The sequence below is a fragment of the Nipponia nippon genome, unplaced genomic scaffold (genome assembly GCF_047370975.1).
Source record: "Nipponia nippon isolate SJK-2023a ecotype South Korea unplaced genomic scaffold, ASM4737097v1 scaffold_17, whole genome shotgun sequence".
Taxonomy (NCBI): Eukaryota; Metazoa; Chordata; class Aves; order Pelecaniformes; family Threskiornithidae; genus Nipponia; species Nipponia nippon.
In genome coordinates, this window is record NW_028262333.1 from 6,877,495 (window position 1) to 6,999,281 (window position 121,787).

General features: G+C 43.4%; 2 protein-coding genes and 1 long non-coding RNA gene across 8 annotated transcripts; 2 read left to right on the forward strand and 1 right to left on the reverse strand.

Moving 5' to 3' along the window:
• Window positions 1-4,819: 4,819 nt before the first annotated feature.
• On the reverse strand, window positions 4,820-6,237 carry LOC148056149 (uncharacterized). Its single transcript, XR_015703900.1, has 2 exons — window positions 5,755-6,237; window positions 4,820-5,530 (listed from the first exon to the last, which is right to left on the reverse strand). It is a non-coding gene; the product is annotated as an uncharacterized LOC148056149 (long non-coding RNA).
• A 20-nt stretch (window positions 6,238-6,257) lies between these two features.
• On the forward strand, window positions 6,258-15,072 carry CDC23 (cell division cycle 23). 2 transcript variants are annotated; one of them, XM_087754007.1, is made up of 17 exons: window positions 6,394-6,451; window positions 6,526-6,598; window positions 6,913-7,004; window positions 7,623-7,760; window positions 8,026-8,068; window positions 8,418-8,523; window positions 8,620-8,752; window positions 9,985-10,162; window positions 10,241-10,338; window positions 10,571-10,652; window positions 11,267-11,420; window positions 11,573-11,692; window positions 12,022-12,097; window positions 12,426-12,487; window positions 13,378-13,456; window positions 13,552-13,671; window positions 14,558-15,072. In XM_087754007.1, the coding sequence occupies exons 4-17, from the start codon at window positions 7,743-7,745 to the stop codon at window positions 14,726-14,728; spliced, it is 1,440 nt and encodes a 479-aa protein (XP_087610133.1). In that variant the 5' UTR covers window positions 6,394-6,451; window positions 6,526-6,598; window positions 6,913-7,004; window positions 7,623-7,742; the 3' UTR covers window positions 14,729-15,072. The 2 variants fall into 2 exon arrangements, with proteins under 2 accessions (XP_087610132.1, XP_087610133.1); XM_087754006.1 differs by lacking the exon at window positions 6,913-7,004 and having other exon boundaries at window positions 6,258-6,451.
• A 10,561-nt stretch (window positions 15,073-25,633) lies between these two features.
• On the forward strand, window positions 25,634-96,261 carry JAKMIP2 (janus kinase and microtubule interacting protein 2). Of its 5 annotated transcripts, none has more exons than XM_087753996.1 (22): window positions 25,634-25,769; window positions 55,181-55,450; window positions 60,190-60,687; window positions 62,703-62,912; window positions 63,789-63,887; window positions 65,828-65,974; window positions 67,761-67,901; window positions 68,852-68,908; window positions 70,769-70,888; window positions 71,359-71,487; window positions 72,492-72,575; window positions 72,878-72,940; window positions 74,537-74,635; window positions 77,310-77,408; window positions 77,745-77,798; window positions 79,262-79,327; window positions 80,754-80,822; window positions 81,894-81,971; window positions 82,857-83,060; window positions 84,684-84,749; window positions 86,374-86,446; window positions 93,724-96,261. In XM_087753996.1, exons 2-21 carry the CDS (start codon window positions 55,322-55,324, stop codon window positions 86,422-86,424), a joined length of 2,463 nt encoding a protein of 820 aa, XP_087610122.1. In that variant the 5' UTR covers window positions 25,634-25,769; window positions 55,181-55,321; the 3' UTR covers window positions 86,425-86,446; window positions 93,724-96,261. The 5 variants fall into 5 exon arrangements, with proteins under 5 accessions (XP_087610122.1, XP_087610120.1, XP_087610124.1 ...); XM_087753994.1 differs by lacking the exon at window positions 93,724-96,261 and adding an exon at window positions 92,010-92,300; XM_087753998.1 differs by lacking the exon at window positions 93,724-96,261 and adding an exon at window positions 92,010-92,300 and having other exon boundaries at window positions 82,899-83,060.
• The last annotated feature ends 25,526 nt before the right edge of the window (window positions 96,262-121,787 follow it).

A 121,787-nucleotide genomic window follows, 5' to 3' on the forward strand; every position in this document is an offset into this window, starting at 1 on the left:
CTTACAAATATTTATCGCCCAGTTTAGCGACATCCTCTATCAGTAATAGGTTTAAGAGCCTCTCGTTCTCATGATATCCACTTGTTTTTTCCAAATATTCCCCATTTTGTTCTAGGACTTCTGTTCACTAAATTCTACAATACTAGTAGGCTAAGAACAAAACCATGCAGGGAAAGCATACTGAAGTTATATCAAAGTCCCTAAAAACGAGGACACATAATTTAGCGCAGATCAGAGAAGCTCATAGTATTAATGCTGTTTTTGTTAGCAGAGCTGATGCTGCACCTGTGTGGTACCTGACCTCTAAAGTGAGAATTTTCTTATACATCCATTTTACACACTTCGGCAGAATAAGCAGATTACTTACTTAAACATACATCTATTGCATCTTTGATCTCCTTAAGAACAAGAGCAAGCAAGAGGGCAGATTGTTATCAGCTGTGCAATTACATGATCATTTTGGAACTGAACTACAGTTTTGTTTGGTAATGGCTTTGACTTTGATACACAGAAGTTAAAACACTTCTGCTTCTCAAGCTGCACTACGTGCCCAATATGGCTGCGTCTTCAAAAAAAAAAAAAAAAAAAAGAAGAGAAAAAAAGAAAAAAAAAGGGGCCAAGTTTTATTCCCAATGAACTTACTTTGGTCTTAGATATTCCCATCTTACTCTTTCTTTGATTAGGGGGAAAAAACCCAACATTATAAAGGAATAAATGTTTGGCTGCCTACTTGTGGACTTAAGTCTTGAAATTTAGAAAAAACACAAAGGAAAGATCAAATACAGTTTTGGGACAAGTATTTGGCAGTTTTGTAACTGCTACAAGTTACTGACAATCTGGCTACAGTTAAAGCACAATAAAGGGCCTCCCACTAGCACCAAAGGGTACTCTGCAGGCCAGGCCTGTATCTGCGATTAAGAACCTTTTACAAATGCGAAGAGTAAAAGTCAGAATATAAATAGATATTTCGGTCACTTTCTAATGAAGCTACATGAACACATCAATTTATCGCTCTGACTAGCTGATTCTTGCAAGAATCTATATATTAATACTGTACTTACAGCATCTACAGGTTGCACCTGTTTGTGCCATCTCACACGAGGATGCTGCAGTTTGAACAGTTCACTGACCATGCTGTTCAGAATACGTCGCAGAAGGTCAGATCAAACAAACTCTTTCTGAGCTCCGCTCAAAACAGTTACAGAAGTATGGCAAGTACCTGCCAAGTTCTCATTTTCTAGCAGAGAAAGGATTTTTTTAAAAAACGTGCTGTTGTCACACTAAGACCTTCTGAGGTATAATTTTTCCAAGAGGCAGAAATTGTTCAAAGATTTTCCATCAGTGTTAGTGGCGGTCTTTGAAACGGTATCACCTGGTAACCTGTGTCCTGGTCCTGAAGAACGAGAAACATCTTGACTGCTACATGGACAGAATATTTATATACATATATACATATGCATATATACCAAAGTTTGTAGTTCTAAAGAAGTTACCTTCAAATTTCACTTGAAATACTATAATCCAGGTATCCAAAATCAATTACAGGATAGCCTGTTTAAGAAGATTCATACTATTTTTTTTTTAACCTCACTTAAAGAGGTCTAACATAGCATACACATACAGTCCAAACAGAAATATAACTCTCATTTCTGGAAGTGTTGTAGAAGTCACTTTTTAGCTCAAATAAGGATCCAAAGACCTGTTGAAGCCTTAGACTGCAAGCTGTGAAGTTCCACCTAGATACGCTGACCGTGTGCTGAACTCTTACTTAGCTACGTGAAGGAAGGCCCCAAAACCGGTGCAAACCAGGAAGATAAGGGAGCCGAAACCATCGGCAGAAGCTGCAGCTAATCAAGGTAAGAAAAGGCATGTCCTGCCTGGAGACTGGGAAAGGATCCAATATGGAACAAGAAGACCCCAGACCCAAATGTTGCTGTCGGACCAAACCGTCGCGGGAGGGGAGGGGAACTTAGACTGTAAGGGTATAATTGCCCAGGGATTTCTTTGTTCGGGGTCCTCCCTGGAGGCACCCAGCTCGAGCTGCTCTTCACTGTACCACTCAATAAATTCGCCTGGCGTACGTCGTGTCGGAGACTCTGCTTCAGGGAAACCTAGGGTCGAGCCTGAAGGGAGAGGAAACGCCCGAGGGCGAGTGTGTGTGTGAGCGAGGAGTCGAAAAGGGGCACCCTTCAGCTCAACGGAGCTGCCCGCTGCGAAGGGGCTCCGGTCTGAGCAGTTAAAATCTCGAGTGGTGTGCGTGCAACTCCCCGAATGGTGTGTGAATGCTCGGGCAGCTGCTGCTCCTTTAACAGTAAGAGCACTATTAGAAAGAAGAAATATAAAGGATATTGGAAAGAAAAGCTTGCCTCCACGGGATTAGAAGTTTGACAAGAGTCCCCTTAAACAAATAAAAGTAATTCCACACTCAGGAACTCAGTAACTGCGTCACAGAGCTGATACAAATTTCTGGGTAACCTTTTTCACTTCTGACAGGCAATCTCCTGCCTTTTGAAACTATCCACAGTTTGTGAGAATTTATTCTTCAGTCTCGATGTAAATCAAGTATAAATGGTTTCCCTCACACCTTAGGGTCACATGGTTTCCAGGCTCTAACCTCAATGATGTCCCGGCAGACTGTACAAGCAAAAGTAGGAGTTGCATTAACTGTGCTAAATAGAGAATACAAACAACAGGAGAAAAAAAGTTCTTATTACATCAGATTTCTCAGTGTAAAATTATACAAGAACCTGTAATCATAGCTGATTTTTAAACAAGTTAAAAAGCTCAGTTTGATAGCATCATAATAAAGAAGTTGAATTCAGATAATGCAGAAGTCTGGATCTTCTCGAAGTCTAACAGATGAAATTCCCGTGTATGGGCAAGACACTTGACTTGGTAAAGGCCACTTATATCGGATTTCATTGAGCATCAGCTGTGCATTTGAAGATTTTAACTTTGAAAAGAAAAAATAATCCTTTTAAAGTAGCTATCTACCCATTTGTATGATGGACATAATTCCCCCCCCCCCCCGACCTTCATTGGTTTTGTTACCATGTTTCTGTGAGGGACTAGAGACAGTCTCATCCAGGTAGCTGTGCAAGGACGTGGTGAACAAACTCCTCCTCTTCCAACAGCACCCAGTTAGTACAGCTAAGTTAATCTGTATCTCCCCAAGATATTATCAGTTTTCATGCACAGAGGATTTAATTAGTCCCCTGCTCTAAAAGCCAGCCCTGGGTGTCACTTAAAAGACGCATCTATTACACAATGGAATGACAGGAAGAATTATGAGTTGTCATTATGAAGCAAGTCTTGAGCAATTGAATTATTGAACTCTCAGCCATCATTAAGTGCCCTTTCATCCTTTTCTTGCTGCTTCAAGAAAGAGCCCAAAGCGCCACCTTCTGCTGAATAGTGGGAAACACAAATAGCAATTTCAGCAGCTGGTGAACTACTGCAGTGACGCCTACTCACATGCTCAAAGCCATCTGGTTGCGTTCCAAAAAATAAACATGTTTTCTCACTAAACAGCTCAGTATGTCATAGCTGTCAGAACGGCTGCTCTTCTAGAAGAGCAATCATATGACCAGCTAGAGCACAGCTGCCCAAGTGGCACACATCAGAACCTGACATAAAGGATATTTTACCTAGATTTCAGCAAACATCCAAATATAATAATAATGCACTTTGTGCATTTTTGCAGAACATCCTTAAACTAAAACAATGTAATTATCAAACAAATATCAAATACAAAATTGAGGAGTACAGAACAGCCCACTCTAACAGCTGATCCCCAGATATGGGGAACACAAAAGAAGCTGTAAGGATAACAAAAATTTATCTTCAGAAAAAAAAAATATCTGAGTTTTTTTTCATCTGTGTTTTAGGGCGGGGCAAGGAGAGGGAATGAGAAATGAGTCTGGCATTTTGTGTTGACTAGACCCATCTTTCTAGTAAGAATAACAACAAAGAAGTTTTTATTTATACCTTGGATATACAGGCTGGCAGAGTAATAGAAGTATTTTCTGCCAAAGCTACAACTGAACTTGCAACACATGTGGCTAAAACTAAGAGAGAAAAAAAATGTAATATTAAAATCAGACTTCAAACAATGGACTAATTTGCTTTGTCTATTTGAAAGACCAAGAAAAACTATTAATAACCCCTCATTTCCCACTTAAACAATAAACTCGGCTATTCCTATTTCTGTCAACCTTTGTAGAACAACCTTGATTTCAGCAGGCTGCTCGAGATTCAATGGTTCCAGATAAACATGGTCACAACCTAGACATTGTCATAGTCATCACCAACAAACTGAAAGCCGGTGGTAGCCTTAGAATCTAAACTGGATTCAGTGTAATAAGAAATAGTGACATTCAGTGGCAAACAAAAAAAAAAAATAATCCTTATGATAATAATGAATCAAGTATGGTGACATCATCCTACTCAGTCACACTCCTTTCATTACCAGTGAACTTGAAGCCAATTGAAACACTGGGTCCTCTGATTCAAGTCACTTCTGTAATAAAAGAAGTGATTATGAAGGGCACTCTCACAACACAGAGAAAGATGGCCCTTACCATCACAAAAAAATACAAAGTGTAACCTGCAAGTGACATACAAAAAGAGTTTTCACAGTATTCCTTCTTAATTCCTCTTTCAAGAGAGAGTTTAAGCTGACATTCTGATACTGGAATGAGCACAAAGGTGTATTATTACCTTTCTGGAAAAGCTTAAAAGTTGTGGAGCACAATGACCCCAAAACAAGTGCTTAAATTTCTGTACTGTTAGAACCAAACACCATAAAAAAGATACAGAGTCAAATTACATTCTAGTGTAATTCCAGTGAAGTTCCCAGAGCATCACAGGAAAAATGCAACAGGAAAATAAACAGCGGCTGAAATGAAGAAGACAACACTGGATTAAAAGTACAGGCTTGAGAGATCAGTATTAGTATTATTATTCTACTTAATGTTTTTAAATTTTGATTTGTAGCACAGGAAGTAGCAGTATGTGAGTGAAAATTTTCTAATGATACTAAATTAGGAGGTGTTATCAGTACAAAGGCAAATTGAAATACCCCATTAAGAAACAATCAGATGACTTTGAACACTAGAACCTGAAGGCAAGGTAGCACACAGTATTTCTGCTATCAGCTAGGAACTAACCAATGAGAAACAAGACAGACTGGTGTTTCTTCATCTCAGAATGATTATGATGCTTCAGTGTTACTGGACTTGGGGCCCCAGCTTTCATCCAACAGCAGGCATTGCCAGTCCAAGGCTCAAAGCAGATAGATTTTAATTACATAAAGGAGAGGGGATAATTCAAGAGATGAAACATTAAGTCAGCAGTGAATAAGGTTTTCAGTTGCCGCTAACTGGAGGGAAGGCCCTCCGAAAGATCTCCTTACAGTACTAACTCTTCTCAGACTTCTCTGAAAGGCCTTTCTTCTAGATTTCTCTGGTTCTTGTTTCTTCTCACTCTGTAGCCTCAAAAAACATTATCTTCTGCACCTCGGTGTAGACATCTGTTAAAGAAAGATAATGATCTCTCTTAGTGGGAAGGCACAAAGCCCAAACAGTTAATAACGTTCAGATAGCATTCAAAAAACAGGTGCAAGCTATTTAAGAACAAAAAAAAGGCTAAGCTCAGAAAAAGGGGAGGGAAGGATGGCACTAAGATAAACAGTCCCACACCTCCAGAAAGTAAAGGAGCATTTAGAACCCTTCTATTTGGCCTTTCGCAAAGCACCTTGTTTTGCTGTAATTCCCCTCCCCGCTCCAGAAGGAGATGCTTCCCAGCAAGGGCCCCGGCCCCGGGGCTGAGAGCAGGGGAGGAAGGAGCCCCAGGCCAGGCCGCTCCTGGGGCAGGGCCCCGGGCCCGCTCCCCATTCCTCAGGCCGTAACCCACGCTCGGGTGGCAGCACCGGGCCACGAGAGCAACCCAGAGCCCCCGGGCTACGCCACAGGGCCCGGCAGGACAAGCCGGCCTCAGCCCCGAGAAAGCCCGCGCCGTGCGGTGCGGTGAACAAGAGGCGGCGGCCGTAGGACAGAACCACCGTCGGGGCCTGCGGCACCCCGAGGCCGGCAGGCGGGCGGGGTCGCCGGACCGGACCGGACCGGGCCAGGCCGAGTCCCGGGACCGCGGCCGGTGCGCAGCGCCTCGCGGTCAGAGCGCTTCTCCAGCTGGCCAATCAGGCGTCAAGGCTTCAGCGCGCCTCCTCTGATTGGAAGCGAGGCCTCCCCGGCTCACCCAAGGAGAAGGCTGCGTCTACAGAGCGGAAGGGCGCTGAGTGTGCGGGGCTGCCATTGGGCGGGAGGCGCGCCGGCGGGATGGCGGCCGCGGGGCTGGCGAGCGGCGACTTCTCGGACCTGCGGGAGATCAAGAAGCAGCTGCTGAGCGTGGCGGAGCGGAGCCGGGAGCGGGGCCTGCAGCACAGCGGGAAGTGGTGAGCGCCGCGGAGGGCGGGCGGGCCGGCCCCGGCCCGGCGGGCCTTGTGCTAAGGGGTCTCTCTCCTCGCAGGGCCTCCGAGCTGGCCTTTGCCTTGGACCCGCTGCCGCTGAGCGAGCTGCCGCCGCCCCCCGCGCTGACGGAGGTACGGCCTGAGGGGAGGAGGCCCGCCCGAGCGCGGCTCCGACGACCCGCGGTGCCGCGGCCCGCTCGGAGCCCGCTGCCGGGCGCGGGGTGGGGCGGGCCTGAGCCCGTTTGGTGCCCGTGGGGGTAGAAGCGGTTGTGAGCTCGGAGATAACGAGCTGTAGTTCTTCCTGCTGGCAGGGATCGCGGGCTGCTTTTCAATCCTATCTACAACTGTTAAGGAAAAAAACGTGATACCGGTCTTCTTAAAAACGTACGTGGAGGAGGCTGTTCTGAGTGCTGATTGTTTTATAATGCGGTGAAGTTCCCTTCCAGTCTATATTTAACGGGGCGGACAGAGCTGGATGTATTTTCCCAGATGAAAGCATTCCACTTTATATGTTGCTGTGCCCTGAACGAGATACTCTGTAAGCAAAATTTGACATCATGATACTTAATTTTAATTTTTATTTGTCTTTACTAAGGCCAAAGTTTATTGTAATACAAATTATGTTGTGCCATTAAACTTGTGCTCCTTACGACACGAGAAACAAGTTGTATCTCCATCCCCACCTCTGTAGGTGTACAGTAGGACTTTTAGGTATATGCTTGTTTTAGTAAATTACAGCAGTGTAATGTGTCATAAATGCATTTCAAGGCATAGTTACCAAGGAAATGTTTGCATTTAAGTTAGGAGGTTAATATTGTTTGATACAGAATTCCTGAGTAGGTTTCTTATTTACGGTCATTCATACTCATTGAACAGGTAACTCATGCCTTCCGGTAGCTTGCCACAATTTGTTTTCTGGAATCTCACTGTTTATTTTAAATGTTTCTAACTCATCTGTGCTCATTATTTGAGAACCAGGAATCAGATCTTGTGAGGGAATGGAGAGACTTTTCTTACAGTACTCAAAATATCTTTGAGGATGAATAAACTACGTTTTTAGCTTTCAGAGCAGTTTCATTGATATGTTTCTAACTAGGTGATTTTCCTAAAGCATGTCAGAGCTTCTGAGGTCTTAAACTCTTCTGTGTCCCTGCAGGAGGATGCTCGTGATCTGGATGCCTATACGTTAGCCAAGTCTTACTTTGATCTGAAGGAATATGACAGGGCTGCCTATTTTCTACGGGGCTGCAAGAGTCAGAAAGCTTACTTCTTGTATATGTACTCTAGATACCTGGTAAGATAGAGGGAAAAGTCACCTTTTAGCACTGAACTCCTCTGCTTCCCACCCCTCCCTGGCATACCTTATTCTTTTGCCTATTCTGTTCCAAATGACCACCTAGAAATCCAAATTATATGTTTGGGGGGAAGGGAGATAGGGGTGTTCTTTTTAGAACTGTGATGTTTGTGAAAACTCAGTTTGCATATTGCTGCTAGCATTGCAGCAAACATAAAGAATATGCTATTGTAATGTAATCTTGGTTTTCCTCTGTTTTCCACAGTCAGGGGAAAAGAAGAAGGATGATGAGACAGTGGATAGCTTGGGTAAGTTTCTGGTGTCAAGGAACACAAACAGTATGATGAAGCTTCCAGTAATCATCTTGGTTTTATGGCTTTCCCCTCAATTTTTTGGGTAATAGTGTGCTGTAACATGATTTCTTTCATTCTTTCTCAATTCATAGGCTTAATACAGGTTACAGATTTCCATCTGTTAGTTCTTCTGTTAAAGCAGGTGATCAGACTAAGTGATTTTCTTTTAAAAAGAGGAAAATAATGACAGACTGGGAAGTCTTCAGGTCACGTTGGTGATGATTCTGAGTATACCCTAGGCTTCGTAATTACTGTGGTAAGAATCTTGATTGAAAGCTAGCTGTTTGACTTTCTCTTTATGCAGGACCTCTGGAAAAAGGACAAGTGAAAAATGAAGCTCTACGAGAATTGAGAGTTGAGCTCAGCAAGAAACACAAGGCACGGGAACTGGATGGATTTGGCCTTTATCTGTAAGTGTCTGCATGTATTTCTAATGTATTCATGTGTATTTGTGTTGATACGCAGAGTTTTGTGATTCTGATTAACTTGATAACTTTTCTTTACAGGTATGGTGTCGTGCTGCGGAAGCTGGACCTGGTGAAAGAAGCAATAGATGTGTTTGTTGAAGCTGCCCATGTCTTACCTTTGCACTGGGGAGCCTGGCTGGAACTCTGCAACTTGATTACAGATAAAGAGATGGTAAAACTTGGGAGATATCGAGATGTGGTAACAAATTCCAGAGTTTAACCTGATTCAGTAACCAATGATTCAGTTGCCACAAGATTGATGCTACCCACTGCTTTATTCTGTGAGACTCTATCAGGCAAGGCAGTCCAATATTGTAAATGATGTTGTTAAAGCCTCTTTTTCTTCAATTGCTTGCCATGCTGTAGCTTGAGAATCTTTATAGAGGCAGGGCTAATTTCTTATCATTCACCCACAAAGTGGTGGAAGAAATGGCTAATTCGTGTGTTCTGAAGTAGTTGTCAGCAGGGTTATTGCCTTGTCACATGAAGGAGATCCTCCTAAGATACTTCTCATTTTCTTCTCCCCTGCCCTTAATCTGGTTCTAGTTCCACAGTTATTGAGCATTTCTGGTGGCCTGAAAGGATATATAGAATCACTGCTTTTAGAACTAAAACACTAATGTTGATGTTCCCTTTGTCAAATACAAGGCTGCATGTACGAGATTAACTGTATCAAAGAATTAAATATAAAACCAAAATAGATTATTTTTCTTTATGCATGGGATTTTATGAGACCACTCCCGGAATTCTTCAGTCAATTCTGGCTGGTAGAATATTTAAAAAAGTAGAGGTGGCATAGAAGAGAGCCTTACTGATTTGTGGAAAAAGGGAAATGCATTTTTGATGAGATAATTTGGAGTCTGTTCACTTAGCTCATCAAAAATAGTGATGTGATATTGATGTTCAAACACAGGAAGAAAGTGCAGTCTTTCGAAGGACTTCTGAATTTAATGGAGAAATAAGGCCAGTGGCTGAAGCAGAACTCGGGTGCTGTCAGATTTGAAGACAATAATTCTTTCACTGATTGGCCAAATGAAATGGCTTCCGTTCTTCTGCAGTTTCAGCAGTCATGGGAATAGATTGGGAATGACTAAATAGAATTACGTGGTCCGTATTGTGCTGCTTTTTAGACTGGACATCTTAATGCTCCTTTCCTGTTTCAATATTGTCAATGTATAGGCATTATTTAGTCTCTCCTTTGGAAGAACCTGATATTAATTCTTGGTCCTAATACTGCTCTTTTGTAGCTGGTGTTATGGTTTAAGAAAGCAATTGCAGGAAAGCCTCCTACCTCGAGTCCGTCTACTAAATCATGGGAGGGAAGATAATGGATTCTTTGCCACGGGTGGCTGTTAGAATACTACTGATTGTCATCTCTTCCTCCTCTTCTTTGGTTCTTGCTAGTTGAAGTTCCTGTCCTTGCCAGATACATGGATGAAAGAGTTCTTTCTTGCACACATTTATACAGAGCTGCAGCTGATAGAGGAGGCTCTGCAGAAGTATCAGAGTCTCATTGATGCAGGATTTTCCAAAAGCACTTACATCATCTCTCAGATTGCAGTTGCCTACCACAATATCCGAGGTCAGTGACACTTACTAGCTAGTAGGAATGAACCTCTTAATCCAAACTTGGCATTTATAGTTCTTGTTCTTTCTTCAGATATTGACAAAGCTTTATCCATCTTTAATGAGCTAAGGAAACAAGATCCTTACAGGATAGAAAACATGGACACTTTCTCCAACCTGCTATATGTAAGGGTAAGCACTCTTTCTATTGCCTGTCCATAATGATGGTATTTATCAGAGGTGCGTTAAACACTGGCAAAGCAGCGGTGCTCTACAGCCTCTCTGAATATAGGCTTTCAGCTTCTGCTTTCCGCTTCGCAGCTCCATGAAATAGATGCAATGTATGCATTGCTAACTGCCTGGGTTTTCTTTGAAACTGTAACATGCTCCTTTTCTCATTGCTTTCATTTCTTTGTTTCACTAGAGCATGAAGCCTGAGTTGAGCTACCTAGCTCACAATCTTTGTGAGATAGACAAGTATCGTGTTGAGACCTGCTGCGTAATTGGTGAGAGCCAGCTCTTTTACATTTTCTTATTATGCTGTCTGCAGGCTGTGCGAGGAAATCTTAGAAACGCCTGTGAAAATGATCAGCCAGCAAGGCTATCAAAACCGCTTGATGAATGTGGTTTCAGGCAGCCTAAAAAGCAGACAAATGACAGAGTACCTTCTTCACTCATTTCTCACTTAAAGAGCTGCTGTAATACCATCAGTGCAGAAAGGAGTTGAAGAAATCACTATGAAGGCCCATGTAGCTGATAATCCCTTTATTTACAGTCTTGAAACTCCGGTAGCAATAATTGTATGTCAGGACCAGGAAAATAACTTGTTAGATCATGACATAAGTTTTAAGGCCGGGGTATGGGATCTTAAGGGATTGGTGCAACCAGAAACAGATTGACCAGAACACTGGAGAACAGACTGCTCTTAGGTCTATTGAGGTTTAAATCAGATCTGCCTTTAATAGGACTCTTTTTATAATTTAAGTTAGGAGGTAGTAGATCATACCTCTTCCATCTGTTTTCTACTTCTCTGCTGGTTGTGGGTTTGTTTGTTTGTTTGTTTGCTTGTTTGTGGTTTTTCATTTATTTATTTATTTATATATTGTGACTTTTGCTTTAGGGAATTATTATAGCTTGCGTTCCCAGCATGAAAAAGCAGCACTCTATTTCCAGAGGGCCTTGAAACTGAATCCTCGTTATCTGGGAGCTTGGACACTTATGGGACATGAGTATATGGAAATGAAGAACACATCTGCAGCTATCCAGGCTTATAGGTATCACTCATGTACTGCACAAAATGGTGTTTGAGTCTGCATACATAAGGACTGAAGTAGTATCTTCTAATTTTTGTTAGTCTTCTGCTGAATTCTGTCTTGGTTTTGACCCTGACTGCTTTCCGACTAGTTCATCTCCTTTTCTTTGACAGGCATGCAATAGAGGTGAACAAAAGGGACTACAGAGCATGGTATGGCTTGGGGCAAACCTATGAAATCCTCAAAATGCCATTTTACTGTCTCTATTATTACCGACGGGCCCACCAGCTCAGGTAGAGTTGAGAATGGAGCTATGTTTATTGGTGTTCCCTCTGACGTGGTTGCTACTAGCTAAGGAATTTACATGCAGAAGCTAAGTTGGGGAAGGGAAGACATCAATGCTATGTGATTTGTGCAGTCTCACTATTCCAAATCCTTTTAGTTTCATTAGTTAACTATTAACAGAGGCTTTGTCAGTTAAATGCCGAGGAACACTGGTCAGGAGCATGGGTGATCTTTTATGTAAGAGAGGATGACAGATACTGCCAGATGTAGATCTTTTTTTTTTTTTTTTTTCACCTGGCTGTCCATGAAACTACATTTAGGAATTGTTCTTTTACAGACCAAATGATTCTCGTATGCTGGTTGCTCTAGGGGAATGCTATGAGAAACTCAATCAGTTGGTGGAAGCTAAAAAGGTAAGTGAGAACTGGTATGTGGAGTAAGACATTAGGATGTCTCCCAGGACACTAGGTGGAGTCACAGCAGAATTGTGTAGCTAGTGCTACCAGAAATGCATACGGTGTGTTGTTAGGAGCTTATTGAAATGATTTCTGTGGTGGTTACAATTGGGGAAGTTCTGCTGCAATGCAACTAGAGCAGCTGATAAATGAAAAGGGTAATCTACAGATGATACATGCCCCTTTGCTGGAAAACCATGTTGTTTTCTGTTTCTAACTTGCTTGCATGAGTCGTGAGCTGCAGTTGGTTTTGTGGTGTGCTTGACTGACTTTCCTTCCTTGACAGTGCTATTGGAGAGCTTATGCTGTGGGAGATGTGGAGAAAATGGCACTGGTGAAACTAGCAAAGTGAGTATGTATTATCACTGAGCTGTCAATATTCTGTTACATACAGCTAGCACCTTGATACCTAATGATAAAATACTAAATGTAAACCAAGTGGAATTGCTGTTAGGTAGTCTTACTTTTGGAGCTGTGTAATAACTGGTACCTTTAGGTCTGTAGTGACTGCAAATTCTGGTGTCCAGCTTTAGCTTTAAGTTTCCCTCGGGATAACTAGAGGGAATCATAGCATAATGTGGGTTGCAAGGGACCTCTGAATCCTGAGGTGATTTGAGCAGGCAGTGCTAGCAATTGTATTTGTTGTATTGAAACTTAAAGCAATCCATGATGGTAGACAATGTACAAAATTGTAGATGGATTTACTACTTTTTTTTTTAAAACCCTCCCCCCCTTAGTATATGGTTGTGACATTGGGAAAGGGTCTAATGTGAAATAAATGCGAACACTCTGACATCAGCACTAATTTTTGGTGGGGATAAAATAATATAAAGAGGAAAAAGTGAAGGGGAAGGAAAAGGGCAAGTGAAAGTAGAAGCTGCTGTACAAACTTTTGGGATGTAGCGGGGGAAGAAGAAGCATTGGAGGAAATAGCCAGTAAATAGGATGACAAAGGTCTGTTAAAAGCTTTAAAATGTAACAATAAGCAAAGGTCCCTGCTATGGTTGTCACTGCTGCTAGCACTTAGTATCTGACTGGCTACCTTCCTGGTAATGTAAATGTTCTCAAGCTGGATCACTTCTTTCTACGAGGGACAGTACATGGTGCACGTCTTGCAAATTCTGAAGGAAAAGACCTGGCTTCAGTCCAGGTCAGGTTGAGTAGGTACTTTCTCATAGACCAAGAAGGTCTTCAATGGTGCAGTCTTGTTCAGTGGCCCATTTTTTTTCCTTTTCTAGGCTGCACGAACAGCTGAATGAATCTGAACAGGCAGCTCAGTGCTATATCAAATACATCCAGGATATCTATTCCTGTGGGGTAAGATGATATCTTGGGAATAAAAGAAGTAAACATAGTATAGAACTACCTTGGAAGGCACTCAAAGATAATGGCTTTTATCCCCCTCACTGTAGGAGATAGTGGAGCACCTGGAGGTCAGCACTGCCTTCCGTTACCTGGCCCAATACTACTTCAAGTGTAAGCTCTGGGATGAAGCCTCAGCATGTGCTCAGAAGTGCTGTGCATTCAATGATGTGAGTAGTTGTGCAATCTTTGGTGTTTCTTTCTTAGGGGATCTATGACCTTGATCTTGGCTCCCCTTGGGGTAGAAAGAACCCTTTGTTGAAGGAATGAGGGCTGTCTGTCATGCAGGTCATATCCTGAAGTGGTGGTGTTGTATACCTGATCACTAATGCTGCTTATGATTGACTAAAATCATGGAATATGGTGTAGATAGTAAAATTGAATCATGTCTCATTGGCGTTCACTAAATAAAAGAATTTGAGGCTCCACATGGCTCTCTTAAGACTGCTGAAAATCTTGGTGGTGAGGAGGTGGTTAAACGGTCAGACTCCCACACACTGTGTAGTGATGGTACTCAAATCTTTTTTTTTTTTTTTTTTTTTTTTCTTCTCATCTTCTGTGTGTAGACAGTGCAGAGGATATAATAGTGCTTGGGGTTTGTATGTGACTCCATATGCTGAGACGTTCTCTATCTGTAAGTGGGCAGTTTTGGATTTTTAACTTCAGCCTAGAGGTAGACACTAGCCATGAGTGCAGGGTGTTTGGCCTATCCTTAACAAAGCTGTCTGGAGCTCTGGAGAAACTGAATTCAGCTTATTTGAAGCTTCTCCAATCTACTTTTTACTGGAATATTTAGACAGCTTCAGTGGTTGATGGTAACACTGTTTGAAATACCCAAGTAACATGCAAATCCGGTGAGTAAAAGGAGGAAAGACTAAAAAGAAAGTGACATACCTTAACATTTTTAAGTAGCAGAAGAAAAAAGAAATTATTTTTATAGCTTGCAGCCTTACAGAATGACAAACTACTGTAACTTACACTGCTTACATACTGAATTTGACCCAGAAACCACCTCTCCATAGGTGAATTGTTTTGTTTTTTACAAATTGTTTTCAGACTAGAGAAGAAGGAAAGGCCCTGCTGCGGCAGATCTTACAGCTTCGCAACCAAGGAGAAACCTCATCCACGGATATTGCTGCTCCCTTTTTCCTCCCTGCGTCATTGTCAGCCAACAACACTCCCACACGTCGTGTTTCCCCACTCAATCTGTCTTCTGTAACACCATGAACAATGCTGATACTTCGAACCTGTGCATTGAATGTGACATTGCAGATGGGGCTTGCAACCACTTATTTCTTCCCAGTGAAATTTCTACACTCATTGTTGCCTTCACGTGAAGGGTAGGAGTTATTAGAGCCCACAGCTGAAGACGGATGTGCCCCAAGAGGCAAAGGTGCAGCCTATGCAAAAGTGCCTATGCTGAGATGTGAGAACCTGCTGTACTTCTCACCAAGTCATTCCAGTCAGAGGGCAGACGTGTTCTAATACATAGGACTACTCCTAACTGAGGGATTGGGAAGAGCTTGTCTGCTTGAGTTAAAATATATTTGAAGTTTGATTCTGCCCTGTTACCTCTGGTCTTTACTGAACTTGTTTGGAGGACCTCTTAGTGGTATCATTGCTGTCTACATCAGAAACTGTTACCTGCCTGGCTACTGAAGGACTTTTTCTTGTCTTGAACTACACAGAAGATGTTCCACTAAAGCAGTAGATATAGGCACTTAGATATAGGTGCCATGACTATGTTGAAGGACTGAGAAGTGTCAGAGGAGTTCCAAGTAGCCACAGGTGACAGCTGTTTGCTGATCTGTCAGTGGATCTGACAGATACTTTGGATTTCAGGAGAAAGGCAGACAGTGGGATAGCACAATTAAAAAAACCTAATGGTAAAGTTACTGTTCTTGGGCTTCTTTATGGTGCAGCTTCCATCTGTACTGTAGCAAATGAAATTGGATGAACTGTAATGGATCGTTTTGTTAAGTATTGCCACATCTCGTGGACAGTGTGGTGCAGGGGATTCATAGAATGTTTGGGTTGGAAGGGACATGGAAGATCATCTGCTTCCAGCCTCCCTGCCGTGGGCAGACACAGCTTTCACTAGACCAGGTTGCCCCATCCCACTTGGCCTTGAACGCTTCCAGGGAGGGGGCATCCACAGCTTCTCTGGGCAACCTGTGCCAGTGCCTCACCACCCTCATAATGAAGAATTTCTTCCTTATATTTAATCTAAGTCTACCCTCTTTCAGTTTAAGGCCATTACCCCTCCTTCTATCACTACATGCCCTTGTAAAAAGCCCCTCTCCAGCTTTCCTGTAGGCCCCCTTTAAGTACTGGAAGGCTGCTATAAGGTCTCCCCAGAGCCTTCTCTTCTCCAGGCTGAACAACCCCAACTCCCTCAGCCTGTCTTCACAGGAGAAGTGCTTCAGCCCTCTGATCATCTTCATGGCCCTCCTCTGGACCCACTCCAACAGGTCCATGTCCTTATGTTGGGGCCCCAGAGCTAGACACAGTGCTCCAGGTGGGGTCTCACGAGAGCAAAGTAGGGGGGGAGAATCCCCTCCCTTGACCTGCTGGCCACACTTTGATGCAGCCCAGGATACAGTTGGCTTTCTGGGCTGTGAGTGCACATTGCCAGGTCATGTTGAGCTTCTCACCAACCAATACACCACAGTCCTTCTCCCCAGGGCTGCTCTCCATCCATTCTCCACCCGGCCTGTATTTGAGCTTGGGATTGCCCTGACCTGCGTGCAGGACCTTCCACTTGGCCTTGCTGAACTTCATGAGGTTCGCATAGGCCCACCTCTCAAGCCTGTCAAGGTCCCTCTGGATGGCATTCCTTCCCTCCAGCGTGTTGACTATACCACGCAGCTTGGTGTCGTCACCAAACTTGCTGAGGGTGCACTCGATCCCACTGTCCATGTCCCCAGCAAAGATGTTAAATAATACTGGTCCTGATACGGACCCCTGAGGAGTGCCACTGGTCTCCACTTGGACATCGAGCCATTGACCACAACTCTTTGAGTGTGACCATCCAGCCAATTCCTTATCCACTGGGTGGTCCATTTGTCAAATCCATGTCTCCAATTTATAGAGACAAGGATGTCATGCAGGACAGCGTCAAATGCTTTGCACAAGTCCAAGTAGATGTTGTCAGTTGTTCTTCCCTTATCCACTAACCCTGTCATAGAAGACCACTAAGTTTGTCAGGCACGATTTGCCCTTGATGAAGCCATGTTGGCTGTCACCAATCACCTCCTTATGGCCCATGTGCCTTAGCATAGTTTCCAGGAGGCTCTGCTCCGTGATCCTGCTGGGCACAGAGGTGAGACTGACTGGCCTGTTGTCCCTGGGTCTTCCTTTTTTCCCTTTTAAAAATGGGGGTTATGTTTCTCCTTTTCCAGTCAGTGGGAACTTCACCAAACTGCCACGACTTCTCAAATATGAGCAATAGTGGCTTAGTAACCTCATCTGCCCGTTCCCTCAGGACCTGCAGATCCATCTCATGAGGTCCCATGGACTTGTGCACCTTCAGGTTCCTTAGCTGGTCTCGAATCTGATCTTCTTTAATGGTGGGCAGTACTTCAGTCTCCCAGTCCCTGCCTTTGCCTTCTGTGACTTCGGCAGCGTGGCTTGAGCACTTGCTGGTGAAGACTGAGGCAAAGAATTTGAGTACCTCAGTCTTCTCCATATCCAGGGTAACCAGGTCTCCCATTTCCTTTCGGAGGGGGCCCATATTTTCCTTGGTCTTCCTTTTATCACTGACATGCCTATAGAAGCTTTTCTTGTTGCCCTTGACATCCCTGGCCAGATTTAATTGTGTCAGGGCTTTAGCTTTCCTAACCTGATTCCTGGCTGCTCGGGCAATTTCTCTGTATTCCTCCCAGGCTACCTGTCCTTGCTTCCACCCTTTGTAGGCTTCCTTTTTGTGTTTGAGTTTGTCCAGAAGCTGCCTGTTCATCCATGCAGGCCTCCTGGTGTTTTTGCCTGGTTTCCTCTTTGTTGGGTTGCATCGCTCCTGAGCTTGGAGGAGGTGATCCTTGAATATTAACCAGTTTTCTTGGGCCCCTCTTCCCTCCAGGGCTTTATCCCATGGTACTCTACCAAGCAGATCCCTGAAGAGGCCAAAGTCTGCTCTCCTGAAGTCCAGAGTAGTGAGCTTGCTGTGCACTCTCCTCCATGCCCTAAGGATGTCGAACTCCACCATTTCATGGTCACTGCAGCCAAGCCCCTCCTTGCTGGTGAGAACAAGGTCCAGCATAGCACCTCTCCTCGTTGGCTCCTCTATCACTTGGAGAAGGAAGTTATCATCAACGCATTCCAGGAACCTCCTGGATTGCTTATGCCCTGCTGTGTTGTCCCTCCAATGGGTGTCGGAGTGGTTGAAGTCCCCCATGAGGACCAGGGCTTGTGAACATGAGGCTGCTCCTATCTGTTTATAGAGGGCCTCATCTGCACAGTCTTCCTGGTCAGGTGGCCTGTAGCAGACCCCCACTGTAATGTCACCTGTCCCTGTCCTCCCTCCCTTTAATCCTGACCCATAAGCTCTCCATTGGCTCCTCATCCACCCCAGGCGGAGCTCCATGCACTCCAGCTGCTCATTGACATAGGGGTGACAATGTCCTCGTCTCCCCTGCCTGTCCTTCCTAAAGAGCCTGGACCCTTCCATTCCAACACTCCGGTCATAGGAGCCATCCACCACGTCTCCCCTACCCCTAGCGTAGATAATGGCACTTAATGCCAAGTTCAGAAACTTGTGTTTGATGAAAGTGTGCCGATTGACATGTCTGCTATGTTATGCCAGCTCTGGAAGCTCTGGGAGTGTGACAATCCCTGTTGCTAATGTCATCCATTGCACAAGGTGGGAGTGATTTGTTAAGAATAAGGAGAAAACTACACATAGGTAGAGGTTACCTGCTGTCTTAAAACTGAAGAGGTAATAGGACCTCCTCCTTTTTTTGGAATATGGCCTGTTCGTTAGTATATTTAAAATTACAAGCCAGTCTACTAGCTTTCTAGTATCTTATAATACATAAGTAACGTGTCACATCTTGTGACAAACCTCAGTGACCTAAAAATCAGCACTTAGTAATGACAATTGATGATTGATTCTTATGCCACATAAACAGCAAGTTCTTATAATGCGAATTAAACAATTTATGCAGCAAAACAAATCTACTAGTTCTGTCTTTCCCTTCTGGTAAAACAAATAACCTTTATATTTAGGAAAAATAATCATTACACCTATGAGAGCACTCTAATACCTGAGGCATTGAAGAAAAACGTTCAAACTTCATGTTTTCTAGGAACAGTCTTATGGAGAACTATTAACATTGGCTTCTTAATACTTTGTGAGAGTTTGTGTGGGAAAAAAAATCTTTAAAATGTTCTGTTTTGCTACTATATTGACAGATCTGTTTAAAGGAGATGCTGTTTTTTACATCATTCACATTTACCAATTAAAATTGTGCATCATAGGGTTAAATTTTGGAAACAAATTGATTTCTAGAGAGCTATGTGTCCTCCAGGACTGACTTACACAGTCTTCCTCCTATCCTGCTTTAGTCATAGTACTCCACTGTTCATTATTAATCTTTCCTAGAATCTTTCTGTACTTAACACACTTGCTTGAAAGGACATTACTGACATCAGCAATACAATTAATAGGTCTAGCTATTTCTCTTCAAGCTATCGTCCTTTGGAGGATCACCCTGTAAAACAAACCAAAAAGACCCATTCGGTTGTTACATTTTTGGAACGCTTTTCCAAAGCTTTAACTACTATTAGTGGAACTGCTTATTCCAAGATTGTTTTAGTCTTTCTTTTAGTATGTCTACCTGATACACTGCAGGACTTGCTGTTTCCAGAATTACAGCTGGCCTTTGCCATTTTCTGGGCTACCTACATGGGGTTTCACTGATATCTTGATATGTTATGTGATTTTCTGCATTCCATCCTTTGCAGTTTAGGAGTTTTCCAAATATACTGTTTTGAAGTTGTGGCCTAGATGGATAGCGTTTTGACATTTATTAGCGTATGTAGCCAGTGATCAGTTAATATTTTTTGCTACCATTCAGCTGTCAGTCCACCATCGCTAAAGCGTTCCTGTTTCTCAGCCAGTGATTATTATCATGTGAGGAGACAATCCGCAATGAAGGAACAGAACAGAGAACGACCTTGGGATATGCAGGAGCTGGGACAAGATCTTTCAGCTGTCAGAACTTTTGAATGTTATGTTGACAACTCCCCTATTCTCTTCTGCTTGAATACCACAGTAACCAAAGCCTGACTGTTATTTAGGCACTTTTCCCTACATTTTAATATTCTTGGTTGTAAGCCAGTGCCCCTTTTTTACTGCTTCTGGGTGCTTATTGTCTTTCTGGTTGTAGACACAGACCTGTTCCAGTGATGTGAATGTGAATTCGTCCATATTCTGATTTATCTTTGCTCAACAATTCAGTTTGGAATCTGCCTGTCTGTACCCTCCAAATGTTGCTTCAGTGGTGCTTAGATACCTGCAACAGAAGTGTATTGCTGGAATCATCTGTTTCTCTCCTGTACATCCAGGCTGCTGCCAAATACAACCATTTGCTGAATCCAGAGTTAAACTATTTTTCTTGAGAAAGTAATCTCTAAAATGCCTTTCTCTTGTTCAGCATTCTGTGCTTATTGAACACAGTAAATCTCAGGAGTTACCAATTGCACTGTCTGAATAAAAAGCAGTTCTAAAATCTCTGGTTTTTCTTTATCTCAGGTATATGATACAAGCTGCATTTGTTCGGTGATTCTGGAGGTCACCTCCAGGGCCCAGGGCTCTTGCAGTACGCTAATTGAGGCTTTTGTGTCAATAACCATTTTGGGGCAACATGAATTCCCATTCTCCCCAACTAAAGCTCTTAATTGTTGATCACCCTCCTAAATCACAAACCAGCCTAATCAATAGCCTGTGAGGGTCTTAGAGTTGGGCACACCTATTGTGCAGAATCAAACATACATCTGTCTGAAACAGCCTCTGCTCCTCTTTCATTTGACTGCTGCTGTTCAGTAGTTGTTCTCAAAGGGCATTAGTGGGTGCTTGATTTCAGCACTTTTCATGTCTTCTACTCTTCAGCTTATTTCAAATTAGATTCCAGTTCTTAGATTATTGCTTGCCTGATCTATTGCAATTTCATCCAAGAAACCTCTTGGCTTTTCCTTTATGTTGAGATAGCGACTTCCCTCAGTTATCCTATTTATTCCAGACAGCTGGCCTGTTACTAGCAAATGTGATTGCTTGGACTGGTTCACAGACTTTCCTCTTCTTTTCTCTTCACCATGAGTCTTTCTTTATCCATGTGCACTGTATAAGTCTGTCCTGCTTGAATGACTTTGCTAACTGATTTTTTCCATTACAATAATTTACTCAGCTGTGTAAGTGGGTCAAAAAATGTCATAATGTAGCTGGAATCTAGCTTGTGGCCTGTCTAAACCTTATCTTAAATATGTATGGCTAGAGTCCAGCTATACAGTATGCTGTGACTCCTGTCTTGTTATGGGACTATAGAAGACTTCTGTGTTTATTCAGCTCAGGCATTTGGTGTAATATGGTGTGTGTTACTGTGGCTCCTCTGTATTTCCTTTTCATTTTTAAAAATAACGGTGGGAAAAACCCATATCCACTTGAGGTATTTTTACAGTTCTTCTGGTGCTGAGCTTCGTGTGGTAAATGAACATTGATATTTACATCTTAATAAGGACACGCTGGATTCTCTTTGAAACTAACCAGAAATAATGAAGAAAAAAAAAAATTACCTGTGCTGTGGCAAATGCCAGCATAGTGGAAACCAAACTATTTCGCTAACAGTATAAACCAGCAGGGGAGCGTGGACGAGCATCATTCCTTCTTTGGAAATACTGTGATGTTTCTCAGTGGGGAGGGAAGATCCCTGATTTCTTCCACCAGGACTCCTGTGCAGATCTGCTAACAGGGGTCAGAGGAAGGAGTGTACTGGGCTATTTGTCCGCCTCTCATTACATGACCTGCCTCCTGGGAGACCTCCCGGTCCCTATCAGCCTTGCTGTTGGCAGAGAGCTTGTAGGCATGTTACTTCTGAGGCTGCTGAATATTGAAAGTTCTCTGTTACTACAGTGGTGAGCAGAGGACCATGCAATAGCATGTCTGAAGGATGCTAACAAGAGGTGGTTGAAGGCTGCATGTGCTGAACTACATGTGCAGGTGCTGCCTCTTGTGCCAGTGCCACCCACCGTGCTCCCACGGCTGCTGGAGGGAACGTCCCCTGGGTGAGAAGGGACTGTAGAGGGACTGCAGTGAACCCAGGCTACAGTGGTGACCGCGGTGTAGTGTGCCCTGGCCATGCCATGCTCTTGTAAGACGGTGACAGTGACTCCTTGTCTGGGGAGAGAGGGCAAGAAGCACTAGTTGACATACTACTGGTGTCAGTGTTGCAATTAAAACTGCAACAGTAGAGGCAAAAAGATAACTATGCCTTTGTTTCAGAAGTAGTGTCCTTATTCACCCCTATGCATTTATTACAGCCTTATCCCTATGACTGTGGCATGATTTTAATCAAGGAAAAAGCATTTTAAAAGCCCCTTCCCATTTATCCATAGCTTCCTGCGCTTCATGAGATTGATCATACAGGTGGGCACACCAGGAAACCTGCAGGCAAGGCAAGGCAGTACTATCACAGCACTTGGCCCTCTGTACAATGCATTTGCATTGTGTGCATATAGCAGAGGGATCTCATTTTCCTACTTCTGGGCATCTCTAGAAATTACTGTGTCTAGTTTTATGCTCCTTACCACCTATTGAACCAGCATTTCTACAGCAGATGCGTTTAAGCAGCAAAATTGGATCTTGATGTATCTTGCAAGCACTTCCATATTTATTCCGTGCAAGCCTGAGGATATGAGTGAGACCATTTGTAAGACTGTTGTCACCCTTTGCTCCTGACTTGCCTTCCCTCACACAGCAGCAAGCCCTTGTTGCTCCCTGACACCCTCTGGTCGACTACCTGGACAATTCGGTCATTATAGAGACCATGCAGTTTTGCCCCTCTTACTAGAAGCTGCAAGTGGTCTTACTGGCAGGTAGAGATGGCAAAAGGCCAGCTGGAAGAAGCAGCCTAAATATAGTCAGTGAGGACAAAGTATCCAAAGACTTAACTACCAAAACCAAGGTCTTTACTGGGACAAGGGAACTGTGATTTATCAAAGAATTCTAACTGATGGAAATATGGGAAAATGTTTATATGAGTGGTAAACAGAAAAGGCCTCACAAAGGTTGACTGCCAATAATTTTTTTAAGTCCCAATTAAAAATCCTGGGAATTAGGGGACACAAAATGCATAGGCAGTGAAGGCAGGGATGCACATCCTGAGGAGATTATAGGGATATGGCCTGGGAGTGCAGGGAGGGGATCAGGAAAGCCAAGGCACAGCTGGAGCTGAACTTGGCTAAAGACAAAAAAATGAACAGGAATGGTTTCTTCAGGGACACAAAAGATGAAAGAAACTGTACAACTCTACAAACCTGGCTACAACGAACATGGAGAAGGCTGAGGTACTCAACAACTTTGCCTCAGTCTTCTTGAGCACCTCAGCAAGTGCTCAAGTCACACCACCCAATTCACAGAATGCAAAGGCAGGGACTGGGAGAATGAAGCGCTGCCCACCATTAGAGATCAGATTCGAGACCATCTAAGGAACCTGAGGGTGCACAAGTCCGTGGGACCTCATGAGATGCATCCATGGGTCCTGAGGAAACTGGCAGATGAAGTTACGAAGCCACTATCCCTCATATTTGAGAAGTCGTGGCAGTTTGGTGAAGTTCCCACTGACTACACTTCTACTGGAACAGGTTGCCCAGAGACATTGTGGATGCCTCATCCCTGGAAGTGCTCAAGGTCAAGTTGGATGGGGCTTTGAGCAATCTGGTCTAGTGGAAGGTGTTCCTGCCCATGGTAGGGGATTGGAACTAGATGATCTTTAAGGTCCCTTCCAACCCAACTCATTCCACGATTCTATGACACCACAGCCTTGCCTCCTAAAGAGCCTGCAGACAGAGGAACGGGCCTACAAGTTATTTTGCTGACTCCTTGCCTCAGGATCCCCTAGGACACTGAACTGACCCTGCCAGAACCTGTTAGGCTAATTTTACAGTCTCTTTGTGCCTGCAGTCCCAGAGGAGTCATGCCATGTTATACGCTTTTAGTATTCTTCACAGTTGCTTTTTCCCTTTTCGATATACTTTAGACCTTCCATTTATCTTGTGCAGTCACTGTACTGGTCTTTCAGAAGGCAATTTCCACAGCTACGCAATCAGTAACCAAGACATGAGAAACAAAAGATTTAGGCTAGACATGTACAGACAGCAGCTCTTAAAAAACAAAACTTTGCTTTATTTTGGGCATTGAAGCTTTTGTCAGTCACTGAATGCATTAACTGCCCATGGGATATTTCTTATGAAAAACACTGTAATTCTATAAAGCCCATTTATAGCATCTTCCACTTCAGGCTCTTAGAGCTTGTCATATAAATGGCAGTGCTTTTGCTTTTGAGGCGAGTTCAGGTGCGTAAGGAAAGAGTTCACGTGGGAATGAACAGAGGAACCTACTGCACTCTTTGGTAAGTGTTAGGCTGTACTATATGCACTAATGCTCACGTGGATCCCTGGGTATTATCTTACACATCCTGCTGAACAAAATGAAAACAAAAAAAATTCACTGAATCTTTTACACCACTCTAAGAAAAACTAAGTGCCTCCACTTCACAGGTGAGGAAGCTGAAGCTGGGACAAACTGGTCAGCCATGAGTCAGGCATGCGGTGCCAGAGTCTTTACTCTGAGACGCCTGCTTCTAGTGCCGGGTTTCCTTCTCCTTTTCTGCAAGATTTCATGGTCAAGGTTTGAACCACTGGCACTTAAAGTAGGGCCTAACAACTAGATATTAAGGGGGACTCTGATGGAATTTGGTGTTCAGGGTGGAGGACTCAAAAGTCAGTCTTTGTCACGAGTTTTTTTCTGATTTTGCCACTGACCAGGGAACCACTTTATAGAATGGAGATAATCTGCAAATCCAGTACTCAACTAAACTATCTTCTAGTTTCTAGAAATGTTTTTTCCTGCATGTTGCTCTGGTTAGAAAAAAAAAAAACAAAACCACAACATTTGTCTTCACTTTGTCAACAAAAAGAAGAGTCTATTTTTGCAGAAAAACTAACACCTTATCTTACCAGGTCTAATAGCGATACTTATCTTCTCTGTAAAGTGCCAAAAGGATAGCGACTGGAATTCTTGATGTGTTTATGTCAGCCTACCAACCTCTTCCAGGGATATTGCTGTCAGTCTTCAGAAGGATGGAGATGAGGAAGCTTCTGAAGAACCTGAAGAGCAGGGGCTTCTGCGGTCATCGTTCGCACGACTGCCTCACTGACGTTTGGGCTATGCAGAAGTGTGACTGCTTTTGCAGTTCATTCGGATATATAAACAGTTCCGATTAACTCGGTCTGGGCTGGAGCTTGTTCCCCAGAACGTTATGGGATGCTTTTCCATTGAGGTTCATGGCCTTGTGGAACACCAGTCTAACACCCGTCTTGTTGATGGCTCGTTCCTTCGGGGAGGTGTTTTTCGGCCTCGGGTGCAGGGCCGTAGGCCTGCTCTCGCTCCTGGCCTACACAAGTTTTCTAAGGGAGAGCTCCCAAGCACCATGGCCCCGTGGGCTGCGGATGCTTTGTGTCGCCCAAGCTCTGGTCTGCGGGCTGAGGCCTCTCACCCGTCGGGGTCGCCGTCGCCAGGCCCGCCCCGAGCGGGTCTCACACCGCCCCGCCGGGCAGGCCGCGCAGGGGGCCCTCACAGACCCCCGGCCCCACCGGCGGCGGGGTCAGCTCCCGCCGGGTGGCCGCAGGGCGGCTCGGGGTGCAACGGGAGCCCCTCCGCGGGCGCTGCCGCCGCCTCTGCCGCCTCCCCCCGGCCGGGCTCGCCCTGCGGCTCCCTTCGCCGCCGCCGCCGCCGCCGTCGTCGCTCCGCCGCGGCGTTGCCATGGCGGCCGGGCGCTGCGGCGGCGGGGCGGGGCGGGGCCTGCCGCAGACCCCGGCCCGGCAGCGCAGGCCTCCGCCGCGGGGAGGCGGCGGGGCGGGCGCCCGCCCTCAGCGTCGGCGCGCAGGAGGCCGGCAGGGCCGGTGCTGGGCGCTGGAGCCGCCGGGGCGGCGGCGGGAAGATGGATGCGCCGTGCTCGTCCCTCGCCGCTCGGCATCCTCTCCTGGGCGCGGCACGGTGAGCGGCGGCGGCCGGGAGGGTCGCCCGGTTCCCGCCGCGGCGGCGGAACAATGACTTGGACCGGGGCGAGGGCAGCGGTGCGGGGCGAGGGGCAGGGGCGGCGTGGCGGGGGGGCGATGGAGGTGAGCTGGAGCTGGAGGCGATGGAGAGGAGGGGAGGCGAGCTGGAGCTGATGATGGAGCGGAGATGGAGGGAGAGGTGTGGCAGGACGCAGCCCGCAGCGCCGTGCCGGCAGCCACCTCAGCCTCCCTCTCCGGTCCCCCACTATTGTGCTCCAGGTTGGTCATTGTCTTGCCTTCCCCGCGCTGAGTGCGGGGTACCGGCTGCGGTGGCTGCTACAAAGGAAGGGGGTTTTGCAGGGCTGACTGGGATGTGCGGAGACTGCAGCCGGCAGAGCCTGGGCTGGGCCTCAGTGAGATGGCATCTGGGGGTGGGCAGCCAGCGCAGCTGAGCGGGGAGCAGCTGTAAAGGCACTCCCCGGGTTTATTTTTACTCGCGGTGCTTCTTTGCCTGTTCCATGGTACACACGGCATCGCACAAGGTTTCTTGCCGAGCATCTCCTTTTAGAAATGCGCCTGTACGTGTCTTGGGGTGTCAGGGTTGGTGTATTTGTGGATGTGTGTGTGAAGACGTTCTCTCTTGCAAACACAGAGCCTGCAAGATGCATCTCTTTGTACGTGCAACATGCCTTTTTTTCATAGCCATTAACTGGTGAAGCATGCTGCTTGGGCTGACGTGCAGTTTGTTCTTAAATTACTGTATCGCCGTCCCTCAGTTTCATTATGGCTACTTAGGACAGATCTAGGTTGTGCATTTGGGCTATCTTATGGCACTGAATACCCAATTTGTACTCTCTTTCTGGTTTTTGCTGTGAATGCAAATACGTAAAAGATGCTGAGTGTACCTTATAGGCTGGGAACATAGAGAAGTGTCTATTTTAAAAGCTTAATTTGAACTCTTGTAAGGAAAAAATGAATGAGATTTATTTTTTAAAACACTGGCATTCTGATACCGTCCTATGCATCACTGTGAGGTGACATGTTGGAGTCCCATTCTCCACGTCTCTTATTTGCTGGGTCAAATTCTGCACTGGTGCACCTATGTCTGGGTGGCCCGTCAGGAGAATGTTTTGTCCCTTTTCGGGCAATAGTGTGAGATCTATTGCTTCTGCTCTGACTCAGGTTTTGTTTCTATTGATCTGGCCTGCTGCTCTACATACGAATATCAAATCCAGGCCTGCTGTGCTGTAAATGCTAGCCTTGCTGGCACTTGACCAGTTTCAGATTGGTGCTTGAGTGAGGTAAACATCTGGTGATTCTAAGAGGCTTTCTGGGAATGATTGTCATATTGGTGAAGTCTGAGAATGATTAGCTGGTAACTGTTGAAGAGGGCGTAAGACGCGAGTGCTCTGTAAGTAGTTCTGTAGCAATCAAAAGACACCATGGGTGCCTCAATACAAGAACAACATCAAACTTAGAGTGTGGAGGAGGGTGACCAAGATAGTGAAGGGTCTCAAGGATAAGGCTTATGAGGAGTGGCTGAGGTCACTCGGTTTGTTCAGCTTGGAGAAGAGAAGGCTGCGGGGTGACCTCACCACAGTCTATACCTTCCTCAAGGGGGGCAGCGGAAGGGGAGGTGCTGATCTCCTCTCTCCGGTGACCAGCGACAGGACACGAGGACAGGGAATGAAGCTGCGCCAGGGGAAGTTCAGACTGCACGTTAGGAAGAGGTTCTTCACTGAGAGAGTGGTCGGTCCCTGGAACAGACTCCCCAGGGAAGCAGTCACGGCACCAAGCCTGTCAGAGTTCAAGGGGCATCTGGACGATGCTCTTAGTCATATGGTTCAGTGTTAGGTAGTCCTGCGAGGAGCAGGGAGTGGGACTTGATGATCCTTATGGGTCCTTTCAAATTCGAGATATTCTATGATGCTAATCAAGTTAATGGGGTTGCAGCCAGTTCCACCCTTGCTTCCACAGTGAGCAAAATCCCGAGGAGGAGCCTCCGGGAGGAAAGGCTGGAAAGTTTCTGTTGGGATTTCCATAGGAGTTGCCTGGTGGAAGTGGCTACCAGGAGCTGTTGATGTGATTGCCCCTTTGGCCTTGTCCCTTTCCCAGAACTGTGGCAATGTGGTGCACTGCTGGGATTCTTTGGTTGTAAGCAGAGCTCCTAGCTCAGAGGACCAGGCTGCCAGTGACAGATGCTACAAGCTTTCTGACTTGCTGATCTTGGACTGACTGTTCTGTTAGCGCCTAATGTAGAGAAACATGGCCCTCACCTTGGAGATTAATTCGGGCCAGGTATTTCCACAGTGTCCGCCCCAAGCCTAACTTCAGGCTCTGTGATATTGCAAGTGCTAATGCATTGCCTCAGCCTCCCTTCTGATAACCTTGTCCCTGTCACCTTTCAGTGGCTTCTGATAATCCCTCTGTTTCCAGAGGCCATTCCCAGCTAAATATTCTTCTCAATAAGAACTTCTGTATCCGACTTATTAGGAATTGAACATAAGGTACAGCTAAAACATGGTTGTGTGTTAAGGCGGTGATTGGCTATTGTAATTTGTAAATGTATGCTGGGTTCTGCTAGACCTTTTATTATCAAGACCTTAATGTAGCTGGAAAGATGCTGCATTATTTCTCTGTCATTACAAAGGATAAGTGACCTCAGGGTATTCAAGTCAGGAAAATGCTGTGAAACATAACTGGCAAAATGATGCCCAGAATAAGTTTCAATTTTGATTTTTATTCATCCATTTGATAGACAGTTAATATTGTGGTTTAAAAAGTGTATAAAAATAGTCTTCCAACTGTAAAAAAGGTGATGGATTCTACTGTCATAAGGCTGGTATAACTCAGGTGTAAGTTGAGCAGTTGAAATCCAAGTAGTTTGCTAATGATAACTTTTTTTTTTCCCCTCTTCTTTTTAACCAAACTATGGGAAACTGAAGATGCTTACAACTTGGCTTTCACTACTGAGTCATGGTCATTTTTCATTGTGGTCAATATTTGTGCTTTCTGTTTGCTTTGTGAAGGTGTGAGGCAGCAAAATAGCCCTTACCAGATACCTGAATTTTGGATCACTTTCTTGTCAGTCACTCTTTGTATCTTCTGGGTTCCGTCAGATTTCTCTGTAATATTTGTGCATGGCAATGCAATATTTGGGTTACAAGACTGCAAAAGAAATTTTTTTTTGTTTTAAAAATAATTATTTTACTTGAATTTACAATGGCATGTTTGCATGATGTGTTTCTAAATCAATAGCTTGCTCAAATTCCCTGCAGGGAACCTCTTCGAAGTTCCTCTATAAATCTATATCACTTGAAGATCTGGTCTTTACCAGATTATAACAAATTTATCTTCCCATCCTCAGAGATGGATTCTCTGCTGCCTTCTCTTTAGTAATGATCTACATCTTTGCAAAGCATCTGTGCAGTTCTCTGTCTCATCAGTGCTCAAGATCCAAAATCCACAAGGGTAGAAAAATGTAATTTTTGTAGTACTTCTAGTTTCTGTATCTTTAAGGTCTATTTGAATTTCGTCTTTAAAATATGAGGACTGGAAATCTTTGCTCCAGGAGGTGGGGCTCTAAATAGAAAATTCAACAGCATGTTGGAAGAGTCATGAAGAAGCTCTATGGTCTAGCCACACTGAATGCTTTCAAGTTAAATGACCGTAAATACAGCTTCTCTGTAAATGACAGAAAAACAGTGTGGATCACAGTCTGCAGTCTGGATTCTAAAACATCCAGTGAACTTAAAAGGAAAAATAATGTCATGCAAGCACTTTCAGGAATGCAGGCTTTTGGTTCATCTCGCTAAAATTTATGGTGCTGTATGATTTACTTGCCATGCATTTGGATCACTGGTGTGTAGCTGAGACACCATCACACATCCTGGAAACTTTAGGACCTGTGTTTTATCTGGAAGATCACATTTGGACGTCGCAGCCAGTTCCCTGTGTTAAATAGTCTGAATCAGCTATTGTCAGAAGAGAAGCAAAGTGAACTGATATATGTGACCATCCACATAGCATAGTTAAACAAGAAAGAGGCAAATGAATGCGGCAAACATTTTGGTACACAGCTGCATAATGAAATCCTCTTAGTTAACAGTTTAACAAGCACCAACAAATAAGGAATACCAGTGAAGACTGGACAGACCACAATTCCATTTCTAACTTTGGATGAAGTGTAACTCTGTGATGAATAACAAAGCAAACTGATGTACCTGAGAAAATTGTTTAGAGAGAACAGCTGTCGTGGTATGCCAGGTCTTCTTTTTTGTTAAAAATGGTAATGCAAAGTATAACATTATCTCAGATTATTTTATCAAAAATAACAAAGTGAATGATTTGAGGACATGGTATAGTGATGGACTTGGCAGTGATATGTTAACGGTTGGACTCAATGATCTTAAGGGTCTTTTCCAACCTTAATGATTCTGTGATTCTATGATTCTATGAATTAATTGAGAACAGCTGATGCTAAAATGCATGCTGTCTCCCATTTTCACTGTATGCATTCCTCCCATCTACACCTAGGAGGTAAGATCTCACAGTTACCGTTTAACACCTGTACTCCATTTGTCAAGTTATTTGTTGAATTTTGTTGAAATTGTTTATTATAATATTCTTTTAAGTGTTTAGAGGAGAGACTTGTTAAACCTTACGTTCTGTGTAAACAAAAGGTCTAAGTAACATGGAAATTAAAACTGAAAAGGAGAAGAAACAGCTGTTGAAAATTGCATTGAGGTCCCAGATGGTTTAGGGTAATCAATAATGAGTGAGCAAATAAAGTTGGGAGAAATGGTGGAGTCAGGGCTTCTGGATTTTTTTTTTTTTCCCCTGAATGTGCGCTGGTTTGCTAAAATTCACTAAGTTGATTTTCTTTTAAAATGGATGCAGAAATATTTTTCATTCTTCATTTCTATGGTGTATGCAAATCCTTACAACTCTTAATGTTACAGGCAATAGAAATTAATTAGTATCAGTACTGTACTGTTTTGCATGTATTTGGGGTAGGCTTGGTGTACAAATATTTTAGTGATGGATTTTAAAGATTTGAAATTGTATTAATACATAATATACACTTTTGTATTTTCATGAACATGAATGTTATTTTTGTTCTTGAAGTTCTATTATTCGTAGATAAGTCATTGGGGTTTTTTACGCTGTATTTATTTGTACTTAATATTTAATTTTCTGCAAGCTGCTATATTCTGTCTCTGTGCATTGGTGAGGAACAAAATGAGATGCAGTTATTTTTTGGTGAATCAGCTAGGAGAATCTGCTTCAATTTAATACAACCCTTAGTAATATCCCCTTCTCATCTCCCCTCTCTGATGGGAAATTATAATCAGTTATCATCAGTCTTAGATGAACAAAGAGTATATGGGGACTGTTGCACTTGAAGAACATTGAGTAATTTACAGCTGAAAGAACAGTTGTGTTGGTTACAATTTGGTAGCTTATAACTAAGCAAAAGCTTTCATTAATTAATTTGGAAATGCTTTTAAGAATGAACCTGTAAGTTTAGAGTGCGTCCAACAACTGATAGCTAATTAACATCCATGCATATCCAGTGGTATTACTGACCTAGTGGTATTCAGCCCACGTTTGCAAGGTTCTGTGTTAGCAGATCCCTTTTGAATTGCGTCACATATTTTTGTAGGTCACAGCATGACCTACATGTTGCTGTTTTCCTGGAATATGCAGTCAGTGTCGGTGATCTGCGTGGTAGCTTGTGTTAGGTGAACCCAATGAAGATGTAAGCATTGTCCTTGGAAATTGATTCGAAATGATATACAATAGCTTAATGCCTATTAAAATCTCTCTGAAATTACCATAAGATATTTTTCCGGTTTCAGATGCAGCCTGAATGGAAATCTGTGTGTTCAAGACAGTATCCTGAATGTCTTATAAGCAAAACCTTGTGATTTTTTTTGTACTTTGCCACATCACATGTATGAACCAGCACCTCAGCTGGGTTTAATGGGTGATGTTTCATGCTTAGGCCAGCTGAGAATCCAACCCATCACCTGCTTACACGGGAGGAGAATGCTGCTCCCCTGATCAATACTAGCTGATGCTTCCATTTTTAAAGCAGCACAGTTCAGCTAAAAATCATCCTGTAAATTTCAAGGGTAGTTTTTAAATAGTAAACTGTAAGGATAAACTCTACATTTAACATGAGTTTCCCTTTATCCTGGTTGTTTATTTCTTGAGTCCTGTTCTTCCCATGATGAGTAGAGCTACTTAAGTCAGCATATATGATGTTGCATGGTATGTTTTCATTTGATTTGTTTTGTTGAGAGGGCAGGGAATGACAGTTACTTGTCCCTCAGCTGATCAATGCCATTAATGGAAAAGAAGATTTCTAATGTTATCTGGTGAAAGTCCTATTTTGGACCATTGTTAAGGAGCTCACGGACTCTAGGGTTGTTGAAGGAACCTATCTTTCAACATATGATAGAAGGGTAAGAATCACAACAATTCAGAAATGAAAAAGACCAACTCTGGTCACAGTGTATTCATAAGTGAATAATCTTGAGTGTTTCTAGTGAATGTTGCTTGTAATGTTTTTATTTTTAAAAGTATTTTGATTCTAAAAGATGGATAGAAATGGCTAATGGGGTATTCACATACGTGTTTACATTTCTGCTGAAAAGCTGATGTGAAGAGACAAACTGTAATTCATGTTGGCTTAGTTTTTTCTGAGCTTCCCTGGTAACGGGAACATGCAGATTCTTTTCCCGGAAAATGGAAGAAAAGGGCAAGAAGAATATAGGACATGGGAAATGAGAGCAATGTGTACACGAGATTCTGCAAGGCATTGATAGTGATATGGTGGGAGAAGAAAATACATGTTTTGAAGGTATATTGAACTGTAAGCTGATAAGAAACTGCAAGAAGGTAGTAATCTGTTTGGAAGTAAGGTGTCCAGAAAAGAAAACAAGTCATTGTAGAGATCTACGTTGTGAAAAGTGAACGCGGGAGGCCAGAACGCAGATTTTTCTTACTCATTCTGACATCAACATCTACCTTTATTGGCTGTAGCAAGAGCTGAGCTAGAAATGGCAAAAACTTTCACAAGTTAACCCTCTTACTTTAAATAGAAATATTCCTATAGAAATATATAAATATATTTCTATTATTCTATATATATATATATAATATATAAATAGAAATATTTATATCTGACAATCTTTAGTAGTGAATGTAAAATATCCTCCTCTGATACCTGTAAGACAATAGACAGTCACGGTTACGGCCTTAGAAAGAAAGAAGAGGAAGGGTTTCCAGGAGAAAGATACGGGGCATGAACTTTCCCTCACTGTTTGTTATTTTCTTGTTTATATGCATTTCAATTAAATAAAAATGGGTTTGCTGGCTTCTTAAAATCCAAATCAAAGAAAAGAGAGCCTGATACTACAGACGCTGGGAACTGCAGTGTTTCTTTTCTTTTTCAGGCTGTACGTGTTGTCTCTGGCAGTGGTTGAGTGTGACCCTACTTGCATAAAATACATTTACAAAAACACCTTTTTAGTAAACTAAGAATGGGCTTTGAATAATGCTCAAAGTACAGAACCACTGAAATGTTTTCTTAGACCCCCATCTTGCAATGAGCTGGGCAGGTTGATAGAGTTCATCAGCCTTTTCCTGACAATCCTGCCATTCTTAAATAGTGTGGCTAATCTGTGTCCATGGACATCTCATTCTGAAAAATACTGATTCCGTAAAATTTCCGTTCCCTTTCAGGATAGGGCAGGATTTCGTATTTTCACTGGTAGTGTTCTATTCAGTATGCATCGTGTTATGGCAACTTCTAGGGAAATAACTATGAAAAAGAGACAGATGGTATTTTAGCCACAGAATACTAGAATATTGGTTTAACAAATCTCCTCAGCTTTGCTGCGGATAACAATAACGCTTCTGTCCCCTTTTGACTGTTTCCATGGAGCTGCCAGCAACTTGGATAGAGTTTTTTGGTTCATGTTTTGGAGCAAGGGCCAACGGTAATTTTAGCATGAGCGGCCTAGCAGCACCAGCTTCATCCTGTATTCCTTGTGCAGACCCCTGAATCCGAGGGATATTATGAGTTCAGTTCTGAAGGTATTTTAATATTCCTGGAAATGATTGTGGTATTGATTAAAAATCTAACTACAGTACTATGATTTTTGTACAGTCAAAAGCAGGGGGTGGTTAGGATTTGTTCTGAAGAGCTGTTTATCACCATTTGGTGGAATAGAACACATGTAAACTGCTGCCATGTGAAATTTGCCATGTTCTGACTATAAAAAGAAATACAGAACAGAATTGTATAAACCCTGTAAATATTTGCAGCAAGTCTGAGTTGAGATTTTGGGTCGATCTTGGGATGCTGAATTATGATTTCATACTAAAATAATATAAATCATACTTTTAATAACAGCTTTCATGAATCATGTATTCTGTTACGTGACATAACACATACAGCATGGAATGCAATAATTAGGGCTTGAATTTTATTCTGAAACAATGCAAAGCATAGGTGAAACCTGGTAAATAAAAGCCAAAGCAAAGACTTGCTTTTGGATTTATTCAAATCCCACTAGCAAAATGAGACAGGCTTTGGAGAGATCACCTCTCTTTGGAGAGAGATGGCCAGTGTTCCCCTTGTAGCTAACAGAAATGTTGCAGTGATGGGAATTGGCTTATGCGAAAATGTTATTTCCTAAAAATATTGCTTAAGACCAGATCAACGAATAAGCATGAATCCAATCTAGCTACTGGGATGAAATTTCCCGCAGGTAAGCACTGGAACTACTCCTCTAGTTCCAAGGGAGTTTCACCGTTTTGCAGGAGTAGAAAAGGTCTCTCGAAATTGTTGCAGATTGTTGGCAGAGGTGGGGAAGTAAACAAAGGCCACAAGGATTTGCTGAGGATGAAAAACCTTCAGAGTGATATTTGCATTAGTTTTCTTAATTTGCATTAAGAACCTGCAAACCCAGGGAAGAACTACTAAAGGCCGCAGAGTCTTGTTTGACTAAAGCTTGTAGAAGAAGTTGTCTTTTTGTCTGACGTAGGGGTGGCTATCAGTTTGTATCCCTGAACCACCATCAAACTTCTCTAATTGATGGAAAGGCATAACAGCTTCATTTGTTTTTCTGACTTGCCGTGTTCTGAAGTTCTGGTTCTAGAGTCAGCATTGGGATCTAGAGCCAGGGTGCTTGGATCAGCAGTCTTGATTTGGAAAAAACCCTGATGTTAGGGTTGCCTAACCTGAATCCTAGCAGTCTTGTCTGGTGGTGAGTTGGGTCAGTGGAGTTTTGAATTAGCATGTTAATCATTATCTTGGCAAAAGTTAAAATGCTGGCTCTGGGCCCCAAAGAAAACAAATTTAGACTCCTTAGAGTTTCTGCTTGTTCACATAGCTAAATCCACTTCACAGTGGAACAAATGTCACCCTCTCCTTGAGCAGAGCCAAGTGTCTGGTAGCAGGGCTTTGGGAGGAGTGCGTGTGTGACTTGTGGTCCATATCTTCTCTTGCCCTCAGAAAGCAGAAAATTAAAATATAACTGAAATTGAAATATGACCCTTGGAGCGAGCTCAGATGGGGTGAGACCTTTCCTATGGGCAAGAAAAATAAAGCCCCTTTCTTTTAATTGCAATTTCAGATATAAGCAACTTGTTCAGTGGTGATAAAATGACTTGCCCATGTGACAAGTTCCTCTTTAGTAGAAAATAGATGATTATACAAGTGAGACAGTTCAAGAATTCCTGATAGTCCCTCCCTAATATTTTAGGTGCTATGTTATCCCCAGAAACTTCCTCCTGGGACTTGCCAGATTTTGAAGGATTCAGTCAGAGAATGAAAAGTGGATTCATCTGCTCTGTTACAGGTGATCAGTTGATCCCTTGAAACGAATAGAAGATATGAGCTACTGCTTGTATCAGCATCCTTTCTGAAGTATTTTTTCCTTTGTGGTAGGGACTTCTGAGAAAGGTGAACATCACTCTGAAATACTGGGAGTAAGTAAGCATACTCGGTCACATGTGCCCTGTTTCTCATTGTTGATGGAACAGGTTGATATTAACAGTTCACTCAGCTATTAACTTTTAAATACTGTTGAGCAGTGATTGCCAGTTGTGCTGAACTGCACAGTGCTTGCTCATGTTTCTGTTGTCTGCTCATGCACAGAGGAGCTGAAACTGTCCCTGCCGCTCTGGAAATCCTGAGTCCGTTGGTACTTTTTCCTTTTTGATAAGCCTCACAGAATCAAGCATCCTGACATGAATAGTGAGCAAATGTGCATTCAGCACCTTACTCTGTTGCTACAAGGGGAACACCAGCACTTACAGAACTGCCGATGAGGTTCTGAACCGCAGCCTAGGTTCAGTGAGACCACAAAATCCAAACTTGGCAAGGGACTGGCCTGGCAATAACTTACGGAGGCAGAGTCCTTCCCAGAGTTAGCATGCGATGATGATTTGGTTCTGAAATGTATATTTGGTGATACTGCACATTAGAATCCAACCTGACAAGGGTTTGCAAGCTTCTTCAGTCTGCTTTCCTTATCTGTGAAGGAAGCAAGTCTTTCTTGCAACCCTGTTGATCAGCTTGAGAATGGAAGTTGGGGAAGAGTGGGTGCTATCTATTAAGATTTTTTTCTTCATGCTGTAAAAGCTATTCTGCCGAACAACTAGTTGATGTCAGATTTGGTAAATAAATCTTCACAAAACTCGCAGGTGTTGTGAGCTGAAGCAACCCTTTTGCTACAGTTTTGAACAACATTTAATTAGTGCTTGGTTTGATGGAGTTGCTTGGGTTTGACACAGCTGTTTCATTTTTAAGTGTGACATAGTATATAAATCAAAATAGTATTTTCAACAATGATGCATTGATTTCACAATAGCAGGGCAATTTAATAAGACAGTATTCCCAAAAGAGAAATATCGAAGTTCACATTTTTTTTCTGTTAGGCAGGGAGATTCTTAATTTTTCAGGATTTTTCACACTGTGTAAATTATGATTTTTTTTGTTTTAAACCAGCTCTAGATTTTGAGACTGTATTGAAATCTACTTAGATTTGACCCCTTTTCTTCCCTCCCCCCATCCTGCAGGACTTTCTAATGTTTTTAATGCTGAGAAGGGAAGAGATTTAGAAATTACACAGAGCGGATTTGTCTTACAGTATTAATCATGATCTGGTCTAGAATTTCATGCCTTCAGACTCAATAGGGTCAGTACAATTTTAGGGACAGATGAAGCCCCCTGGTTAATAGGGTCATATTGTGAACTTATGGGGCTCTGTGAAGATCTTGATAATTGTATTTTCTTTATTGATGATGCTGGGGTCTTTGGGGGGACGAAGAAGTTGATGAAGAAAAGAAAGCATAGCTCTGTTAGATCTGGAAACAAAAATACAAGCCTAATGTTTCTCATTACTTTAAGTGATATGACAAAGTATTATACTTTTTCTACTGCATGTCAATACATATTCTTATGACAGTGGACTTCCACGTGGCTTTTTAATGCATAAATACATGCTTGGCTCTTGGTCAACACTTTGTGTTCCTAGTTCTAGCCTAATCTATGCTTAGCATGACTTGTCTCTTTGTTTATTGTACCTATGCCATTGCCCATATCTAAACTGTTGCTTCCAAAAGTGATTAAGAATACCTCCTATCTAAAAGGAGCTATTGTACGTTGAAGAACTGCTCAGTTTTTTGACATATGCAAAGGTACAGAGATGTTTAATCCTCTTTTGCCCTCATGGTAGCTGGGTGCACTTTCTCTTCAATTGGGAATACATTTCTACTTCCCATGGACACATGGGCCTCTGAGAAGTCCTAGGAGAAGGGCATTTGTCATCAAGTCATTTATGTTATGCTCACATTTGAGATACATTAACTGTTGAGAGATGCCAAGGAAGCACAGTTAGTGGCTGCTGAAGCTACTTGTTTTTGATATCTATACAGGCAGATGTGTTTTTAAAAACACCGTATGCACTTAGATCTCCTGGAAGACGCAGCCTACCAAAAGGGCGATTTATTTTCCTTTGGATCTTTAAAAGTGGATGCCTGAAGAGAATGTTTACTGGCAAATGGAGGCCATCTATCTATTTCACAACTGTATAAACAGTACATATGAGATGTCCAATAAGACTCCTAGGTGGCTAATAATGAAAATTTCCTCTATAAGGTGTAGTTTTATATTTGTTAGTGAAGATTTTGATCACTAAAAAGAACTTCAGATCTTAACACAGACCTTTGCTATGCTGGAATAATTTGTTAGGGATGTGCATAGGCTTAAGGTGGAGATGCCATTTGAAAAAAAAAAAAAAAAAAAAGTCTCCTGTGACCTCCTTTGCAGGTAGAAGAGACAGAAAGTCAAATAATAGTTTTTAATGTGTTCATTATTAAAATAACTGTTTTCAAGGACCTGGAAAAAGGAGGTATGGATGGCAGGGAACAGTCAAGGTATTAGAAAGTAACTGAAACATTTGATCCAGTTCTAGTAAAACATTGTCTTCTGTCACTTAAGACTTGACAGAAATAATCTGCGTAATGTTAAAGAAAACAGCATCAAATCCCTTATGTATATAGGGGAAGTGCCAAACTATTGCCCAAATTAGAAGTCTGCAAACTCAGTGATTCTACTAGTGAAAAACGCAGCGCTACCGAAGTGTGTTCTAGGAAACATGAAAACTTCAGGGAGTCTTTTAACAACTAGCCAGAAAAAAGCCACTAGCTTCAGGCCATAGGATCATAGAATGGTTTGGGTTGGAGGGGACCTTTAAAGGTCATCTAGTTCCAACCTCCCTGCCGTGGACAGGGGCATCTTTCACTGGGTCAGGTCGCTTAAAGCTCCTGACCTGACCTTGAACACTTCCAATGGTGGGGCATCCACAGCTTCTGTGGGCAGCTTGTTCCAGAGTCTCACCATGCTCACTGTAAAAAAAAAAAAAAAAAAAAAAAAAAAAAAAAAATTCTTCCTTATGTCCAATATGAACCTACCCTCTTTCAGTGTAAAACCATACACCTTTCCCATCTTATTACTGCAGTTGCATCTTAGCATCATGGGATATGATAAAATGACATGGGGCACATCCCTGTGTGGGGCTCAAAGTCCATGAACAACACTTCCTCACAATTACCCATACGCTTTATTTTATCCTATTAGTAACTGGGAGGAAATATGGTAGTTGGCAATATGGCTAACACTTCACAAAAAAACCCATCACTTGATTTTATTACAGAAGCGGCAAAATAATTGGCATGATTTACCTTCTGCATTGGAAAGGCAGAAAATGTGTTAAGTATTTGAAATTCCACCATGTGGAATGAGACCATAAAACCATGCCTGAGCAGAATTTATTCTGTTCTTCAATGTTTTGACCTGCTGTTTCTTGATAAACCAAACAGTGTTGCACATACCATGTTTAGCTCTAGAAATCAGTACAATATGCCTAAAGCAGCTTGATGTGCCTCATAAAACAGAAACCTGGGGTGATACGATTATCCAAAATACTTCATTAGGTATTACACGTGTAGATATATGCTTTTATTTAAAACAAATACTTCTTTTAAATGTAAATTATAATAATGATTAGTTGTCATTTTTTTCTCTTTATAAACTTGTATCACACAACCAGAAACACAGGATTTCTCAAAAGCAAAGTTCAGCCACTCTGTAGCAGCTATAGCCTACAGTAGCTAGTCAGCCAAAGCTACACTTAACTTCATAAGGGCAGCATTTGTTTCACTTCTTTTACTTTGAATCCGAAGATACTTCATAGAACTCTTGGCTCAGATACCTTTTTCCTATCTGGAAAAAGGAATTTCTATTTTGAGAGGAGACTGCTGAGTCTGTTCTTGATTTTCACAGGAACCCAAGGTGTTTTAGGACTCCTATGGCTGGGTCTGATAAATCACTGCTTTGGATTGTGGTACAATTATATTCATCTCCCTTAAAGAATGCAACACCTGTTAGTGAATATTTTCTATTCTTCTCTCCAGCTTGCCCTGCACAGAGTTTTGTCTACTTCGTTCCAAGTTATTTTCATTTGAATCCCAATCTAGTGTGCCAAACGTGTATGATTACAATATGTGTCTTCTCGCATTCAAGTCTGTGGTAAAGAAAGTTAGAATGATACTGAAAAGAGCCCAAGCATCCATTGGAGAGGTTACTCAGTAGAGATGAGAGTTGGGTACTTGTGTCCATCTTCAATATACATCTAGAGCAAACAATACCTATACAGCAAAGGGGACTGTTCAGTTATGTTTTACTTTAAACCTCATTTCATGTTTAAACTTTAATTGGGCTAAATGATGCTTCTCCGGATCTTTTCTTGGGAGAGGAAATTAAGATATGTTATTATGAATAATCTGAATGCTGGTTAACACTGCTGAAGTGTTCTTAGTCAAACCAGAGCTATGAATTCTCAGCCTCTCACTACCCCCCATCACCACAGCATTCTAGTACCCGTGTGGCGTTGTTCAAAGAGCAATAAAAAACATCAGTACATTAATTTATTCATTTGTCAAGATGAAAGGCAATATGGCTGATTAAGATTCTAAGAATAAATAGAATCCTGTTTCATTATTTTTTCCAAAGTCCCCTGGCTCAGCTGTAAGTACATCTTATGAATTGACTTACCTTGGGAGACATACTGGTCTCCTACTTTCTGCCTCTGTTGCAGTCAGTGGCAAAGTTCCCTTTTACTTTAGCACCGTACAGATGTACTGGTAAAGCAGTTTTCAACTGAAGGCACTTTTTCATGTTTCAAGTAAGATTTTTTTTTTTTTTTAAACTGCAGTTTGGTAGGCAAGTGGATAAACTATTTGATTGGAACATCTTGTTATAGGGCAGGGAAATGGAGAGCTCAGTCCAACAGTTTTTCAGTGGTTCTCTGTAAAGTTATTTCACACAAGTGTTTCTCTGAGTTTTGCTATTTCAGGTACCTCTTGTACTTGGTGGCCCTCATATTAGGCAGCTGTTGCATAATTAGCAGAGTCTTTCTTCTTGCTATAATTATACGCATATTCTTCTGTAAGGAGGACTGCTGGGAGATGCGTTAATGACAAAGTGACTGATGACTGTTGTACAGATGCACGCTGTACAGTCAAAGTGGACAGCAGCATCCAGGGTTAGAAAAGGGGTAGTTTATTCTGTCTTTTGGAGAGTACTTTGTTCACAGTAATTGCAATAGGATTTTTGAACAAGTTGTAAGATCATTGGGGCAAAGACTACATCTTAATTTTTCCTCTGTCTTATCCCTATGCTATGTAATAAACTAACTGAGGAAGCCTTAATTGTGAGGATTCGTTAGTGTGTGAAATCGCTGTTCTGGATTTTAACTGAAATATTATTGCTGAAACAGGACCTTTTGTTCTGAAATGCAGGTTTGAATTCCGTAGGTCATATCCGTCTCCATACATTGAGAGGAGATTTGTTACTGTATTTTGCCTGCTTTGCTTTGTGATATTGATGGTAAATCCCATCTGATTTTTCTGGCTAAACAAGGTCTGTGGTTGCTCTTGGTTATACAAACAGCACTCCACAGCTGGAGCATGCCAGGGAATGTGGTCTACCGTTTGCAAGTGACCTTTCTCTATCAGCCTTAGTATGAAGCTGCTGTCATTAATGTCCTGATGCTGTCATTGTAGCACTTTGGAGAAGAACAGGGATGAGTAAAGGGCCACAAGAAATGCTGTACCTTCAAATGAGGGTTTGGTCAGGTTCACTGAAACAGCCTCAAAATTCCCTCTTGGGTTAAAACATAGGGAAATGAAGTTCCTTTCTTTCCCTTCCTCCTACTGATACATGCAAGTTTTTGTTCAGTTAGACTTTTATATTTGGAGGTCTCTTCACTTCTATTTGAGCACAGGAGATTATGATTCTGTTTATGTTTTGTACTTGAAGTAAGTAGAAAATGAAAATTAATGTGCAGCCTGACAATAATGCAGGAAAGCTTGCCTGGAATCTAGGATCAGAGCACTGATCGTTGTTCCTGCAAAGCTTCACCACTGTTGCTGCAGTATTCATTACCCCCTTCTTTGCAGTCTTCATTTTTCAGCACTTTGCCCATCTCCAAACAGATAAACCAGACCTTTTCCAACATTGCAAACCAGATCTCCACAAATTCTCTCTGCTAGCAGCCACAAATGCTGTCAAATGAAAGTGAATACAGGGATGATGATGATGTTTGCCTAATGTCCAGAATTTTATTTCATATGGTTAACAGCTGGCTGTTAAAACCCCAGTGGTTTTATTATGGTGTGATATTGCCATTCCTTGCATCATTTGTAAACTAGGATCTTATCCTCCTAAAGGCACAGGCACTGATTTCTCACCCTGTGGCAGATTGTAAGATACTACACCCTAAAAATAAATCCTTGTGATTAACATCTTTCATTGCTTGTGCCTTAGATTTAGTGGCCCGTATCTTGCCTTATTCTGTAACTAGAAAGCATAATTTATTTGGAAGCTCAAGACCCTTAGAGGCTTTCTGGAATTATAAATAGAATAGAATACTTCAGTTGGAAGGGACCTACAACAATCATCTAGTCCAACTGCCTGGCCACTTCAGGGCCGACCAAAAGTTAAAGCATGTTATTAAGGATGCTGTCCAAATGCCTCTTAAATACCGACAGGCATGGGGCATCGACCACCTCTCTAGGAAGCCTGCTCCAGTGATTGACCACCCTCTTGGTAAAGAAATGCTTCCTAATGTCAAGTCTGAGCATCCCCTGATGCAGCTTTGAACCATTCCCAGGCGTCCTGTCCCTGGATCCCAGGGAGAAGAGCTCAGCACCTCCCTCTCAACGTCCCCTTCTTGGGAAGCTGCAGAGAGCGATGAGGTCGCCCCTCAGCTTCCTTTTCTCCAAACTAGACAAACCCAGAGTCCTCAGCTGCTCCTCACAGGACATGCCTTCCAGCCCTTCACCAGCTTTGTTGCCCTCTCTTGGATGCATTCGAGGACCTTCACATCCTTCTCAGATGGTAGGGCCCAGAACCGCACACAGTACTCGAGGTGAGGCCGCGCCAACACTAAATACAGCGGGATAATCCCCGCTCTTGACCGGCTGGTTGTGCTGTGTTTGATGCCCCCCAGGATGCGGTTTGCCCTCTTGGCTGCCAGGGCACGCTGCTGGCTCCTGTTGAGCCTGCTGCCGACCAGCACCCCCGGATCCCATTCTGCAGGGCTGCCCTCCAGCCACCCCTCTCCTACTGTATACTTGTGTGAGGCATTACTCCTTCCCAGGGGCAGAATCCAGCAGGATAGATGGTACTAGATAGTCAAAAGCAATGCATTTTTGTTACTTGAGCATCCAGCCCATTACTGAGACATCAGCTACTAAAACTCCTCTCAGACATGGACTGGAAAAAAAGAAGGTGCCAAATAAGAGGATGTGGTAGTAATCTGTTGCTGCTGTCTTAGTTATTGCTAGGACCTGAACTGGAGGTTTCTAGTTCTGAAACTTGAGATGTTAAAGTGTAAACCCAGGGATGCAGAACCTGTCTGTTTATTTTAAAGCTACTTAGACCATTCAGAGTGAAGACAGGACTGGTGCTATTTTTGAAAAAACATGAGGTAAGTGTCCCCACTTCACATGGGAGTTACTTAGAGCCCAGGCACTGCTGAGAACCCCTTGTGAGTGTTTTGGCACGCTATTACCTTTATAAATCTGGTCGTGCATTCCCACAGATGGTAGCTTTGGGAGACTACTGTTCTCTATAGATCAGGCACAGAGGAGAAAACAAAATATATACTGAACAGTGGATTATACTCCGTTGCTGCCTGTCAGAGCAAGCAGTGCTCTGATGGATGGGAATTTAAATGCTTACTATTTTCCCACCACTAATGAGAAAAAAAGGTTTTCAACCAATGATGATTTTATTTGTTTAAAGGAAAATATTACAGCTGGAATTTTCATAAAGCCTAAAAGAGTTATACGTCCAAATTCCACTGAATATTTGGGCAAAATGTATGCAGGACAAGGCATGCTTAGTCTATTTTTTGGGTCCATTTCTATTGTGTGTCTGAAGTCCAGATGATGAAAGAGTCACCAGGATGAGCTGATTTCTCTGCCCTTGCAAAAGGCTATTATGAGCATGTGTTTGGTTTTAGTTTTGCCTTTGCTAGATGCCTGCACTGTGATCTCTACCGCTTTGAATGAATGTAGGTTTCCTTGTTCCTCAGGAGGTGCAGCATGTGGTTTTGTTCATTCATAGTCAAGGTTATTCCTGTGTTGAGACTTAGGGATTTTGTGTGTGGAGGCCAAACAACCCAACACTTATTCAGGAGTGAGTCAAATTTAGCTGATGAGACACTTTGCTTTGCTGTAAGGAGGGGTTAGGCTTTAGGATATGTTTTAAAGGGATTTTGATTGATTCTCTAAATTCTGTGGAAACTGCCATGATACTGCTTTTCTAAAAAATTACTGTTCCGGCTTGCCTTTGTACCTGCTTGCTAAATACAGGCATAAAAACCTGTGCTCTTTGACCTTTGAGTAAGAATTCCAGCTGGGTTTCAGGGGGGCTCACTGCTGCAGCCCTCGAGCTAAACAGGAACTTCAGAGTGACCAAAAGGAAGACATGGCTTCCAGTGCTAAAGCGGGCCTGGGGAACACGCTCTGCAGGGCCTCCTCCGGGCTCTCTCGAATCCACAGTCTTCAACTACTCTTGTTCCCACATCACCCAGATCGATTCCAATTTACTGCATTTTTCTAAATATGCTGAGGCCTTGTTTCTCCTCTGGCTGTGCTGTGTGGAGATGACCTAGAAAGTGCACACAGCTGTAAAAAACCAATTGGCCTCAGCTCTGCTGGCGGTGTGTAACCTGCTGTGCCACGGTAAGGCTGTTGCCTGTGAACGTTCGTGTTCCAGCAGGCTTACCTCAAGAGGTGACAAAAGTTTTAGACAAAATCACCTGTTATTTTGAGAACTGTCTATTTCTGATACAGGAAAGATGCCTGGAAATAAGGAATTTTTGGAGCCTGACCCCTCTGGTCAGAGTATCACCATAGTCACTTGTGACTGCGTGTGGCAGCCCTGCGCTGTTTGTGGCCTGCGGTACAGCCGTGGCTGGCTGCCTCTCTCACACTTAGCAGCAAGCTGGGCTCCCGTGGCAGAAGGTGCAGCTCCGTCAGCACGAGAAAACCGCAGAGGTCATTGGGCACTGTGTGGCTCTCCAGGTTCAGTATTTTGGAGAGTCGATTAAAGAGGTCTCTTCTCCCAAGTAACAAGCGATAGGACAAGAGGAAATGGCCTCAAATTGTTCCAGGGAAGGTTTAGGTTGGATATTAGGAAAAATTTCGTCACGGAAAGGGTGGTCAGGCACTGGCACAGGCTGCCCAGGGAAGTGGTTGAGTCCCCATCCCTGGAGGTATTTAAAAGATGTGTAGATGTGGTGCTTAGGGACGTGGTTTAGTGGTAGACTTGGCAGTGCTGGGCTAACGGTTGGACTTGATGATCTTAAACGTCTTTTCCAACCTAAATGATTCTGTGATATCTTAGAAGATAGCGAGGTGGATGGCTGAGAGGAAGCAGCTGAGCGAGAGACAGAAAACAAAGGGGCCTAGATGCACAGAGGTGCATCTGCATGGGCTTGTGGATAGCTTCTTTCCTTTGGCTGCTGGGAAGGCTGCAGTGCTCCCGAGTGTGAGCTTTCTTGTTTTGGAAATGCTGAATGCCAGGGCCCATGTTCTCACGGCTGGATGCCTGGGTGTACGTGATTAGCAGTTAACTATCTGCCTGTCTGCCCCCATCCTCCCCTGTCCCCAGTCCTGAACCAGCTTCCTCGGGGCACTGAGGAGGAGGAGGAGCGCATGAGGGTGTAGAAGTGGTTGGGGCAGGGGGATTGCTGGGCCTGGTGTCTCTTCACTCTTTATTTGAAACTGATTCCGCATAAGAAAAAAGGTTTTTCTTGAAATCCCAAGGAATTCCCAAAATACAGCAGCAGGTCTTTTTTTCAATTGAGATGAGAAGGAAACTGTAAGTCCCAGAGATATCTATTTGTTATAATCTCATTTATTTTGTTTCATTCAGTACAAGTGGAAAATTAGCTTTGTGCTGATAGATTAAAAATGGGATTGGTTATATTCTTCCGTTGTTCTGATTTTTGGCTTCTCTGAGATCACGTTTTGCAGATTTTCTCTTGTTTTTCAAAACAGCTGTAGGCAAGAGTGATGGGAGCGCAACATAATTTTATTTTTTTTTTAATGGCTTGTTAGGCTGGTCCAATTCTTCTGAGTCACAAGTTGCCAGTGAAACCCTCCTGTGTTATTCATGGATGTGACAGTTTACTCTTTCTGTTGACCTCAGGTTTAAAGTACGTCCTAGTCCCACAGAGGATAGTGCGCCCGGCATTGTTTCCCTGGGGCAAGAAGCAGCTCGGGACTGCTGTTTTAAAGGCTTCTTTGAGCTGACATAGGTCTGCACTGTTGGCAATGTTTTGAAATTCATAGACAAAGGAAAACTACCAAGTAACTACTACATGGAAAAGGCATAGTCTGAAATTAGGTCATTAGAGGTATGCACCTGAATGTAGGTCTGTGTCTAGTCACACATAAAAGGTGTATAACATAGTGTGTTTACCGGGGCAAGAGCAAAATTTACGTTACTGTATTATTTTCTAAGTGTGTGACCTTGACCCTCTTTGCACCCCCAACCAAGTTACATCCACCATGTGTCGCATGTTTGTCCCCTACCTGAAGTTCATTTTTCCTACTCTGGACAAAATCATGCAGGGGCAATTTAGCAGAGAATGAAAGCGTGAAAGCTACCGATGAAAATGATTAACTGATCCCTAACATCCCTGAAGCAGAGGCACAGGGCTTTGTAATGCTTTGATATCTCCACCTACCTGAGGGCCCAGAACTCTGTGATTCAATAGGGTAGAGGCTGTGGTGGTGAAGTGCTCGTTCATTCTTTCCAAGGTGTTTCTATCCCTAGGTGTCTCTTGTAAAGGCAGACAAAGGTATTTCTCCATTTCTATAACGTGCAAAGCCTGTTTCTATAAATAAACTGTGAATTGGCTTGGAGAAAACAAAGCAATCAATGACTAGAGGAGAAAAATGGGCTAGTCATAGATTATCATTGGGAGCAATGTTAAGAGCAGATTCCTTTGCCACTTCAGATAAAGGAGAATGGTGTTATCTGGGAGCATGTGTAGGTGTAGTTTTCCTCTATACTTTTGCTAACATGTTAACAAACACAAGTATTAACAGGAAGGTAACCTAGAATGCCATGGAAAAGAAAGAACTAGAGCAAACAGCAAATAAAGGAAAAAAAGACTTTAAAAACGAAAGCATGGAAGCCAAAAGAAAAGTAATAGCAATGGGTGAAATTTGTAGGAAGGATGGAAAACAGAAGAGTAAAGAGACTAGGTAGGAAGAAGCTTCTAGTGGGATTGCTCATCCAGTTGTACTTGTCTTTTTACATTCAGTCTTAAAGATTACGGAGTGCTTTCCTCAAGGCATATATGTTTTTTGTGGCTTGTTCTGCCACGGGAAGCAGCATGCTGTTATCCACACACGCAATGCTTGTCATACTATGAGACTAATATTGGCTTCAGACCCCTGGGAGTGTGAATATAAATAAACTACTTCTACCTGCTTATATCATGCAGCTAAGCTTGAACTGATCTAAAAAAACACCCCCAAAAACAACAACAACAAAAAAAAACCCAAACCAAAAAACAACTAACAAAAACAAATTTCAGATTCAAATGTGCCTTTTCATACACTAACAGTTCTAATTAAGTTCCAGTGTAGCCATGATCATCTGCTGATAAATACTCCACAGCCTATAGCAATGTGTTACTACTTCTTATAAGAAGTGTGGCAAATTCTTCATTGAATTCATTTAGATTTTCATTCAAGATGCACCTCAAAAGAAATGTGTGCAGCTATTACTTCAGAATTTACTGGATGGATTTGCTGGGAAGAGGGTCAAAATAGAATCTTTCCTTGTGAGCTCCAGGCTGAATTTATTTTGCTTTAAGAATGGGTTTAATCCTGCTATCTTGGATGGAAATCTGCACATGGGATTTTTAACATTTGTTTTTCGAAGCCCTGTTTTGCTTAACCAGAGGTTTTCATGGCTCCAAGGGCTCTGGCAATAATTCCTACAGATTATACTGACACGTGCTGGTAGAGGGCAAAGCCGATAGGAGATACTCTAGCTGCTATTGTACTTGGCAGTCATTAATCGTAAATAATTCTGCCGATCTTTTTGCTTACAGACATCTGACAGATGCTGCTTGCAATCTCTAAATAGTTGCATTGCCAAACAGACTACTAGGTTTTGAAACAGTTATTAGGGTCATATTATTCCCACAATCTGGGAATTCTATGGTGTTTTTAATTTTCTTGAGCTGACATGTCTAATGGCATCAGCACTGTGCCCTGTGTACTTCATAGAGAGGTCTATATACTGAAGGCTGTGTCCCACTGAAATCAAGGGAATTTATTTATCTAGAGAACTAAACTGTTTCTTCTCAGACTTAAAATCTAGGATTTGATCATATGTACTGCTGAGAACCAGTACATCTCCTTGGCTCCATTCCCTCCTTTGGAATTCAGAGTGCTCAGTGTAGTAAGGACATGGCAGCTGGTGAAATCAGCCTCCTAACTTGCCTAGATTTCCACAGCAGACTGCAGGGACAGTGCTCTTCAGTAATATAATTAGCAGCATGTGGGGAGTATGTGGTATTGCAAGATATTAGGGATTTTTATGAAAGGATATTCCCTCGCTGCAGTCTGCAAGGGTCTGCGAGTGTTGGTAAAGCAGATATTTAGAAATACTTTGGCATAAAATTCAAGCTTTATGCATTAAAAGCAGTATGATGGAGAACTGACAAAGTCACTGGGCCCTTTCCGCTGAAAGAATGGTAGGCCACCTTGACAGGTGAAAAGATACAACTTTGGGCATTTGAATATCGCAGCTCTCCTTTGATGAAAAAGAATTCCACAGAAAGAAGATAATTCTTGCCTAAAATATTGATTTACTCAAATTAAATGGAAGTTCCAGTGAAAAAGCAGTTTCAGGGGTACATTTTTTGACCAACCTCACTGTACCTATTTAGAGCTGCTCTGCATAAAATAGAGTAATAACATATCTTTACAATTATATATCTCCCCATGTCTCAATGGGATACTCATTCAAACCCGTAGACTAAATTTGCAAGGTTGATCTGGTCTGTTATCCTTTGTGTTAGAGTAGAATATTTCAGTGGGAAGGGACCTGCAATGATCATCCTAGCCCAACTGCCTGGCCACTTCAGGGCTGACCAAAAGCTAAAGCAAATTGTTAAGGATGCTGTCCAAATGCCTCTTAAACACTGACAGGCATGGGGCATCGACCACCTCTCTAGGAAGCCTGTTCCAGTGTTTGACCACCCTCTTGGTAAAGAAATGCTTCCTAATGTCAAGTCTGAGCATCCCCTGATGCAGGTTGGTTTGCTCTCTTGCTGTGGGTATGGGTACCGTTGTGTTGATGTAAGACAGGTGAATTCCTGGGTGCAGTATTTCACCAGTTTTCAAAAGAAGGAGGAAGAGCTTATGCCCCTGTGACTCATCTCTTTTCCTTTTTGCATTAAAACCAGTGTCAGTGCTTGGGTTAATTATAACTGGTTTAACCAAACCCTTATTTTGCTGTGATTTGGGAAAGAGACAAGGTCTCTCTACTTACCAGACAGGCATGAAAACTTAGCAATGTAAGAATTGCTTTTGTGTACTGTGTGCCTGTCCCAAGACTTTGCTTCAGTAAAACTTATTCCACACATCACTTATACTGAGTGGTGTAAGAAAATGGTTGAAAATCACCATTGTACTTTTTGGTTTGGTTGTGGAGCAGTACCCTAAATAACTGAGTAAATCTCTTGTTGGATCGAAGGGTAAAATTCCCATGCAGGAGGTAATTTTTTTTCTCTAATTTCTATGGTATAACTGGCACCTCTCCAATGACTTCAGGGCAATTATTCTGTAGCTACACCAGTGCAAATCATCTTGGCATTATCAGAGGTATTTTGAGACAGCTGCCAAATGCTTTTATTAAAGCAAAGATTGGAAAAAAGCTTAAAGCTGTGGTATTGAACACTGAAAACCACATTCAGACTGCAGAGCAAATGTGCCCCATAGCTTGCTGCCAAGTCTGGTTCTCCAGCCTGATGTCCGGATCAAGAGGCACAGTTGGAATATGCTGTGGTTCTCTTCCAAACTATGCAGGTTTCCTTTCCATGGAAGCTAAGGTGGGGAAGTGATAATGTGAGCTGGGGCTGTTATATTTCCTGTACAGTCATTCCTGCTCCTAGATAATTCCTGAACAGAACTGCGGCCAGTCCCATGAGCTGGGACTTCTTGAAATTAATTGCCATTAATACTTGAAGTTCAGCTCTGGTAACCCAGCTCAAATTCTCTTCTGTTAGGTAAACTGATATGGGATGGCGGATGTGCTGTAACTGAAGGACTTGCCATCTGGTATCTTCCAAGGTGTGCAGGAGCTTCGGAGGTGTTTAGGGCCTCCCTGCTGTTGCATCAAGACTCAGGGAGTTATCTGCATCTAGTTTCAATTTAAGAAGCTACCGGAAGATTGAGGACAGTACTGCTCCTGGGCTTATTCCTGTTTCCAAGCTTCATCTAATTTGGGCAAATTGAAAGATTTTCTTTGTCTGTTTCTCAGAGACAGTTCAGAAAAGGCAGATGGCAGTCTGCAGTGATTTCAGCAGGAATAAGATTGTGGCCCTTTAGGATGCACTGCTTACACTGTCTGCTGAAGAGCAGTTGTACATTCATCAGTCATTCTGCCATCCTTGACATCTGCTTCATCCTTATGTTGTACAGATTTTATTCACCAGGAAAGTTGCACACAACGCTGAACTCCTGGTGATATTATTCCCAGCCCTATCACATTAATTCTTTACAAGCCATGTAGACAGAGTGCATACCTACGCTTGTCATTCACTTTTATATGGTTCTGGTGCTTCCTGGTTCTCAGTACTTTGCATGTTGAAAGATTATCCTGCAGGCTTTAGTTATTAAATGATGCCTTTTGCTTTGCAGAGCAAATCTTCATGTTTTGACCAAACATCAGTTGTATCAAAGGGCAAGCTGCATGCAGAATAACAGAACTCCTGAAGTTGTTATTTATTTACTGTTAGCAGCATGTCTATGAGAGCTGGACTTCGCTGGAAGAGCCTGCAGGATAATATTAAACCTGACAATGCCAGTGGAAGCAATGAACCATGTAGGCTTGCAGTAAGGAAGGAAGGGGACTCATAAGCAAAAAACCACCTTCAGTTTCTAAACCATTGAGTTGCTGGTGTTTTGTCACAGGAGAATGAGAATAATTTCATGCTTTATATCCCACTTCTCCTTTCACAGGAGTAGAAAATGTTCTGCTTTGTCTGATTGCCCTTTCCTACTTTCCTTGAAGCCTTTTCTGCTCAGGTCATGATCAGCAGCTCAGCAGTGCTCTGATTGTTTTCAGTCCTGGGGTCCCACACTCAGTGGTCTCAGGGATTGCCTGGAAGACTCCAAAAGGTTTGGAAAAGAAGAAAGGAATGGGAGGGGCACTGGGATCCAGAGAGAGCTGAGGAGGAGGAGAGCAGAGAGCAATGGGAACAAAGGCAGAGACTATCTAAACTCTCATTTGGCCATAAGGTGCTTGAATTACAAATAAGAAGGATACTTATGACAGTTTATGCAGCAATAAGTCTATGTTTAATTCAGAGCACGGTGCTCTGTAAAGGCAGGTTTATGGCACGCTCTCAGCTTCATGCTTGTGGGTTTATCTCCCAGCTTCTGATTTTAAAAACTTGACTGACATTCACAACTTCAGGACATTCTTCCAGCGGGGAGAAGTCACAAAGCAGTTTGTTGTTGTTCAACTGTCCGTATATTGTTGAAATAGCAAATATACCCACTTTCTTTCCTAAATACCCTTACCTTTTCTGGATGCGACCCATACTTCCTGTAATGAATCTTCATTCTCTATCCTTCAGGCTTCCAGCTGTGCGTGGGGGGCTTTATCAGCTGGTCCTCTTCAGTGTGTGCACAGAGAAAGGCAGGAATGGCTGGTAGGTAAGCCAGGAGACTCCAGTGACAGTAAGGCAATCCTAGAGGTACAGTGGGGTCCTCTGTTTGCCCATAATGCCCGTAATATTGATGTGCAGGCTTTGTAAGTGAAACAACCGCTGAGGGCTCAAATGAGAGCAGGGTGATACCCTTACTGTGAGGGCACCTCGGCCCCAGGCTGAGAGGAGCCCTGTAGCACACTGATCTTCAAAAAAGTCTTGGGAGAGGTGAAAGCTGGAGAAGTGAGGGAATTTAACAGACAAGTGCAAAGTGCTTTTTAGAAAGGAAATATCGATAAGGAAGCAAAAATGAAGATGCAGTGACTGATAGCATTCTGAGTTTTATAGATACGTTTTGGTCAATGTTGGAGGCTACAGCTCCTACATTCATTGCTGACAGAGTAAAGCTCTGCAAATAGTGTTTTTTCCCAGTTAACTGCAGGGTAACATCTTCTGGAGGTTACTCTGGAAGGGGAGATAATAATGAAGCAGCCTGCTCTTTCTGTTCAATGGAGTATATGCATATGTATGTGTGTATGTAGCTTCATATACATGTTGTATCTGCTGTAACATCAGCTCTATTGTATTCTAGGCCTAATAACATCCCCCTGGCATCCTGGGAGGTAGTTACTTTGTTTTAATAATCAAAGAAGAATAGCGCTAAAAGATGAAGTGACCAATTCGGTCCCTCTCACTTCTTTTTCCTCTGTGGTACTGTGCCTTTCCTAGGCTTGAAAACGCTTCTGTTTCTGTTAAAGCATTTTCCGCTGTCAGGAATGTTTCCTGGAGCCTATCTGGCAGGTTACAGAAATTTTGCCTCAGTTCCCTTTTTTCAATGGATAGTTTTTCCTTAATCCATCCCTACTTGATTACCTTTCTAAATTTCTCTTGGGGAAAACTGGACAAGCCTGTCAACACTATAGCTGTGGCTGACTGCTGACTCCATGTCTGGAAAGAGGCAGTAGAAGTAATCACAAGAACTCCCCAGTAAATAGCATCCAAGTCACATTTGGGCTATACAGCCCTGGTGCATTAGTAGAAGTTTCAGCACTACAGCATATCACCACTGCCTCTAGAATGGCTTTGTATACAAATGCTAAACCTGTGTTTTACGTCTGCGGAGCAAAAAATATAAATGCCTGTTTGATTAGCTGTTAGGGTGTAGATCTACCCTTCTGTAGAAGACTGAGAATGTGGTTTTTTGCACCTCATTCTGGATTTTCCCTTTACTGTGTTCTTTTCCTAACTCACGTGTGCATGCTCTGTTGCCATTTCACGTGAGCTTTTTTGCTGCCGTTCCAGTCTGTGCTGTCCGTATGTAGTGGCTTTGGGTAGCACTGCAACGTTGCCTGTAAGTATCTGTCTTTAGTCTTTCAAGCCTAAACATGCAAGGTATGTCATTCCTGAATGAAAACATTAATCTTTTATGAACTGCCGCTAGCCTCTGGGCGGCTGACCTGACAGCGACTCATTGCATGATGTGGCATGGTGTCCATCACTGGGGCTGCCCTTGGTGCTGCGTGCCAGCTGCAGTAGTCATTGAAGCGTGCCGGTTGTGCGGGCAGCCTCAGCCAGCGAGAGCTGCCACGCGTGCTCAAAGCCTCTCGTGCTCTCTGCTGAAAAGGCCTCTGGGCCAGAGGAGTCTCTGAAAGTGCTTTCTGCTTTCAAGGTGGCTGAGGATCTTAAATGACACGGCAAAGAAGCATTTCCCCTCTGCAGGAGATAATCTCCTGTGATTTTTTTTAGTCTAGCGTCCTTACTGCTTATGTACTGTTTTTCTTTCTCAAAAGCCATCCTTTGCATGATTAATCTGGTGAAAGCGTCATCCTTTGCTCAAACCCAACAAGTCTTCATGTATTAGTATTCATTTGGCATCGACAGGCAAAGATCTCTGCTTTCTTGACCATTTCTGTCCCATCTGGCCTGATTTTTTTCCAAGCCAGCACAAAATCAGATCTGAATGTGCTGTATCACATGATACATGGCAAGAACAAGCCATTTTTATTAACTGCTTTCCAAAGCCCGTTTTCGTTCTCAATCACCTGCACTTACAGCAGGCTCGGCTCTGATGTTGTGCTGTTGCAGCCCTCCTGGTGAAGAAGTCTTCATGTAACTCACATGATTAGATCCTTTGTTACCAATATTGAATATGAGGCACTGTGGGAAATATGGATCAGATCCTGCTCTCATTTGTAGCTGTATGTATACAATGCAATGCCAAGATTTCGGAGGTATTGTAACTGGGAGCAGCATAGGAAGCCTTGGGATCAGATATAGGACAGTGTTTTCAGGATAGCAGGATCAGCATGGCAAGAAGTGAATCTGCTTTCTTCAGTTTACAATTACATTCTTTACTGAGGATTCTGCTGTCGTCTCAGAGGATGTGTGTCATTTCTGCAGGTTTCATGGATGTGGTAGGAATGTCGGAGTGACTGTGTGAACATGAACATGGCACCACCTCAATCCCTTTTCAGTGCTGAGACACACGGACACAGATATTTCTAGGGAGCTTATCAAATCCACGTTTATTTTGTGGGTAGACAGAATACCTCTTTATCCGAGGCTGTCAGTCAGTGCCAATAACCAAGACAAATGCTAAAAAAATAAAAATTAAATTTATGGGACAGAGGGACACTCGTGTTCTTAGTGGTATAGAAAAACCCCTCGGCTTCCTGATCTGCGTATCTTGCTGATGTGCTTGGGTTTAAGCTTATCGCATCACTTTGGCTTAGGACAGAATTTTTCCCCAAAAATTCAGTTGATGGAAACCATTGGTGGAATTTTTTTTGCAAAGGGGACAATTTCTAGTCTGATACAGGCTTTTGCATGTTGTTAGTTCTCTGCTTCTACAGAGCCCCAGAATGCTGGTGAGGACTTCAGCGCTTCCCCTCTCTTCGTGTGGCAGACTGTAGGTGTGTTGTGGAAAGTCTTTGAGTTTGGCACAGGATCTTGGGGGGATCAAGGGTTGGGAAGGGGAGGAGGAGGATATTGTTGGTAGATCCTTGAGACTAAAGTGCCTGCTTTGTGGTTACTTGAGACTGCAAGGCTTGGATTAAATGACCTGTCCTTTCTAGCCCTGTACTCTCAACAGCACTAATCCTTATGGTAAACAAACTCCTACCTTCGTTGCGCGGTGCCCCTTTCTGAGACCAGGAAAAGGGCATATATGGCATCTCCACTAGTACGCCAGGCTTACATACAGAAGCCTGATTGTGCTGGGATCTCCCTTGCAGGTTTTCAGACAAAGATTGCAGTGTTTGGAGAAGTGAGCTGTCTCTTGTGTTCTGTAACCATGTGAGCTGTCATGCTGCAGTGTCCACTGACAAATAATAGTATGTCTTATTTCTCACAGGGCTTCCAAGGCAGCTGAGTCCAGGACCTTAAGGAATGTCACGCAGTAGGTGCTGAACTAACTGGCACTGAAAGGAACAGAAAAAGATGGCAGTCCGTATTTGAAATAATTAAACACGTGGACTCTCACTGATAAGAAACCATGTCAAAAAAAGGACGTAACAAGGGCGAAAAGCCTGAGGCACTGATTGTTGCCCTACAGGCTGCCAATGAGGAACTCAGGACCAAGCTAACAGACATTCAAATCGAGCTGCATCAGGAGAAATCTAAGGTGAGTGAGGGTTTGGTTTAAATAACGGTGTCTGCGCTGAAGGAGAGAAACACATGGAAAAAATAGTTTCACAGAACTCAGCAGATGCAACGCAACTCTTTCCTAGAACAGTGGTCTGATTCTTTCCCCACATACAACGTTTGCTTACTGTCGATGTCCTCTTACTTCTGTGGAAAAGAGTCCTTTTCACTGAGGTACAAGTTTAAGAAGCCTCTGGCCCTCAAATGGAGCAATATGTCTTTTGAACATCTTTGGCCATATTCCAGTTAGTGGGTTTCAGCCTATCCACTCAGCGTTTAGGAACTGTGTAGCGTTGCTGTTTTTTGAATGGCTGATATTTCAGCAAGACATGCCCTCGTTTCAAAGTTGAGTGAAGTATTCCTTAAATGTATAGCATGACAGTCCATGTGAACCCTTGTAATCCATCTGCAGTGCAGCTGAACTGTATTGTGTACACTAGGGTATGTATGCATTGTTTAAAGCTGCTTCAGGTACCAATGGTCTGCCAGAGTTACAGTCTCGGGTATGTAAAGTTAGTGTAAAGCCAGCTGAGTATCACGCATGCAGGGTATAGCTATGGCCCTATACTGTAGACGTACCTGTGAAGGTTTGAGGTGCCTCCCATATACTTTAGAAGCCTTTGGTACAACCTCAGGGCTGTGCGCTGCAGCTTCAGCTCTTGCCTACATCTTCTACTGAATTTTTCACTCTCTCTTCCTGCATTGTCTGTGCCAGGGCAGCCCTTGCAAAACACATAATATCTCTTCACACAGCTACAGCTTTTGTAACCTGTAAAAGGTAACGGGCTGGGTGTTATCCAAGTATAAAATACTGGCTGTTGTTTTACACCTATTCTGCACATACCCTGCCCGCATTCTATTAAAATCCGTGCAAGCAGCATCAGTTTTCCCACAGGGGATGCTGAAGTGGCTTTGCAAAGCAGTGTACTTTTTGCTCTCCACAGTGTTGCTCCTGCTTCATTTAGAGATGCTTCTAGCGGCAAGCACAATACCTCTGTGTTTTATAGTCAGAGTACAGCTTTTGTGCAATAAACTCTTATGCGGTAAGTGCTAAAATTCCCTGAACATGAGTGAGATTAAAGCAGTCTTCAGGTTTAGCAGTGTCTTCTTTATGAGCAGTGATGATAACAAATGTCTGTTTAATAGCTCCTGTTGAATTCTTATGAAGTGGACTGGAGGCAGTGCTAACTGCAGCCAGGCATCCCCCACCTGCAGTCTGGTGGCAGCCACATTTTCAAAGGATGATGCCTAGTGATATATTGTTTTTCCAAATGGAATATAATTCAAGTCCATCAATGTGGCTCTTTGATTCCTTCACAGATAAGCATATGTCCTGGGCAAATAAACCCAGAATGACTTGCCTCTAGCTTCTAAACCTGAATAACCACAAATCCTTCAGCCTCTAAGAGGTCTTTTTCATAACGTCTTTCTTTTAGGGACAGATGTTCATGCCAATATATCAAGGTTAATCATGCTGGTAATCTCAGGCAACTGTTAACCAGTATAGTGGAAGTTGGTTTGTATAATTTAGGAGGAGCTAAATGAAAGCAAGAATAGCCAGTTCTGTGTTATATGATGTTCTCAGAATCTCTGGCAACATTCTCCCTTCACCTACCAGTGAGATTTATAGCCATAATTTGCAACCTGTTAAAATAGACAAGATTTGCAAGCCGCAACAAAGGGGACGTCATCATTCTTTCAAACTCATTCTGCATCCTTTTCTTTCATAGGTGGTTGATGACAGTCTTGGAAAGCAAAAACGTTTTTTGATTCTTTTGTTTTCCCTGCAAGCTTTGACATTCATGTGTTACACACAGGCAAGGCTTAGTTATTCTCTTAAGGAGCCACAGGCTGGCTGCCAGAAAACCGATGGCCCAGGGAGCTTCTGTAATGCTTTCCGCTATATTCTGAGTCTTGCTGCTTTTGTTACCACTGCAGCTATGGAATTCCAATATGGAAGTTGCCAGTGCAGATTTTTGTTGCTAGACAACAATTTAAGGATGGCCCAAAATAATGAGAATTATGAGAGTAGGAAAGTCTTGAAAACAAAACAAAACAAAACAAAAAAGTTTATCTGAAATATATTTAAATGTGCTTGAGTAACACTGGAAAGGAGGTGAGCAGAACATGAACAATATAGTGAAATTGCTTGGACACTTCAGTACCTCTCGAGATGCCCATCCATAGGTGCTCTCGTCCATTCCTCTGACTAAATCGGACTGAGTGCTCAGGGTATTAAAGGAATTGTCATCATGGAGTAGTTGGGGGCTAAAAACTACAGTCTCGGGAAGTAGATCACACTTCTGAATTGTTCTGCAGTTTGGATTGAGAGGAGCAGACATCATTGCAAATTTTGTTTTAATCTGGAATTCAGATATTAGCCCTTTCCTCCTCTGGGTTCAGAATGGACATGTTGGTACAACCTCATCTGTAAAATCAGGTTAGAAATAGGATGCCAAACTGGGCAGTCACCCACAACATTAGAAGGAGCTTTAAGAAAGTGTTCATCCCACAAAGGGGTCAAACAAATGGGATCTTTGGACTTTTCCTGTCTCTGCTAGCAGTAAGTTCACTCTACCAATGATTCCAAAGAGGGTAGAAACCTCTGGGCCATTGCGATCTTTTATTGAACAGGTCTCTCTTCCATTACTTCAAATGTAATAATCTTTTTCCCACAAGGCCCTCATTCACTTTCCCTTTCTTCCCATCAGAATGATACATCTACAAGTCAGCCTAACATCTGATGGCGTTTCAGTTTAATAAACTAGGCAGCCTGGAAACTAATAGCCATAAAACCAGGTACCCCAGAGCTTAGCTGGGGTTGTACTCAGGCCCTGGCTGGGTCTGCATTGCACCACTGTGGATACCCAAACTACTTGGTTGAAAGTTTAGATGTATCTTTCTACATCATGCTAGAATGGATCACTTGCAATAATTACACCCTGTTTTGCAGCGCGTTCAACCCCCTTTTTAATAAACAGGAAGAGATGTGTTACAAGAAAGAAAGAGGGCGTTAGGCTCACTGTCAGTCACGAGTATTCAAAATCAAGGATGAACCCAGAATGAAAAAGGAGTGAAGGCAAACCAAAAACCTGTCCTAAGGACTTGGAGGTTGAGGGGCTAAGGTTATGTCTGGCTTTCTTTTCAGAAGTGATCTATGTAGTAAAGGCATTTTAACATCTCACATGAATTGTACAGATGTGATTAAAAGAGACTGCTTTTTAGTCTCTGGCTGCAAAATCTTCTTGTTGCATGTGACATCTGATATTACACAGTTACTGCACCAATAGCCCCTGAAGTCCTCCAGAGAAGTCAGTGGCAGTTGCAAGTGCAGACCACCTTTAAAAAACAGGTGTATTGAATACTTTGCTTTGAAAAGTTTTTGTGCATCCTAGAGCCCTGTGGAGGGAGTTCTAGGACAATCTTTCAGATTTGTTTCCCATGGAGCCTTCTGAGGAAGATGCCTCTCATTTTTAGAGTCTGTTACTTGTCAGAATGACTTTGGTGATTGAAACCAAAGTAAAAGTACGCTTTCACACTCTTCTAATGGCTTATTTTGGGAAAGGTATATCTGAAATAAGATGAGGATAGTATGGGAGGAAAAGAATAGTCAATCAGCTCTGCATATAGCCAATAGCAATTCCTACCTTCGCTAAATCTTCTCCCAGTAATCAATTAGGCCTGCAGGCTAGACCACCAGTGTCTCTTGGAGAGCTTTCAGATGACCTGTTATTCATGTTGACTGGTTTTTCACCTGTTTTTTCTTTCTGAAAGGTTTGCTCAATCTTCCTCGTTCTTTGTGGCCTTTATTTAAAAGGGAATTAACAAGGAAGTTCTTAAAATCTTTGAAACCCCATTCTTCACTGTAAATAAAAAAACCTACTGAGTTTGCTTTGAACTGAAACGATTCCTTATCCATTGCTTTCCTTTGGTATAGGTTCACACAGGTTTCTATCATGGAACTGCTCCGGGGTATGAAGTTGCACCTAGAGATATATTAGTATAAGTGTACTGAGGACTGGTGGGTTGCTCTGTAACTTTGATTCCAAAGCTATGGGCAAAGAATTTTAAAAGCTGTTGTTAATGAAGAGTAGCAAAGGACATACTTTAAGTAAAGCTAGCTGTTCCATAAGCATAATAACCAGTGAAGCATGCTTTTCTGTAGATATGTGTCTAAGAAGTGACTACAAATGCCTGTTAAAGCTCTATGTATGGGTAAGAACATCTGTAAAAGACAAAATATTTCCTGGACTTTCAGACTTGCACCTTACCTCAGTGGGGATCATATAGAGGCAAGCACTTCTCTCTTGGCTGATTGACTGTCCATGGTCATGAAAGTTGTAGGAACCTTGCTATTTCTGAGCCCTCTAATTTTCTGGTGAATTTGACTGATGTTGACTGATGGGTTAAAAAATTACTAAACAAATGCATGCATATACACGGAGTCTTATTTCCTAAGGAAATACTGAAAGTACATGTAGTGTCACTGCATGAGGCAAGACACCTGGAGAAGACGGGGTTGTTTTAGCTTGAGTAAAGATAGTCTAATATCTATGTGAATGCCCCAGGAGCTGGCCTGTATTTTGTTGTAGGTGGGTGGAGGATCATCTAGGGTCTGTAGGAGGGTCTTCCTCGATTTGACGTGGCTGTGTGTCTGGGTAGGTTTGTTTTGATAACGTTATGTTGGTAGCAGGTGACTTTCATTTTATCTCAATGTAGGTTGCTAAACTTGAAAGAGAGAAGACTCAAGAAACTAAGCGTATCCGCGAGGTGGAGCAGCGCAAGCAGACCGTGCAGATCACGGAGCTAAAAGCCAAACTTCATGAGGAGAAAATGAAGGAACTGCAGGCCGTGAGGGAGAACCTCATCAAACAGCATGAGCAGGAGATGACGCGGATGGTGAAAGTCCGAGACAGCGAAATCCAGCGCCTCAAGTCAGCGCTGTGTGCGCTGCGGGATGGGAGCAGTGATAAAGTAAGGACAGCGCTGACTATTGAGGCTCGTGAAGAGGCCAGAAAACAGTTCGACTCCGAGCGCCTTAAGCTTCTGCAGGAAATTACTGAACTGAAGTCTGCCAAAAAGCAGGTAGACGAGGCCCTTAACAATATGATCCAAGCTGATAAGATCAAGGCAGGGGATCTTCGGAGTGAGCATCAGTCCCACCAGGAAGCCATTTCCAAGATCAAATGGGAGAGCGAAAGGGATATTCGCCGCCTGGTCAGTAACCAAAACAGTTAATTTGTTCTCTTACGCTGTAGTGAGTTTGCCTCTTGTGCCTCTTAGCTTTTTGTGAATAACAGAACTCTGCAATGCGCCTCGGTTTGCAAAAGTATTAAAAACTTCTCATTGTCATTTCTCAGCAGTGAATAGATCATGGTGAGTCGGCTCTAGCAACCACTGTGATGGCAGCTAACACCTTAAAGTAAGAGAGTGATTGGCCTAGTCCGTAAGGATATGGCTTGCTGAGATGCTAATACATGTGCAATGCAAAGTGTTAGAAAAAGAGTGTTTGCATCTGCACTTGCAGTTTGTTAGTTTCTCTAGCCCTTGTGATGGTGTCCTAAACACATTAAACCATGGCAGGAGGGGAGATAGCTTGTGGTTTGGTCTTGGCGTAGCCTTCAGTAATTGCCGTGAAAAATGAACAAAACAAGGCCCACATCGGCAATGGTGCAAGTTGCCATGTTTCCCTGCCATCCGGGGAGCTGGACCTGCTTGCAATGGTGGAAAGTTTGGCATGAAAACTGGAATTCAAGATCTGACAGTTAAGTAAAAGAAATGGTCATTTGAACTGTCAAGAGTAATCCCCAACATCCCCCCCCCCCCGCCCAGTTCGAAGTCCTGGAGAATATACTGGAGGTATATTCTTGTGTTGCCAAAATGCTCAATAATGTAGTACAGACTAGTAGTGGTGGATTCTTCACATCTGCCTTCTGAATTTTGACCCTTCTTGTTACTTTGATCCCCATTTGCAGTTCTGTGTAGCCATGAGGACAAACTACTTTTTTTCTCATCTGAAATTGAGGATCTATTTTCAGGGTTTTAATATAAAAACGAACTATAGTGAAATTCAGGATAAAACTGAGACATTTAGTAACATTAAGATCAAGTCAGGTTCCACAAATGTATTGTATGATGTTATCTTTAGCAACTGCTGAAAGGCTTTTTGTGAAGGCTATTTACTCACAGAAGAACCTTGAACAAGTCCAGAATTATTTTTATCTGACTTACACAAGTGGTTTCCAAATCCATGGTATTGCTATCAGAGTGGAGGAAGTTACATTAGAGTGACGTCTCGTTAATGGAGATCAGAATCTAGCCTTATCCATTTGAAAAATACTTTGGGGAGGATTTCAGCAAGCCTAGAAAGTTGTAAGACCAGAAAGTATCTTTGGCAGCTTCTGGCAAAACTTAGCATAGACATAATTTTTGTTTTCAGGGAATGATTCATATTGTTCCCAGATAACAGTACTTTTATTTTGCCAGAGTGATTTGCAAATTCTCGTTCAGCAAATTTTTTTGAGCTCGGTGACGTTAGCAGCTCCATACCAGTTTTCGTGTTTGCAAGGCTTGTACGGGCTGATCTTACTCTAAGTTTTAATATAAAATTTTCCTCTCAGCCATCATTCTTAAAGTTGCTGTGAGGTGAAATAAGAGGCACTTCTTTTTGTCTTGGATAGTCCTGGGATGTTAGGCAGAAATGAAGTAACAATAAAAATGAATAGCCTGGAGTTTGCACTCAGCAGAAGATTAATAACATGGCAATCAGCTTTAAGAAATACTGGGTCTGCACAGATCTTCTGTTTGTGAGAATCGGGCTGTAACCTCCACTGTCTCAGCTAATGTAGCTCCATGAGCTACACGAGCAGGAGCTAGTCTGAACTTCTGTGGTTTTGTCAGAGTTTATACTTATTCTTCACCAGTATAAATAACTGACCAAAATGCAATGTGAAAGCCTGAACTCTTCATCCAGTTATCCGTTAGCACATCACACCATGCTCAGTTCCTGGGCTACACTCTGTATAAGGCTGGCGAATCTGCTACTGTGCCAATGTACGGTTATGGCTGAAACCTCGAAGTGCATTGTTTGACAAGCCTGATGCAGTATGATATAGCAGATTTAAGTGGTGAACACCGCTAGTAAGTAAATCATGTACTACTAGATTGGAGAAGGCTGAAATGCTGTTGCCTTTACACAGTAATCTTGTTGTTCTGGTGTTTCTCTCATTCAGATGGACGAGATCAAGGCTAAAGACAGGATCATATTTTCCTTGGAGAAAGAACTGGAGACACAGACAGGCTATGTGCAGAAGCTGCAGCTGCAGAAGGAAGCTCTGGATGAACAGCTCTTCTTGGTGAAGGAGGCAGAGTGTAACATGAGCAGTCCCAAGAGAGAGATCCCAGGAAGGGCCGGAGACGGTTCAGAGCACTGCAGCAGCCCTGTACGCAGGTTTTACTGGCCCCTGCAAATGGCTGTGTTTCTCTTGCTTAAATATTTTCTCAGTCCCTGGGAAAACATTCCCACTCTTACTCACTACAGAGAAATTATGAGCGTAGATTCTTCACAGAGAATGCTAGTGGGACAAAGCTTTGTAGGGCTGTTTCCTCAGTTACTCTATTTACAAATATAAAACATCTTAAATAATTAGTACCCCTTTGAAAGAATCAGTCCATGAACATAACTACCTAGATAGCCTGCATCCTTAAAAACAGATACAATTGGGAAGATGGGCAAGGAGAAGGCTGGGGGGGAATCTGGGAGACTCTTAGGAGACCTTCCTCTTTCTCTGTCTTGTTCTCCACGTATACAACCCTTGCTGTCATTCACAAAGCATGCAACTCACTGGTTGTGTGACTAAATATATGATGTTTACACAACAAATGTGTATATATACACATATTTACACACACACAAATGAGGAATAAGAAAGTAAATGCAATTGATACTGATGAAAGGAATGCCCTTACTTTTTCACCTGACATAGTGGCTCAGCAAATAGAAGGAATGTATAGGAAAAGGCAATAAAAATTAGAACCTTTTAGCTTTTTGCTTTTTCTTCCCCATCATAAAAAAATATCAACATCTGTTTGGTTGTTTTGTCTTTATTTTTTTTAAACAACTGAAAATTTTCAATCTTAAAGTATCCCTCAAGCCAGATACTTTCTTCTAAAAATGTTCAATACTGTAAAAATCCATAAATATAATTTGTTGATGATGACAGCTTAAGTTGACTGGTGTGTGCCTTTTGAGGATTCTTTTCCCAAGCATGTATTTTGAAAAGAATCAGTAACTGTATTATGTTGTTGCCAACAAACAGGACTTGCGCAGAAACCAGAAGAGGATAGCAGAACTGAATGCCACAATCCGGAAGCTGGAAGACAGAAACACGTTGCTCGTTGATGAACGAAACGAACTGGTGTGTGAGCTTTGCACTATCAGGCAGAGGAGGTCAGGAGCCATAGGGAAGGGCAAAGAGAGGAAGGTCCAAGGATGACAGCCAATGCTGAATATGCCTTTTCCATCCATCAGGCTAGTCACTCAGGAGACTGAAGATGATTTTTTTTTATCCTAGAATTAAACAGTAATTTCATTGAAGTTGTACGAGTACAGAATCACAATGAAAGTTGAGGCAGAGAGGCTTGTACGTTTCTATATGAATGCTTATGTTCCCTCCTTGACTTTTTGAGCATACAACAGTGTATGGTGAGACTTATCTTGTAAATGAAATAATGTCTGTAGTCCAGTATTTGACCCGGTTGAGAACAGTTAAGTATCGGATCTAGGGAGAACGGACAACAGTGAATTGATCCCTTTATCTGATTTACTCCTAGGTCGTGATACCTGTGTGTTGAAGTCAGCACCCTGGCTTTTTAACATCTCCATATTTCTACTTCTGTGATTAAGGATGAGGGTGGTGAAATTCAACTTTTTTTATTTATTCCTGAGCTAGGAGTCCTAATGCACTCCTTTCATATCCGTTTAGCTGGCTTGCATCTCCTCAGTGTTCTTAATGTAGTATTTGCAAAACAATGTCTTATCAAGATTGCAAATTAGAAATATGTTCGTGTGTGTCTCTTCAATTATGAAAAGCTCTCAACCCCCAAATTTCTGCGATACTGAATAGCTTGGAGTCTGATGAGTCAGCTTGATTAGCTGTTGCATATCATTAAATATTCAGCCCATTTTTTCACAAGGGGAAAAAAAAAATCATTTTAAAAGGCTTCTAAGCTGTACCTTGCACAATATGACTACAATGAACACATTTCGTTAAATGTGACCAGGAGTACTGCTGGCAATACTATACACTTCAAGATACATTCGGATCAGCAACAACCAACTTCATTCTTTGGGTAGGACAAACAGTTGCTTTGCCCACAACTGTGCTGATCAAAGATATAACCACTTCCTAGCTGCTCCCCTCTTTCCTGTTAGCAGAAAGGATCTTCAGGTACTTGCTATCCTGCTTCAGACAAAATCTCTGGTTTAGTTTAAACAGCCTAGTAAGATGATGTGATGATGTAAGCAAATGTGGTTAATTGTCCTTAATAGCTACAGAAAACTCTCGTAGCCCTTTTCCCAGCAGAACTGCAAGGGGCAGGAACCTCCCAGTGACGAACAGTAATATGGAACTGGGACAGTGCCTTTGTTAGGTAGATCATCTGGGCACAATGATGATGTCTTTCCACAGTCACACACCACCTTCCTTGTCTTCCCTTAGAAAAAGAAATTATAGCTATAGAACGCTCAGTATTACTAGATGGAACTAAATTTTCAGAGGAAGAGATCTTGATTACAACTCGAGTTGTACCAATACTGGAACTTCCAAGTATGCCCTGAGATACCTTCCTATCTTATGGGATTTGTTGTTTAAGTGTTATGTGATTTGTTGATTAAACCAAAGGTCATTGTGCACATGCACAAGTATTTCACTGTGTGGCATTAAAAAACAGACTTACAACTATGTTGTTATTGCTGTGATCCAAACTACGTAGGTACCTATGCAAATCTGTCTCTCAATGAGAAAATCAGTGGGTTTCTTGCAGATAAAGCACAGGTCATTTCAGACTTTTGTAGCAGCTTTGCAGTTGCCTGACTGTGTGTTGGGTTTTTCATCTCTATGTCTGAGTTTTTCCATAGATAAAGCCATCTTTCAGAAATAGGTATGCAGAATTATGCTTTGAGATTTATAGATAAAGTAAGTTATGGAAGCTGTAAGCATCAGTTCCATTAGATCACTTTGGCATTTTACTGGGACAGTAGTCCAACAGGAAAGTAACAAAAATACTAGCAAAGGAGAGAGAAAAAATATCTTTTATTTGGATTGTTTACAATTATTAATTGCTATTATCAATCCAGTTGAAGCGTGTCCGAGAAGCTGAGAAACAATGTAAACCTCTTCTGGAAAAGAACAAGTGCCTCACGAAGAGAAATGACGAACTTATGCAGTCTTTGCAGCGCATGGAAGATAAATTCAAAGCAGTCACTAAAGAAAATATAGAAATGGTTGGTACTGAAGAGCAAAATGAGGATTACTATTACTATGATTTATGTCTGTTATGGTGGCCACATCTGCATAGTGTATGGATGTATATACATAGAGAAGATGTGTTGCATATAGTGCGTAATACTATTGATAAGATACAGCCATGCTTAGGTCTGTATGTAATAGACTTACATACTATAACATTGTGTATTATACATACATATGCAATATATTTAAGTGAATGCATAATCAGTCTTTAATACTATCCCAAAAATTAGAATTTTGAGTTTCATTTGGTTTAAAAAAAAGAAAAAAATAGTTGTATTGTTGAGTCATATCCCACTGTGCTATTTTGTATCTGGGACTCAAAAAGGAAGCTGTTAAGAGCGATGTTTTCAGCCAGCATGATGTTCATCTTTGAATGTACATGTTTTCTTGTTAGAGCTGACGATGGCAAAGTAAAGTTCTGGTCTGCCACTGAGCACATACAATCTTTCCATAAAACATATGCATGGTAGATGGATAGGAGAAACGGAGAATGGTGGTGTGGTGGCTAGGGTTATAAATGTCACATATCAGGGCTATATGAAGCGGGGTCAAAGCATTTATGTCTGTAGATCCTTCAAATGGAATTGCCCCGAGCATCAGTCAGAATCCGGTCCCTACACATGCACCAGTGTGGCTTTGGCATTAATAGAAAAAGGAGGTGGAAGTTCTGGGTTCCCAGATGTGAGCTGGCAGGCTGACAAGACTTCCCCTGCTAAGTGTGTTTGTGTGTCTTGTGTCTGGCTTGCAATAGCCACTGTCCTCATCTTGAGCAGGCTGACTGTTCTGCAATAGATGCAGCTTTCCTGCCAATGAGGATGAGACAATGAGGTACACTGGCTTGTTTTACAGAAAAAGACTTTGGTGTTACAAGGTTAATCCACTTTAAGACTCTGCAATTCACCCATGCCCAGAAGACAGAAACTTATTGCAGGTGTCACGGGTCAGAATTCTTCCTCCACAGCTGTGGTAGTACAGATCACAGCCCCTTGGGCTTTCCCACAGCAAAGAGAAGGGACTTGGGAATCTGCATGCATTAGACATCAGCGGGCAGCACCACTGGTGCATATATGTGCACACAGCACACATGTTCTAACTTAGCTCCCTGACATTTGCTCTTTACAGTATAGATGCCCAAATTATGGAATTTAGCAAGCTGTGGGTGGCTAGAGTAAGTCTCGCAGGCTGTAGCCGTTTCTTCTCTCACACATGCCCAGGAGCAGGCAAGACGTGGACTTCTAGTTAAAATAGATCTGGTACCACATTTTTTGCCTTTCCTCCTCTTCTGACTGGATGCATGTCTTTCACATGACTAAAGAATGTCCCTTTCCTCGCTGTATACGGCCATATGATGGGTATCAGTAAGGGCATGGGGTCACAGGAGTAGACACGAATTGCATCCCCACTGGACAGGTAGGGGGTTCAACTGTATTTGCCACATGTTGGGGCATCTTGATGTATGGCAAAGGAAGAGCTATGGTATATGACCTTTAAGGGCTGCTGTAGAGGCTACGTTGCCACACAATAAGTAAATAGGTAAAGTTTTGTTGTTCTGGTTGAAGAACTCAGCCTTGCTGTGCTACTTTATTGTTAAGAAGTGCTGACAGATATTAATACAGTTATAAAAATGGTGTAGCTGAAGCATATTTAAAGGGCTGTACAGCTTAAATGAAAGATAATGTCTAATTTTTAACTGAAAGGTGGTCTTTTTGTCTTTTAATTGCTGGATCTTATTTTATCTGTTTCTTCTTCTTACCACAGAGAGAAAAAATGACATCACATCCTCCTCTAAAGAAATTAAGATCTCTCAATGACCTGGATCAGGCTAATGAGGAACAAGAAACTGAATTCTTAAAGCTGCAGGTCATAGAACAACAGAACATAATTGATGAGTTAACAAGGGTATGTCCAGAGCACCAGGAAATTAGGAATGATTCCTGTGTACAGTTCACCACTGATAGCATTTCTTCTTATAACTGGAGGTCTGAGGGTTAATATCTTTTAACACCTGCAAATTTTTAGATGTAGGTGTGTGTGGGTGCAGTTTAACTGAATTTCTAGTGGGGCATCAGCCCCTGCAACTCAAAAGTATAACTCTTGTGTGTGAGTTGAGCTCTAGAAATGAACACAGACTAAGAACTGTGGAGCCTGGGAAGATACCTACATGTTCACAAGGCAGGGCTGTGCCAAGCTGTTTTACCGTTATAATGAAGCTACCATTAAAAAGTTTCCTTAAAAAGAGGCAGGCACACAGTGCGATATCATGTGCTGGAAAAACATGTGCTGCTGGAAAAAGGTGTGCTGCTAGACAGCAGTTCAGTAGTTCTTCTGTCATTTAATACTGACAATCCCTTTTTCAGCTGACTTCGCACTATGATGTAGAGGGGAAGGAGAAAGAGCCTCCAAAACAGGCTGTTGCCTCTTCTAAGGCATCATTGCTAAGAGGGGTGAGATCGATACTACCATCATTTAATGACTTCGAGACAGAGGCAGCATCTCCTCTGCAGGGAAGGCAGACAGCCTCTCATACAAAGCCCAAACCAGTCCCTTGCAACAGGCCTCCCAGTGATTTTAACAGGAAATCCATCAGCGCCTGTCGTTTGACAGCCTGTCCAGGCAACTGCACAACAAGGGTTTTTTTCAGAAATCCCATCTTCCCTTCTTCAAGTGGTTTTCAGGTGGTACATGTACAGATTTGGATATGAATCCTCTCTTCTGCCTGGAATCAGATTCCTGTTTGAACATATGAACGGAGTCAGTGGAAGTCCAATGGATTTATTTCCTCTGTAGATTTGGCCACCTACAGCTGCAAACAAGAGAAGAGAGAGTAACTTTTTAATCTTATTTTCCAGGACAGGGAGAAACTCATTCGTCGCAGAAAGCATAAAAGGAGCTCAAAGCCAATTAAGGTAAGAGGAAAAATTGTTTTCAGCTTATAAAAATACTAGTAGACTCTGTAGGAAAACACACTTTGGCAATCTGATTAAAGAGAGCTTTGTGGATTATAACAATCTGCTTTAGTAATTAGGTTTATAAACACCTTAGTTACTTTGGGAGAGCTTTTTAAGCCCACTTTGAAATTCAGTTAAGTTTGTGTATCTATTTTGTTTTCAGCAAAATGGGGCTTTTTTCCCTCTCTCTGAAACAGTAATAATCTTCCTTCCATCTGGTTTCTGTAAATATTGGTCTCAAGGTCTATTATGCTGAGATGTATTTACATTTCCAGAGACCTTCCCATCTATCTTCTGCTATCTGTTTTTCACAGCACATATGGGCTAAAACAGAATCCTTGTGCATCTTTATTCTTCAAGTGGAAGTTTCTGCCTGAGAAATTGAGTGTCATTTTCTCCTGCTCAGTTCCACAGGCCTTTGGCTACCTCTTGTATTACCCTGAATTGGGCTGAGTCCAAAGCTGGTATCATTTCGAACAATTTTAGAGCTGAGTAGTCAGTAGTGGTTCAAATAGCTCATTTATCAGCTAGATGTGAAGAATGACTTTGTAACAGCCACATCCCACCTCCAGAAAGTGGAAATACTGTGTAGAAAACAGAGCTTCGTTGCTCTTTGTCCTCCAAGGACATCCCTTGGTACTTCAGCCATGTTCTGTGAAAGTAATGCAACGCTCGCCTACACACAGAAAGAATTTCAGACCAGTAAATCCTAAATGTGTCATCACATTGTTTCTATATGGGTTTTGAAGCAATACACAGCAGACATAACTGAGAGACAAGGACTAAAAAGTGTTTTCATCAGTCAACTGTATTTCTAAGCCAGAGATTGTAACACGGGAGAATATGGCTATTGTCTTTGCTTGGAAAAATAATGAACAAAAAAAGATAATATATGCAAAAGGTTATTGGCATCTTTGGTACGTGTTTTTTGTGTGACTCAGATTCCAGGTTTAGAAGGTTGTAACCTGTCAGCAAAAATGAAAACTGTTGCAAAGCAGAAGTGCATCTTAAATGCTCGTCAGTTTGTCTGCAGAATTATTCATAAGCCAAGTATTTAAATGCTCAAATCTGTACCCTGAAAGCCTGCGGGGTCAAGCACCTTATACCTTCATAGGATGACTCTCAGTTTTCATTTGATTTAATTCAGTTGCTGAGGTTGGAGATAGTGAGGTGTCAGACATACAAGGAAACTGTGTAGTGTGAGCAATCTCTTACAACACGTGGCAGTTAGTATAGTACTGGAAAGATGTGTGAGATAAAAGTTCCTTCACGCTACTTTTGTATTACCATAGCTTTCACTCACTCACTCCAACAGCAATATCAGTGAGAGAAGCACTGAGATACTAAAAATATCAGCAGTGTCTGTGAGAGAAGAAGGAGGGTTCCCTATTCTGCACACATTTCCAGCTCTTTATGATGTTATCTTTGCACACCAGTCTGCGTGTTGAGAGATGTCTTCTGAACAGCTTTGGGGTTAACAAACAACTCTCCTGCCTTCCTGCAAGGCCAGAGACTTTTTCTTTAGCACGTTGCTGCTCCCGTTATGTTTTCCAAATTTTAGACTAAGCCAGATCCTCAGCTCAGAAAAATTAATCAGCAAACTCATTCTCCACTAGCACAAGACCTAATCTTCAATATGGTTCCCTTTGGGTTTGTTTGGAGATGGTAATGGCAAGGGTAGCCCATTGCTCTCTTTTCGTGTCTTGTCTTTTTTAAGTACCTAGCAATGTGATTTTGAACTAATCTTTCCCCCTCCCATCAGAAACCCATGCTACCTGTTTCCAAGGAGATTCAGAAATCATGTTTTCCCTTCTTTAGAGACATGTGGTGGATACAGTTTTTGGATATGATGATGATTCCATGGACTCTGAAACATCTTCTGTGGCCTCGTATAGAACAGACAGAACACCAGCAACCCCAGATGATGATCTGGATGAGGTAAGATCTGACTCTTTCCATGGGCATGGGCAGGTTTTCAAGAGACTTTGACTTCCAAAACAAGTGGCTAGGCTCTCAAAAACACTTAGCTTTTTATAATGCATATTGAGTAATAAGTTCTTCATTAAGTTTGGCCTCAATTTTGGTTACTGATATACTGAAATGCTGAGAGGTTCTTTCAAGATCTAGTCCATAGGGTCTACAGCTATGACTTCATTGCATTGAGGTTATTTTTTTTTCTGCTCCCCCTTGAAGAAAATATACCCATCACATTTCTTTTAGCTTAAAGACATATAAATGCTGTATAAATTCCACATTCTTATTACTTCTTATCACAGCAAGCTCACCAAAAACCTATTTGAATCAAGACCTGTAAACCAGCTATTGTGCTTAACAAATCACACTTGCATTCTTTGCTTTGGCAGTGCTCTACTGTCTGGCGCTTAGACGTGTCCTTTCTCATCCGTCAGGGTTTAGCAGCGGAAGAATCAGAGCTGCGGTTTCGACAGCTGACAAAGGAGTACCAGGCCCTGCAGAGAGCATATGCACTACTGCAGGAGCAGACAGGAGGCATCATAGATGCTGAAAGAGAAGCCAAGGTCAGTAGTTGTTTGAGGATAAAAGCATTTCGTTGCTATCAAGACATACAAACCCCTCAAAGTGACGCACAAGGGAATGGAGTTACATACAACATCCATACAACTGAGAGATGTCCGTTTCGCTCATTTGCTGAGTACATTTAAAGAGAGTGACAATTAAGGATGGGCACAGTCTCTCAGTTTACAAGGGGCTGTCCTCCACCTGAACCTGAAAACCCTGCAGTTAGGCAGGCATGCCAAAGCAGGCGGTTCTGCAGTTTGGCACAGAATCACAAGGGTTTTCTCATCTTTTGCCCAGGTGTGAAGGGGTTGGGTTTTAAAGGTAAATGGAGGCCTGTGGGTTTTCACAAAGGCATACGTTGCACCAACTTTAGGAATATTCACCTGAATGTTTCTAACAGAGAAATGCAAATTACATTCAAATTTGAATGTGATGCAGACTACAGTAAACTGTCCAAGGTAAAAGTGTCGTCCATCTCATAAAATACAATCATTCAGGCTGGAAGGGACCTCAGGCAGTCTCCAGCCCAAACTTCTGCTCAAAGCAGTGTCAGCTGTGAGATTGCACCAGGTTGTTTAGCACTTTGTTAGAGTTAGCTCTTGAAGACGCCCCAGGCAGTTATAATTGCTTCTTTCCACTACCTTCTGCCACTCTCATCTACTAAGCACTTTTCTTCAATTCAGGGACTGCCCCTTACTAGGGCCTTTGAGCAAAGCCTGTCACCCCAAGTACCTGAGCTTGTGTTTCACTACTCTAATGCAATACATGGTAATAACAGGCTTGGGTGGGGAGAGGGGGCTGAGCTACCGCTCTGTGCCCTTGGGTCATCTGTATGCCAGTCCGAAGGGTGGCAAAAACCATCGCTGAGCCAGAATCTTTGTAACGGTTACTCACTCAGTGGAAGCAGTAGCATAAACCCAGGCTCTGCTGTGTTTGGTTTCCTTTTAATACCAGTCACATTGCTGGTTTTGTTACTGTTTAATGCTGTGCCTGACTTCAACAGGCTCAGGAGCAGCTCCAAGCTGAAGTCCAGAGGTATAAAGCCAAAATAGAAGATCTGGAGAAAACTTTGGCACAGAAAGGGCAGGTAAGCACTTCTTGTGTATTTCCTTTTCCTGTTTGGGATCTTACTTGCTCCGCTTACAAAATACCTAGTGCAATTTCAGTATAGACTTCCATGAGATGTAATGTTGCTGTTCAGTAAACAGGCAGGTCTAGTGAGTTCAGAAGCCTTGCTACAGCTTGGTAGACTAGTATGTTGTTATTCTGTAAATGACAGTTCGTTCATGTAGGATTTTAAAGCCTGAATATTGTGTCTCCAGTTTTCAATAAACGTGCCCAACCTCAGGGAGTTTGATTATTCTGTAATAGTACTGCTTCATCCAACAGGACTCGCACTGGGTGGAAGACAAACAGCTTTTCATTAAGAGGAACCAAGAGCTTTTAGACAAGGTATGTTCCCAAGTTTTGCGTGTTCACTCTGAAGGGTAATCTGGATCCTGCAATATACTTTTTGGACATGCAGTCTGGTGCTTATAGGTGTGGTATAAGGATAGAACAGCATAGATTAATATGGACAGGGTAACACATGGAAAGACAAGCCCTCTCCAGCTCTGCTTAGGCACTGTTGTTGCTGGCAGTTGCTGATGCACCAGCTTTGCTGGTAAGCTCCAGCCTGAGAGCTGGAAGCTCTACTTGTTCTGGCTCCGAGGCGCTGACCTTTGTGTTCCAGTAGCATTGCACTGAAGAGTCTGCTGCCGCACTGGCAGGGTGTTTTGAGCTTAGCTTCTGGGTGTGAAACACTACTAGAAATGCAGTCACCCTCTAACACCAGGACCCTTTCATACTCCTAGTCCCTGTATGTTCTGCATATTTTTAAGGGCCTAAAGTCAGCCCTAGGTCCAGTGGAACTTGTACTGCTCAGTCCCTTGGTACATTTAGGAATATCACCTGTTTGTGTGTGTATATATATTTGTATGTATGTATATATTTTTGATCATGGAATATAAGGAGATGAAGGACCTCAGCATTGCTTGCATATCACCAAGAGTTACAGCAGTGCCCATACATATGACTACCATCAGCAAGAGGCCATAACTCCCAGCACCAGGTCTCCTGCCATCTTTCACCTCCCCAGATGAGGTTTCTTAGCCTGTGTTTCTCCCCTTCCATAAACACACCTAATTAGTCTCCAGCCCTGTGCCATCCTTCCCCATCCAGACAAACTGACCGATGGGGGCTCATTTGACCTCAGCCTTACGACGCTCCCTCGCTGTCCTTGTCTGGGCCCTACTCAGACAACCTGACTGCAAAACACATGTCCTGGCACTGGCTGGAGACGTGCAGAAGAGAGCAGGCTGAGAAGCAAGTGGTGGAGTTGTCCACAACAAGCAAGCTGTAGACAGTTGGCCAATGGGTGGTATTTAATTCTATCTGCTAATTGACAGAACTACTCGTGTGGAGATGCTTGCCGTGCAGTTCACACAAGCGCTTGCACAGGGTGGGACGGCTGCTCAGGTAACTGCCTCCATAAAGACAGCTCTCCCCGCATGCCATCTGTGCTTCATGTACTACACACTGGGAATCTCTGATCTAGCCCAAGCTCTCCTCCAAGGCAGGTGCAGCTGTTTCTGTGTCACTCCTGATAGACGTTTATCCAACTTGTTCCCAGAGTCCTCCAACAATGGTGTTTCCGCATCCCTCCCCAGACAATCTATTCCAGTGCTTTACCATGAGAGCAGTGTGTTTAATAGCTAATGCAGACTAATAGCTAACCTGACACCTCGGTAGAGTTAACTTCCCCACTGATCTTCACTAGGACTGGATTCTTTTAGGAAAACCTCCAGCCTAAGCATTTTATGATGTTTAGGAAGTTGATGAGCAGAAGTTCACCTGTGAAATAAAGACTCACGAGAAAAAACAGCAAGTAGTGAATCATCTCTAGAGTTTGGATTTTGCACTGCCTATGCTACCTCAACTACTACTCACCAAATATTCAATGTTTCTTGTAACAGTCACACAGATGCTGAATTTACATCTTTCTATTAGATAGAGAAACTGGAAGCAGAAAACAACCGTCTGCAACAGGAGCTGCAGGATGCCCGAGACCAGAATGAGCTGCTGGAGTTCCGAAACCTTGAGCTGGAGGTGATGGATAAGCTCATTACTGTAGAGCTGGTAGCAAATTAAACTAGTGCACTTGCACTGGACACCAACTTTAATCAAGTGTTTCCACAAGCATTGTAGTGATATAACAGAGTAACAAATCAGGCCCAGCATTTTTAATTGTGAGCTGAAGTACGTCAGTTCTAGTATCCTGGAAATAGTAAGCTCCATACTTGCCTGGTTCACCTCTCTCCGAGCTAGGTGCCCAGTGTGCAGAGATAAGCTCAGCTGATTAATGTCAGCGTGGCTCTTAGTTACCACACCTGTGGATATGCGTTTTCTAGTCCTTTGGAGCAGGCTGTTGTCAACATGCTTTGTTCTTATTGCTGGCCTGGAGTCTACTGAAATCAACAGAAATTAATTACATTTAAATGAACCAAATAAGCAAGGCTTAAACCCCACCCTCATGTACTTTGCTCAGGGCTGCATCCTGGTTCACAGCTAAGTTCTCTCCTAAAAGTAGGCATCCAGGGGTTTTTTTTGTTTGTGTTTTGTTTGTTTGTTTGTTTGTTTTCATGAACCTGAGCAGGTCTTGGAGGAGAAAGAAATGTTGAGTGTACTTTTATCTCTAATAGCTGAAGAGTAGAGTGTTCCTCTAAGAAGTCAGAGATGCAGGTACAGTTCCCTCTTCAGGGTCTTCAAAGCCCTGTTCCCCCCTATGAAAATCTTACTGCTGATCTATAAATTATACTGGCTTTGTTCTTTTCCCCTCTTTCAGCAAGGGTGATGAGACAAGAGTTCAAGTTTCATTGAGAGTGCTGCTGTGAGGAGAAGCGCACCTCTTTAGCCCTGTGCTTGAAGGACTGGAACTGTTCGAAGTTTAATTCAGCAATGATCAATGAAATTGCATAAGCAGTTGTAAGAGAAAGATTCAGGCCCAGGGCTGTTGTCTTCCAGTACCATATCTATGGGGTAAAAGGGTTGTACCTTGTACCCTCTGGCCCAGCAAATCTTGAATTCTTTTCTCTGTGGGGACTTGGCTGTGAGAGGAGAGGGGGGCTGTCCTACCCAAACCAGTCGGTACTGGGCGATTAGAGCACTCTTTGTTGCAGAGGAGAAACGTGCACATTGGCTCCTGCGGCAGAGGGAGCTGAAGCCAGGCCTGTGACAGCCCGCAGGGCCCTCCGGCTCTGCTCGGGGACGTCTGCGGATCCCCGGGGCCACTGGTGTGGGCTGGGCTGGGCTGTGCTCGGGGCTGGCGGTGCTGGTGCTGCCGCCCTGCTGTGAGCACCTGAGGACGGCTAGGGTACAGAGCCAAGGTGCCTAAGGAACACAGGCGCCCTGGACAAGGGTTTGCAATGGCTTCTGTACTATTGATTCCTGAGGCACATTTAGATTTAATCTCTCTGTGCCTCAGTTTCCTGCCACTGTTGTGGGGATAAGAGACATTTTATACAGGTGAATGTGGTCTTGCTCCTACAGCCTTTATCATTATTCTTGCCAATGCTGGCACGTGTGAAAAGCCAACAGTGCCTGCCTGTGTGCGTATAGTGCTTGGCCTGGAGTTGTCCTAATTTGTGTCTGGAGGCTGCAGGCCCTAGCACAATGAATAGCGATGGCCTGTCTGCCCACTTGCAGGCGCTGTCACTTTTGCAGGCACTGGACACATTCCCTGTTGAGCAGCTCTCCTCAGGACCTGCCTTAGGTAAGGAAGGTCCCTCAGGAGACACTGGAGATTGATCGTGGAGCTCCAGAAGCCTCTGCAGGCAGCCAGAGGGCTGGGTTGGACCTCGATCTCCCTCTTCCCAGACTGCCCCTAGTTACACATTCTTGTTATGAGCACCAAGGAACAAAAACTTCCACCTGGTCTTTTCTCCAGTATAAGCCAGTTTATTTCTTAGTTCTTCTTTTCAGTTGCTGTCTAAGGCCTTATATATTTGCCATTTAGAGCTTGTAGGTAACACAGAGCCTTTCCTGGTTCTCATGAATCAGTGCTGTGACAGATTTGTCCCTTATTTATAGAACTTTCCCACAGTTTTACCTAACAGCTGTTTCCACATGACATCGAACTGGACTGATCAAGTGAATTACATATTCATAAACCAAAATGGATTTAAAAGTGAAATTTGATCTTCACTTCTGTGCTTGCCTGAATACCTACTGAAAGGGATGAGAAATAACATCTTCAAATTTTGATTTTTGTCTTTGGTCCTTTAAAACTGGACAAATGTTTGTAGATTTTATGCAATGAAGGTATATAAACAGCTCAGTTGATCAACTTTTTTGAACGTATTGCTTTCCACAGGTATTAGGACATACAACACACCAGGATGAGCAAATGTGTAATCTGAGTATCCTAGTAGTCTTAAGTCAAATACCTGTTTCTAAAGGGAGCCATTTACAACACTGTATAGTTGTTCAACACTTCATTAAGCAAATCACTTGAGTCTTAGCCAGGTGACAGCTTTTCCACAGACAATTTGCAAATTGACATAATTCATCAAATAAATAATCTCCTCTAAAATACTTAGCTTGGATTTAGGATCCTATCCCACTGTTTTTCAGACTAGGTCTAAATGTTTCTTTCTTTAACTTGTAAAATGAAGAGCTTGGCTTTGGAAGCATGACGTAAACCGTAGCTAGGGCATTTAATGAGTTCTGTGTGCATCTCCTTCATTCTAATATGTTCTCTGGCATCTTTTCAATTTATTTTCAGGAAAGAGAGAGGCGGTCCCCACCATTTAATCTCCAGATTCACCCCTTCTCAGATGGTGTGAGTGCTCTACAGATCTACTGCATGAAAGAAGGGGTTAAGGTAGGTCACTTTTATAAGGCAGCACTTCTAACTACAGGAGTGGTGGATGCTGCCCATATAACCCATTACATTCATCTCTGCTAATAACTCCACTAAACGTTAAGCATTTAAACTCAGTCTAATGTAAGAGTGTGTGATGACTGACACAACTGAATTGGGCTCTTAACTTGCACCATAATGATAATGCCTGGCTCAAAGGCAACTGAAATCAGTGTGTAATGCATTTCCATGGGATAAAACAAAATGGTTGATTTCAACATGGTTCGTAGGAGGGACGAATATTGCAGCCGTGATAAAATGCACATGCCATGCCTTTACCATGTTCTCTTTTTGCAGGATGTCAGCATCCCAGACCTCATAAAGCAGTTAGACATCCTAGGTGATAATGGGGTAAGTTAGCGGGAGATATTTTCCCTTTACAAGCTGTATTTTGTACAGTAGAGTAAGTGAAATCTATAATTATCATGACTATTTTCTAAGATACTTGTTAAATTATGTAATATTAGAACAATTCATTTAAGGAGTGTTTATTTCCATAAGTTAACAATTTGTGAGATTTCAATAGTCAGAGAATTGAGTAATGAAGTAGCAGCTTTAACATCTGGTTTAGCAGACTGGGAAGAACGTCCAAAGGCCACTGATATTTGGAACTGGGCCTAACTGCACTCCAGTCATTCAGGAAAGCACGTGAATTAGTTTGGCAGCCTGAGCCAACGACATCAGGACTAGGATTCCTCTCCAAACAGTTTCATAAATAGGCAAGAATTATCAAATCCCCTGTGGCTTTCTAAGTGGGCATTGCTGCCCACTTTAGTCATCCATGTAAAAGAGATCATCCTGTACCTCTGGCCAACATTAGATATGTTTTAAGAAAGCGTATAAGAAATAAATACAAAAAATAAATTAAAAAAAATACAAAAAATAAATTAAAAAAAATACAAAAAATAAATTAAAAAAAGTACAAATCCATGGGACCTGATGAGATGCATCTGCAGGACCTGAGGGAACTGGCGGATGAAGTTGCTAAGCTACTATCCATCATATTTGAGAAGTCGTGGCAGTTTGGTGAAGTTCCCACTGACTGGAAAAGGGGAAACATAACCCCCATTTTTAAAAAGGGAAAAAAGGAAGACCTGGGGAACTACAGACCAGTCTCACCTCTGTGCCCGGCAGGATCACGGAGCAGAGCCTCCTGGAAAGTATGCTAAGGCACATAGCCGATAAGGAGGTGATTGGTGACAGCCAACATGGCTTCATCAAGGGCAAATCGTGCCTGATGAACTGGGTGGCCTTCTACACGGGGTTACAGTGTTGGTGGATAAGGGAAGAGCAACTGATGTCACCTACCTGGACTTGTGCAAAGCATTTGACACTGTCCTGCATGACATCCTTGTCTCTAAATTGATGATCCAGATTGATGAACCAGAACTAAATTGATGAACCAGATGATCTTTCATGTCCCTTCCAACCCAAACCATTCTATGACTCTATAAAAATGAAGGATTGTGATGGTCTATTCACATGCTGGTGTAAATTAGCATTTTTACAAAAGCTTTAATGGAAGTTCAGCTTTGTAAAACTAGCATGAAGACAGACAAATGGGTCTAATTTTAGTTTATATTTATCATAAGATGCAATGGAATGAAAACATATAGTTAGTCCATATCACGCAGAAAGGCAAAAACAGTGTTCTTTTTAATACGTTAACAGACTCTGAATGTTTCGATAGGAATAGGATACCCAGTATTACAGGGATCCCCTGAAAACGGTAGACCTAGTCTGTCGCCTGGATTATCTTTATTCATGCAGGAAACTGCTGCCAATTTTCTTCTTCCCTCTCTTTCTCTTCACAGAATTTAAGAAACGAAGAACAAGTGGCCATAATTCAGGCTTCCACTGTATTGTCCTTGGCAGAAAAGGTAAATTGTGTGCTTGTTTTTCTCATGTGTTATCTAAGGCCTCATCTAACACTGGAAATTTTCTGCACTGTTGTTGTTGTCAATATTGTCAAACTTTCTAGTGTAGGAAGTGATTCCCCAGATAAAGTAAACTGTGCCAGCACAGTCCCAAACACCTTGCTAAAGCAGCAAAAATATCAAACTCAGCTGGCCCAAGCTGTGAAGTCAAAACAACTCCAAATAGAAAAGGAATGTCACATGAAACTTGCAATAGTAAACTGAATGAGAAACCATCAGACATTTAAGCCATAATTAGTTATAGCGTGAGATTTCTAGTCTGGAGATTTCCAAAGTTTCTGAAGGGATCTTGTCGTGGTTTAACCCCAGCCGGCAACTAAGCCCCACCCAGCCGCTCGCTCGCTCCCCCCCGGTGGGATGGGGGAGAGAATCAGAAGAGTAAAAGTAAGAAAACTCACGGTTGAGATAAAGACAGTTTAATGGGTAAAGCAAAAGCCGTGCACGCAAGCAAAGCAAAGCAAGGAATTCATTCACTCCTTCCCATGGGCAGGCAGGTGTTCAGCCCTCCCCAGGAAAGCAGGGCTCCATCACGCGTAACGGTTACTTGGGAAGACAAACGCCATCGCTCGGAACATCCCACCCTTCCTTCTTCTTCCCCCAGTTTATATACTGGGCATGACGCCATACGGTGTGGCATAGCGCTTTGGCCAGTCTGGGTCAGCTGTCCTGGCTGTGCCCCCTCCCAGCTTCTTGTGCACCGGGCAGAGCAGGGAAAGCTGAAAAGTCCTTGACTGGTGTAAGCACTGCTCAGCAGCAACCAAAACATCAGTGCGTTATCAACATTATTCTCATCCTAAATCCAAAGCACAGCACTCTACCAGCTACTAGGAAGGAAATTAACTCTGTCCCAGCCGAAACCAGGACAGATCTGTATGCAAAATTTGCACTAAAAGTATGTGTCTAAGTAAGTTCCTTGTTTTGGAAATTAAAAAGAAAGTGAGGGTTGTTTAAAATTGCTTTCTGTGACTCAAATGCAGCACACAATTTTGTCAACACGACAGCTTCCAAGGATTCTACTCAACAATTCCTCCTCTGCCTCCATCTACCCAGCTAAGCTATTTTTGAGATGCTGGAGCCCCGTCATGGGCCTTTATCTATAGGATGAAATGGGTTCCTTATCCATCCAAGCAAGTGTGCTTTTCCATCTTCCAGTCATCTGGTAATGGTGATCCTCTTGCTTCTTCTCTATCAAGTGCTACCTACAGACATTGTGGCTGCCCCTGTCACAGGAGAACAGCCTCATGATGGGCCCAGAACTAGCAACAGGTTACTAAAGATAGACTAACGAGATGCTGTAGATGTCCCACTTGCCACTGCCCCCGTGCCTAGAAAACATAGCAGGTTACAGCTGTCATTGTCTTCCCTCCAGTGGATCCAGCAGATTGAGGGAGCTGAAGCTGCTCTGCATCAGAAGATGATGGAACTGGAAAGTGATATGGTAAGCAAACTTTCCTTAATACACATTTTAGGGGCAAGACACTGAGTGTGTCACATTTACTTGGTGTGCCAAAAGATAACTAAATTGGCAAATTAAGTATGCAGGCTTTCTCTGATTATCGGTGAATCAATAAAATTGTTACTAGTCTGGTTCACATGCAACAGCAGAATAACATAGAAACAGAAATAGTGAAGGTTTGAAAACTTTCTCTCTCTTTCCATGAGGATGACTGTTTATTAATAAGTACAGAGGGCTCAAAGGTGCTCTGTGATTTTCAGAGATGTAAATGACCACACTCTTCTTCTCGTAAGATTCACAATCTAAACATCAGCTGTTGTATGACATTTATTCAATACCGGTATGTGGGAAACTAATGAATTACACGCTGTTTTCTTTCATTACGTTTTAAGACCATACCATCCTAAAGGCAAAACATTCACAGCTGAACTGCAGTTGCTATAGCACCAGTAAAGTTAGTACCTTACTCTATTCTTATTCTGGTTAATGGAAGTAACCTATGAGATGAACAAGCATAACTACAAGGGTTGGATAGCTGTAGTGGTTTACATTCTGTTCCTATGGTATATCTGTACTTGAGTCAACTCAGCTTAAGGTAGGCTGAGAAGTTAAAGCACAGCAGCTTCCCCCAAATAATGTGAATGTGAATATGCCTGTTCCTGTTTAGTTTATTGCACTTTCACACCTCTTCCAAAATAAGAGAAGGTACAAAAGGAGTTGCCCATGATGCCAGAGAAGGTATCTTTAGAAAAATCAGACAGAAACCCCTAAATTACGCTGCTGAAATGCCAAGTGATATCACTGAAGTGAACAAAGAGATGATGGATTTAGTTCCATGTAGCTCAGATGTGTTACCATACAAAAGCAATCCACAGCTATTTTCCCTTCCTCCTTTTCTAGCTGAGTCAGGTATTAATAACTCTGCAGAGTGTCAGTTGAAGACCAGCCTCCTAGTCCTGCCTGAGTCAGATATCTGTAGTTGATGTAATAAAACTTCCCAAAGTATTTTGAGTAACTAATTCATTTTTCTATCCAAACGATCCTTCATTGTAGGAGCAATTTTGCAAAATAAAAGGTTATTTGGAGGAAGAATTAGACTACAGGAAGCAAGCTCTTGACCAAGCATACATGGTATGTACAAAGGACATTCTACAGCACATATTGGCCAGCACTGTGGCAGGACACAGACTCCTGTTGGATCAGGAAGAGAGGTTTTTGCTTTTTCTTAGCATCTTTTTTTATTTATTTGTTTTTTTCCCATTCTTCTAATGCACTGCCATGCAATCTGCACAGCTTCAACACGACACCTAGCTTTTTCATGTCACAAAAAGACAGATCTCCTGAAGTCTGAAAATCTTTCGTCAGTTAAAGGCAGAGATTGCTCATTAATGTTGGCTTGTCCAACTGGAGTCAGTGCAACCAACTGGAACTCAGATCTGGAATCTTGGCTGTTTTGCACGTGTCATAGCAAGAAGACAATACGACACAAAAAGCAAGAGTTCCTGCTATAAACACTGCTGTATCAAATTCTGATACATAGGTCTGATAATGGGCTGTGCAAGTTCATCATGTTTGGTTTGTCAAGTTAACGAGAATGCTCATTGATTAGCAGGATTAAGAGCAAAGTAGTCTGGCAGTGACCTTTAATCTTTCCTCTTTTGTTTTTTTAGCACAATGGGTCAAAATTTTAGAATTGGTGAAATATTCATCTTTACACTTATAAAATAGGTATGAAAGTTCTATCCAACTCCTAATCATCTCTGTAACTGCTTTTAAAAAAGTCAAAGTGAGGGATTTCAGTGAAAATTAATATGAAAATATTTTAAAAATAAAAGTTCATATCCTTTTGTCAAAATACTGAACTATTTTATGAGTTCTGGTTTTCACATTTTTGCACACTTGAGCACAGGGACCACTTCTCATGCAGGTGCCTGAATCTGCCACCAACCCCCCAGTTCCCACTGTGTTTTAAACAATGTTTCATCTCTAATTGGCTTTTGGTATTGCATCAACCAGAGGATCCAGGAGCTTGAAGCCACCTTGTACAATGCTTTGCAGCAAGAAACGGTGATAAAGTTTGGGGAACTACTCACTGAAAAACAGCAGGAAGAGCTGAGGACAGCAGTAGAAAAGCTAAGACGTCAGATGCTGAGGAAAAGCAGAGAATATGATTGCCAGATTCTTCAGGAGAGGATGGAGCTGCTCCAGCAGGCTCATCAGGTAAGAAAAAGGAACCACACACATGCGTATCTACTCAGCTTTGCTGTATAAGAACATAAGCTGAGGTCCAATTTAGGCAAGCCCCAAGCCCCAGGGAGCCTGGCACCCAGTTTTTTGAGTTGCTTCATACGTTGTGTCTTTACTGTGTACACAAACACGTGTGATACTAGCTTGTGGAGGATTGTTTTGGCATATTTTGAGTCTTAAAATTCCAAACCAAAGTTTTCATTCAGAATTCCGTCTGCACAAATCTAGCTTTGTAATAAAAATGGTCATCCTTAGTTATTGGACTGGGCAAAGAGGAACTGTACGAATGCTTCTGGCTCATGTTATACAGGAGAGCTATCCTGTTTTCCAGACACTTCTGCTCTGTCCCCCCTGAAGTAGGCAGTTGTTACATTTCACTGCTGAGATACAGTACTACATTTTACGTTCAAAGACCAATGTTTGCTGCTCTGCAAGCTGTGAGGTCCCGGAGCAAAATGGCAAACAGTCACAGCATGCTGATTAATGTGACAGCTGCCCAGTGAAACAAAACTTACTCAAATGTTTATGAGCATAAGAAAGAAAGCGTCTGCCCAGTGGTTAGGGTTTCTGGTTCGCAGGAAGACTTAGTTTTCACAGTCCTGCCTGATCCTGAGTTGGAGACTTGAGACCGGGTCCACCCTTACTTCTTCTTACCAGAGCTTTGCAGCATGAGGAGCTTCTTCATTTCAGCCATGACCGCTGCCCTGATTAGCACTGCCACAGCCATTCTGGCCTCTTTGAACAACTCTTAGCCAGCCTCAGTTACAGATGGGGCTGGGAAAGGCTGAGAGGCAAGGAAAGGAAGAGGTAGTGTTTGAAAGCTGCCATAAGCTAGTCTTCTCATCTGCAGACAATTAGGAAGATGTCACGGGGTGCCATCTGCTCTCCAGGTGTCTCCTGGTTTGCCTCTTTGGACCTCTGCTGTTTGCTGGCCAGCTGTCTTATGCCCTGACTAAACAGAGAAAAGATACCGAGATTCAAGGCCTCATTTTTCATACTTAGGAGTTCTGTTAACTATTCTGTGGGATCTCTCTTCCCAAGGGGCCAAAAGTTTAACTCATGCTACATAATTTCTCTAGAAGTACCTAGCTCTGCTAAAGAAATACGCCTTGTCTATAAGTTACATATATCCCGCTCACCACAGAATCAATGTTTTCATAGCATTGTGTACATTTATCATTTCAGATCTAGTAATAACACTTTAATCCTCTTTCAACACATTAAGCTGTGAGAAATCTTAAGGAGTCATGCGATAATTCTAAAGACTATAGCCATGATCTTACGCTTTCCATCTATTTAACACAGGATTAATATAAAATAGATAATACGAAACAGATCCACTATTGATATTAATTTCCAGCATTTGAGGATACAGTCACATATATGCAGTGGCATATTTTGAGCAGTTGTACACATGGTAAAGTTGTGGTTAGGCAGGGTTAGTGGATGGAGTCATGGTACTACACGAGATTATCCCTGCCAAAGAAATGGATTTGTTAATGTCTAGGCTTTTGGCACTTGGAATATTAAGTTACTTGTTCAGTGGAGCAAATTTACTGAGAATTTAGTCTAGATGCTTTCTTTTCTGATTTCCAGAGGATCCGAGATTTAGAAGATAAAACTGACATCCAAAAGAGACAAATTAAGGATCTGGAGGAAAAGGTTGGTTCTGTTACGCTTCTGAAGCACGCTGATGAACTTTTTTGAAAGTAATGACCTAGTTCTCTTGAACTACATGACCTTTTTGTTTAGCTGAATCAGCTGGACCTGTTGGTGGTGTTCTACTATGCTTTCTTTTCAATTTGTGTTTCAGTATATACAGACTTTAACCTTAGAGTCTCCTCCACAATATTTCATTTTAGGAAATAAATGCCAAACACTGTGAATTATGGTGAACGATACTGCAGCAAATGATGAAGCCTTTACTTGGCTGTTCAATGCTGTGTTGGTAGACAGGCAATACCCCCGTTAAAGGCAAGGTGAGGCTAGCAAGCAGGAAGGCGCTGAATGAAACCGAACGAAGATTTGAAGATTGTCCTTATCCGGCAAGACTAGGGAACTCAGGTTCAGATGCTGTCCTCTTTATTGAAGCTTGTAATTGACTATGCCATATAAATATGGTACTGGAATCTTGCCCTTAGACTGAACTGTCAAAAGAACTATATATGCACATTCTTTATATATACTATATATACACACACACTCTCTCTCTCTCTCTCTCTCTCTCTCTCTCTCTCTCAAAATACGTACCACATTTTTTTTGGTGAATAAGGCCAACTCTGTCACATTGAGTTTTGCTACTTGTAAACAGGTTAGATAGGCTTGTTGAAAAAAGATCATAGCATGGGCACAGCGTACTGCTACCAATAATGTCTTTTCTAGAAATGCCAGACGGGTGTAAGACTCATCTCTAGTGGTAGCCTTGCCAATGTGCTTATGTTAGTAAATATCGATGTCCATGTGTGAACTATAATATGAAATAATGGCTATATTGGTACAGTGACAGTAGTGCTAATGAGCCCTTTCAGTTTATATGTATGTTCCTAAAGTGAAACAAGTGGGCATAATGCAAAACTTGATACGCATAATTCTTTCTGCTTTTCTGCCAATATTTTTGTGATACAAGAACTCAGTGTCTTTCTTTCTAAGATATATATAACCTGGAAAACTAACAGGTGATAATCTGTGATGAAAATAAAAAAAAGCAAAGCAAAACTTATGCCATGGCCAAATGGAGACCTTGAATAGGAGACTTTTTAGTGTCAATTTTCAAGCAAGCTTTCAACTCACAAAAATTCACATCTCAGAAGGCAACGCATTCATGATTAAAATGAGACATCCAAAAATTGATTATTAAACATGTAATGGTTAGGGTTGGATATTATGTGTGTGTCTGTATATGTGTATATATACATATATATATACATACATATATATTTCCAGGCTATTTCTAGCATGGATTGCAGGCACTGTTTTTTAACGCACTTACAATTACCCATGCTATTTCTGATATCCAGCTTTGTGACTTCAATCAACCCATGGTGGTTCATAGTGACAGTTATACCTCAGGCTTTCAATGTGGTGCCAATTGTAATTCATCACCAAAATTAACGGGATCTGTTTTCGGAGCCTGGGAGGTGGTGTGGTACTTACAGAAGTAACTAGGGAAACACAGTGTTTTCTGAATGCATAGTTATTCAAATTGTCCTACAGAGTGCAAAAATAATCCTGATGCTTACAACGCCATGACCTTTAGTTTTTACGCAATCTTCTTTTTCTTCTGCAGTTTCTATTTCTATTCTTGTTCTTCTCTCTTGCCTTTATTCTTTGGCCTTGATGTCACTGTGCCTCTTGGAAAGGTAAGACTATTTTATTTATTTCCTCAAAGCTAGCACTTCTTGCACAGAGCTGAGGATGACATCCTTGTGTGTTCTTGTGTATGTCTGGAGTCAGAGAATTCAGCAGGTCATTGTCAGTTTGTCATAGTTCACAACGGAGGGTCATCACGCTGCTGAGTTGCCACAGGGAGTTGCAGTCAGACCAACACCATCCAACATACTTGTAAGTGAATTGCCAAAGCTTGCTGGTGATACTATGCTATTCAGAATTGTAAAAAGAAAAGCTAACATGAATTTCACAGTATCAAATAGCCAAGAGAATAGCAGGTGAAATTTAATGCTGATGTTTGTGAAGTGATGCAGATGGAAAACAGTTATAAATCTCAACCATATACACACTATCATGGGCTCTGCACTGACACTCAGGAAATCGATCCAGGAGGTTATAACAGGTAGAGGTCGGTGCCCAGAAGTAGGAGAGATACAAGAGGGCAAGGAAGAATGATCAGCTGCTGAGAGACAGGAAGAGGGAGACAGAGAGATGGAAAGATTTTTCTGGCTCAGAAAGCGAGACACTGTTAAAAGGAGGTATGGGAGAGGTCTAGAAAATTTGCCGTAGAACGGATGGATGGATAGATTGCTATCGTTCACTGTCTCCTCCAGTACAAGCAATTAACATGTAATAAGTTTAAAGTAAACAAAAATTGATAGTTAATGGTGTAGGATGTAAAGAAGTCTTTGCCACGGTATGCTTAGCAGCTGACAGTTCAGAGTTCAAAAAGCAATGTGAAGATGGGGAAATAAATCGGGGAACTATAACGTGCATGGGCTTCACACTTTTCCCTCTGTGCTTAGCCACTTTCAGAACCAAGATGCTGGGCTAGGAGGATCTTTCTTCTGATCCAGGATAACAGCAGTAGAACATAGCCTAGATAATGCTACGTTAAAGACTCAAGAACATGTAATGACAGCTCAAAATTTTCTGATTTGGGGACAGACCCATACCATTACATTTCTCACTGTATCTCTTGGCTCTGGCTTGAGCTATGTCAATGAATAAATTCTTCTGCCGTGTACTCGAGGCAAGCTGAGAATACAGTTGTGTGTGAAAGATGTTTTGCCATGCTCTTCTACCATTTGTACTAGCTCAGCATTTGTTTCCAGGTGCAATTCAAGGGATTGATTATAACTAAGTGACACGGGTCCAGTTTGGTGGGTTTTCCTCTTCCCTCTAAGGAAAAGCTCCCTACTTTGCGCTTCATTTCAGCTGGATCAAGGATTTCTTTGGCAGTTTTGTGCTGATGCAGAGACAACCCTCAGAATTAGCCACATCAACTGGAATCCACTTGGCTGGCCAGACCTCAAAATGAATGTTTTCATGGGCTGCGGCAGTAACATACATGGAGGTTGGGCTAAATGGGGAATGAACTGTAGGAAAGAATCAGAGGGACATGGACAGATCAGTGATCATGGCTCTTGTAAACAATGGCCAATATCATTATAGAGTTGCTGCTATTTAAAACATACTGCCTTGATCCAGTGAACATTAAACAGATTAAGTTATGACTGCATACTTACTAATGTTCTTGCTGCAGGATTTCTGGGAACCATGACAGCACAGCAGCTGTGAGATGTTTTGAGTGGCCATGACTTGTGAAAATTTGATTTTACAGTTTCTTGCTTATTCATAGTGGGGAAAAAATCAGAAAGTCTTCTGAAACAGCCAAATTATCTATAGGCTAATTTTAAGAAGCCAAAATTTTCACAGTACACAGTAATAGCAAATCATTTTATATGACTGTGTCTTTTGCTGTACTGCAGAATCATGAGTCCGGAACAAGCAACCAACCCAGAGGGAGAGTAAAAAAAAAAACCAAAACAAAACCAAAACCAAACAAACAGATCTTGGATTTAAGGTGCACCTTGAAAACTCACAGGAACTGATAGTGACATTTGCAAGAACCTGTCTGCATGAGTTTTTCCTATTTGCCTATACTGTTGTCCTTTTTTCAGTTTCTATCACAGCTATGATAGAGTCCTTGTGAAGCATATGAGAAAAACTGGGGCAATAAGAGGTTCAGAATTTTCTGTATATACAGTTTGCACCTATATTTTCCACCTCTATGGGTATGGAATTCAGTATTTGCCTCTTCTGGTGCAGCTATAGAATTGGTAACAAGCTTATACATCCTAGTTTTACCAATGCTGATATCAGCTATGGTGGAAGAAAAATAAGAAACCAGGGGGTTTCTTATTTCTTTGAAAACATGCCTCAGAAGATATCCCTTGCTCAGTCTAGGTCACCTTGATTAGAAATGCATTCATGACATTAAACTACTGAACAGTTTTTCCTAATCCTGTCTCTTTTAAGATGGAGCACCCAGTAAAGTCTTTGCAGTAGAGCATGCATCCTGAGAAATACAAATTAAAATTTTCATTAATATTTGAACTCATCAGGAAACGTTGTCTTCCTGATTTTTTTAAACTCTTTTTAGTTTTTAAAAGAATTTTTTTCAGAAGATTAAAAAAACCCTTGGTAGATGCAAATGCCAAAAAGATCCACAAAAATGCATAAAAATAATTTTTGTTTATAGATATGACATTTTTCATTAGAAAAGAAAAAGATGATTCACATGAAAAATTTAATCCACCTGTAGTTGAACTTAGAACAGGAAATCCCTAGTCCCAGGACAAAAATGTCACTGTATGCTTCCTGAGACTGTATGCGTGGTTTTGGTATGCCAGCACAGAAGAGAAAGGAAGGCAAACTGAGAATTACAGACATAACATGGATGAGTCACTTGGTTTTTCAGGAATTGCAGGTATATACCAGTATCTTTTGAAATAAGTATTTCCCAAAATAGAAAAAAAAGGCTATTATTCTGATATTGGAATTCAGCAGTGCTGATTAACTCTTTGTCTTGCAGCCTGTGAAAATATCTCAAGTGCCCTGTAACATTTCAGTGTCTGCATGCTAAGAAAAAAAATTTTAACAGCCTCACAATTAGCTCTGCAATGTATTCAAAGGCAGACTGAATTCTTTGTTGCAGAGGAGCCATTCCTTCCCTCTTCTCAAAGCAGGAAGGCGAGAACCACACATATAAAAGGAGAAGAATCAGGACCATCAAAAAAATACAACAAAACCTCGACATTTGCTGATAACACCTATGCCTTTTTGGCCTAACTGGAGGGCAGGTATTGGCTGGTTAGAAAAGCTAATGAGCTGTTTAAGGTCAGAACTCTACATTCCTCCTAAAATTGTAGCAGATTTATTATTATTCACTTGCAGTCATTCTTCTACCTGCACGTGGCTGCTGGGTCACATCTAGCACAAGCTCTCCGCTAATTTGATGCACTCCTCACTGGCACATTCATTGAGTAGGACTGATAGTCAAACGTAAGCATTTTTCTTCCCCCTTTAGGACTGTCACCGCTGCAATGGAACCAGAGCAGCATCGAGGCCAATGTCATTATGTCATTGCTGGGGTTTTACACAGAACCCTTAGGGACCGTGTCAGGGCTTCACTTCCCCCCACCCCCGGCCCAATCTCCTTCAATAGGTTTTCTGCTTGTTTTAAACAACATCTAAGGTTTAGCAGGTGTAAGTTCCTTTGGTGTAACTTCACCGAGGCCAGAAAGGCTGCTCTAACTACAGCGCCAACACGAGAAGAGTTTCGCTCGCTGGATTCACTGTTGCTTCATAGAGGCTGGCCCCCGGAGCACACAAGGGTCTAGTTCGAATGACTTGTGTCTCTACTCCCCATAGAGAGGCCGAGAAGCATCAGAGAGAGCTGAAATATGGTTTACAGCCCCGGAGAGCCTGCTGGTGTGTTGTGCCACTCCTAGGACCACCCAGGAGATGAGTGATTCTTTTGCCCTTCCCATCCTGCTTTTGCATATTTGGCTATGAATGGCAGGTAGGGTACAGGAATGTGGATTACTGTGAGCTGAACAGCAGAGGAAGTGGCCGTGACAGTGGTGGAGATACAGTGATGTAGAGAATAGGACACTGACAGAAAATGGAAAAATCTTAAGGGCGAGGTGTAGGGGGGGATACATAAACTCGATGCTCTTCAAGAGGACCTGCATTGCTGTGAACTCCCTTGAACTGTAAAGACAGCTGCAGCAGGCCCAGCATCACAGCAAGTGTATCTGTAGAGTGTTTTACCAAGGCAAGTCACTCTACAAGTGCAAAGCATCAAGTCTTGTAGCAATTCCTCAAACACAAGGCAACGGTAAGCAGCTGTTAGCTCCTTATCCCCTGCCTGATGCCAGTCTTCCCCCCCTCCGTTTCCCTCCAGGGGATCCTCACCCCTCAATACCTGAGGGGAAATCTCGAGACAGAAGCAATTTGGGAATGGTGTAGGCAAGACTGAGAGGGATTTTAGCAAGGTCATATTTTCTGAGGCTGGAATACATGGAATCAGAGAGAATAACTAACATTGATGTTTTCCATTCACTTTAAAAACCACCTGCCTACCCAGGTGACTTTGACATTTGCAGTAACTCAGCAAGGGTGAGCACGGCCTGGGGAGTGTGCCATCAGCATTTCTGGTTCTGAGAACTCCTGAGAGACGTATCACCGGGGGGGCTTTGCAAAATTGCTTTACTTCCACTGGATCCAAGTTAACTTTGTTAACCTTATCATAAAAGACTTCAAACAGATCCTTGATAAAAAAAAAAAAGCACAACGCATCCTTGAAATGTACCTAGGAAGCCATCTCATATGAAAGGTCTTTGGTTTTCTTTGTGCCTTGCTGCAGTTTATCCTTCACCATCCTTTTAACTAGCTGAGAGCAAACCACAGTGCGATCGCAGATGATACTTTCTGGTTTTTTTCTCTCTCAGAATGAGCACAGCACTCACTGCTGTGCTTTTCAGATAAGGAAGGACAAGCATGAATGAAACCACATGCAGCAGTATATAGTATCCAGACCAGAAGCTTTCTAATTCCTCTTTATGTGGGATTTTCCTACGTGCATTTTTTCTGTGCTTGTGAATATACACATTCACTTATTTGTGATCACATAGGGAAGTCTGGTCTGCATGAATTTTGCACTCAGTGAATTTTACTTTATTTTTTTTTAGAGAAAACATGCCCTTTTTCCCCTGGTTTCAAACTGGAGAACCGCAATTCTTTTCCATAGGTAGGGAAGGCTTCCTTGGAACAGGAGCAGTCTGTATTTGCCTCGTTGCATTAGCCAAAGTTCTGGGGTCGCCCTGACACCGCAAGCAGATCACCTGTGGCCATGTCTTGTGTCACGGGTGAATTTTGGGCAGCTTTGATTCAAGAGTTATTGAAACTGGTGCATAACTATTCACCTGAAGATGCCCATGGGGACTTTTATGGACCAGAGGGCTGTACTTTGTAGGGTTAAATGGACAGGCTTGGCAAAATACCCACAGAATTTTCACAAATGCCTTTCATATGGACAAACAGAAACAGTTTAACACTGACAACTGTAAGAACAGACCTTTTCACCTTCCTGATCGATGGACTGCATCTTGTCAGCTGGGCTAGGTAGGTAGAGGAACTTATCACTTATCTGATACAGATGTTCTTCTTTTGTTTTTCTATTTTTAGAGTGCCCGACCACACAGATAAGTCCTTATAAAGGCAAATGCTTCCACCCCCCCGATGAAGAGAACATTGTTTACACCTATTTTAAAAAGTATAAAAATGAACAACCTGTAGCCAAGACTGCAACCACCTTGTATTTTAAAGCCATCACTCAAGATTTGTTACTTGACAGTTCCTGTCTAAAGCTATGATATATGCTGCATCTAATGAAATTCTATATGTTGAAATTATGGAAGGGGAAGAAAAATAAACTGTGAACCTACATCACTTAGGAAGAGCTTAAAGGGAAGGAACCACTTTCAGCTGATCAAGTCAGTGTGTCTTGGGCATGGAACCAAAGTTACAACAGAAAAATCTATCCCTGCTGTGCAGGGCAATCGTTTAAATGTGACACTGTCATCCCACGAATGGATCGGAAGTTAACAGGACAGAGCAGGAGAAACACTTACGAGCCGTGGAGAGATGCTGACAACAAAGCATTCCGTTTGGACTGTCTGGCTTTCTCACTGCAGGGACTCCTTCTCTCCCTCTTTGGTTTTAACCTCAGGAACAAATGACAGCTGCAATGTGGGGGGAAGAAAGGAAAAACACATTCTGGTTTGTTGCAGGATGGGCAGGACAGGGCACGACGTTTTGCGCTTGAGATCGTAACAAAGCACCACTCTACTCAGCAAAGGAAGGGAAGAGGGTGTCTGGAGTAAGGAGGATTTCTGACAGAGTTGTAGCCTTATCTCTCTTCACCCTCCCTCCATGAAGAACAGCCCATCTATTGTCAGATACTTTTCATGTTCTTTAAAGACTGCCATTGCGATAATAATGACTATACTTGATTTTACTGTTTGAATAATACACTGAGGATCACTGGATTGGACCTACAGAGTAGCTTCTGAGAAAGAAAAGAAATATGTTGGAGGACAGAGGGGAAAAAAGCCAACCCCCTTGTCCATGTGGGGTGATCCACAAAGCATCAGCTTCCAACTGTTTTGTCCCAGCTTGGAACAAATGTTTTGGTTTGGCTTGTCAAACTGACTTTGTTAGCTGGCTTCCTGATCAATGACACATAAACCAAAAATGGGGAAAAGCTGTGTGAACACATCCTTATTAGAAGTAAGAAGAAGTATCGCTAGTCTGTTTAGATTTTTCCACAGTTAAGACTAACTAGAAGTAGTTTGCATTTCAAAGCATTACTTCCCCTCTAATCACAAAGCCTGGAACCCAGTCCTGGTGACTCCCTGAGGCACCCCAGGCCCACGCACCCTGTAGGCAGTATGAAAGGAACCCTGAGGAGTGTCACACCTGCAGCAAACATTGCCAAGGTCCTGTGCCTGCTGGGAGCAAAGCAGCCAGCTGCACCCATCTCCCCTTTCCTCACTGATGTGCGGTATGAGCTAGGCATGACAATGCACTTCTCTGTGCCTCTGCTTTCGTTTCCCTGGAAGTGGAGTCGTGCCTGTTTAGACTTCAGGTTCCTGTGGCAAGGCTCCTTATTTGAGCTCTGTCTTCCACGATGGAGCCTTAATTTTAACTGGGAGAAATGGGTGTCTGTATTACAAAATAGAAAATTAAGGGCCAGAATACAGCCTATGCATTACTTAAACCTTCAAAACAGGGCTCACGTGTACCAACAAACATCTTACGTGCACAGACCCTGCCCATCAGGAGCTTTAGAAGTGCTTTACAAGAGTCTCTCCTTTGTTTGCTTGCTTTGTTTTTACAGATGAAGAAACTGAGGCACAAAGCAGTGAAGTAACTTGCCACAGCAACTCAGCAGGTCAAAAGCAGTTCCTCAGCCACAGCAGGGATGAAGTTCCTCTGGTATCGAGGATGCCTGCCCCTCAGATATTTTTTGGCCAGAATAGCTTTTAATCATTAATGTCCATTCACCCAACTGGATTGCAATGCTGGGCTCCGTTTCTTCACAAAGACTCCTAACATCCTCATTTCTTGCATGCCGTGAGATTGTGTTAAGCCTTCCATCAAAGGTTAGAAGCAAGTGATTTTTTTTCCTGCTCCTTAAAATTAATTTAAATTACAGAATGACCACATCTTCTTGAAGCAGTCTGTTTCAGTCAAGGGGTTTACTGAGGTCTGCACCAGCTGTATGTCTGTTGGTTCATTTTTTTAAAAACAGGCTTGTAGGCAGATACGTTAAATGAATACAGGTACGTTGCATGCTCTTTGTTCAAATTCTTTTTCCCCCGCAGAAGAATCTGTGGATAAGGTTGGCCCAAACCTACATGTGCTTTCCAAGACTGCTGCCAGCAGTTCGGTCCTGAAGCTCTGGAGTCAGGCCCGTTGAGAGTCTCGTCCCACACCTGTGACACCTTTAGATCACTAAGCAACTTGACAACACCTTGTTAGCTACAAAAAGGGGGTTTTCCTCTCTGGTCATTCCCTCTTCCCCATTCTCACTCTTTTTTCCCCTGTTGCAGCACCAGTTCATTTCATACCACTTGGCTGCAGTGTCCTGCAAGTAAATACAGGCTGGAAACTGTTTTCCCTATTATTAGGGCCAGCAATTAAAACATTGAGCTCTTCTTGCAGAAGAATGAGCAGCACCTGTTTTCTGTGATGGTGCAATAACTTCCACCTCTGCTTTGGTTTGAGAAAAAAAGAGGACTGGAAATATTTGTTCCAGGCAATCATAGGGAAGGTTGGTGGCACAGATAGAAATACCTAGTATCAGAACATGCCTGACTGATCTTGTGGCAGGCTTCAGCGTTTAGGCCCTCTGAGCCATGTTGTGCACATCTTATTTAATTTCTCTTTTTTGCCTAATTTCCCCTCCCTTACTACGTATACATATGCATGCGTGTGCTCCATTCCCAGGGGCTCGGGGTGGGGTGGGGGTGGTAGACAGTCCCCAGCTTATCTGGGCCTGCAAACCTAAATCTACAAGATTGCTGTGCTCCCTCCAGAGAGCTGAACGACAGCTGCTTTACTCTCCTTGCAGCATAACGTAAGCCATGCCTAACACACACTTGCAGATAGGAGTAATACAACCTTTCTGCTGTCAGCTAGATCAAAATGAGTTTGATGTTTGTGTATATATATATACATGTATCTATATATAGTATATATGTATATGTACATATATATACATATTATGCATATATCTGTCCCCTATTGTATATAGTAAATCGTTGCTATAGCTTATGAAAGTATACTTCCAATCTAGGTATGGGGAACTGAATCTAGACTTGTTTAGCTGCCACAACTGGTACGCTCCTCGTGGTTTAGTTTTACATCTCACGGGCAACTAGTTTTTGGATCTGTTTTTCTGGGGTCTCTCCCCTTCTCTGTCCTGAAGCTGTTTATCCAGGGCTTTCTGCTGTTCCTGACATTCATTGAGGCAAAGTCTTGAGAATCCTCCCTCAAATTAGTCACTGCAGCCAACCTCCCCGCCCCCAAACCAACCAGCAAAATAAAAATCATTGTATTGCAGCCTTTGAGGACAGCAAATATAGCCCTGGATTCCTTCTATCCACCCGTCCGAGGCTGTAGCAGGGGTACCAGCACTCCAGGCTATCCCTACCATCAAAGCAGTAGATGAGCCACATAACGTAGTGCAAGTCAGCTTGACCAAAATCTGGCTTGCTGCTTTTTCTCCACTCACCAAGTCAGGAGATTGTGAAGACTATTCTTTCAATTTAAGTACTTCAGATGAGGGCCTAGTTAGTTAGGTGAAACGAATTTAGGCAATCGGGGTTGCAGAAGGAAATAGGGCTTCTTGCAGTATTATCATCCTGGCTCACAGCTCCACCCTCTCTTGTTGATGTGCCTGGAAGACCACAGAGACTTTTTTGTAGATGTGCTTCGTTTACCAGCTCCCTGCCCTCATCTCAGTGGGAAACATCCTCTGAACCCCCAAAGCTTTCTGTTCCATGGCATCCCGTGAGGACTGAACAGGCCAGGCTCTCCTTCTCACTAGGGCAAGGTTCAATAAACAGCCACACAGTTGCTGGTGATTCAAAGGGTTTTTTCTTTGCCCCTGCCCTCCCTCACATCAGCACCTGTGTGTTTTTATATACACTTTTTGTTCCCAATTTTTTTGGTGTCTATTCCAGAACAGAATTGTAAATGACTTAGCAGAATGACCCTTTGATAAACACTGGACATGTATCTGTACTATATGTATTAACGTGTAGAAGAGAATCCTTATTGTATGTAAAGTTTTATGAATGGTTATTTTTTAATTTATGTATTTAATATAGGATTCAATGACCTCTGGTGTTTTAGTTTGTATAAAAAATAAAACAGCGGCATTTTTAAAAAAGAGATCTCACTTTACATTCACGGAGATATTCAGCGTCTGTCTGGAATCTGTTCAGAGGAATCGTGTTAAGGCTGAGCTACAGAGACATGCCTTCCCTGCCTGCTCTCCCCCTCTGATGTGCTTGCAGCCCAGGCAGAGAGAGGACAACTGGAGAGGCTGGGCCATAACACAGCACACTCTGGAACATAAATCTATTAAAAAGCTTTAGTGGACATCCTGAAGTAATTAGTTGATAAGGGGGAGGCAGTCAGCTTTCCCAGCATGAGCCCAAGTTTGAATTTACTGGTTTTTTGCTAGGCCTGTGCAGCAAAAAAAGGAAAAAAAAAAAAAAAGCTGCCGTCTTTTCACTAGATTCCGGGAGAAGACTGTGTGGGGGGGCCCTTATTAGACTCTTGCCCTAGTTTGAAAAGAAAAAAAGGCCTCAGAATCTCTCCTACTGTATTCACAGTCTCCCAATGCTGTTCAGTGCCGATAAGTGCCAGATAAGATAAGATAAGATAACAGATAAGATAAGATGACAGATCAGGCTCAGGCTCAGTTAACCGTTTGCTTCACAGAAGCTGCACAAGCACAGCCAGCAGCAACCGTTTGCGACATGGGCTTACACGTTTTTTTAAAAAACCACTACTCCGGGTATTACTAAGTAGTGCCCACATTATAAATTAGGAGGGTAAAAGCCTCCAACGCCTGCCGCCCCTCGGCCCCGCGCAGCGGTCAAGTGGCTCGGCAGGCTGGTGATGGCGGTAACTCGCCCGCGGGTCCCGCTGACCCCGCACCGGCCACTGCTTTCCCAGGACACGGGTGGACTCAAGTTCCTCGACACCGGGGAGGTCATCACGCTCCGAGAGGGCTTCGGGCCCCTCTGCGTGGGCACAGCCCGCGAACATGGCGCCGGCGGCCTGCAGCCAAGCCCTCCTGAGGGAAAACCGCCAGACGCAAAGCCCGCTCCTGCGTCCCTGTCACAGGGTGACGAGCTCGCCGCCTGGACCCGGAATGCGCCGGCTCCCACCGAGGCCGCGGCAGCCGGAGAGCCGCAGCGGCGGCGGGGAACGCGCTGTTCTGCGCGGGAAGGAGGCCGCCGGTGCCGGGGCGGGCGCCGGGCAGGGCCGGGCCGAGCGCTGGGGCCGCCGGCCGCCAGGGGGCAGCGCCGCCCTCCGCCGCCGCCGCGGGGCTCCGCCCGCCGGTCCCGTGCCGCCTCAGCGGCCTCTGCCGCGCCTGAGGGCCCTGCGGCGGAGCGGCAGCCGTCGGTGCCCGCCTGGTGAGCGGCGGGAGCCGTGGAACCGTGGACTCGTTTAGCTTGGAAAAGACCTTTAAGATCATGGAATCCAACCGTTAACCGAGCACGGCCGGAGCGCCGGGGCTCCCGGGCTGCAGCTTGCAGGAGGCCTGCGCGCTCCGCAGAAACCCCGGCCGTTACCGACACAAATCTGAGGGAAAATCGGTGCAGACTGGCACAAGCAGAGCTGGAAGGCCTGTTTCCATAAAACACAAGGACTCCGCTTTGGAAAAACACTTGATAGAAGCTCGTCAAAGTAAAAAAACCCAAACCAGTAACAGCAGTGATGGAAAACAAAAGCATGTCTATTTTTTTGCCAGATTTTCCCATCCTCAGGTGCTCACAATATTTTCCACTATCATTCCCAAGCACTAAATACGTATATTTTACATTTTAGGTCATGCTCTTTGAAAGCCTTCAGACTCTTTGGAAATCTGCCCCCACCCACAGCAAATCTGTGCAATTTCACAGCTTAAAATGAACTTGAGGTGGTCATACTGATGACAGTACGGCTCCTGTATATGAAGGAGAATAAAGTTGCTGTTACGGAGTCTCCCAGAAGCACTGGGTGAAGCGGAGATACCCAGCCAACTAAGCAAAACTCTTGAAAATAGGAGCCAGGTCTGTCAGGAGAAAAGAGAATGACTGAAATTCAGGCTTCTCCTCTTGCTGTGTGGATCATTACTCAAAAGGTCCAGATTGGCCAGTAAAATAAAACTTCTGTTCAAAATATACACTGAGCTGTTTTCTGTTGTTACCTCCAAGGCTAATGAAAAGTCACCTTCTTTGGGAGACAGAAGAACCACAGAGTTGAAAACTAAATTTTCTTCCATTACATTTTAACCCTTATGAGGGTTATGATTTGGGAAATAAGGTTTATGATTTTTCTTAAGTATTTAACTTCCAGAGGAAACGGATGAACTGCAGTTGCTGAACTCTTCTGAGCTTCTGAAACATTACCTTACATTTTTGCACATCAACAAAGCATCCAGGAGGAGCAAGAAATGTCTCCTCTGCCATTTCCAAGGGGTGCTGGGGCCAAGTCTTTCTGTTGTCCTCTTCAGAGCAAACATTTGCTATTTTTAAAACTTAGTCTGCAAAATCAGACCAGACAACTCAGTAAGGAAAAAAAAAAAATCTTTCCTAGACAATTTTACTTCAGCTTTGCCAGCAGGAACATGAAGAAAAAGAGAAGCAGCCAAAGCCCAGGCTGCAACAAGCACTGGGAACCCGAAGGCAGCCTAATTTACATTGCCACACTAGGGCCCCTTCTAACACCCACCGTTCCCAGCCCCTACCAGGCTCCTACTTTCACAGCATCCCTGTTGGGAATGACTACCTTCTTGCCTTTTCAGCGTGTGGGGACTTCACCTCACTGCTTAAGCCTTGTCCACTTTGCCAGAGATGTGCATTGTAAAGAATGCAGTGCCTTAGAGCAGGCATACCAGCTGCCACACATCAATACAGCCATTTAGCTCCTCTCTGAAATAAGCCGCCCGAGGTGTCAAAGGCTAGCTTCCTCTGAAACTCCTCTTTTTGCAAGTGTTGATGGCCCACCAGCCACGTAAAAGGGCTGAACTGCTGTGGCGAAGGTATCCTGCAGCTGGTCACGGTACTGCCGTGCTGGCACACACCAGGAGCAGGAACTCACGGGAGGAAGTTCGTTTAAGGATAACTCCTGGGTGTTTAAGGATAACTCCTGGGTGCAGCATGCTCATGGGTTTTCACAGCCTTCTCTCGTTCAGGAGAACAGACTGGACTTGTCCCGCTTCTGCTGAGGTTTTTATTTTGAAGAATCTTCATGATCGGAATTGGGGCAGCAGTGAACAGCAGTGCTTTTATTGCATTTGTTGTCAGAGAGACAAAATATTATGCAGCCCTGCTCGAGAAGCCCATAATCCCAGAGGTGAAAGGCAGCACAGCTCTTGGAAGCTGTGTGCACTACAAAAAAAAAGACCTTTTGGAAGGAAATTGCCAAGGAAAGTCTTAGAGGGGAAATGGAAAGCACATTTTGAAAGTGCAAAGTCGTAGCCAGGTATTTACACCTATCCCATCTTTTTACACTCAAATCCCCAACAAATCTAAGCTAAAGAATATTATATTGCCACAGAATAGCCTAGTACCTGAATGCATTCATTATATAAAAAAAAAAATTATTATCTTTCCCAATATCCACTGCAGCTCATATCTTTAAAGTGTTCTTAGAAGACTGAAACACATTAAATGGGTCCAAGACACAGAAATGAAGATCTAGATTTAGATCTCTACTATTACAGAGTTCAACAGTGTTTATCTCCAACTCCCTTGCACAATAATCTTCAAGTAACAAATGAAGCAAAGAACTCGAGCCAAGCAGTCTCATTTCCTTTGGCTAGAAAAAATGAAAAGGGCATTTAATGTTAAAATGCACTAATTCAGAATTAAATCTAAGGGAATAGCTATGCATATAAAATAGATGTGCGCTATGTGACCTGTGGAATAAGCTTAGCTTGTTTTGCCTAGTGACACCAACCCGGTGAGGGCATGGGTCTGCGCTGTAGATATCTCAAGGTAGATAAACACGGACAGAGAGAGGGACTTCTTAGCTAGAGGACAACGTTGACAGAAGAAGAAATGCGTACAAACTAGCTGTGGTTTGTCAGAAATTAGAAAAAGTTTCCTGGCTGTACTGCTGTACTGCGCACTACTCTCACTAGTGCAGTAAGATCCTGGAGAGCCCTCCGAGGGGGTGCTGCGAGTTGTAGAGCTGAAAGTCAGAGAAACGCCAACTGTTTGTCTATGGTGTAAGTGTTGCTCTAGCAATGGCTTCTCTGGAGACTCTCCTGTGCCCAGAATGTCGTTACTGAAACAAACCATTATGCAATTGGGAAAGAATGGGCCGGATTCGATGTCGTACCACTCTCGCACAAGGGGAACACCGCTTCATCCACTAAAAGGCAGTCGCTCTGATGTCAACGAGAGTAGATGGGTTCCAACTAGTTGCCTGGATGTGGTCTACTCAGTCTTTGCTGTTCCTAATGCATCCATGCATACGACAAAGATCCTCATCACTACCACTCTCTTTATCTGCAGTTCTGACAACTGTGTATAGGTTAATGATTGAACCTGTATAGAAAAGGAATTCATTTGTAAGCTTTTCAGTTGGCCCCTTGAGCTCACAGTTGAAACTCATGAGTGGAACAAGTGTGGTGGGAAGGCTAGAAAAGTAGCTCTGTACTCCAGGATTTTCACAGGTCCCACACGAGCATCGCACCCTGCCTGCCTGAGAAGGGCTGCTTTGCTTCACTGGACTTTTTCATTTAAAATACCAGCAGTGTGCTAGCTGGCCATGGATGCTGCAGAAATTCTGCAAAACGTGTTTCGCCCTAGACGTCTGCCAGCAACCTCCTGCTGTTCTGTGACAGCAGCGGCGTGGCCGGCTCAGAAGGGCTTTGCAGATCCGTCCCAGATAAGGCAGTGGAGTGCAGCTCATGTGCCAGTATGAAATATCCCCTCTACCAAATGAAGCGCAATAAGACTATTGCTGTGCAGCTACCCAGCTATCGGACTAGGAGATTCATTTACTCTTTTAAAAATTTGTCATAAAATTAGAAATGTATTTCAGGCAGAGTGCTGCTTATTGGACCCGGATCAGTAGGGGTATAGGAAAGCCACCATGTAAGCTCCAAGCCTGAACTTCTGCTGATGTAAACCAGGAGTACTTTGCTGAAGGAATGAAGATATGGTGCAATGAAACCAGCATCCTGAACTGATACAACTCAGAATGGTAAGCCTAGGTGTCAACATTTCTTATATGTCTGATTTTGCCATCTCCTGTGCATGCGTGGAAGCATGGCCATCCAAGAGATCATTTTTATGACAATAACAAGAACTCTGACACCAGATTTTGGGTCCAGAACCCTCTGGGTGTTTCTCTGGGACAGCGGCAAGGTGTTTCCAGCTACAAGACAACAGAAAGGATGGGACAATGCAAGGGAGTCCCAGACGACCCGTGCTATGGCCAAGAGAGGGCAAGCCTTGTGTGAGTCTGTCCCTGGTACGTGACAGCACTTCAACCTGCCCCCAGGGAGAAAGTACCCTAGTGTGATGGTAGCCAGAATCAGGCTGCAGCTGTTTGGGCTGCCTTGAGGCATGTCCATTTTGTCCAGTCTTTTATCACTAAACAGGGCTTTGGTGAGTGAAGAACTGAGCTGTGTCACGGACTGCGCATCTGTCAGGGGCAGGCATGGCCAGTGCTCATGGCTTGTGTAAGAGGCAGTATGACTGCACATTAAAAGGTTTCTGTGCTGTCTCTGCAGCCCATTTGGATGGCAGTAGTTTTCCATTGTTTGGGAGATTGTCTAAACATAGTAAAAGCTCTAATAACTGGCAGTGTGCCATCTGCTCTGTGTCGAGGGGGGCTGAGTCTCTGAACACAGCAGAAAAATACATGCCAAAGCCCCATTCCTGCTTGGAGAGAGGAGCATCCCACAGCTTGTGCCATACTGACAAGAGGCCATTGTGCAATGTCTGCTCTAGTGCCTGGCCACCAAGTGACAGCCGTGAACAAGCTGCTTTGCACAACAAAGAAGATCCTGTGAAAACCATTTTAGAAGCCTGGAGCAGGACTGAGACTAGAGATATAATGATTTCAGTGTGTACAACAGATGGAGACTTTAGAGCATGGAGCCACTAATCTATGGATTACAGACTCCCTAATTATAGACTAACACTTACCATTTCTGAGAGGCACTACCAGCCGAGGGAGGGATCTTGCAGATCCATGCTCAACAACCGAATGCCATGTTAGGGATAACTAGGGAAGGAACAGAGACTGGAAAATGTAACTGTACCAACCTCTTGCTCATTTGTGTCTTTGAATGCTGCTTGAGGTTCTGGTCCATTGCAGATCTTGAAAAGAGGATAGCTGTGCTGGAAAAGGTCCAGGAGAGTCTGGCACGTGTGCTCAAAGACACGGACCACAGCTGCACCCAAGCAGGCTCCTCAGCGACAGGCACTCCCTCGAGGACGAACCGTCAGTCAGTCAGTCACACATTTCTCAACATAAACAGGGGAGCCTGTAAGAACCAATAACAGAATCAGATCTTCAGCACCTCCAAACGCAAACCTTGACGTTAACCATAATACTGATCCCACTGTGGTCCTATCTTATTGACTCCTGGCCTTGGAGCAGAGGAAAACTCATTATTCCTGCTACTTTGTGCCTAATTCTGTCCCAGTCAATCGTACAACAAATCATAGACCGAGACCTACAGATCCCACAAAACTGGACCCTGATATTAACTGTAGCACTGCACTTAACTGATATCGTTGAACGCTGAGACACAAGAACTCAAGCAATCAGCAACCAAGCAGGTGACCCCATTGTCATTGGCATGGGCCAACCAAGGGTCATTTATAAACTAAGGTCATCAACTCTTTTATTCCAGATCCCTAACCCTAAGAACAATCCTAATCCAAGCTGTCAGCCTGTCCCTGTGACATTCGTTATTTCCAGATTTAGCTACATGATAATGGCTGGGAGAGAAAACAGCTTCAGCATAGATGAAACTGTAGGGCCTACTAGAACTAGCAGTGTTTTAAGTCCAGAGTCCTAACCGAGACGCACTCACTCATCCTGCTTCCCATCGTACCCAAATTAACAAAAACTCATTTGTTTACTTCTGGCCTTATCCTATACCAATCTACCTAGTAAAACGCAGAAACTAACTGAGCTCCACCGCTATCGCTGAACTGAGCACCAGCTGTAGCCCGGACCCTAATGCTGTACATCATTGCCTGAATTCTTCAGCTGCCTCAGACACAGGAAAAACACCCAGATTTGAGCCACAAGAGCCTAGCAGGAGCAGGAAATTCAAGTTCTTCAACTTTATACTCCAGTACACTGTCTATACTCATGCCTTGGGGACATCTCTTACCCACAGAAGTAAATGTAAGGCAATTGCAGAGATTAATAACAAAACCTGGGGATCTGGCAAGATGCAGTCATCAAATAGGTTTTCAGTGCCTCCAGTCAAAAATGCTGGCTTTAACAATAATCCTGACTTAATTGCCCGTATGAGCTCTGGACTGCTAAGAAGCCAGTCGCTCTTGTGCACACCAGGCCTCCTGCCGCCGCGCCAGCAATCATCTGTAGCAAACCCGCGTTCCCAGCTCCCTGCGCAGCCGAACCCTGTTCGTACACGCGCTCTGAGGTTGCTCGCTCCCCAGCTCACAAACACCGACTGCCAGGCAGGACCCGCCAGCTCCCACCCGGCACAGCCCTGGCTGCCAAACGCGGCACCTTTGGGAGTTTCTGCCTGCCGCTCTCGGGTGACTCGTTGCCGCTCCGCAGGCACAACGCCCGCTGTGCCGTGCCCACGCACCATCGCTGCCGGCGCATCCCCAGGCTGGCCTGACTTGTGTGACGGCACGTGCAGAGCACGTCTCCTGCGCTAAATACCACAGGGGTTTGGGAGGAGAAGGGTCATTCTGTCTCTGGACCCAAACTGGGTTTAGTGTCAGAAGGGCTCTGAGCTCTGCCCTGGCAATGTGGTTTAGATTTAAAATATTCTCTCATCTGGAGGAATCACAAAATTGAGATCTTATTGCTTCTATTAATGCAGGTTTCATTCTGACTGATAATACATGGAGTAACCATCTGGCCATTGGAAGGATGTACCATATTCTCCCCTCATGACAGGTGACAGAATGATTTATAAATATCAGTTCAACTGACAAATGCCCCCATGTTCCTTATGGACGGGTTTTCCACAGGTGGCTGCCTGTCTTTGTTATTCCATAGCTCCATGAGCATCTTCACCAAATAATCCTGACTTGGAGCTTATTTACGAAATAGTTATGGAAAATTGAAATTGGACCTGCATAGTAATTATAAATGCTATTCCATAGATCATATATATTTTTTATCTAGATGGGAACATGTATAGCAAGCCAAAAGAAAGTTCAAATTTCAAACTGTGTATATGACTGTTATGTTCTATTTTACGGTTCACAGATTAAAATTCACATAGGTATCAACTCTAAAAATGCTTTAGGTGAAAGTCTTAGGCCATTCAGGCTTATAATTGACTGTATATTAATACACATTCTCCTGGATATTTGAGAAAAGCAAACAAAAAAGAACATGGTATATTAAAACCAAGCATCATGAACTAGGATAAGTATTTAAACATTAAAATAAATATATTGCAGCATTTGCCTGGCTGTATGAAATGGGTTTTTGAGGTCCGGTAACTAATCTGCTGAAGTGAAAGCCAGCAATCATGAGATCGGGATCTCGAAGAGTACGGTATTCGAGGTGTGTGTGCCACTGAATAAATGGGTGAAAATTATTGCATGTCGTAGCTACTGGGAAGAATCTTGGCAAGCTGGGTTAAAACCTGAGACTTAATAAGTGAACCTCACTCAGCTCATAAGACAGTGTTTCTTTTGCGAATAAAAAGCGTCCAGAGCTCTCATGCCAAGGCTAAACTAAAAATCACGCAAATATGCACATTTATTAGATTCTGATCCTCAGAGGACTCAGGGAGAACGAATACTTATAAAAGAAGGTGACTCGCAGAAAGAATCTGGATATTGTAAAAAAATTGCGTAGCTTCATCTGGTTTCCTTTAGACTCCTAAAGCAGAGTTGCTGAGTTATTGCATTCTTGTTTGATGTCCTACATGAAATCATATTATTAAGTCCAGAGACACAGCTGACTGTTCCCTGCTCCCTGGTTAGCATTTCAGCATTGCTACAGCAACGGCCACAAACAGCCTTGCAAACCCCTCAGAACGGGCTTGTTCCTACCGGGTATTCCTCCCTCCCCAGGCCTCCCCGCGAAGCACCGGGGCTTCTTCCAGTTATGGCTGGGACAATTTAAGCCGCCCTCAGACACTGACTCTTCAGGTGCCAGAAAGCGTGAGGTTGAGCAGGGGAAGAGAAGACAAGAATGGCGAGAGAGCAAGACAGACAGTGAGCAGAGTAAGGATAAACTTCTTCAGCATAAACTCGAGTAGGGCATAACTGGACTAGCACGAACCCTTACCAACAGCTTATGCTGGAATATTTCCCAGAACAAGAATATTATCTGGTGATTAACCTCTCCCTAGGCTTGTCTGCAGCTGAACATCTAATGCCAGCTGAGTACTTCGCTGTGGTGGGGTTTCAGCAAGCATGCAGAACAGGTCACCAACAAGACTGTGTTTCAGTCATGCTTAAACCAGCAGGAACAGCTTAGATGAGTGTTGTTGCTTCTGATTTACAGAGGTGTAACAGAGATAACAGCCTAGCCTAAGAGTCCAGAGAAGGTGGATAGAAAACTGACAGTAAAGTATTCCTGCCTGAACCCTGTGGTGGCGTGTTGCAGACCCCTAAAGCCAGGGGGGTGAAGGCCTGGATGGGCAGTGTCCATGTCCATCATTTTAGTATTTGAGTGCAAAAAATGTGACAGGAAAGCTGTGATTTTACAAATTTAGATCAATAATGGAACAGGAAAAATATACTCACCTCCTATACCCATTTTAAAATATGACCACGAGACCCAAAGAAATCCTGAATCACTCTGATAATCAAAAATCAGACCAAAAACTTTTTGATTGAAATGATAGCAGAAATACGAAGCCTGACTGCCAAAACTCACCCATGCTTGGCTTTAGCAAGTGTACAATGACTGAAGTGCTAGAAATCTGACATTGGTTTGGAACCTGAAAGAAAGTTGCTAAAACTTGTTCTGGAATTGATTTCCTAACAATCGTCTAAATATACAGCTCAGTTCATATCACAAAGAAATGCGACATAGTAGTAAAAGGAGTTAAAGAAAAGTTTTCTCCATTCAGAAGAAACGAAACCATCAGTTGAAGTTAGCAGTCTCACCAACGAATGGGCCAGACCATGTCTTATGCCAGTGATACACGGAGCTCTGCCTGCTCTCTGCTTTCTGCACTCTTAAGTGCGTTAGCTCTGGTCTGCTCTATGGATGACATTTGGATCAGCCAGCAACAGAGGGAGTGAGTTCATGACCACGGTAGACACCAGTTTCCTTCCTGCAGTCAGCCACACAGCGATGATCTAACTGCTCTAGAATGCCTTTAAACTGCAAACGCGCAGCCTGGTACCCACCCACAAAAGACATCTGTTGCAGAGAAAGCTGCCTCGCACCGAGGACGTGCAATCCTTTGCACGAACTAACGTTGTTCTGAAAGGCTTCAACTCGGTATCCAGCAACTACACCCAGAACTGGCTAAGGCCGCCTATCAGTACTTCTTGGAGGGGAAGATGCTTCTCTCCATTGTTAAAGACACAGCAGAAACTCTTGGTGTGCCTTCTCGCTGTGGTCTCTATTCAGGCTCTACTGAAACTATACTCACAGGTCAGAGTGTCTCCGTGGCTGAGCGACCCATCTGCTCGTTAGCGGCTGCTGACTCCCAGAGGCTGTAAGGGCTCAGGTCTTGAGCAGACTATTTCCTTTACGAACAAACTGCAATGTAAATACAGTAAGGATCATATAATAGTGGCTTATTAATTTTTATTTCTTTAGAATAGCCCTAATGACGTTATGTGCATTCAGAGATTTGAATAGAGAAGCTTCTGGAAGTCTTTTGTTTGTACATTCTTTGTATGTTTTCAGCCATCCCAGAAGTTCAGTGATGTTAACCTGACACAAAACATACTTTACAAAACAAGATTATTATTCTGCTTTGCATGGTCCAGGGGAAACATAATGAGCTTCGCTTACTGGAGACAGATAAAGGAGGTCTGAAAGCACTGCCTTTCCCCCTCAGTGGGGAATTCACTGCACATCCAGAAACTTCGCTGGCAAAAGACAACATTTTTCAACAGCAGTTTCCAAGTTAGGGATCTGAACTCCTGTCCAGGCATGAAGAGACTACAACTGGATGTTTTTTAGGATTAATGGAGAGTACATGCTGAAAAAGAAGGAGGGCAAATGGCAGATGTGGAAGTACTGAGCACACAGGAAAATCAGTCCATTTTCATTAGGTACCTAAAAAAGATTTTCATGAATGAAACCTGAGCAAATCCTACATGATCATTCTGACAAGTAGCACTGGATGCAGTTCTCTCTTAGGCCCTGAGTTTGCAAGCTGTGATACTATCTTTAATTTAAAAAGATGGAAACATTCTGAAGTACATAAATAGCATTAATCATCAATGTAGAACATGTGAAACATTTTTTCAGGATGAGAACAATAGTATCTTATAATTCTCTCAGTCAGCATGTTTTAGGGCTTTCCCTGCCATGTTCCCAGCAATGTTTCTGCAGTGGCAGTATACCGTGCTGATGCCTACGCTGTCCCCAGCACTCCATGGCTCCTGGTTCCGCCATAGCTGCCCTCGTTAAAGCTCTGCAGAGAAAATCTGGACCTCTCTGGTCCTTTCCTCATCGTCGTGGAAAGTGCTTTGCAATCCTCAAAGGAAAAATGCTAATGAGTTAGCAACTATTACTGTGCCAGTCTAAGTAAATAAATCGCAGTTTCAAACAAGGGAAAGTACAGAAAAAGTACACACTTCTTAACAGGGTTAAGGCACACATATTACGTGTTTATAGGACAAGCCAGAGAAAAGCAGTGGGCAGCTATGTGAGCTGGAGTTCAAGTACCCCTGAGCTATTACGCGTTCCAGAAGGGATGCTCAGAAAGCATTCTGTGTACATCTCTTCATCCAGAACCAACACGCGCCCTCAAACAAGACTGTTGGTTTTACACATAGCTAGAAAGCATTGCTGTTAGGCTTCCCCTGTAACTTCAGAGAATGAGGAGAATGAAGGAATAAGAGTGGCAATATCCACCAAGTGTTATAATGAAAAGACAACAACCTACAGCAGTTTGGATTCCTTTGTATATGAAACAGGGAACTTCTAAAGTGACCAGTTCCCCAAAGTGTCTTCTTTAAGCCCCAGGCAAACCAGCCAGTACAGTTGCAGTTGCTTAACTGATAGGGGCTGTGAAAAGAATCGGAGCGTTCCGGCTTGGCAGGAAAGGCAAGCCTCTGGTTTTACATTCTCCGCACAGAAACTTCAGGGCTCACCGTGGTAGCTGTTACTTGGATCTTTATCAGCTAGCCTAGGCATGGAATGAAGGATTTGAATACTCTAGTGATGGACGGTCACATAGTCTAAACCTGTAAGAACATACCCATGGATATTGTACCTAAAACTGTTTGACCACCTGCACGTTTGGGTGTGGCACACACAGGTCCTCGCTTCCGTATCACAATGGATACGTCAGAAATAGTGGAAAGGCAAAAGGCAAACACAGTGAAGCAGAAGGGCCCCACTACAAAAGCAACCTGCCATGTTCTTCTCCATTTCCTACCAAGAGAAATCTGTAGCAATGGGGCAAATATAAGGAAAAGGGTTTTAGCTCCACAGACTGAGAGTGGTTCATTTGGCAGTTACGGGTCTGAAATTCTTAAAATACTGTCTGTTTTATGGGATACATGAAAGCTATATTGCAGTTAAGGCATTAGCACATCTGGGGTGCAGATTGATTTCAAACTCAGACTTTCAATGTTTATCATGAGCAGATACAACATTCATATGCTTTCCTAGGGAAATGACTAATACGCTACCTTTAACAATTTTCCAGTCCAAAACACCTCACTGTGTTTTGAAAGTTCACAGCCATTGACATTCTTAACTCACCCGTGCTCCATAAAGGGCCCTCATCAAAATGCTGCAATGTGGACCCTGGGTTCCAGCCTCTCCAGCAGGAAAGCATCTGGCTCTTTATCTGTTCATTGGTGTTCCTCTCTTCGGTCTTTATTTTTTCATAGTGAGTAAAATTCATAGAGTGGTCACACTTAGCACAATGGTATTTTGCGGTGCACAGTTCCCTATTAAACAGGAACGAGCCTGCGGTGTGATGAGTCAGTTTAATTCCTTTCACTGCAGTCTGCCCGTGGTATGGCACTTGAAAGCCGTTGGTTTAGAAGTAAAAGCAGCTGAGATGAAAGAACCAAGCCAGAAGTTAGGAAAAACCCCTTCAGCCTGAGCAAAGGAGGGTATGAACATGTATTATAAAGAAAAAACATTGATGTTGATTTAGTGTCCGTGCAACACGGTAATCCCATAAGGCCGGAAAATCCCTACCCCCTCTAAACTAGTCTTCCAAAACTGTTAGAGATTAGGTGGTGAGATTTTTATTGTCTCATCCTTTCAGCTGGCACTGGTATATAGGCTGAGGGTGGAATGGAGCATCCTCCTCCTCTGCTAACACTTCCCCCACCCTCTCTTTTGCAGAGGAAAGCAATGCAGAACCAGGCCCAGAGACATAACAGCATCCTGAAATGAGTAGGAAATACCTGTGGCTTCCACTTCCAGCCTCTGACATGGGGTCACAAATTTAACCTTCGATGTGCAACCACTCAGGGGCAGCTTGATACTGAAGTGCCTATTGCCATCACAGAGAAAGAAAAGAACCAAATATCAAATAGAAAACAGCAAAAATTAAAGCATTTTGGGGAACAGTGTATTGCTGCCTTTTTTTGCCCCCTAAAGCAAAGGTTACTAAGAACTTTAACGTTTGATCCTAGGAGCATAACCCTGCATGCACGTCCCACTTGCTTTGGGGTTCCCTGCAGAGACCTTCATTTACAGCCCACTGGACCGGACCCTCAGCAGCTATGCACATCGCAGCCCCGCCAGAAAGCTTACCGGTTCGGTAGGATGAGGATATCCTTGGGAAACAGGAATCCACCGGGTGGGCTGAAACTGGCACAACCTGCTTCCCCCCCGGGTGCGTCATGGGCCTGACACTGACCTGGATGTAGCAGGATTTACTCCGGACCAAGTCCCCCTTTTTTAGGTGACTTCTTCCAGGTGTATTCAGTGCAGCTGAGCTTGGGTTCTTGCCTTCTGACAGAGTCTGGGGTTTCACGTTAGCAGCTGAAAATGAGTTTAGGAAACAACCCATTCCAAGACCGCTTGCAAAGGATTGAAGGGCAGGATGTGTTTGGGTGATGGATTTCGGTAGTACAGAAGCCTTTTTCTACTGTTCCCTGAAAAGGGGAGCCCAGAAGCTGTGCTTGCTTTTCCCTAGGACATACCTAGCAAGCAACACAGATGGACATTATCTGTTTTTATCTATTTTAACATCTGTGTTGAAAGGATAGCCCACCAGTCCTTAACGGTGGGATAATCTGGCAGTGATTTCAAAGGGAAGTTAGTGGGACAGTGAATACAGACTGAACACAACTACTGATGTAACTAGATAAGCTGGAGGTGTGGCTTGCTGGCACTGGATCTGCTGAAAGACTCTCGTCCTTACTGCCCTACTTTCTTTGCTCTTTATACGCAATGAAACTTGCCCGGCAATGCATGGTTTAAACATAAAGGAGTTTCCTGAAGTGCCTTGAGCTCATCCATTTCTCGCTTGTCTGCTCTCACTGCATCTCAGAGCCTCAGTTGCTATGCTTGGCTGATGGAGTCAGGTGTTTTTCGTTTGTCAGCACCATGTAGCTTTGTTATAAAACACAGCAAGCCTGATTCTGCTTTCTCCTGTGCCAGTTTTGCAGAAATGTATCTCCACTGCGCTACATTCCAGTTAATCCAGATTTACACCAGGAATGTTAAAATAAGAATGTGATAAAACCAACTCTCCTAGCCAGGTGAAACCCAGCAAGGTGAAACCATCATTATTTTGGATACTTTTGACAGCAAGCAGTAGTAAGTAGAAATGGAAGTAAAATTTGGATGGGTAAATTTTAGTTCAAATGACCTTTGCAAGTCAGTCCCTATGAGGAATGTCAGTGTCCCCTTTCATCTTGGCTCCGCCACAAGGAAAACAGACAACCGGCTGATGTGGGTCTTGTCGGCGACCCATTTTGCAACGCTGGTGGGAGAGGAGCGGTGCCACAGTCTGATCGGATTAGACCTGGCACTTCTCCTTCGCTGCATGTGTCAGACTGCAGGCACAGCTACGCCTGCAAGGCAGACAGCACGTCTATGAGATGGCCCAGCTCGCTGGCCAAGTGCCTGTGAAGGAAGACGGCTACCTCAGCCGCATCCGTCACGCTGCTCTGACATCACTGCGCCTACCAGCCACAGGATGAAGGCTGCCGTGCCCGGCTGCAAGCCACCACCCCTCCGCAGCAGGAGACCCCAAGACCACAGTCTCATTGCATCTTTGCCTTTGTCCTGTCTGCGCTGCACAAGCATGTAACGTACACTGGGGGGGAAAACCAAAGCAAAGCAAACCACAAAACAGTAAGTGATTCTCTAACGCAAGAATCGACTACAGCACTGACGGTTCACGTGTTCCACCGCGGCATCCTTGGGAGCCCTGTGCCGAGGCTGGAGCGCAGCAGGGGAGCAGGGGCTGTGCACACAGGGGAAGAAGACTCCGGCAAGGTTTTTCTGCGTTGCTATCGCTGACTCCTGTCTGTACTGGTAGCACGCACTGGTCTCCTGAAACTTTGCAACTGTCAGATCAACTATGCTAATTAAATGAATGCAAATTATTTTCATAATGTGTCTTGGCCGTTACTGACCTGGTTAGAATTACATAAGTACATTAAAGCTGAAAGCAAATGTAGCTTATTATTAATCCTAAGAGCTGTCTGCTTACCTGAAAAAGCATGCTCTGGAAAACTTCTAAAGGACCTTCAGCTGATCAGAAGGTGACACGTCTGATGTTTGAGGATCTAATGAGGGTCATTGTATTTGGGCCTTTTTTCCGTTCTCTTTGATGCATAAAACTTTGAAAGACACTGTTTTATTTTAAATAAAATCTACAAAACTTATCTTTTCATTGAGATACCTCTCTCCTGTAGTGTCTTCCTTCAGCAGATAGAGATTTCAGCCAGGACTTAGGTTCATCCTCTGGCCAACAAGGATAAATCTCTCTCTTGTGATTCCTCCCCCCACCCCTGCTTTCAAACAGATGGAAGACAAAACCTTAGCAGTTAGCACATGGCTCCCTGGTGTAGCTTGGAAAGAAACAGAAATACTTGCAGACTTTCTTCTGGACTAGCAGCGTTCTGACCTTTGTAGCTCTGTCCTCGCCCAGTATCCATCACTTCAGTACATTAAGTTCTCTTCAGCTAATCTACTGTGACAGGTCAGAGCTTTTGGCTCTCAGTCTGCCTTGCCACATCCCATGCACAGCAAGTGATGCTCCCCAGTCCCTCCTGGGGCAATCCCCCACGCAGGGCCACGCTGCCTGAGAGCTCCCTGTCCTCACCCTTACAGGGACTTCTCCGATGCCACGAGTTCCTTCTGCAGCACGGGAGGGAGAAGTCGTGTCAGCACCCAGGAGCCCGTTGCTCCGCTGGTCGGTGGCTGGATCTCAGCTGCTGATCACGCGGGAATGAACTGCTGCTCTGTACATCGCTGGCCAGTCACTTACGTCTCCAAATACAGTTTATCCTAGTAAATTCATGACTCACCAGGGAAAAGCAGAGTCCTAAAGCAGTGCTAGAGCCAACTCTTTTCACTCTTCAATAGTAAGGCTTTGCTCAGCTATCGCTAGTGACTCGCCTGTGGCTAATGCTGAGCCAGGACAGCTGCTAGACAGCAAGCAGTGGACTCATCTCTCTCAGCACAGTAAGGACCGGGATACCAAGTCAGCACAGTCTAGCTTTATACATCGTTAGATAACAACCCTTTCCCAGCCCAGTTATTTTTCATCTGAATTAGTGAAAATTAATAAGTAGTCCTGGCCACGGCAAGCATAGGTTCTAGTTCCTGCAAGACATTAGTCACTCTGGTTTAGAGAATATGGTTTTCCTCGAAAGTGATAGTGAATGGACTGAGAGGCGAGCAGACTGGGATCTTTCAGTCACAGCCTGGTTCCTGTGGTATTTACACAGCTAAGACGCTTATGTCATGGGTTGTACCAGAGGTTAGAGGGCCATTACAGGAAACGTGCATGAATGGCAGCCCTGCCTACTTCACTAGCCTGGCCAAAATACATTTCACCGCTTGCTTCCTCACAGTCACAAGAAACCATATAAACAAACAAACAAACAAACAAAGTACCTTTAAATCCACTATAATTCTACTCTGTTGACATCTAATTACTGATTATAGGCACATAATCAGTGGCATGTAATCACCAATCTCTAGATACACCACCTGTTTTTGCTATAGAGCATCAGCGTACTCTCCTGAAGCTATGGGCAGGGAGGTTGAAGGCAAAACCCCTTTAGGTCTGCAATGGGTTGATTAGGTCAAGTGCAACACCATGGAAACAAGGAAATCTCAGCTTAGTCCTCAAAGTCCTGTCCGAGAATAAAAGCAGGCACAGAGAGGAGTGGGACAGGCTGGAAAGAGGGAGTCACAACAGCAGACTGACATTTGAAAGCAAGTCAGCATTTACTGTCACAGCAAAGGCCAAAGGCGGAGTTCTTGACTGAGAACGGCCAAGCCAGGCTTCCCAGCTTGGGAGAAGATGCTGGATGATATCATCCAGGAAGCAGGGGACAAACAATAGGTGGAAAGAGACTGATTTTGAGAGGAAGAGAGATGGGCAGGGAGGCAGAACATGAACTCGGAGGAACTGGGCTGACTGCTCTTGAAGTGAATCTGGCACAAGTCTGGCAGAATATTTTGGGCTTCAAACTGATCCAGAATGGGTGTTTTCTTACGTAAATCCATCTCACCCAGGCCCTAACGGTCCACTCCACACCAAAGCAGACAGCTCTTCCAGTGGCTACAGTCTCACCCTTCCCCAAACTGTGATGCTGAAAATGCCCACTGACCTGCAACCTACAGAAGGTGGCTACAGGTTTACCTGGTAGTTCCTGGAAGTCTGTAGTTCCATTTCTGGGCTGGTCTTGAGCGATCTCCATCTTCAGGCAAGATGGCTGGAGCTCACCTGATGTGCAGAACCTGCTGGGTCACCAGGTGTTCCTCCTCGTTAGTTCAAGTGGGTCCAGCTAGCTATGTAGACTCTACCCAGACTGGAATATTTGGTGTTTCGTACTGATGCCAAATCTGTACTTCTGAATCTCTTAAAAACATTACTACTGTTGCCTTGTGAGAGCTTTATCTCTGGCACCTTTTGTTTCCAACAACTTCATGACTGAGTGACTCAGTTTGCATCCGATCGTGATGCCTGCAGCACCACGAGAATCCTGGGGCACTGAGGAAGAGGTAGCAGTCCTTCCTTAGAGGACAAGGAGAGGGAGAAGGAAGGAGAGGCCAGATTCCCCACAGGGAAATTTTCAGAATTCTTGTTCCACAATTATTGTTTGTTAATGTTTTGACTATCAGCTCATTTCAGGAGGAAAAAAACACATGTTGAAATGTTGGAACTTCCCATAGATTTTGCTCAGCACTAAACAAATCTGGGACCAAAGAGCATTACTCCATTTCAGAAATATTTTTGGAATAACCCAGCACAGAAAATTATAACTTCCAACGGCTCATCAGAGTAGTGGTCTCTGTTAGCGTGACGGACTCTGACAGCACACTGAAGTCAGTCTGTATGTGTTGTTAGAAGTTATATCCTCCAACAATGCAACAGCATTTTGCAATAGAAATTAACACCCTATCAGCCCATTTTCCTTGTGGTTTTGACATGAAATACCGAACAGGCTTTTGACAGCGTCAAATGTTTTTTCTTTCTAACTCTGCAGTGGTTTGACGTTGGTAAGGGATTTCACGAAAGACCCCACCCTGCTGTACAGCAGCCCGTCAGATGATGTCTGTGCCTGTGGTGAAACCCTTCCCCAGTATCCGATATAAAGGGTTGTTTCCCCCCAACATCATTTCCATGTTAAGACAACCATCCTCTACCCATCTTTTCTAGTTTATGACAACACAAGGTATGTCCTTCCAGTCTCATCCGGTAACTTCTCTCATCCAGTATAGCACATCCAGGTGGGTAGGAAAGTTGGGCCCAGTCACACAAAATTCACAGGGTCACACGTAAACTCATACGTCTAGGAACAAAGACATACCTGTCAGCACTGGAAACTCTGTTCTGGAAACCAGTGATTTTTGCATCAGCTAAACATCAGCTCCCAGCACAACTTTGTGGCAAAGCCAACTAATGCTAGTCCTTGGGTATGTAAGCAGACATGTCAAATGGGAGTACATATGGATGTATTTAACATTGCTATACTATTGCCACGCTGCCTTCAGTTCTGGCTACCTGTGTTTCCAGTGGATGACAAAACTGCCAGCCCTCCAGCCACAATCATAGCAAAAGGACTGGAAAACATGCCTTGTAGTTTATTCTCAAGGACAACAATACAATCATCATGTCAAAGAAAAGGTTAAGCAGAACTCGATCACAGTCTGTAAGTGCCAATGTGGGGGTGCAGATCCTTGACACAGGAGGCCCCTGAAGCTCAAGAATGGATGTGTATGAGAGGTCTATTGGTCTATTGCTGGAACCTGAAGATGAGCACATTTAGAGGAGATATGAGATGCCCATTTTTAACAGCAAGGGCAGGATTCTGTTTTAGGCCCCTACTGTGCCTGTTACATACTTCCCAGCACTAAAACTAAATCAAGATCAGATGGTTTTCTGAAAGATATAGAGTTGAGATGAAGAACCCCGGATGTGCAGAGCAGCCTGGGGGATGACAAAGGTCTGTTCTGACCTTCTAATCTACTATGGTTTAGTGGTGACATGGTTTAGTGGTGGACTTGGCAGTGCTAGGTTAACAGTTGGACTTGATGATCTTAAAGGTCTTTTCCAACCTAAACGATTCTATGATTCTGTGTCCGAAAGTTTAGAAACTGGAGCATGGTGATGGAAGCATCAGCCACTGGCCTTCCCTTGTCGATGGAGATAGCAGATAGGATATACCCACCCATCTCTGACCTCTGCCTCTAAATCTAAGTAGGACAAACACATTTTCTTGTCAAGTTTGGCTCTTTCACTCTTTCTGCTGTGCTTGTCCTTAGCCTGACTTTCCCTGAGGCACGTGAATGCAGTGCTGGAGGCTGTCCTGACATTGCTGCAAGAATGAATCAGCAAAACAATCCTGTTTATCTGGCAGTCTCCTAAAACAGGACACCCTAGTAAATCAGGACTGCAGAGTAGGAGAAGGCAGGTCTAACTTTGCATGAAACAAGATAACCCTGACTTAATTTCATCATTGCTACTTATCATGCATGTAATAAGGGATGCAGTTTTACCAAACCCTGTAGGAAGCAGATGGGCATGAAGAAATCAGTCAACCTGCCACCACAACTCTCCTGCTGCTTCTCAGTGCTTCTCCAGCTGAAGAGGTCTCTACAGACCTTAGAAGCAAATGAGCTATGAAACCAGACGTGCATTTATCATGCTAACAAAGTTATGCTGTCATTATGTCTCTTTCATATGCAATTAAAGATCTGCTGCCTCCGGGCCCACAGGAAGACCAGTGTAAAACCATTTTGTATTGATTTGACATCAAGGAAGGAAATGTCCTCACTCAGGACACGGCTCTCCTTTGCTTGAGCTTGTGAGCATTGGTGAAGGAGGGGGTCAAATCTCACCTAATGTCAACAGGCTGTTTCCTTCAAAGAACACGACATTCTCCGACTCTAATGAGCATTGTGGCCGCAGCTATGGAGCCCAAGACGCTTCCCTCCCACCCCCTCAACTTTCTTTAAAGAGGCCGAGTAACTCTAGAAGAAGCGGCAAGAATAAAAAGCTAAACACTAAATACTGTGAATTTCTGGCAGGACTTTCTTCCTGCAAAGCCTTTGTGTTTCTCTGGGGTGAAAGGGGAAGATCAGCTGACACTGGAAGTCATCCGATTCCTGCAAAGTCAGCTTGGCCGCTGTGAGCACGTCTGGACCTTGGCTGGCGCTCAGCAGCCCGAGGAACAGACAACAGCTTTGGTGGTGCAGGGGGTGCAGTGACGGCGGTGGAGAGCTGCACCGTGAGCCGCAGACGTGATCCCTAGGCAGGCAAGAGCCCCTTCTGAGCGGGGCAGAGACGGCTGTGCAAGCGCTGCAGCACTTGCAAGGGCTTTGCATAGTAACCTCAGAGGTGGAGTTTGGTTGAGAAGAGGTGCTGACCCAGCCCCGCGGGCCCCACGGGGGAGCTTTGTCCCCTGGGGGGCTGCCCGGGTGCTGGGGGGCATCATGGCCACGGGAAAACACCCCCACGTCATCAGTGACATCACGTCTCATGTCCTCACCAGTCACCTGGGAGAGAACATCGGGTCAATTCTAATGATGGCAGACGACAAAAAGTTCAATGTTAATAACGAAGGGCATTTCGTTTACCAAAGTGGAGGTAAAAATGAGGATGTGACTGCTGCCCGTGGGACCACCGAGGGGAAGGAACTTCTCCAGCAGGGAGAGCACGTCTGCGCTGTGCACCAGCAGCCCCACGCTGCTCCCTGACGCATCTGCCGCCGTGCGTCCTTCTGCCGCCGTGCGTCCTTCTGCCACCGCACCGGAGGCCTCTGGTGTCTCACGAACATGCACACGCCTCCACCGTGTAAGTCACTATCGTATCGTACACACAGAGAGGTGCTTCCTTTTGGTAGCTGACTAGCTCATGCCTTGAAACACGGGATTTGATTTCTGTTATCCAATAGATGCCTGTGAAAATCACCTGACAGAAGAACTCCAGATATTTACCATTGATCCTGAAATTATCCATTGCTCGATAAAATCCAGCCGTAGTATTTAGCACTGTGATTCTGCTTCACTAGCAGTTAAAACGAAAGAGAGGGCCAGTGGATTTTGCCTTGTTCGTGAGACAAGGGAAACACAACAAGATCTTAACCTGCTGGTGTAGTGAGCAACTTCCAGTGGCACAGGCAACATTATGTGATTGGGACATGCTTCACTTTTTTTTAATCCTTTTCTGGTTTTATTATAGTCAGAATGACATTGTGTAGAGCATCTGGGAACTGGGAACCAGCACAGAAGTCTGCCAACAGAGGATGCAGAGTTCTTCCAATTAAGAAACTGCGTGCTGGCCTGACAAACAGAAAATGAATTAGCAAAATCATCAGAAAATACCCAGCAGAGAACAACGGTGCCTTGGCAGCGGTAGGCAAGATGACCTAATATGAATTCTCTGTCAATACCTTTGCCATTTGAATGATTCGGTTGGCAATTTAAATTCCCCTTCAAACATTTAAAAGATAACAGTTAGTAAGCAGGCAGCCTCACAGAGAAACTGCTTGTGAAAGTTATACCGCACGTTGTGCCTCTCACTGGCTACTCAGCAGATTGGGCAGTCGTCATTCGGAGCCCGCGATTCCCCTGCATGGGGACTAATGGGAAACCCAGCTGGTGCTCTGGGAGCAGATGATGAGAACAACAAAGGAAACCAATACAGGGGCTGAGTGCACAGAATAAGAAAACGCCCACCCCAGACAGGGTGATTATGTCCCATCTTATTAACTAATCCTTTTGCAGAAAGGGATTTGCCTAAAGACCATTTCCAAGAAGGCTGCACCACTCCCTCCATTCATAACTAGTGCAGTTCACCTTGTAACACAACTATTTCCATTTCTGAGTGCTGCTTAATAAAGCAGTTCTTACTCAACTAGAAAGCCACAGTCTAGTCAGACGTAAATTAGAAGCTTGCCACTACAGAACGTAATTTCCCATAAAATAAATGCTGTTGCCTAAATCAGAATACTAGCCTATTTCTTTTCTTTCAAGATATGGCCAGCAGTGCCCATCTGGCAGGCTGAGCTCAGACTCCCGAACCACGAGGGACAGCCACTCTTGTTCCAGGGTCAAGACGCGAACGCAGTCCTTGAGCTGAGGAATTGCTCCGCAGGGCCGGCGTGTTGGTTGTGGTAGGTCCTGCGGCAGCACCCAAGTGCCTGCCTTCAAATGCCTGCCATCCCCATCCTCCCTGGGCTCAGGCCGGGAAGACGACCTTTCCGTGGGATCCCCTCCCTGATCCGTATCTCTCATCTACTTTGCACAGACAAGAGAGAGGAGATCTGGTTTGCCAGCGGGATTTGGAGACGCACCACTCATGACTGTTTGCCTGAAAAGCATTTTTGTCAACTAGCATATAAACATGTGATTTAAAGAAAAGAAAATGTGCTTAATTACAGGGGAGAGACATTTTGTCATTGTATAATTAAAAGCTTCAAATCTGAACTGAGACATACATATACAGAAATATAAATAATGCATTCTGCCGGGCTCAAAAGCAAGGCTATTGCAGTGAACACACACTGAACCCAAGCTTCAATTTTCATGGTATTCTTGAACTAGAGGCCTTACAACACCTAACAAAAAGAATCTTAAAAAGCGAATGGCAATTTGAGAAATAAAATCAAGAATTGTCTTTTATACAGTGAATAATTTCCATTAAAGGTCAGATTTTCAAGCCTTCACTTCTTAGAAGAGCCCCCATACTCCTTTACTGGTGCAGATAATTTCAGTGCAACCATTTATGCAGCAAGGCACTAGGAAAGATAAACATTAGAATCAGGATTTGAATAAATATTGCTATTAAAGTACAATGCTGAAACTTTTGCATATTTGCAGAACCAGACAAAGGCCAGGCCCCGTTCCAAGGAATTTGAATTCCCCATAAAGCTACACAACCATATGGAGAGGTCCCAACCAAAACAAGGGGTTCGCTCTAACTTCACCGTGGTCAGTGCACAAAGCCACGGGGCAGTCTGCGGCTCACAAGCACGCTTTTCATCCCGAGAACGGCTCTGCTCCTCAAGTGCTATTACTTGGCAGCTAGAAGGCAGGGGCTCTGCTCACTGTCTAAAGTAGTCTGGTGGCCGGGTCTGAAATCAGCAGATGTGTAAATTCTCCCCCTTGCTAGGGGCAGAAGCTGGCTGAGACGGTTTTCAGCTTCGGCTCAGTGGATCCAACTTGCAGCGGGAGGAAGATAAATTCATTCATGCTAAGGCAGTCCCTTGGGAAGGTAAAGACCTGGTGGGCAGCCGCCTTGTGTGCATCTATTCGGACAGTACTGGCGGTCTCGCTGCTAAGCGTCCAGTTACAGAGGGAGAGCATTTGGCAGGAGAGCAGTGATAGAAGAAACTACAAAACAAACTTGTTCTGGCTGTTTGAAGGGATATTTTCTTCCTTAGCTGCCAGGCACTGCTGCTGCCCCTGCACCTGAAAGACGACAGCGAGCAGCACGCAGGCAGCAGCGCGGGGCGCGTCTCCCGGCGCGTCCCCGGTTGGGCGAGCAGCGGGGCTCTGGCGCAGCCACAAAGCCCGTGGTGGTGCGTTCCATGAAGCCACGAAGCCGAGGCAGCTGCATATTAAATTCACGTAAGATCACAAGAACAGCCAAATTTAACCCTCTCTGGTGTTGCTTTAGAGAAAGTACGGGTGGACACTGACTAAGGGTGTTTTACTCTGCTGCGTAACACAATGCTGTTAAAGTAACTCATCCAAGTTTGCCAATACACTGTTTGTATTTAGTGCATCCTCTTGTCTCCCAACCCTTCAGACCTGAATAATTAGTCAAAAATTCAAGGTTCTGTAGATCGTTCCACTTAGGTGGAGAAAAAAGGGACGGCGTTAATGACACTGGTACAAGGCCAGTTACAAAAGCAGACTGCTTCCCAGAGTGCAAAAGGAAGGAAACAATCCCAAACCGTTTCCTCCCGCAGAACTTCGGGCCTCTGTCAGCCAGTGCCCACAGCCTCCCTCTCCAGGCATAATCGCAGGGTCATTGTTCTCCACGATGGGTCAGGCTCCATGGGAATTTTTCCGTAAGTGAGAACCACCAGTCCTCAGAGGGCTGGCAGAGACAATGGCATGGCTTTGTTTTCAGAAAAAAGGTTGGAAAAAGCCTAACTGACAACGTCTCGTAACACAAATATGTGCTGTGAGAAATTACGTGGCAGGATGTTGAGCCCAGGTTCTGCGTACGCTTGTTCTATATAAAGAAATGAGCACTTGGAAAAAGGATTTTAAGTCAAAACTCCAGTTTTGGTGCTGTGTGATAGATTTCACAGGCTGCTACTCAGTTCCACAGCCATTAGCCTATTTCAGACTCAGCCTTGGCTGTCCCTCTGTCCTTCAGGCCTCCTACACTTTCGAAATGAAGTTGCAACAGAGTTCTGAAAGCAACACCTTAAATTAGCCAATACATGGAGCTTGCTTGTGCAGTTGCGTCTGGTTGTGTTTGCGTGACAGGAACACGCGTGCACATGGGTACGAACAAGCCTCTGCGCAGCTGACGTTGCTTGCGCGTGGCTGTAACGTATGCCCTGTCCGGGGACCGTGGCCCAAGCGGAATGACACCCAGCCGCGTGCCTGGGAACGACGGCCAGTTTGCAGGCAGCACCCAGTTACCTGCGAGGGCAAAAACCGCCGAGCGTG

What these genes read in the sequence shown, in the direction of transcription:
- CDC23 (XM_087754006.1), top strand. Translation starts at nt 6,336, where the DNA reads ATGGCGGCCGCGGGGCTGGCGAGCGGCGACTTCTCGGACCTGCGGGAG. An exon ending in GATGGATTTGGCCTTTATCT is followed by an intron (nt 8,524 to 8,619) that starts GTAAGTGTCTGC and finishes TTTTCTTTACAG; the next exon opens with GTATGGTGTCGTGCTGCGGA. An exon ending in TGATTACAGATAAAGAGATG is followed by an intron (nt 8,753 to 9,984) that starts GTAAAACTTGGG and finishes GGTTCTTGCTAG; the next exon opens with TTGAAGTTCCTGTCCTTGCC.
- JAKMIP2 (XM_087753996.1), top strand. Translation starts at nt 55,322, where the DNA reads ATGTCAAAAAAAGGACGTAACAAGGGCGAAAAGCCTGAGGCACTGATT. An exon ending in GGAGCTCAAAGCCAATTAAG is followed by an intron (nt 68,909 to 70,768) that starts GTAAGAGGAAAA and finishes TCCCTTCTTTAG; the next exon opens with AGACATGTGGTGGATACAGT. An exon ending in TATTGTCCTTGGCAGAAAAG is followed by an intron (nt 79,328 to 80,753) that starts GTAAATTGTGTG and finishes TCTTCCCTCCAG; the next exon opens with TGGATCCAGCAGATTGAGGG.